This window comes from Varanus komodoensis, unplaced genomic scaffold (genome assembly GCF_004798865.1).
Source record: "Varanus komodoensis strain SLA01 unplaced genomic scaffold, ASM479886v1 scaffold6_2, whole genome shotgun sequence".
NCBI classification, from domain to species: domain Eukaryota; kingdom Metazoa; phylum Chordata; class Lepidosauria; order Squamata; family Varanidae; genus Varanus; species Varanus komodoensis.
In genome coordinates, this window is record NW_025336346.1 from 17393824 (window position 1) to 17515719 (window position 121896).

General features: G+C 44.3%; 1 protein-coding gene across 2 annotated transcripts; it reads left to right on the top strand.

Moving 5' to 3' along the window:
- The first annotated feature begins 22943 nt into the window (after positions 1 to 22943).
- NCKIPSD (NCK interacting protein with SH3 domain) lies at positions 22944 to 121618 on the top strand. Of its 2 annotated transcripts, XM_044451344.1 has the most exons (13): positions 22944 to 23182; positions 62805 to 62917; positions 65521 to 65716; positions 73949 to 74036; positions 79377 to 79975; positions 89986 to 90156; positions 93467 to 93553; positions 97664 to 97802; positions 108185 to 108265; positions 110852 to 110980; positions 114571 to 114663; positions 118488 to 118660; positions 119943 to 121618. In XM_044451344.1, the coding sequence occupies exons 1-13, from the start codon at positions 23012 to 23014 to the stop codon at positions 120144 to 120146; spliced, it is 2244 nt and encodes a 747-aa protein (XP_044307279.1). In that variant the 5' UTR covers positions 22944 to 23011; the 3' UTR covers positions 120147 to 121618. The 2 variants fall into 2 exon arrangements, with proteins under 2 accessions (XP_044307279.1, XP_044307280.1); XM_044451345.1 differs by lacking the exons at positions 118488 to 118660; positions 119943 to 121618 and adding an exon at positions 115331 to 118092.
- The last annotated feature ends 278 nt before the right edge of the window (positions 121619 to 121896 follow it).

Sequence of the window (121896 nt, forward strand, 5' to 3'; positions counted from 1 at the left end):
GGGATGGCCTTGCCCTGAGCACTCAGATGTCCAGTTCAGTATAAAACAGCTCAGGAGGAGAGAGAGAGAGAGCCTTGGATTCTGGGCAGGGTCCTTGCAATTGGGCCTTGGCTCTGGCTCAGTGGCAGAACAGTGTCTCTGCGTGACAAAGGGCTCGGGTTCAATGCCCAGCATCTCCAGGCAGAGCTGGGACAAGGCCTGCCCGGAAGCCTGGAGACCTGCTAGCTGTCAGTGTCAACCATATTGGGCTAGGCCGGCCGGTTGTCAGGCTCAGGATAAGGCAGCTTCCTGTGTTCCTGACAAAATTCCGGCCAGGAGACTGGTCAAGCAGGTGGGTTGAGAAGTCCTGCTATAGGCATGGAATGAGTGAGGCCAGGGAAGACTTTGAAGAAAAGTTGCTACAAAGAAATAAGGAGAGGCACCAAAAAGGGCAGAGAAAAGAACTCTTGGGTCTGCAAAACTTACCTGAACACTAAGTGCAGCAGTGTTTGTGCATCTGCTTATGTGTGTGTGTGCGCGTGCTCAGAGAGGTGATTGTTGGAAAAGGTGCAGAACAGGGCAACTAGAATTATCAAAGGGCTGGAGAACTATGGAGAGACTATGAGCCTGTGACTCTTTAGCGTAGAAGAAGGGTAGGTAAAAGGAGACATGATAGCAGTGGACAGAGGTGTGGAAAGCATGTTTCCCCTCTCACAGAATGCAGCAGTGGTCATCCCATGAAGCTGAAGGGCGGGAGAATGAGCACAGTAAAGAGGCAGTGCTCGTTCAGACAGCGCAAGGTACCCTATGGAATTCACTTCCACAAAATGCAGTGAAGGCCAGCAACTTGAATAGCCTCAACATGGGATCAGATAGATTCGGAGAGGGCAATGCACTCAGTGGCTGCTGGGCTGGACGGCTCTGTGCTGCCTCCAGCATCAGAGGAGGTGTGTCTACGTACCCCTGTTGCTGGGAAGCATGACCGGCGCCGTGCTGCTTGTGGGATCCCGTGGGCAGCTGCTTGGCCACCCTGCGGACAGAATGCTGGACTGGATGGGCCCTTGGTCTGGTCCAGCAGAGCTCCACTTCTGCTCTGATGTGTTCTGAATACAGTCAGCTGCACTGTACAACAATATCTCACCTGAGCTGTCAAGAAAATTCTCTTTGTGGAGTCACTTTGCCCGAAGGACAGAGCTTGTCTCAGCAGGCAATGTCTGCATACCCTTCTACGCTCTGCTCTTTGGACTTCTCTCTACACTTATGCACCAAGGCTTTAGCAAGCTTCATTGCTTCAGAGCCTTTGACTTTTCCTCATCCGGGAGGAGTTTCTTGCTCTCAATGTATTGACCTTTGGCATTTCTCCTAACCCCTGAAATCTAAGTGCTGCCTCAGTAGCTGACCTTATGCTGAGGCAAGGCCTCTGTGCCTTTGCCTTTGTGTCAGCAATACAGCCCTTGGTGCTTGATTACCTCTGCTGAGAGACAGCCAGGTAGCCTGCCTCTCTTGCCATCGCATCACAAGGCCACTGTAGCCCATGGGAAACCGTCTCCAGCCTCAGCAGGCTGCCTTCGGTTCTGATTCAGAAGGACCTGGGACCTTTTACAGGGGGGTGCAGGTTAAAGTGAAGAATGCCTGGAGTTGCTGGCTCATGGAAGTTTTGGAGGCAGCGTTAATGGCTCGATAATTACAGTGTGCCTCGGGATATCAGTTGCTAGCTGAAAGGAGGAGGATGCTGCTAGCATGCTCATGTCGCTTCCGTATAGCCTGAAGTGCCTGATCCTGCTTAATCTTGGAAGCTAAGCAGGGTCAGGCCTGGTTGGTGTCTGAATGGGTGACTTAAATGTTGTGAACCACCCATCAAGCTTCAGGTACAGAAGTGTGAGCTTTCCACAGGCATCTGGTTGAAAATGTACAGGGGCACTGCTAAGGCTGGATTCCAGTCTGGGGCCCTGTAGTCTGGAGGGATTTCAAAATGCAGTTGCCACATGTGGCTCTTTAAAAAACGACCCTTTCAGAAGCAATTCCACACATACACACATCGATTGGATCTCTCTCTGTGTGTCTTTCCTGTCCCTAGCTACACGGTGCTTGTGCTCTCCTGCATTTTCATCACCTGCCCTGCTCCACCTGAGCAAGCCGGCTGCCCTCTGGTGCAATGGCCCCACTGCCAGGGGTGAAGCAAGATTCGGCAGGCAGCCTGGGGAAGTGCCTCACAGCAGAGTGTTGAGCCTCAGGTGTATATTTTAACTATATTGTGTAAACCATTTTGAGAGCATTATCCTAATCAGGCAGTATGGGAATGCTTTAAATAAATAAGTAAGTGTCAACAGGGTGGGAAACAGGATTGCTGCTTTAGAGAAAAATTTGTTCAACTTTGGAAATCTCAGACCATGCCCTGAACTTGGTGCATGTATGTTTGCTAGGCTGATGGAGCCTGGATCTGCCACTAAAATTCCTCTCGTCCCTGGATTAGCTGAGTATTAACTCAGCTAAGTGTCCTTTACATGTTTCTTTTTAAATTGCCATTTAAATGCTTTCATTGAGTGGAACCACTAAAACTGCCTTTGCAAAGAAATCTTCAGAGAGTTTTTTTCTGTTCCTGTCAGGAGAACAGGGACCCTGCTCTTCACCATGTTTAACTCCTCCCAGAAGACAACGTGCAGCTAATGTGGCCAGATCTTCAGGCTGCTATATCATTGCCCTAATAGCTTCTTTGAGAAATGCTGGACAAAAAAATACATTTTTAATTATTAAGATGTAATCTTGTACATCTTAATCATTGTACAAGATTAAGGTGAGGTTTTTAAAATGTTGGTTGTTTTATTAAGACTCGACATGTGTGAGATTGCATGTAACTATGTACACATGCACACACGCATTATGGTGCTATTTATTCATTGTTCTGTTTGCAGTTGTTTTTCTTGTACTGTGCAGTGCCCTGAGAACTTAGGTTATTGTGTGGTTTACAATTGAAACAAACAGTGGTCTGGCAGGGACCAGCCTTCTGGTTTTTCTCAGTGTCTCCTTAGACATCTTTATTCAGGAAGACTTCCTTGATAGACCAACCATGGTTGTTAAAAATTGATATTCTGTTTTATTAAAAACTTTTCATATGGTGTTTTTATGTGTTTATCTTTTATTTCTCACTGCTCTGGAGTCTGTTAAGAGGTAGAGTGGTATAGAATGCTGCAGATAAATAAAATAAATATGTATCTGGTAACAACATGCTAGGAATATCCTAACAAAAACTGATGACTGAAGTCTCAGTGAGAAAATTTGGAGGATTGTAACTCAGCCTTAAACCATGGCTTAAGATCCTGGCTTGTTCTGAAGCCATTAACCATAATTTCCTGGATGGCTGAAATGGAAAGCAATAGTTAATGGAAGACTTCCCAATTTGCTTATTTGCTGTTACAAGAGGAAGTGTGAAGGGATTTTGTGTGCAGCCAAAATGTTCATTAAGCTGAAACAGGATCATCCAAACGTGGACAACAAAAACAGATGTGTGTGCAGTAGTAGTTCTGCAACCAGTTTTGTAAAGCTTGACTGACAGCATGACAAAAAATTTGCATGTCTCCCTAGGGAACATGCATGTGTTGGTTTGGTCTTTCTTCTCTGCTTGTAAACTTCCCAGAAGCACTTGGCCAGCAAGTGTTGGAAACAAAAGTGTTGTTAACCAAATAACCTCTTAGTCTAAACCAGCAGGACTCTTGTGACATTCTTAATAACATGATTCCCCTCTTACTGCAGACAGATATCTGATTAAGGGCCCAATCCAATGGGGATGCTCTGAACCTCCCAAAATCTGGAGAATTATGGGCATCCCATGCAGAGCAAATGGGTAGAGGCAAAAGTCAGTCTGGCTGACCAACTATGACACCTCAGAAGAAGAGGGAATGAGGCTGGGGTGACTGCAGGATATATCTTTTATATATATATATATATATATTAACATTTTTAAACTAATACTAAAAAAATCAAACATCACAAATATTAACATTGGATTCACTGGGTCAACCTCCTGCTACGTATTTTTTAACATTCTAATATCAAATTCCAGTTAATTTATCATAGTTTGAAAAACATTTCTAAATTTACGCCAAGTCCCGTTTCTCCAGCCAATTATAAAAAGAGTCCCAAGTTTGATAGAAATCAGTATCCTCTTTCTCCTTCAACGATAAAGTCAGTCTATCCATTTCTGCACAGTCCAAGATAGGATATGTTACATCTTGGTGGCACCACACTCCTTCCTTCCCTGTCCCTGGAATGGACACTTCACCCCTTCACTCAAGTTGGGTATATGGCTCTAGAGAAGCAGCTGACGTGGTTCTTTCCAGGTTGGTTCTATGTGTGTATCTGCAAATCTGAGCACATTTCTGTTAAAGCAATTTGCTGATCTTGGAGCAAGGAATCTGAGCAATACTGTGGCCATCTAGGCACTGTCTAGTGGCCATAAGATAGCTCTGTAAATTGATTAAATGACTGTCCTTTGAGAACCTGCACTCAAAGCACACCGTGGTGAGCTGGATGGACAGGTGGCATGATGCCGTCTTGGGCAGCCTGAGGCCTAGCTACCTTCATTCTTCCTGCTAGTCCATATTTCCTGCTACACCTTCTATCTCCACCTCATTAAACTTAGCTCCCTCCTAGTCCTCTTGCCAGTGAGTGTATTCTCACAGTTCGTAAGATGGGAAACGGAAGGCTGACCCTCAACCCTCCAACTCACACAGTACTAATTGTGGTTGCAAGAAAGCACAAAGGTTTGGCGCATTCCACAGGGCAAAGGGATCTTCCATGAGAGGAATGTGGAAGATCCCTCTGCCTGATTTTCAAGGATCCCTCCGTTTGACACACACTGCAGCTCACCCCATGCAGCAGGGTCCTATGATGCTCTGTGCAGCCTTTTCGGGGAGCTGGAGGGCCTGCCATGGGAAAGGTGGGGGCGGGGGGACAAGGAAGTTCATTTCTGCCTCTGAGGCTTAAATCTGGATCCAGCCCAGTGGTGGCAGCACAGGGATCCTATGTGATAGCCATGGTTTCTTAAGTGGATCTCCCCAGAAAGAGGCAATTGCTAGAACAATTGCACTGATACCTTGGGCATGTCAAATAATTCTGTAGACCTGAATGGGACCAGCTGAGCCACCTTCCTCTTTTTTGCCTGCTATATGCCAATCCTAAACTCATTGGCTGTGTGAATGTCAGTCTAGGATATTGCACATGGTAGCACTAAACCTCTATGGATGCATAATTATCCTAAAACTGGTTCCCAAAGGGGATACATTTTTATTTGTTTTGAAAAATGATACCTCAACTTTTCAATCACACACTTCCTCAAAACAGTTTGCAAGAGGTTATAATCATCCTCTTACATATCCAAACACTACTGAGGGTCGTTGAATGATTGTCAAGTACCATGTGCCTGCTTTCTATTTGCATTATGATTGCTGCTTGTTCTGCATCAATTGGAAAGTTGCACAAATTGAACCATGATCGAAATTTGTTCCAGAGTTTAAAGCAAGGCTGATTCAGTCTATTGAGGAAATTTGTGCAAATTGTACTGGGAATTGGGAATGAGACCAATGTGGGGATGTTTTAAAAATCCGCAAATGTTTTCAGTAGACACAAGTGCTCTTTTTGCAGAGGGGGGTGGGAGAGAGCTGACAGCTGCGGTTCCTCTGGCGAATGGCTAGAGGCAGGCTGCGCTTTTGCCAACATGTCCACATGCTGGGACTGAATGTCTGCAGGATATATCTCTGCCATGGACCTACCCCAAGCATTTTTCTTTTAAAGAGGGGAAAACTGGCAGCAATGACCAGTGCTCCAGAGGCCCAGCAAAGTGCATTTCCCTCCCTGAGAACTTTTCTACACAAAGCTGTTAACTTGCTATGTCTTTTTTGGGCTTCATGGAGATCTGAGAACTACCTGAGTATTTTCCTGTGTTGCTTTTATCTTACATAACTTCTAGGAGGCGCTGTGGTTTAGCAGAGTAGCAAAAATACATAAATTGAAATAACATTTTCTTTCGGCTTCTGGAAGAATATTGCATTTTCCATACTCTAAAAACACCCCAAAAATGCTCTTAAAAAGAGGTGTGAAAAGTACAGAGCCTGTAAACAACCATAGGTAGGGCATAGCAAGCACAGGATAGATGCCTTGTGTAGAAATGCTTAAAGCAGTTTGTTTATTTATTTTTCGATTTATATCCTGCCTTTTTCCAACAAAGGGCTCAAGGCAGCTTACATCATTCTCCTCCTCCATCTTATCCCCACAACAACAACCCTGTGAGGTAGGTTGGGCTGAGAGTGTGTGACTGGCCCAAAGTCACCCAGTTGGCTCCGTGGCTGAGCGGGGACTAGAACCCAGATCACCTGAGTCCCAGTCCCAGGCTCTTAACCACTACGCCACACTGGCTCTCCTCAGTTGGCAATGAACAGCTACAAGGTACTTCATTTCTTCCTTGGCGAAGGACCTTGGAGGGCCTTGAACACAGCTAGGGAGGAACATGACCAGTGTCCTACCTGGCTGGGAAGTTGTAGGCCAGTGATGGCAAACCTTTTAGAGACCAAGTGCCCAAACTGCAACCCAAAACCCACATATTTATCGCAAAGTGCCAACACTACAATAAAACCTGAAAACTGAGGTTTTAGTTTAGAAAAATACACCTCACAGCCAGTCCAAGCACACACACACACACACACACACACACACACACACCCCCTTGGCAGTGCACTGGCCGGCCATGTGAAAGCTCGGACGAGTCGTGGCTAATGAGTCGTGGCTAGTGATGTCATCGCCTGGCACCACTACTCCTTTCCGAGCATGCGCATGGCCCCCATGTGCGCTGTTATCTGATGCTCGGCTGCTGGGGCGATGCTGGGGTGACTTGGCTCTGCGTGCCCGCTGTGGCACGTGTGCCATAGGTTCGCCACCACTGTTATAGGCTGTCTCCAGGAGGCATCCACAATACTGTTGCAACCCCTCTCTCCAGAGCAAAACATGGGAGATAGTGATATTATGAGGTTACAGCTTTTTCTCATTGGGAGATCTTGTAAACCTCTAGGCTCTTCAGCCCATGAGTCGAGTGCTGGGAAATGAGCATGTCTTTTGAATAGTGGAGCAAAGATCAGCTATGTGGATGTCCTAGAAGAGCCCCATTTCTGGAAAGGCCGAGGGTGATATTCTAGGAAACAAAGTACATCATTCAAAGTTGGATGTATTCACCGTTCTGGCAAATATTATTGGATCTCAGAAGGAAATGAATAGCATGTTCTAAGAAAGCATCACATTATTCCTCTGAATTGCATGGATTCATTGTAACTGTTTACATGCTTTTTTGGCTGTCCTTTGTATAACGAATCCTTCTATTATTATTTTGCTGTTTTATTTTTCGTGATCTTGTGCTTCAGTTTCTCCTCTGCACTGGGCCTTCCCTCACCCCCACAATTCACTGGGGCTTCAGCCCTCCACCCACCAGTATTGCCACCACTGAATGTGCTGCTGCTGTGGGAATGGCAGCAACAAAGAAACCAGTGATTTTGGAAGGAAAACCAGATCCCCCTTTCCCCCCAAGTAAAATCTGGTGTCTGCAGATGTCATTCTGCTTGCTTGCTTGCCAGCCAAGTTGTGGCGCAGAAGCAGTGCTAGTTTCAGGTTCCTGCAAGTCCTTGGGCAGGACGCCCTTGGCGGGTGCCCTGCTTCACTGAGCTGACCTTGTCCTTGCCATTGCCACTGGCTCCAGTTGCCCCTCGTCCTCCTCCCCTGTGCTGCTTGAGGGCCGGAGAGCCGGTAGGCAGCGGCACCTGCTGTCCCTCCTTCTCGGCAGCGCCACTGTGGGACAGTGCAAGAGGCAGGCGCAGCCCCGCAGTGGTGGACAGGAGAGCAACCCTGCTTGCAGCTGCTCTCACAGTGGGGGCCTGCAGTGGGGGCAAATTTGCTGGTGGATTTAGAGGCAGAGAGCTGCAGAAATGACTGGGGGACATGCTGCCCATAGGCGACTTATCCCACCCGTTATACACACTTACCTAAGAGTAAGCTCACTAATTTTGCTTGTACCTGAGTACACGGGCATATAAGACTGTACTATCAATTGTCCTGAGCTGACTGAGATCCAGTTTTCCTATTTTCATTTTTAATTTCAGTAACTTAGCTATTAGGGGGAAGCAGTGGCACAGCGGGTTAATGACACTGGAACTGTCGGCCAGAAACGGTTGGCACTCCAGTGGTTCAAGCTCAGCCTCCACCAGATGGAGTGAGTTCCCATCATTTGCCCCTAGCTCCTAGCCAACCTTGCAGTTAGAAAGCATGTAATGCGAGTAGGTAAATAGGTACCCCCTCGGTGGGAAGGTAACAGCGCTCCATGACATCATGCTGGCCACATGACCATGGGATCACTTTGGACAGTGCTGGCTCATGGCTTTAGAAACGGAGATGAGCACCACTCTCTATTAGCCTCTGGCTAAGCAGAGTAAAATCTGCAGGGACACCTTTACCTTTTAACTTAGCTATTGTCTCCCTCTGAGCTCATTGGAACCAAATACCAGCCTCTGATACCTGGCCATCATCACGGCATAATGAATGAGACCCATTTCACCCAAAAGCATGCATTTAGGAAGTTGATAAGTTGAAAAGTGCAGGTAACTGCTGCCTCTTCCAGATGTTTACAGAGCCAAAGCTTGGGGCCCCTTCTTTCAGATTTGGGTGCCACGGGCTGTCCTATATGGCACAGCTAGTCCTTGGCTTGTACACTCTTTGCTTTTCAAGGGAATGCTTGTTGGGGTGTTTGAGTGTCCACCTGCCATTGCCAGGGGGTTGGCGATGACTACAGCATGCTCCGGTGACAGTGTGCTCTTGGTGGATCAACCAGAATGCACATCACAGAGAATTCAGAGTCTGGGGAGGTCTCTCAGTTTATGCCGGATGGGAAAGCTCATGTCTCATGTTCTGCAATATGTGCAGGGAAGGTCTCTCATGGGTCACCACAGACTTTCAAAAGCAACAGAAAGGACCCCTACAGCTCCTGGGCGTTTTCAGAGCTTCCGCAGGCAAGCGTTAAAAATGTGAAGATTCAGGAAGCAGGGTGTGCCACTGGCTGCAGGTCCAAAAGTTAGCTTGCTCTGCACCGGGTGCTGGTCACAGCCAGGTGGCGCTTCAGGGACGTGCAACAGTTCTGGTCTAGGCAAGGCACCCTGCAGCTCTCGGGGCTTCAGGTTGGTGGGAAAGGCAGTTCCCTCTCCTGTTCATCCCCCCAAATGTGGGAAATCTGACCCAGAATTATGCTGTTTACTTGTTTATTGACAGGACTGATATTCTGCTGTGCATTTACACAGATGCCAGAGTGATCAAAAATTAAAAAGACAAAAGGAATTAAAGACAATATTAAAAACAAGATCAATGCGAACAGAAGCTGGTCAACCAAAGGTGTGGCCTCCTGAAATAAGATGAGGCACCGGAAGCAATGTGACATTGGCACCTGCTGGACTTCCAGAGGCAGGGAGTTGTGCAGAAATGGGAATGGCCCTGCTTTTCATGCGCAGAATCAGAGATCTGCCTGGGTATACTTTCGCATGCGCATGCATCAGAGCTCCACATGATTGGGAGCACTTCACAACCAGCTTTCTGTACACAGGTGGCTCTTCACTCCTATCTATGAGCAATTGCCAGTGGGCAGGACAGGTGAGGCACATGCTGTGGGAAATGGGGACACCCTGTGCATGGCAGTGAACATCCCAGAAGGTCTGAAAGCCAGGCATGAGGTCAGAGATGGAGTCCTCTCTGCGTGGGCCAGAGGACTTGTGGCTTGGAGAAGAGGAGCAGGAATGGAGGCCATCACCAATGCTGACCAGCTGTCACAGGGCCGTCTTAAAGCATGGGCCTGATGGGCACTTGCCCATGGGCCCCATACTAATCTGTGTATGTTAACCCTTGGAAAATTGGAAAACTTCCAAAATTAACAGTAGTTGTAGTTGTCGTAGGGGCCCATAATGCTGCTAAGATGGCCCTGAGCCCTCACGGTTAGGCAAAAATCTCTCAACCAAAGATGACATTTTGGGAAAATCTGAACATATATTTAACACATTAACCTTGTTTTTTACATATTATACCCTGGACTGACAGTGTATCCTCTTCCTTCCTTAAAGATTAATTAACATGTGCTTTAAGATATTGTTGTTGTTGTTAGTCATGAAGACGTGTCCGACCCATCGCGTCCCCATGGACAACACTCCTCCAGGGCTTCCTGTCCTCCACCATCCCCTGGAGTCCACCTAAGCTCACGCCGACTGCTTCAGTGACTCCATTTAGCCGCCTCATCCTCTGCCATTCCCTTCTTCTTTTGCCCTCTATTGTTCCCAGCATTAGACTCTTCTCCAGGGAGTCCTTCCTTCTCATTAGGTGGCCAAAGTATTTGAGTTTCATCTTCAGTATCTGGCCTTCTAAAGAGCAGTCAGGGTTGATCTCCTCTAGGACTGACCGGTTTGATCATCTTGTGGTCCAAGGGACTTGCAGGAGTCTCTGTCAGCACCACAATTTAAGATATAGACACATGCATACAGAGAGAGGGAGAATATAGTGACAGACCAAGCAACTGAGGGTGCAAGGTATACATGTTTAGGTCCCTACAGTTCTGCATTGGTCATTTGCACAGGCAGCAGAGGGGGAAGTGGAGTCCACGAGCCACAGTCCCTTTTTCAAATGGCATTCAGCGCTCTAGGTAGGTTCCAGATTTAGCCATCCTTAGAGCAGAAGCATTGGGATCAGTAGAGCATACGCTAGTCATGATTTTCAATGGCAAAAGAAGGAAAGGATTAATTTCTCCCATCTCTATTCTGAAGGGGGGAAAAGAAGAGATCTTTGAAATGCACCCACATATATAACATCATGCGTGGTTGGATGCAGGACCTCGTAGAAAAGGGTGCTCCTCCCCATACACATTTTGGCACACTCACCTGGCACCTGTGCTTGCTGTGTGCCACAATCTTCCTCGACCCTCGGCCTGGGCAGCTGCAGCTGTTGCCATTTTCACCTCATTTTCATACTGAATAGCAGGCAGTGGGGCTTGCTGGCTCAGCTGGCCTTCTTGCAGCAGCAGCTGTGCCTGCCGGCAGCTCTGCATGCAAGGGCTGGGGGGCCACAATGCCAGGGAGGAGGGGGGGCACTTGAGGAAGGGGCACTGCAGTTCTACCAAACTGGGAACCAGCCCTTATTCATTTTTATTTTATTAGATTGTTTTTCCTGCTTTATTCTTACAAATTCAAAGGGTCTTGCATCAGTCTTCTCCTGCGCTCAATCTTATCCCCACAACAACGACCCTGTGAGGTGGGTTGAGCTGAGAGTCTGCGCTTGGCTCAAAGTCACCCAGTTGGCTCCATGGCTGAGCGGGGACTGAGTCCCAGTCCTGCTCTTTTAACCACTACACCAAACTGGCTCTCTGGACACAGAAGCCCTTGACTCCGTCCTGGCACTTTGATGCAGCAGATCTTGTGTGCAAAGCCTTGCTTTTATATCTGACAGGCTGAGCCAGGGACAAGGGAAGCGAACAGTTTGTTGAGTGCTCCGAAAAGCTCACCGGCATATAATCTGTTGCATGGGCCTTTCATCCTTGATATTCAGAGAGTATCTGCAGGAGGGCAAAAGCAGTTTTGCAGCTTGCTTTCAACAGCAAGGTGACTGGAATTAGCCAGGCAGCCCAACTTCCCTTCTGTGGGCATGCGAGCCGTGCAGTGTTGCGTTAGGAGTGCTGGGGCATGGCTGGAAAGATCCAGGCTCAGCTCCCTACTCCCTACGCCCTACTCCCTGTAAAGCTACGTGCATGACCTCAAACCTGCCACCAACTTACGTCACGGGCCTATTTTGTGAAGATAAAATGGATGTGTTGCCACTGTGTCTGAGCTCCGTGGGTTGGATACAAACATCATAAATAAATAAGCCCGACACAAGTAGCTATCAAATTGCTGCTGACTTTTGCCTCAAGCAAAATGTCAAGGTGAGTGTAGAGGTTCCTGCTCATGCAAAACATCTGAGGAATTTCGAAAGATATAAAGTGTCATTAAGCCTGATGAACTCTCTCAGCCTGGGTTTCACACATCCCTGTGCTGGTTGTTAGCTCAGGACAGCCTTTCCCAAGTAGGTCCTCATCATTTCCAGCTGGCAACAGCCATTGGCCAGGCTGGCTGGGGATGATAGGTGCTGTCATCTATCCCAAGGCAACCAGATTAGGGAAGGCTGTTCCAACCAGAGAACTCTCCACGCCATTTTTCCTTGACCTGGGTACATTCAGACATTTTGGATGACAACTTCCGTTATCCCTGATCATTGGCCATGCTAACTAGAGCTGGTGGGTGTTGTAATCCAAAAGTTCTGGAGGAAGCCAGGTTGGGGAACCATTACGTTTTGCTCTGGGAAAACTGGAGAGCTGCCTGCTCAAATAATCAATGACATGAAGAATTCCTCAGGGCGCAGTGCAGATTCTCAGCAGCAAGGGTCCCTTTCAGAGAAACTCTGAATATAATCATGTAACTCTCCTGTTTTCTTGGGAAACTGCTGTTCAACAGACAGTCTCTGCTGTTTGTCAGATCTCATCAATCCAGTTTGGTTTGAGGCCAGGAATGCTAGACCTAATACTGAGATTAGATTGATGAGAATGATCCAGCACGTCTTCTGTTTTGCACTGGTCACCCCTGTAATCTGATAGTTTTCATTTATTTAGGTATTCATTCCTTTCTTTTTACTGTAAGGAGCCCAGGACAGCTTACATAATGCTCCCCCTTTCCATGTTCCCCTCACAACAACTGCATCCCATGAGTCAGGATAGGCTAAGAGTAAATGATAGTCCAGGGGTCGGCAACCCGCGGCTCCGGAGCCGCACATGGCTCTTGAACCCCTCTGCTGCGGCTCCGTTGCTCAAAACACGCACCGGCACAGCCGCTGATCTGCTGGAAGCTCCACTCAGGAACACAGCGCTAGCTAGTTAAGTAAATCAGCTAGTTAAGTTAATCGCTACATTCCTCTGCTAAGCAAGCTTCCTGCAGGCTCTCATGTTACACAAAGGCTGTTGAAAGGATTCTCTTTGTCCCAGTGTAATCTCCTTCATCTGAATGTTAGAAGCTGTGCTTGGGACCTGTCACAATTCACAGCACTTGACTGTTTATCTGCTAATCTAAACAGCACTAAACACACCTATATCTCCCCGCCGATCTGCAGACCCTGGCCGATTTACTGAGCCCCCCCAGCCCCCCACCCCCGTAGGCCAACCATAGATAAATGGAAGAAAAGTTTCTGAAGAAAACCAAACATTTAATGGTACGTGGGTAGATTCATTTGCTTTTACTGCTGACGAACTTATGGGGTTTGCTGTTTAATGCATGCAGCCCTTTAGCACTGACTTTGACTCTGCAGGAAGTTGTTCTATTCAAAATATATGAAAGGAGTCCTACTAGTTTATAATGTAAGATTAAAAATAACAGTTTTTAGTGACTGAACTAGAGCTGCAGCTAAATCATAAAGAAGATATACATAGCATTAAGGTAAAAAAGATATATGCAGTGTTATCTTCATTTTAGATGTCAAAAAGGTTTTGTGGCTCCCGGTGTTTTCTTTTGTGTGGGAAACGGGTCCAAATGGCTCTTTGAGTGTTAAAGGTTCCCGACCCCTGTGACAGTCTAACGTCACTTGGTGGTGAGCTTGAGTGGGGACTAAAACCCAGATCTCCTGACTCTCCATCCAGTACTCTAATCCTTATGCCATTCTGACTCTCAGTTTAACCTACCTTATGTACCAGGAAGCTTCATCTAAAGGTTGTGAGTACAAATCCAATCACTTCCTAAAGGCTTTGGGAAGTGCAGTTTTATTTCTGGTCCTTCTTTTTGGGAAACCTAGCTTTCACCATACAACAAAGAGAGAGAGAGGGAGCCCCTCTCTCGTCCCTTTACAATCTAGCTGCTTAGTCCAAGGAGGGCTCCCCAGCTTTACCATGCTGGTTGCTTTAGCGCTGTGGCATCCAGCCCTGGAGGAAGCTTTAGGGTGACGTGCCACTCATCAGCTAGCAGCACGTGCAGAAGGCGGAGAACATAGGAGCAATCAGCCAATTAGCTGTGGGTGGGGAAAAGTCCAAAAGATTAAGAACAACTTGATTGGCTTGCTGCAGTGACATCATGAGCAGGCACTGGAAGTGGAAATAAATGCATAATGTGGACTGGGAGATTTTGCAGTCCCTGGTAGAGCAGAGCTTTTTCTCAGCAGTATGAAAAAAGATTCATCCCAGTCCAAGGACTAAGAATATCTGAACGTACCTGTCTGCTGACTTTGGTGACCGACTGACAAGGCCTGGCTTGGAAAACATGGAGCGGGGCTGGGAGGAAAGCCTCCAGACGGGTCTGGTGTGTGGGGGAGAGAAGAGCCCCTTCCCCAGTTGCCAAAGGAGCTCCTGCCGGAAAAACAGGCAAGGTCACTGAATAGAGAAATTCCTATTTGTGCTAAGCTGAGCCAGCAAGCACAACCATCTCACATCCTAGATCACAAGGTTTGATGGTGACCTCCACATTTATCATTGTGCAGACAGTAATCATGCTCTACACCCTCCCCAGTTTTTTTAAAAATTCTGCCATCATTCCTCTGCACTCATTTGCGTCTGTAGCATTTTTTTCTTTTCTTTTGGTGAAAATTCAGCACAAAGTCGATCAAACAGGCTATTACCTACAAAGGTTTATAGCACAGTATATCAGCTCTTTTCTGTGTGTTTTTCCGTGGCTATTTTGAGCCGGCAATGAGTAATCCTAAATGAGTCCCCTGCCTCTTATTCACGACTACCAGTGGACAGAGCGAAAAATTGGTCTTTTCTATATTTGGTAAGGTGTTATGGTCCCTGATAGCCTGAGCTCCGTTTTGTGAGTTTGGAACGCCCTCTGCTGAGCTAAACTAAACAAACCTTAAGGGACATTAAATTACATTTGCAGGGTTTGCTGCACTAGTGAGAACCAACGGAAAAAAATATTTTGAGCTGTGTGACATCACGAGTATAGCAAGGTAATTAAGATCAAGATTTTGTTATGTTTTTACTCCTGTAATGCTGCTTTTGCTCACAGTTTATCTATAAATAGTTAAAAAAAGGCCTTAGTCCTATGCGTTTAACAGAAAAAAGGTCTACAACTTGTGGACCATTTTTGTCTAAACATGGATAAGATTGCACCCTTAGGCAATATTTTTGTTGTTAGTATTATTCTTCCTATCTCCAGGGGGCTCAAGGTGGCATGCATGATGTTATCCCATGAAATCCTCACAACAGCCCTACGAGGTAGGCAAGAGATGTCAATGGACTCAAGATCAATCAGTGACCGAGCAGACATTTGCCCCTGTATCCATGTCCAACATGTTATCCACTGCATCACCCTGGTTCATATTAGCTATATACTTTTCATGCTTTTTTCAATTTTTCTAATTCAATAGTAATGCATGAAAAATGCAGCACAGTCTCCTTGAAATATTGTCTTTCATTTCCCTCCATTCATTCTCAGTCTATTATTCCCATTGCCTGATTGTCACTTTGTCATTTTACTATACTATGAGTATAGTATAGGGAAAGAGAGAACAAGAGGGAGAAGATCTGTGCTGTGTATAGTTTATTTTGTTGGGAAATGGGTCAAGTCATTTCCAGATGTATTGCATGATTAAGTCTCCACTTTTAAACTGGGCCCACTGATTCATCCGTTACATTTTGCATGAATTTACATAATACAATCCCTTAACAAAGGTGCGCCTTTAGGATCCATTCTGAAGGTGACATTTTCTCTCAAGTATGAAAGAGCTGAACGCAGAAATAGGGAAAAGGCTACCATGCTAAATTATCCCGGAGATGCCTGCAGGTGACATCCAGCCTTCCTTACCTTTTTCTCTATCTGACTCCCCCCCCCCCCCACCAACCCCTTCCATGTCTGGCAGTAGCGGAGGGACAGGAAGGTGGCCCTCTTGAAATACCTTTAGTCTGGCTGGCATTGTTCCCTGGGCACTCGCACTGAGAAAACAGTCCCGCCAGGGCCAAACAGACAGTGGGAGAGAATTTATATATTTATATGAAAGTAATCATGCTTTTTAGTCAAAATTCTCCCAGAACTAGACTGTCCCTTTTATAGTTTTAAAAGGCAGGATACGCAAGGAAAGGGTTTGGGAGGAAGGAAGAGAAAGAAAATATGATGGGGATGCTTGAGACAGCGGATTGACATATGCTTATTCTGGGACCACTTGTATACAGATTTCCACTGTACTGCGTGCTTCTCTGGGCTGGCCTATTCCTTTTCCCTTCCGCAATGTCTCTTCTTTGGGTTTCAAGCCGGGCAGCTGCCCCCAGATGCCCACACAACTGCTGGGAGTGTGTGTCTGCAGCTTCGCCTGCCCGTTCGTGGGGCCACTGCTTGGGGCAGCAACAGCACAGCTGCCGCCGCCGCCGCCGAGTAAGCAGGCCTGATTGCGCCTCCCCCTGCCCTGCCTGCACTGCTGCCAGCAGCCTTTTCAGCAGGCCGTACCATGGGGGGGGTGACTGTGGGGGAGGGACACCGTTTGCCCAGGGTCCAAGGTGTCCATTCGTTCTTGCTGTATGTCCGGTGGCAGCAAGAAGTGGTGCCAACAGCCCTTGCCCCTCGTGAGCCGGATGAGGCCTGTCACTGATCCAGCTCCCCTCCCCATGCTTCCTTTTCCACTGCAGTGACCCTTGAAGTGCAGCACAGACCTTGGTGGTCCCTCGCCATTTGCCAAGAGGAGGGGTCCCCAGCAGCCGAGAGAAGAGCCGCAGCTTGCACGCTGCTTCCGAACCGGGTGGCATCGTCTCTGTGCCCCAGCCCCGGGCCAGGGACTGGGCTGACTGCGCAGCACTTCTGCTCGCTTGGCCACAGAGCAGGGAGATTGACGCAGAGGCCCCAGCGTGACCCCACTGAGAAACTGGTGTGGGGGGCACCTGGCAGGAGAGGACAGAGCAGAACAATCCCCCTGCCTCCAGTGCCCTGCTCTCCTTTTGGCACCTGTACTTCTTCCAACTCAGTAATGCCCCTTTTCAGATCATTTCGATTTTATCTGCATAGTGTATTTGAGCAGTGTATTCTGATTTTATCTGCGTAGTGTTTTTGAGCATTCTCACTGTGAGGTGACTGAAGGTGACTATTACACTCATGCTATAGATAGATGTGCTCTTACGCATCTTTGCAGCACCCCAGGCTGCCTGTGCTTTCTGATCTGAAAAGTCCTATGGGAGGGGTTAGCTCCCTTCTGCGCTTTGATTGGCACATGGGAAGCCAACGAGGCAGTAAAGCTGCCAGAGAAATGCTTGTACAATGAAAGACAGGATGCCTGTGTGTACTGCTTAGCCACTTCCATAAGAAAGATAAGGGCAAGAACTCCACATGCAACTCCTGAGAATTTATTCTCAATGTTCTTTGCCTTTAATTCCTTTTTGAAAGCAATTGTTTTTCTATGACATGAAACAAGGATGGTCATAAATGCGGGAGAAACGTTTGGCACAGGCCTGCCCTACTAGAAGTCAGATCAGGGAAAGAAGCTGAAAGGCAGAGAAAGTGGAACGGCAATGTATGCAAGCAATGTTTCCGCTCTTATTAATAGAACTTGCTGAATTAAGGGATGCAGTCATATCTTGGAGGTGCTCTGGCTGAACGGCCCATGACGGATGCCCTGCTAAGCCATCAGAACGTAGATTCGTGGTGACTGCGAACAGTGCAGTGGCGCGATTGCTCAGATATGCCAGTGGAACACTGCACGGGTGGATCATTTCGTCAGCATCGCTCTTCCAGCAGAGCAGGGCATGAATGGCACAGGGGAGGAGCAGACTTGCACAATATCCCATCCATCCCTCTTCAGACCCTGATGTTTGGCCAGTGCTGAGCTGAAGTAAGAGCAGTGTGTTTCTCTTCCTATGCAGCCAGCAGAACTGTTGTGTGCAACCTCCCCCAGGCTGTATTGGACTGTAACTGCCATCATACCCATCCAGTGTGGCCAGTGAGCATTCAGGCTGGAGATGGCAGAAACAGGTCTACCACAGCTGAAGGCCACCAAATTGGGGAAGACTGCTGTATAGGATTGCTTAGCCCAGAAAGAAACTGGACAGCCATCTGAGTGGGATGGTGTAACGAGGTGTCCTGCAACAGCAGAGGGCTGGACCCCATGGCCTTCATGGCCCCTTTCAGCTCTACTGTTCTATGATTCTATGAAAAGGTAATGAAGCTGCAGTCTTAGACACCTTTCCCTGGGAGTAAGCCCCACTGAATATAGTGAAACCTACTTCCATGTAAACACACATAGGATTGCACTGTAAACCTCTATAGTAGCCTACTGCAACCTGGTGCTTTCCAGATGTTTTGAACTACAGCTCCTATCACCCCTGACCAACAGCTGTGGGGCTTAGGATGATGGGAAATGCAGTGCAAACTATCAGGAAGGCATCAGGTTGTGCAAGATTATTCTATAATATTGTCACAAGTTATATGTTCAGTGAAACCAAGCTAGAATCTTTGGGCTTAAATGCAGAAGTCCAGGTTTGTAATTTGCAGTTCTGATCCTACTTGAATATCCAGACATTTGTGTCAGACCAAAAGCCTATCTAGCCCAGCATTTAGTTCTCACAACAACCAACGGGATACCTGTGGAAAACCCACAAGCACAGACAGCGAACATGACTTCTTGCTCATGTTCCTAGCAAGTGGTGTGAGAGGCATTCACCCACCAATACTGGTACTGATCTCAGCCATCAGGAGTGGTAGCCATTGATAGTCTGACCCTCTGTGAAACGGGAGAGGGTAGCCAGCTGCAGGGATCCATGTCCCAGCAAGCCTACTTTGGATTACTGCAATGCGTTGTGCATGAGGCTGCCTTCAAAAATAATCTGAAAACTTTGGTGGGTACATAATACCGCTGCAAGCTTGCTAGCTAGTGTAGGTGTTAGAAACGTATTACATCAGTGCTGTGTCACCTCCATTGACTCTCAGACTGTATCTGCTCCCAGTGCAATCCTATATGTGTCTACTGAGAAGCCATTCCTATTGAATTCAGTTGGGCCAGCTTCCAAGGGATGAGTGGATATAAAATTGCACCCTAAATGACTGCTCTCCTTCATGGATCACTGCCTTGTCGTGGCGAAGGGGCTTGCGTAGCTCAATGAAGCTATGAGCTATGCCGTGCAGGGTCACCCAAGATGGACAGGTCATAGCAGAGAGCTGTGACAAAACGTGATCCACTGGAGCAGGAAATGGCAACCCACTCCAGTATCTTTGCCATGAAAACCCCATGGACAGTACCAAAAGGCAAAAAGATATGACGCCGGAAGATGAGCCCCTCAGTTCAGAAGGTGTCCAATATGCTACTGGGGGAGAGCAGAGGGCTAGTACTAGTAGCGCCAGAAAGAATGAAGCAACTGGGTCAAAGCTGACAGGACACTCCGTTGCTGATGTATCTGGTGGTGAAAGGAGAGTCCGATGCTGCAAAGATCTATACTCCATAGGAACCTGGAATGTAAGATCCATGAATCAAGGCAAGCTGGATGTGGTCAAACAAGAGATGACAAGACTGAACATCGACATCTTAGGAATCAGTGAAGTAAAATGGACAGGAATGGGTGAATTTAATTCAGATGACCATCAGGTATACTACTGAGGGCAAGAATCACTCAGAAGAAATGGAGTAGCCTTCATAGTCAATAAAAGAGTAGGAAAAGCAGTACTGGGATACAATCTCCAAAATGACAAAATGATCTCAGGTTGAATCCAAGGCAAACCATTCAACATCACAATAGTCCAAGTCTATGCCCCAACTACTGGTGCTGAAGAGGCTGAAGTTGACCAGTTCTATGAAGCCTACAACACCTTCTAGAATTAACTCCAAAAAATGATGTCCTTATCATCATGGGGGATTGGAATGCTAAAGTAGGAAGCCAAAAGATAACCAGAATAACAGGCAAATTTGGCCTTGGAGTACAAAATGAAGCAGGGCACAGGCTGGTAGAATTTTGTCAAGAGAATACGATGGTCATAGCAAACACTCTTTTCCAACAACCCAAGAGACGACTCTACACATGGACATCACCAGACGGTCAACACAGAAATCAGATTGACTATGTGCTCTGCAGCCAAAGATGGAGAAGCTCTATACAGTCAGTAAAAACTAGACCAGGAGCTGACTGTGGCTCAGATCATGAGCTTCTGGTTGCAAAATTTAGGCTTAAGTTGAAGAAAGTAGGGAAAAGCACTAGGCCACTCAGGTATGACCTAAATCATATCCCTGATGAATATACAGCAGAGGTGACAAATAGATTTAAGGAATTAGATCTGATAGACAGAGTGCCTGAAGAACTATGGATAGAGGTTCGCAACATTGTACAAGAGGTAGCAACTAAAACCATCCCAAAGAAAAAGAAATGCGAGAAAGCAAAATGGCTGTCTGAGGAAGCTTTACAAATAGGTGAGGAAAGAAGGGAAGTGAAAGACAAGGGAGAAAGATACAAACAATTGAATGCAGAATTCCAGAGAACAGCTAGAAGAGATAAGAATGCCTTCTTAAATGAACAGGGCAAAGAAATAGAAGAAAACAATAGAATAGGGAGAACCAGAGATCTCTTGAAGAAAATTGGAGATATGAAGGGAACATTTCATGCAAAGATGGGCATGATAAAGGACCAAAATGGCAGGGACCTAACAGAGGCGGAAGAGATTAAGAAGAGGTAGCAAGATTACACAGAAGAACTATACAAGAAAGAGCTTAACGTCCCTGATAACCACGATGGAGTGGTCACTGACCTCGAGCCAGACATCGTGGAATGTGAAGTCAAATGGGCCTTAGGAAGTCTGAGCAACAACAAAGCTAGTGGAGGCAACAGTTGAGCTATTCAAACTCCTAAAAGACAATGCAGTAAAAGTGCTACACTCAATATGCCAGCAAATTTGGAAAACTCAACAGTGGCCACAGGATTGGAAAAGGTCAGTTTACATTCCGATCCCAAAGAAGGGCAATGCCAAAGAATGTTCAGACTACCGCACCATTGCACTCATTTCACATGCTAGCAAAGTTATGCTCAAATTCTACAAGCTAGGCTCCAGCAGGATGTGGACCGAGAACTACCAGAAATACAGGCAGGATTTCGAAGAGGGAGAGGAACTAGAGATCAAATTGCCAACATACGCTGGATCATGGAGAAAGCTAGGGAGTTCCAGAAAAACATCTACTTCTGCTTCATTGACTATGCTAAAGCCTTTGATTGTGTGGATCACAACAAATTGTGGCAAGTTCTTAAAGAGATGGGAGTACAAGACCATCTTATTTGTCTCTTGAGAAACCTATATGCGGGTCAAGAAGCAACAGTGAGAACTGGACACGGAACCACTGATCGGTTCAAAATTGAGAAAGGAGTTCGGCAAGGCTGTATACTGTTGCCCTGCCTATTTAACTTATATGCAGAGCACATCAAGAGAAAGGCGGGGCTAGATGAATCACCAGTTGGAATTACAATTGCTGGGAGAAATATCAACAGCCTCAGATATGCAGATGATACCACTCTCATGGCAGAAAGTGAAGAGGAACTAAAGAGCCTCTTATGTGGGTGAAGGAGGAGAATGCAAAAGTTGGCTTGAAACTCAACATTAAGAAAACTATGATCATGGCATCCACTCCTCTCACTTCCTGGCAAATAGATGGGGAAGAAATGGAGGTAGTGACAGACTTTATTTTCCTGGGCTCCAAGATCACCGCAGATGGGGACTGCAGCCAAGAAAATAAAAGACGCTTGCTCCTGGACAGGAAAGCTATGGCAAATCTAGACAGCATACTAAAAAGCAGAGACATCACCCTGCCAACAAAAGTGCGTATAGTCAAGGCTATGGTTCTCCCAGTTGCAATGTATGGCTGTGAAAGTTGGACCATAAGGAAGGCTGAGTGCAAAAGGATTGAGGCCTTTGAATTGTGGTGCTGGAGGAGACTCCTGCGAGTCCCTTGGACCGCAAGGTGATCAAACCAGTCAGTCCTAGAGGAGATCAACACTGACTGCTCTTTAGAAGGCCAGATACTGAAGATGAAACTCAAATATTTTGGCCACCTAATGAGAAGGAAGGACTCCCTGGAGAAGAGATGGCAAAAGAAGAAGGGGACGGCAGAGGATGAGGTGGCTAGATGGAGTCACTGAAGCAGTTGGTGTGAGCTTGGGTGGACTCCAGGAGATGGTGGAGGACAGGAGGGCCTGGAGGAATGTTGTCCATGGGGTTGCGATGGGTCCGACACGACTTCGCGACTAACAACAACATGACTGCTGCAACTGTATTATTACTTGCCCGCTCTGCTAATGGATGCTCTTTGATGTTTTGGAGGATGCTTTAATGCAAGTATTCAATATTATTTAAATTTTAAAAAACATATAAAACATAGCTTACTTTTCACCTTTTTTCATCAATACGGTTGTCTTCTGCATGCTCTGGACGGTTTACAATTGTCCCTGTATAACATCTGTAAAAGCAGCCAAAAATCAAAGTTAAAAAACTGAAAGCTTGGTGGGGAGGATGTAATGTACTAACTGCTAAACATCCGATTCAAACCTGTTTGAGCAAGAAGAGGGGAGGCAGGAGAATCATTCTTGGGTTACTGCAGCTTTTCCCCACCAGGCTCCCTCCAGCCGCTTGGAACGTCAACTCCCATCAGCCCCAGCGAGCATGGGCAGTAGTCAGGGATGTTGGGTGTTGTAGTCCAAAACATTTAGCGGTCACCAGGTGGGAGAGGGCCGCCTTCCTACGCAGAAGCGACCCAGAGACACCCCGCGGAGGACGTGCGCAAGCGAAGCGGCCTGGCAGCAGGTGGCGCGCCAGGACCGCAGACCGCGAGGGGGCGTGACTGCGCGCTGACGTCAGCCGGGACGGTGACGCAGCCCGGGGCAGGGGCGGGGCGCCCGGAGTGGTGTTTACATCGCGAGCCGGCGGCGGCGGCAGTCGCCTCGCGGGGGCCCAGTCCAAGCAGTTCCCCTTTCCCCGGCTCGTCGCCTTCCTCCCTCTTGTTCCCCACCGGTGCAATGTATCGGGCCCTGTACGGCTTCCGCTCGTCCGAGCCCAGCTCGCTGGCCTTCGCCGCTGGCGAAACCTTCCTGCTGCTGGAGCGGAGCAACCAGCACTGGTGGCTGGTGACCCGGGCGGGCTCCGGGGAGACGGGCTACGTGCCGGCCTCTTACCTGCAGCGCCTACAGGTCAGGCCGGGGGCGAAAGGCGGGCGAGGGGTGACGCGGAGGCGCCGGCAGCCGCAGCCGTGGCTGCCTCCAGGGGACGGGAGCCGGGGCTCCTGCTCCTGCCCCTGCCGCTGCCGGGCTGGGGTGGCCTTGCCGGGCATGTGCCTCTCCAAGGGCGCGCACGCGTCTGAGGCCGCGGCACAGCCCCGCGGCCGCGTCCGTGCTGCAGCGTGGCCAAAGGAGGTCACCGAGGGCCCGGCGGAGCCCGCCGCACGCGTCTGAGGCACCATTTGCGCCTTCATGAACCCGCGCAGGAAGCCGTTCTGTGCGTGTGAGAGCGCGAGGCTAGCCCGCAGGTTGCCGCGCACGGCGTGCTGAGCGCACGTGTGGTGGGCTGCGAGAGGCAACCGGCCACGGCCTCCTAGGGCCCTGCCCGTGTGGCTGCGGCACGTGATCCGCCTGTGGAAAGCGCTCTGGGGAGGACTTGCCCAGCAGCGCTTTCCACACTGCGGGTGGGGGTGATCTGCGGTGGCCCTGGACTTGCTGGTTCGGGGCCAGACTTGGTGGTACTTCGAACATACCTACTGAAATTAAAGGGACTTCATTTCATGGAGGCTGTAAGATAAACTCTGGATCCGACCCAGTATGGTTGGAGGTGCCGCACAAATCTTGTGACCGCTGCTTGCTGCTTCTCAAGTGTTGATGGTTCATGAAACTCATTAATTTGTCCATGAATTGCTACAATCTTTGTTTGATGTACATCAAATAGCACAGGCCAGCATTGGAGAGGTGACATACTTGACTCACAGAGACAACCTGACAAAGGGTAATTTTCATTTTTAGTGTGGGATTCAGACATTCTTATAACTCCCTGTCTTTCTTCTGTGGGTCTTTGTGGAGGTTTGTCCCTATCTTGTCCCTCAGGGGCACCCACTGCTCTTGGGATGCACTTTGTCCAAAAATACTGAGAGCTGTGAGCTGAGTAAATATTTGAAAATGAAATGACTGCTTTGCAAAGAATACTGCACACACTTATTAGTAACTGCACTAGCGTGCAAAGAGGAGAGGGTTCAAAAAGAGTTTGTGTGTGTGAATTCTATCAATTCCAAGCATCACTGTAAGACAAACCAACAGAATGTCCTTAATGGATGGTGATAGTCTCATAAGAACGATAGACTAGAATAGAATAAATGGGATATTATTCTACAAAGGAATGGCCTAAGATGCTTAGTCTGTGCCTGTTTCCTTTCCCTCCTTTGTGCAGACGGTATTAATTTCCATTAATCAGAAAGCAAACTCTAACATGAGCAAGACCAAATGGCAGGTGGCACCAGGTATTCAGGATACATTGAGCTCTTGAGAAAAAGCTAACAGTGCCTTCCTCAACTTTAAAATCTGTTACTCTGGTAAGCATTGTCTACACCAGTTACCCATGTGCAGGACATATAGCTTATTGGAGCTGAAGTGGATTGACATGGATGGAATGTGTTAAGAGGCAAAAGGGATTGCCATGTGATGATTATTCCCAGAGAAGTGCACGCATTGGATGCTAGCCATCTCAAAGGGTGTGAAGCTTGATTGTTGCCTGTATTACTTGACTGTGTTGCTATATGCGCTCACATGTATGTGTGTGCAAGATATAAGTGCATGCACAAATAAGGCAGCAGCTGTGATCAGGCTTTCTGTGTCTATGGAAAATGCAGGAAATTAGTGGATGAAGAGGAGGGTAGCCCTGGTTGTTGCAAGCTTTCATCTATAACATGGAATATAATAGAAAGAGGCTAATAACAGGCCTGTCCAACTACTGATGAGGAGGCCAGACGGCTAAGCTTGAACAAATGTTGTAACAATAGTGGCAGTAATTATAGCCAAGTCAGACACGTTAGCAATTATGGAAAGTGAAAGAACAGATTGCTTCAGCCCAAATAGGAATCAGAGTGATGAGTGATAACACCCTCTGCTCTAGTGCGGGGGTGTATTTGGTGGCAAATTCCTAGGGAAAGCATAAACATTGAAATGAGAATTTGCTTTAGAAGAGACATAGTTTGGGCCAAAGTGTTTTGTTCTCATGCTGGAGACTTGCAATTGTGCCTGAAATAACTGCATTAAGAAATCATGCTGCTGCCTTAATAGTTATAATTTATACCATGAAGGGCCAAACCAGATAGGATATTTGTCACACAGTTTCCTCTTACGTAGCTGATTTTTTCCTTCTGCAAATAGCCGGTGTGGGGAGGGGGAGCAAGATCAGGACTATGTGGGAGTCCCAGCTGGAGTGGTCTGAGAGAGATTACTCCCCCCCCCGCCCACCCACTGCTCTCTTCTCATTGCAAATAGGAGGCAAGGAGGTGTGGGAGGCAATTCTGATGGTCAGAACAAGAATCCCCATGTTCAGCCTCTATCTGTGGAAGAAAGGTCCAGTGTGGTATTGCAGCTGAAGCATTGAACTGGGGTCTGGGAGGCACAAGCTCTAGTCCCCTGTTGGCCATGCAGCTCAGAGGGTGACTTTGGGCCGGTCGTAACACAGGGTGGTTATGAGGATAAAAGAGAGAATTATGTAAGCCGCTTTGGGTTCTTGGCAAAGGGGAAAAGATGAGGTATCACTGTAATAATGAAAGGAAGAAATAAATCAGCTGCATAAGAGCCAGCTATGAAACAAATGCTACTTCTACATTGCCTCTGGAATGTGTAAGGAGCTGCAATTTGTATTAATAAGCCTAGGTCATTCTTTCAATACATTAACCTTTTATAATAAAATAACCTCTATTTTTATAATAAAATGTCCAGAAATTGGCAATTTGTTTAGAAAAGTGAAGAGCAAATGAGATTGTCCCAATTAAATAGATTGTGCCAATTAAATTATAAACTAGATAAATCGGTATAAGTTTCCGGAGTAGGGGGGATCTTTGTGTACATGTTCTATTAGTATTTTTCAGTATAATAGTTAATACCTATCTTGTGCTTATTTTCCAAGACAAGATAAATGGGCAGAGGTTGATAAAAGCAGTACAAAAAGAGGATCTTGTGTTGAATTTAGAAGAAATTCCTATCTCTGAAAAGTCTGGTGCCTGTGTCCCTAAACCACTCTTAGGGGGACTTCTGTTGGATGTCTTTAACATTTCTGGACAAGCTGGACCAGGATTCTGTTTGGAGTAAAACGATCCAATGATCAGAGCCCCAGTGGGACACTATGGGCACATCGTCACAACCCATTGTGGCAATTTGCCAGTGGATTGCTCGGTTCTGTACAGTACCCACAATAAGTCCGACTTATGTTAGGGCTTACGCATTTTGGGTCCTTTACTCCTTCCTTCCTCCTGGTTTCTTCAGGTGACAGTGCCACAGGTCACTGCAAGGACAGTTACTCTCCCCTCTTCCTCACAAGTTGTTTTTGGCATAAGCATCCCTATGTTTGTGCATTTATCTTTGAGATTATGCAAGCCGGCTTTCCACCAGCTTCCCCTGGTTTGGGCAGCTGCAAGCTGCTCCTTCAAAAGCACCTTAGAAGGGCTTCCTGTCCCATAGTGTAAATGCGCTCATTTGAAGATGTGTTAATGGGAGGATTTCACGTCTCAGCTGGGACAGTGTGCAGGTGGTACCTGCTGCTAAGGGCCAGGAGGTGCCCACCCTGGACAGTGCCTAGCTGAGGCCTGAAGGTCCTTCTCTTCTGTGCACCCAGGCCATATCCCAAAGGGTTGAGCAAGATTTGTCAAGAGAAACTCAAGCTGCAAAGGACCTTGTTCTGTGGAGGGTTCCATTAAGGGGATATTTCCCCCTTCTCAGCAAATTCTTGACCCTTTTCATTCTCCCCTTTGGTGCCTCTGGGCAGCCTGCTTTTGTACTTTCTCTCCGACTCTCCCCTCCTTTTAAAGAGAAACCAAGTTGCACACCTCCTGTCAAAACTTGGGGTCTCTTACAGATGGGTGTTGGGTTAAAAGTGGATGGATTTGTATTGGGATATCCCTCCCAAATATGTCCCTGTCAAAAGCTGAGCTCTCTAAAAACCCTTTTTGAAGGCTTCCGGTGTTTGACAGTCACTCCCAAGTGACCTCAGCTAGTTTGGGAAGAACAGCAAGGAGTTCAGACAATATGACAGTCCATCATGGTAAAAAGTGAACCTACACCATGGGTTCTCAGTTGTGTGTTGTTTGGAAAATTAGACTACCCACCCTGAGTCACCTGTGCAGGGTTCACACGACTTGACAGCCAATTGACTGTTACCCCTGATTGGTTCTCATGTCATGTAAACCCAGGCAGCATCAGCAAAATATGCAGCCGCTTTGCTGGTCACCACAGATGAGTGAGTGGAATCTGAAAGAACAGAGTGTTCCATTTCTCCTCTCGCTTCCCTTCGCCCTAGTTTTCTTGAGAACCAGAGTTACGACACAACACATCTGACAATGGGCCGTGTTGGTAGTACTTTCCCCACCATGTCCGCTTTGGAGGGTTTCTCTCAGGCCATTCTTGTTACCAGCTCTTGTGCAGCCAGCCACTCCTAACAGTGTGCTGTCTCTCCATGACTATTCCTAGCAGATGGCATTTTGCTGCTCACCTCCAGCTTTGGACTTCTGCTTCGCACCGCATTCTTAGTACTTGCCCATCCTCATTTCAATACTGTTTGCCATAGCAGAGAGTTTTTGTGTACCATGAAAGAAGCTCTCTCCAGCTCTCATCTGTGTGCATATCTCTGGGTACAATTTCAGTTAACCCCTACATCACCCTGGTCACGCAACCGAGCTGAGGTTTTAGTAGCAAGGCCAGGGTCAAGATCCCCCCTCCCCCAATACACACAAAAACATGCACACACAATGCTTCTTTTAAATAGCTGTTTCTAGACACAACCTTGCTCTTACATGCGTAGGTGATGGCTGTTGTGTTGCTTTGCATGTGCTATACTGACTGCATCCCCAGTCAGACCTTGGAAAGTGGTAACACTTTGGGTGGGTTGGCATGTCACAACAACCCCCCTCCCCAAGAATAAGCTATGCAGGGTGGGTTGTTCCTGGGACTCTGTGGCAGATTGACTTGATTACCAACTCAGATCCCAAGTCCTTTTGTGCCCACAGTGGCTTTCCCCCTTTTTTTCCTATTTTATTTTCCCAGAGGTTACATTTCACAATCTCTGCTTGACAGCTAGTCACAACTGGATTAAGCTGCCCAGGTGAGGCAACTCCCAGCTTGTGACACACACCCTTTGTAGTGCAAGAAATTTGCACAAATGTTTTTGACCTTTTAAAATTAATATTTTAATTGGGCTTGCACATTTGCACACATGGGCAAGCCTGAAACGGTGTGCCCTGCCTGAGCAGTGTCCTTTCAAAATGCAGCAGGTGCCCACCGTGGGCATTGACCCAGAGAGGCTGCAAAGAGTTTCATTTTTCGCTTTGCTTTCTCTGGAAAGCTGTCAAAAGATGACTTGTCACAGAAAACAAACCTGAGAAAGGGATGGCCAGCAGATCACCAAAGCCCTCCCTGACCTGCTTTTTGTCAGGTTCCCCGTGCTTGTCCCCCTTTTCCTGAGATTGTAGGTACTTGGAAAATGCAATCCACTCCTTTAACAGAACCACACAGCTTTGAAAGCTGTCAAAACTCCAATTCCTTTTAAAAGATTTTTTTTTTTTTTTTGGACAGGCTGTCCTTTTCAGGTGGGGAGGAGGGACATACATGGACCTCCGTGTATACGTCTGTCCAAAAACCATGCATCACCCTATCAAAAGAACCTCTTACAGCATTGCTTATTTTATGGCAAGGTAGATGAATGTTTTATTCATTTAGATGTTTTGCAGGTAAGGGTTGCATTCTATTAGGCAGACTGAGAACTCTGTAAGGAGGGGACTAAGGTGGGACTAATTCAGACCTTCATAGTCTTAAACTTTTTTTTTTAACCCTGTATGTGCTTATTTGGGTGTGAGAATCTTTGAATTTGCTGGAACCCACTTCAGAATAAACATGGAAAGCTGCATAGGTTTTAAATGTTATCACATTTAATGCCCAGCATTTAACATGAATGCACACAACCAGACTACTAGCTTGGAGTTAAATTTTAATAAAGCTTCTAGAAATTGCACTATTGGCACCTTCCTTGTTGTGGTGTATCTGCCTGGGGACTTGGGTTTGGACCAGGGGCAGGGAAGAGATGCTTCTGGTGGAATCCTACCTGATGGAGCTGTTGATTAGGACCTTTGCCAGCTCTATTATTCTGCATGGACACAGAGAAAACTGGGTAGTCTTGTCTTGGGAAGGAAAAATGAGGAAAAATTATGCAGCTAGCTTCTCTTGGGAGCAGTCCATACCAGATTGACAAGCAAAGTTTGCCTCATAGTGATAGATTTTGTTGAAATGTTGCAGTCATCCTACATGATACAGTGTATCTTTACCCACATTTTTTTCTTCTCTAATGGGCCGGGGCCATATTAATGAAAAAGTCACATTTCCTGTAAAATATGCATCTGCTCTTTTTCCCTTGGAGTGAGAATTATGTCACTCCAACCCTACAACAGTGATTAAGGGCTCATTTTGACATTCCAGGAAAGGTTATTGCACTGCATTTTGAAAGGATTTGGGAACCAGAGTTGGAGATTCACAATGGGTTGGCTCTGCTTCTGACGACCGGTTCTTTGTATCGGCCTGATCTTTGATGAGCACTTTCCATAAGGGGTTATTGTATTATTTATTAAGCTCCAGAAAGCTATATTTTCTGGTTCACTCTGTATGTATGGTTTAGTTCTTTAGCAACTCACTGTTAATTGGCTTGCTCTCTACTCAGTTAATTTAGTCCGGATGGTTTTCCTTACCAGCCTGAAGACATTTCTCCCAAGAGTCCATTCTAGAAGGTACTTACAGTGGAATTTAGTTGGCCTAATCATAATATCCTGTATTGCAGGATAATTAGCCACTGACTTCAAGGATATGCTAAAAAAGCCATTCATTGATTTTAAATCAAAACAAAATGACTTCATTGAAATTTCTTCCAGTGCAGCTGGGCCTCATAATCCTGAAACATCAATTGCTAGAAGGCAGGTCCATTGTATCTCAACTTGGCACTTAACTTGATTCACTCTTTCTCTAAATCCTTGCCTCTTTTATATTTTGTGTGTGTGCATGCACACACACAGATGCTCTGATCATATGTTAAAGATAGCAGTTTAAAGTAAAAATTTCTTGATAGAAAAAAATGTCTCAAGGTTCTTTTCTTTTCTCTTTTTTCATTAAAAAGAAGGTTCAGCTGAGATTTTCTGAGTGGACCTCTCTGCCAGATCTTTCAAAATCATGGTTGGAGGTGGTCTGTGTCCATAATGGATACATTACCATCTCTTAAAATCAGGAACTAATGGTTGTACTTCAGAAATCACAGAAACTACAAGGTTTGCATAACTGTACTATGCACTTGCTCCAAACTCATCTGTGTGCCTCGGCTGTCCAAAGTGAAGTGGGCTCTCAATTAAGGAGAGTGTCTTTTTGGTTACTGTGCCCCTCTTATGGAACACGGTCCCTGAGGGGCTTTGCTCGCACCAGCAAGTCTATCTTTTGGGCATCTGGGGAACTATATGGAGGGACAATGGAGCGAAGTAGAGGCTGACTGACATCAGGAAACATCTAGTCGCCTGCTGATTCCTGCCAGCAGCAGTGCCTTTTTCTTTGCTTTTCTTCAGCTTGGTGTGCCGTACTGTGTTTGCGCGGTTGTTTCTTGCAGCGGAGGACAGTGCTGTGTTTGGAGTGGGCCAGAGCCTTACCTGTAGTAGTTCTGCTGTAGGTGGTTGGGCTGGCCCTGAAGGGGTGACACCAAAGGGGTTTGCTACTTTGCATTGTGTAAACACACCTATGATGGCTGGGCATAGGAAAGTTTTCAGGTTTCTGTGCAAGAACAAGCTTGGGTGGGAGGAAGTGTGCTTTGTAGGATATCCCCACCGAGGGAGGAGAAAGTTCAGGATATAGGTTAGAACATCTTCCAGCTGGCTGGGAGTGGGATATAATCACCTACGTTGATCCTTTGTACTGAAGTGCCCAATCTATCATCGCTGGCCCTTATTATTGTATCCTAGCCAGCTGGTTAATATGCATTGGTCAGCTGAATTATTTCTGTTTGCCCTTGAACACTTCCCTTTGCTTTCATTCCTTTTTTTTTTTCTTCTCTTTCTTCCTGATGAAGAATGGGCTAAAAGCTATTCCTCTGTGTCAGGAAGGAACAAAGTGATGTAGAGGTTGTGGGTGCCTCTGTAACAGTTCTTGTGGGTAACAGATGGATGGGGAAGACATTGTCAGCAGAGTGGCAAAGTGGCTCGCTGCGTGAGCTCACTGAAGTGTTCCCAGAGGTGGTGTTGGGAGGCTGGTCCTGAGAGACTTCAGCTTCCGTGCTCAGGCTGCCTTCGTCTAGCCCAGTGAACCCCATGCTGCAACCCTTGGAGGCCTGCTGTGGTGAGTTTGCAAGAAGATAAAATTGCTCGCCTCTGAAATGGGAATTGGAGGCATTTTCCTGCAGTGGTTCAACTTATTCTTGCAGGATCAGTTCCATAGAAAAGCATGGGGTGACTACACCATGGCAGCTAAACTATGGGGTGGCACAGGGTAGCCTCCTGTTCCCAGTGTTACTTAATGTCTGTATGGAGCCACTGGGAATGGTCATCTGAGGCAAGGTATCACCAGTTTGCTGATGACACCTGACTCTATTTCTCTGTGAGAACTGAATTGGAAGATGCCCCGCACATTTTGAACCAGTGCCTGGATGCAGTTATGGCTTGAATGAAGACTAATAAGCTGAGGCCAAATCCCACTAATTCAGGGACTCTGTGGCTTGGCAGTTCCCAGGTCCAGAAATTGGCCTGTTTGCTTAATCCAGGTGGGGTTGCACTCCCTGTAAAAGAGCACCTGTGTAGCTCATGAGTACTCCTCGATCTTTGTCACTGAAGGCCCAGGTGACCTCATTGCAGCCTTTCAGAGGGCCCCCTCTACCAGCTTTGGTTGGTACACCAACTGTACCCATTCCTGGATAGAGATAATGGAACACAGTGATCCAGGCACTGGTAACATCAAGATTAGACAATGCAGCACGCTCTGTGTCAGGCTGCCCTTGGGCCTGGCTCAGAAGCTGCAGGCTTTCCAGAAAGCCATGGCCAGGGTGCTCACCGAGACACCCAGTTATGCTCACATAAGACTTGTACTAAAAGAACAGCACCGGCTGCCTAGGAGCTACAGAGCCGTGTTCACAATTATTGCCATACAAAGCTCTAAACAACTTAGGATACACTGGCTTCCCTTATGTATACCCTAAGATCTTCAATGGAGGCCTTGCTGTTGATTCTAAAATTTTTGGAATGCTGCAGCGTAGTTCCTCAAAGGCCTTCTTGGTGAAAGCACCATCCTGTGGAATAAATTCCCTTGTGCAGTTCAGGAAGCAGACAATGTAGCATCCTTCAAATGCCTTCTGAAAATGCACCTGTTTACCTAGGCTTTTCCTAGCTTGTCATTAAATTAACCTTGCTACTTCATTTCACTGCTCCTGCTTCTTCATCATCATCATCTGGTTTCTAAAAGTTTATTTTAATTGTGACTCTTAACATTTGTATGGGGACCGCTTAGGGATTTTTCTTAATGTTGAGTGGTATAGAAGTTGTACAAATATATAATCTAGACAAAAACTTTTTATTTGCTCTCTTTTTAAAATGCTGCTCTTTGTGTTGGCTTCATATTTTATTTTTGTGTTTGCTTTTATATGCTGGTATTTTTATTGTGGTCTTGTCTTTTATTGGTAGTTTCACATGTATATGTTTGCACTGCGTTTTAATCTTGCAAAGTGCCCCATAACTGATTTTGAGGAAGGACAGCATTAAAATGTTTTAAATGTGGAAACAGATAGAAAGAAAAATACAGACAGAATAAAAATTGGAATTGTTCTTTGCTGCCTGCTTGGGTGTATAGTAAGTAATTCGAAAGAAGAATACACTGATACCTGGGCCTAAATGGGTCCTCTTAAGGTGCAATCTTACGTCTCTTTAGGCAGAAATAAGTCCTACAATTTTCCTCTTTCCCCAACCAGCCATGCTGGCTAACTTTTGGGGTTTCAAAAGAGATTGGATGGTTCCAGGAAACAGAAGTCTGCCCAAAAAGGGCCCAGGGATGATTACAGTCATAACATTTGGAAATGAGTCTACTCTTTCTTACAAAGCCCGTGAGTGTTTGACCAAGAAAGTGGCTTAAGGGTTCAAGAGTGGTGTCGTCTTACATCTGTACATTTAAATAAGGATATGGATGCTACTTAGTGACAAGATGCTAAGAGGCAATTTTTGTTGCCGGGGCTCACTGCAAGAATGTTGCATCTAATGACAAGTGACAGCCCCTCCTTTTGAGAGGAAGGGGGGGGTATTTCCAGTGAGAGAGAGAAAAAAAAAAAATAACGTGGCAGCTACCTTTATTAAGAATGCAGTCAGGTTCCAGGTAAGCTCCACATGCTGTAAGAGCTGCAGCCAAAAGACAAAAGCCTTCTCCATGATAAAACTTCCCAGTGGGAGCGATGAACTGAGATCACAACAGGACAATCAAAATAATGTCATTTAAAGTGGGATCCCCATCTTAAATGAAGTCGTTACACCTGCCAGTGCCACCTGCACGTTTCCTTTACAGCTGATCTCCTACTTCTCAGGTACTATCAAGAGAATAAAATGCCCAGAAATTTCTGTAGGAATCTTTTTAATGCAAATATGTTTGTATTTGCATTTGAGCTGGCAGCATTTGCATATCACATTGAGCCGCACTGCTGGTGGGGAATTGAAACTGCATGGCCTGCATTACAGGTGCCCATGGTGGTCTGAGATGCAAGCACCTTCCTAGGTGGTAATATGGATGCCTAGAGTTACTTGTGATCACTGCAATCCTGGGCATTCTGTAGTGTGAGCTCCTAACTCAGTAATAGGGGTGCTACATTTTTCTAAAAGAACAATACTATATGATTCACAAGGCTAGTTGTGTTCGTCTGTTGCAAGAAGAATTTTGTGGCACCTTAGTGCCTTATGTGATAAGCTTTCCTGGACTAGAAATGGACAATACTGTGTATTCTATATTTATGGTAAGCAGCATGGTGCCCATAGAAACCTCCTTTGGTCCCTTTTGAAACACCTTGTTCCTCCCAGTATTTATTTCAACAAATTGTGTTTTAGTATGAAATTCGGGAAAGTGGAGCCGCAAGGTGCTGCCATCTTAATTTCTCATGAATGTCTCTAGGCACTTTCCTTGATCTTTGTGACTCACCTCACCTACCTATAGCATCCATTTTATGGTTAGGTCCTCAGCAGTTTCTCAGATCTCTGAATGTGCCCACAGGTTTACATAACCCTGTTCTATATCATTTGAAAGACAGGAAAACCATTTGTTAATCATCTCCTTCCTGGACTTAGCAGTGAGAAGCAGCAGCAGAGAGTTGAGCTTCATCTCAGGGTTTGTGTATGCAGGTTGGTGGTGCCTGTGATGGGGACGTGCATGAAGTGAAATCAAAATGTGTTTGTCTCATTTGCCACACCAGTGTGAGATGAGCTTTCATGGTATACCACTGTTGTCGTTGTCTTCTGGTCACCTCTGTCCTCCTCTTGCCAGATTGGGAGGTGAGAGAGATGCAGTTGGCCAGGTCACTACTGCCTTTCCCTACCTGAGAAGCTTGAATAATAAAGCTGTGAGTGCCCCTACACAGTTGCCTGAGTCTCCCTAACCCTGGGAACATGGCGAGATGCTGTGGCACTGTGATGAGGAGGTATGTGTGCCGATCTTCAGGCAACTGCTTGCCTAAGCCACTGATGGGGGAACTTTCAGGCCCACGGGCCAAATCCTGCCCTCCTGGGTTCCATTTTGCTCCTCTGGGGTTTCTCAGCTTCTCTCTCCTCCTTCCTTGCTGTCCCACCAACCAGTTGCTTGGTGTTTCCCAGCTTCTGTACTGCACGTTTCCACCTTCCATTCTAATTCATAGAAATGCCTCTGCCAAAGCTCAGTCAACGTCAGTTATTATTACTACAATATAATGCAATACAAAAGTTAGCAACAACATCCTTGCATTTCCCCCCTGTTTTTGTTCTTAGCTTCACCCCCCCCCCCCACTGAAATGCAGCCTTTCAGAGGGTCTACAAAACTGCATTCAGTCCGTCTGCTGAAAAAGGTTCCCCAGCTTGTTCTATGGAACATTCTTACCTGCCACAGTAAATGGCAAGCTATGTGGCAGGATTCTCATGTCACAATCCCGCATGGTTTCCATGCTAGATTTCTTCTGCCTGCATGTGCCTGACAGACCATTAAGTGGGTTCTGTGCTAGCATGATTTCCAGCCTTCTCACTCAGTCCTCCCAATAATGGCAAGTATCCCATCAGCCCCCACAACTGAAATTCATTCACACATTGGATGGCTGGAGCAGCTCCTGCAACTTGACTCTTTCCAGAGACTTTGTGTTAGCTACATACAAGACTGTGAAAACCATGCTGCCAGGTTCAGATGACCACAGAAACCATAGAGCTGAGTGTTGCTTATCTTGGTTTCTAAAAGTCATGCTGAATTACTGCAACAGGGTCCAATGACACAGTAGACCATCCTGTGTAAGAAACCATGGTGGCTTGTGTGATGCAAACTGAACTGTAACTGTAGTTATTAGTAAGGTGGTGGACTGGTTAAGATGCTTTTACAAGAATTCTGTAACGGGGGGTACTCAAGATGGTTTGCTCTGGGGAACCCTCCCTATTCTATGATACTCGTCATACATTGGTTATTTCTGCTACTAATTGATACGATTGTACAGCTTTGTTTTGCTCTTTTCTGTCACTTAACTATTTTTGCAGCCTGTACAGATGAAGTAATGTTATCGGCCCTTTTGGATATTATTTGCCTTCACCACTTTACAATCCTAATTGTTTCATTGCTTCTTGCTGTCGGAAGCCCGTCATGTTTCCTGATACTTGTCACACACTATGTGGCTTACTCCTTCCAGGGCCAAAGCATTGAATGTGGGTTGTTGGAGCTACGGCTTATTAACTAAAAATAACCCATGGAGAGAACTCAAGGTTTGTTGTTAGGTTGTGAACTGTGAGTTTCTCACCATGTTTTGTTGTTTTAGTTGAGGTCAGACAATACAATAACCCACATTTCAGTAAATCCACACAACCCATCCTCAGCCCTTGGCTGTGAGTAAGCATGCTGCCTGAACCCAATCGAGATCTTAAATACATAATTGTACTTGCATAACTTTACATCTTTTTTTTAAATAGAAGCCACTCCAAGGTGTGTATGTACACAGCTTAAGCATTTTCAGTGTGCAATTTTCACAGTGAAAACTCAGCCCGAAGCTGGTGCTTGTCCTGGAAGGGAAGTGAGCTGTAGTGCTGTAATAACTTCTTGAGGCAGATCACAGCTTCAGAAGTTCAGGAGTAGAAATACTCATCAGAAATGGGGGAGCAGGTGAAATACTTCCTTTACCTTTGCTGTTGTCAACAATCATGAACGCTTCTCTGTTGTTGGCTGCAATAAAGTATTTTCCGTGAATATAAAGCCTGGATGTGAACTTACCGTTGGAGCTTCACTGGCAGTGTTCAACACCAGCAAGCCCTTAGTATAATATCTAGAGAGTGTTAGCCAGGTTTTGGGACCTGGGATTTTAGATCAGTGCTATTGGAGGAGACAATGATGCTAACAGGTGCTCCAGCAGAACAGCATGAAGTGTAGACCTGGCTGGAGCATTCACTTAATTGCGTGGAATTATTGAGAGCGCACCAGTAAATGCTGCCAGTAGCTTTAATGCAGGGCAGATGTTGTGGTAGCAAAACCAGCCTAAGAACTCCACAGCTATCTGATTGAACGGAATGGTGCCAGTGGCTGGAAGAGTTCTGTGTGTGAGGATGATGCTTAAATGGGGTGTGAACAGCAGAGGAGTGTGGAGACTACAATGGAGGCTTTCATTGGAGGCAGAGAATAATTTATGGTGGAAGACTGAAGTTTTATATGAAGTAATAAAAAAAATCAATTTAAAAGCTTCCTCGGGAGAAAGGGATTTATTCGTTGTGTCAAGGAAGTGAAGAGTTGCTGAATAGGAAAGAAAGCCATGATGTAACAAATGAGGGTGTTACAGTTAGGTTAAACAGTCTGTGCCTTATCTTAATAGAGAAACATGTAATCACTTAATGGGTAGCTGGATTTGTGCCAAGTTTCAGCTTTTAGATTGTGATGGTCTTGGTTGCACCACAGCTGCAGAGGATATCTGTTTGCAGAGATGTCGGCGGGAGCAATATTGGTTCTTTGCGGTTGTCTAGATCGAGAAAAGAAATGGCTTTCTTCTCTGTTTCTGGAGTTCATAGGGCTCTTGCCTCTGAGGAGGAGATGAACCAAAGGGCAGTTCAGCAGTCCCCGTCCCTCCTCTGTTCCATTTATAGAACTGGCTAGTGAAACACTTTCCTTAGAAACTCTGTGGGCCATTGCATAGTGCAGGCAGCCATGTGGGGCTGTAGATGGGGCCCCACATGCAAAGAAGGCTGTTTTGAGCAGCTCCTTGCACCTCTTGGCTGGATTTTGACTGTGAGCAGGCAGTTCCAGGAAAACAAGGCTGTGTAAAGACAGTTAATCCATCGAGACCATGCGGAAAGCTCCTCTTGGAAACGACTCACGTTATGTAGCTCCATTCATGCCTTTGGGTTAGGGATGGTCGGTCATGTGGGTGGCTCCAAACGGGAAAATCAGGCCTAGGTCACTTGAGTACTGTGGATTTCCTTTGCAGCAGGTCATTTCAGACTCTTTGTTCATGCCGGACGCTTGGCGCATGACCTACAGTTGGAAGTAAATAGGGCCTTTAGAAGCCTAGTGCTTTGAGTGATCCTAAATAGCCTGGTTTTCAGAGGAATTTGAGAAACAGAAGAAGGCCTTAAGATTGAGAAGGACTTAAGGGGAAGGTTGTACTTCAGATATGGGGAAAATAACGTACCATCTGTGGGTAAGAAAGGAGCACTGGGGGAGGCTTCTTCAGGGTGGCTCGCGCTCTCTCTCTCTCTCATTTGTATAAAAGGCACCCATTGGCATTATGCTGTCTGAGTAGGAGATCAAACATGGCTAGAGGAGCCAGATGGATGAGAGCTGGGGAGCAGTGGTTGGTGGTAACAGCAGGAGGCTAAGAGAATGGGCAGCAGAAGGTATAAAACAGCCTTGGGGATCATGGTATTTGTAGTTCATCACACTTGGAGAACTACAAGGTAGGACAACACTGGAACAGCCTATGGTATTACGAAACACTTATTCTGGCAAATTTTAAGAGCAAGAGACAATTGAGGTAAGGTTGGTTAAGGATGGAGAAGAATTTCAGGGGTGGGTGAATGATGTACTTCCCTTGTTCAGAAAATCCCAAGTTTTCCCCACCACCACTTGTGAGTGGCGCTTCTCCTTGTAATAGCTCAGCTCTAGTCCTCTCGTCTCCCAGCTTTCCTCCTGCTTTCCCTATATTCTTTAGAAATCTATCAAGTTGTTAGGGGATCAAAGAAGAAAAGGAGAAGCTGATGCTAAAACCAAGGGTTGCTTCTATGTAGTTTCCTGCTTGTCAAGGGTTTACGAATCTGCTCATCAGTGGCAAGCACATTTTTTGGTCTGAGAGCCATGCATCTAGATTTGGATGTGAACAAAGACTCCTACTTTCTGTTTGGTATTTTTGCTGGCACTCTGAAGTATAAGATTGTGCTGCATCCCAGTGTCTCAGCAGAAGAGGCAGCGTTAGGGAGAATCCCCAATGAGCTCTTGCTTAGGAGAAGATCCCTCATGGTAGACTGAATCTTGGAGGCTCTCAGGACCTCTCCCAGCTTCCTGAGCCCTGTGCCACAGATGGGGGCTCCCATTTGCTCCCCCAGATCAGAGCAATGTACGCGTAGGAACTCGCCACTTGCAGTTACACTGGGCCTGAGGGTTGATGCCAGACAAGGCTCTGGCTGTCCCTCTGGTCACACTGAGCACAGCTTTGGGATAGCTAAAGTGTGTGGACCCTTGACGCCAGCTCATGTTCTTGTCCACTGTGCTATGGGATACTTGTGCGCTTTGCCTGGACCAGAACCAATGCCATCCTTCCCAACTGGGCAACTGGATGCTAGAAACCCTGTGCTGGTCAAGGGTAGTGTAGGGACATTTTCCTTGTTTCAGAAGACTTTTGCTTCCCTATATCTTGCCCTATCTATCCAACAGTGCTCAGTTGTTGATAAGGTGGAGGGAGTACATAGGTCTAAAGCAGTACGTATTGTTTGTGTTTTGTTTATTAAGTGTTGCTGTTTCCTCTTGAACAGCCTGTCTTAATGTGCTTGCCTTGGTTTGGTGCTGGCACAGTGCTCCCCATTTCTTCAATAAGAAAGCAGGATGGCATGTGCCATGCAAGTTCTACTTGGCTTTCTCCATATGTTCTTAATGGTGGGTGAGAGTTGCCTTTGCCCTGACCTTATGCATGGTCGATGCTGTGTAGAGATCCTCTTTTGACTAGAACTTGTCTTGTTGGCATGCTGTACTCACGAAGTCCGCTTAGTATACAGGTCAGTGCAGATGTACATCTTCGGTTGCCGGTGCTGCTGCTCTGTGCTGTCATGTTGTCTCTGGCTTATGGCCACCCCATGAATGCCCAAAACGTCCTGTCCATGTGAGCCCTGCTCAGCTCCTATAAACTCAGAGCTGTAGCTCCTTCTATGGTCGTATTTGGTCTTCCTTTTCTTCTTCTGCTGTCCCTAACATGCTGGCCTTCTCCAGGGACGTGCCGAAAGTATGACAGGCTCACAGTTTTGTCGTGCTTGCTTCTAGGGACAGCTCTGGCCTGATTTGATCTAAGACCATCTTGCTCATCCTTCTGTCGGTCCAGGATTGCAAAGCTCTCCTCCAGCACCATGTCAAAAATGCATCAATTTTCTTCCTGTCAGCTTTCTTCACTGCCCAGTTTTGCACCCATACACAGTGAGGTTGCAATTCTGTATCCACTTAATTTGGGAGTAACCCCACTGAACTTAGAAATTATTTCAGAGTAGATCCACATAGGATTTTACTATTAAACAGCAAATAGCATGTGAAAATTGAAGTTAAAAGAGCAGGGTGGGCAAAGGGGGGACAGAAGTCCCATGACTTGTTTTCAGCCTCTTCACCATGGCTTTAGTTTGGGAGTGTTAGATTTTGTTCATGGAGGAAAGAGTTTTCAGTCTTGCTTTGGACTGGGCATTTTTTCAAGGTCTGGGAATTTGATTTTTAATTGTCTTGGCTCACAGCTGTGTGAGAGTTAAAATAGGTTGTCTTAAGCCATGTACAATGGAGTTAATACTCCTTCCCAGTGGACGAGAGGATTTTTGTGACAAAGGAGGTACTGCTGCGATGCCCATTCTGCAGGAGCTGTTCCTCCTAGTTTATTAGTTTGAATATCAAGGCCTCCTCTTTAGAGAAAATGAAGTCATTGCCCATGGATTATAGCTGTGTTTGTAACTTCTGCCTTTGTCTGATCTCTCTGCCTTAATCAAAGCCTTAGAGGATCAAACTCAGGCTTTGACAGCTCTATTATAGTGGCAGCTAAAACCTCAGTTGCCTTTTAGTGCTAAAGAAGGCAGAAATTTTTAAAAATCTTAGTAGCAGTATCTAAGGTCAAGCAGGTAGGCAATGAACTGTCTTTGTTCTGGTGATTTTGAGTGAGACCCTTCCCTTTTGGGGAACCTGGAGCTTGTCTCTTTTTCCCCTTCAGTACTGTGGGTCGTACAACATACTCTCATGTGCAGATATTCAGAAGCAAGTTTCACTTATTTTGGTAGGTTTGTGGCCAGGCCAGAGTGAAAGCATCTGTAGCTCAGACAGAAACCTTTATTCATTTCTGCACAACTCTCTGCATCTCAGATTGAGACTTACTGCTGAAATGCAGGACTACATTTTGTTCATTGTTTCTTATTACAGAAATGCAGCCGCCACCAAGGGATGAGAGAGCTCCTGTTTTCTCAGCATTCTACCATGTATAAAGTAAACAGTTGTCTTTGTCATAAAAGCAGATGGTTCTTCTATTGGTATAGAATTTGGCACCAGGACATTAATTGATGAGGGATATCTGGATGCATTTTAAAGAAATTGTATGACGGGTAGCCAAGCTATAACAGTTTAATCATTTTACATTGTGATGTGAATGCCATTGCTCACAATCAGTTTTTGTAAACTACTTCCATCTCCAAATGTTAAATGTTTGCTTTTGGAAGTATATATAATACCAAGTATTCATGAATGTATGTTTCTTATGTAGCTGGGTTGGTGAAAATCCGTTGTGCAGCTTTAAAAGGCTAATAAACACATTTTAATGGGAAGCAAATGAGAGCGCATTACCCAGCACCTGTCTTTTGAGCCAGCTGAAGTCCAGGTGAAATCTGCTTCCCAAGGGTAGAATGGCAAAAGCTGCTTTCAGCCTTGCTCTGACCTTGCCAGCTGTTGGCTGTGTTACTACAAGGCCAGGTGTTTTGGGGGGTGGAGGAGGAGGGCTTGGATCTTCTGCTACGGGATGGAGCAAGCTGCCCCAGAGGTGGCCAACAGCGTGTGTTGGGGGGCCAAGCATGAAGTGGGCCGCTGTGTGTGTGTAAGAGAGCAAGTGAGTGAGAAAAATGTTTTTGTTTTTATGTATGAAAGATAGGAGGAAGGGTGGGGTCCTGCACATGTATTTGTTGGAGTTAGCATTGGTCAAGATATCCCTATTTCTGTTCCCAACATCTGTAAATGTGCAAAGGTTTTCCACTTTTTTTAAAACTGTATTGTGAAATCAGTTGACTTTAATTGTAGTCTCATGCTTAGCTCATTCCTTGAGCTATGAATGCCATGCCATAGAGTCCCTTGATTTTCTGTCCATGATAATAGCAGGCCTACATTCCAGGGAGACTTCCAGCCACCTTTGAATGTTGTAGAGGTAGATATACTTCCGAGTGAACATGGGAAGAAGAATGCTTGAAGAGGGCTTTTGTCTCAGCTTTTTGCTCTTCCATTTGGAGCAACATAGCAGTAATTGATAATATTGCAGAATCATATGCCTGATGCATTTGCTGAACCACTTACAAATTCTGAATATGATCAAAGCAGGAATAACATGGATAGTAAAAGTGGCCCGCTTTTTAGAGGGCTGATATTAAATTATTTTGATGCATTACCATGCAGAAAAGGGGAAGCATCCAATGCTGCCTAGGCTCAAGCACTGTTTATGTTTATATTGCCTTAGCAAAAGTAGCACTAAGTGGCAAGAAGGGTTTCCTGGGAAGTACTACTAACATTATGTTGTTGGTAGCAAATGGCACAGCTTTTGCACAGAAGTCAGTTCTTCCGTCTCAGCATAAATAGCACTAGTGGCCACGCACTGTTGAATCCTTTTCAGAAAAGCTAACCTTTATAGAGCTACAATCAAGTTGCATATTTTCACCTCAAAGTAAAAAAGAAGAGAAGACTTGAAGATTGTACCAATTTACCAATGCACCCAGAAACGTAAGAATTGCAAGTTAAGGCTCTTGCTCTAATTCCTATGCCTTGAAAGTGGAAAACACTCTCCATGGCGCATCATCAGGAGCACACTTGCATGCCTTCCTCTATCACCACTATCTGAGCAGAAATGGTCCCTGAGATTTACTGTGTGCCACAATTTAAACAGATGGAATGTTCAATCAATCATTGGATCTTCCCATCTACTTTTGTGTTGACCTGACATTTAAAATGTAGTGTTTGTTTATTAAATTTATAGCCCACTTTTCTACTAAAATAGCATTAAGTGGCTAATGGTAATAAATACAGATAAGATACCAAATTATTAAAGCATACAAGTAGTTTAAGACACAATTAAAAGCAAATGAATAAAAGACAAAGAAACAGAAGTCAGCAGCTAAAGCGTACTTTGGGAAATGAGTTGGCTTTTAAGGATGAAAACCTGCCTAAATAAAAATGTATTTAATTCCTTCCTTTCCTAACTGGTAGTTCTGCGCAGCTGCCTGCAAACATGTTCCACCCTTGGAAATAATATTAATAACATATTATATATAGCTAAAAGACGATTAGCTGTAGCATCGGCATGCAGTTACTAGAATGATAAAAACGACCAGTTGAACTGGAGGTGGCTCTTCTGAAAGGGACAGTCATTTAGCATATTTTGTATTTTTTTTCAAAGACATAGCTGACTTGGAAAGTTGAAGCCATTGATGCAAGAAAATCTAATGACCTGCCTTATCAGTAGGAGTAACAACATAAAAAGTAGTAACAAATGTAGAAAAGATGTTGACAGAAATTCTAACAGTTGGGATGGCATAGCTGAGAAAGGAGATATGAACAGAGGAGCTAAAATATTCTAGGCCAGAATAGCTGAGGCTCCCTTTCTACCCGGCTTGTTCATACAAGAATAAATCTGGCATGCAATGAATCGAGAGTAAATACTCTGCCAACAAGCAATCTGTGAAATTCACACCCACAGCATACTGTTGTGGATATATATAGGAATAACACTGGTGCTGTAGTGAGATTGCAAAGATAAGCGATCATTTTTGTGCTTCAGAGTGCCTGCGGCAAGCAAATGAGAGATCCTCTAAGGAGTATGGAACTGCTGGCCCAGGGGCCAAATCCAGCCCATCTGGTTTCCCAGAAGGTCTCACTACTCCCTCTGGCTACACCTGCTTTCCCCCAAATGCCAGCCTTTTGGTGGTCGCCTGACTTTGGTGCAGTTTTTCCTCCATCCCACAAGATTGAAATGCACTTCCTAAATTAATGGCAGCAAGAGCTTTAAACTAAAATATGCTGGTAATATTAGATAGCTTGTCTTTGACTCAGTCCTCTTTTGTCTCCAGCCTTGCCCACTATTGAAAAGTGGGCCCCATGAGCATGGAATTTACCCATTGGGCTAAAAGAGGTTCTGCACCCCTTCTTTAAATGTCCAGTAGTCAGCTGAGCATTGAGCTGTACATGGACTTAGAACATCAGCAGACGCCTGCTAGATCTGGCCAAAGACCCAGCTGTTCAGTGTCCTGCTTCCAGGAGTGGCCAGCCAGACATTGCTTTCCATCCCCAAAATTCCCAGTTTCATCTCTGGGACAGTAGCTAATACGGTGAAAGTACTGAGTTCTCCTTCTTGAGGAGGAGGAAAACTGGTAGTGTAAAGATTTGATGGAAGACTTAATTTCTAAACTCAGCTGTTATGTGTAAGAAGGTTGGTGGGAGTAACAACAAAAGCTTGTTCAGAAAGCAAAGTCCCAAAAGAAAAAAGCATTGATAAGCAGAATTTGAAATGAGCTCCCTAAAAAAGTTTTGCTTGGCACCGTCTTTATATTCCTTTTGGTTCCAGGCAACAACCTTTTTATTCCACCAGTATTTTAATTGTTAAATTGGTTTTTCAAGTATTTTTAACTGAAGGCGGTATGTCTTTTTATGAAATCAGGACTTCTGGTGGGTGCATCTTTGTTTTATTGTTGTCTTTCTGGATTGTGGTGTTCTTATTGTTTTATATTGTTCTTATATGGTTTTTATTGTTGCAATTCACCCAAGGGGCTGTGTGACTAACAGGGCAGGTTAGAAATCTAATAATAAATAGAAAACTGTTTTGAAAATGTAGATTTTTCTCTTCTTGCTGATTAGAGATCCTTTATGACAGATGTGTTATTGACTAAAACCTTGTGAAACACCTACACAGTTGATAGGACCCTGTTTTTCTAATAGAAATTAATCTTTTCCCTCCTACTTCTGGTCACATTTCAGCACAAATTCATGGTAAATGGTAACAAATACAAACTAAGCAGAATCTGTAATACCCCAATGATGGATTTGAGTGGAGATTATATATTCAGCAACTGAACTGTCAAGTCTCAACCCTAGTAAAAGGAAAATTCCCAAACAGGTTTTGCAAATGACACGCAACTAGCCCCAGAACACAACTGTAGAGTCACACAGGCATTCCACAAAACCCTCAGCCTCTAGACTAGAGACGCTGAAAAGCTGTATGGTCAGTAGTAACCTAAATTCTGTAGTCACCAGATTGTTAAGGATTCATTTTGTTCACGATACTAAACATGTAAATACATGTATTTAATCATGTTTCCAGAGAGGCTTAGATAGCATCCTTTTGTTGTTGTTATAGCAATTGCAGTTGTATAATTCACTTTTCCACTGGATGGATTTCAAATAAATGGTTACAAATGCAAATCAAGACTTTTTGGAGCTTTATTGATCCCAGCACATTCCTATACCAAATCTGTACCATGTATATCAACAGGTTGTATCTTTGTGAAGCATGTCAGTGCCAATCAAGACCTCTTTGACTGTAGCTTATTCTGTCGCAGTGAGAAAGGGCGGGCTCTTGACCCTGTGTTAAACATCTTTTGAGTCTCAAGGACTGCTGCAAACAAGTGTAGTAAATGTTCTTGTATTTTAAGGGGTAAAGAAATTGACTGATTGGTGACAAACAAGATTTCTTCCTAAAACAGTAACAATCAATGCAGCACTTCTAATCTGTTGCGTTGCTGCTAAAATAAAATGGAGTGTTTTCTTGTAAATCTGAGAGGAGACTTAAACACCACTGCTAACAAATGTTATTGTTTTGCCCAGATACTCTTGCCAGCTGCCTAGTTGTTTTTTGCATTTGTTTTATCTTGGATGTAGCTGTTTCCTAGATTTTAGGAGAGCACTGCAGGTGGTGTGACACATGCATTATTGTCCATGGTGTGCAGGCTCGTTTTTGTCTCAACTGTTGCAGAAACGGGTGTGAGTTTCTGAAGCATTATAGAAAATTTTGCCAGAAATGACACTGAGATGGCTGGGCACACATCAGGAGTAATGATTCACACTTGAGATCATCTTCAGCTGTTGGGTGGGGCAGCTACTGTATTGTCTGCAGCCGCAATAGATTCACGTACCCTCCGTATGACAATTGTCTCCTGGTTCTGTGCAAAGAGTTTCTGTATGGCCTTTGTGTATCTGTTTGCTAGTATGTTTGTCTGGGTGTACAAACATGTATTCACATACATATCTCTTTTTCTGTCTTTGGAGCAAAGTAAAATTGTTGAATTGGCTTGAATACCTGGATTTGTTGGGAGCTTGAGTTCTCCGTCTCTGGGCGTCCATGCTTGCAAATGGATCCAAATTGCCATATGGTTTTTAGCAGCCGTTCCTGTGGAAGGCAGCGCTGGGAACCGGTGTTGCCTTGAGTGGTTTCCCCTCAGTTCCAGATAATTTTGATCTCTACTGCTTAAATTTGCATAACAGGAAAACACGTGGACAGTGACGCTCATGTTCTGTCATGGTTGGTGGAACGAGGGCAATCTGCCTTTCTTTTGCCTAGCTAATACTCTTGACCTCCTTTCTCCTTCCCTGCCTCCTGCCCATTCCATTACAGCTCGCATGTTAATACTATTTGCATATTCCATGAGTGCATAATGGATTAGTACTTTGAGGGATTATATATTTTCTTGGAGATTTATTTTAAAAGCTGGATCTAAAAGCAAGCAAATTCTATTGAATCATAGTGCTGAGAAGGACTATTTAGGCCACTAAGTCCTACTTCCTGCTCATTGTAGGAATCTAGTCTAAAACATCTCTGACCAATGGTCTATACTTGAATTTCTCCTGTGATGGAGAGTCCACCATCTCCCTTGGTTTTCCTTGCCGAGCCCATTATTTCATGTCAAGGATTTCTCTATGTGTAAAGAATATGGTGTGTGCTTATGATTCTTCACTCATGGTAGTTTGTACGTTCTTAATTGAATGACACTGTCATCCTTTAGCACTTCTCCCATGCTTTCTAAGCATTTTTGTAGCTTTTATTAGAATGAGGAAATAAGGTGTTAAATTTCAAATGCAGAACAAATCAGAATGAAAGTCTTATGTATTGTGCACGTCTGTTATTCTGCAGCTATACTGCAGTGCCACCTTGTGGTAGTGTGATGGGATCACAGAAAGGTGAAAAAGAATTCATTTAATGGAGCCAAACTTAATCCCATAAAGAATCCAGAAGCAGAAATTTTGATAAAATGGTGAGATGAAAACCTTATGTAGAGAAGCTCTTACAGTCTTTGATGAAGGAGAACAGGTTGCAGCCCTCTTTTGCATGACAACTTTGTAGGTGCTTGAAATATGCTATTCCTGCTCAGTTTTCTGTTTTCACAGTTGCTATGGAAAAGACTATGGAAAAGCCTCCTTTGGCCATACATCCTTAATCACATTCTCTATGTGTTCTCAGCTTCTGATGAGCTGAAATAATAGATAAGGACTGATAGGTTTTAAAAAAGCATTCTGCAAAGGCTGTTAGGCTCTGACTCCACTGGGCAACCTCTAAGATGGATTTTTTTGAATATTTTTCTTGTCTTGCTTGGCCCATTGTATAGTAAGATTATATTATGTTGTGTAAGCCATTCCCTTTCTTGTACGATATAGCCAAGCGGTGTATAATACTAAAATTACAATCTGGATATAGGCAGTCCCCAAGTTACGAATGCCTGACTTATGAACAACCCATACATACAAATGAACTGCCAAAAAGCCTGTTAATTTAAACAATTACTGTGGAAAATCATCATCATCATAGAGAGAGGAAGTGAAGGGGTCGAGAGGGAGACCTCTGAGGCATGCCTTCCTGCCCCGCCCATCTAGAGAAGGAAATCTCTCTGTCATTTACTTGCTGCAAAAAGGAGGCACTGGTGAATTTGGGCAGGGAAAGAGGGTTGAGCTATTCATGATTTTTCCACTTTCATGAGAATCCTGCACCCCTAACCCCCACGAATGAGGAGGACTGAATATATGTTATCCGACTTGCATACAAATTTGACTTAATTTGATTGTAAGAGCTGATTTTTTCTGTTTTCTCAGGAATGCTACTCATTTGTAACCTGGGGACTGCTTGTGCACTTTATAGCTGAAACAATCAACTATGAAATACAACCAGCAGGACATGAATTAAAATTCATAAGAGCTGGTTTGGCAATTCAGTGAATGCCAAGATGAATAAAAAAAGCCTTCAGCATACCCTAAATGTCAGCATTGAATGCCCATTTTACTTCCCAGTGGGGGAACTCCGGAGTGTAGGTGCCACCACAGGAAGTCCCTTTTCCTGAGTATCACCAGGCAGAGAGCCACAGGATGTGGCACAACCAGGAAGGGCCTCTAAAGATGGTTGCAGCAGCTGGCTAGATCTGTATGGGAGAAGGCATTCTGACAAGCATCCTAGTCTCAGGTTGTTTAGGGATTTCTAGGTTAATACCAAAACCGTAAAAGTAGTACAGCAGTAAATTGGCAGCCAGTGCTGTTCTTTCAGTAGCTAAGTTATATGCAGTAGGGACAAGCCCTTTTGTAATCCATCTTTCTAGCAGCTGCAGTCTTTCTCTCATGCTCGGCCTGGTCCTGCAATGTGAGCCAAGCCTAGAGGAAGTCTGCAAGTACTCATGGACCCTGGTTGTGCGACTGGCCACCTTCCACAGCAGGAGTAGCTGCAGGATGTGGACAAGGGCAGTGCGAGTGGGCATGCCAGGCACCTTTCCAAGTGACTAGCTCTCTTCCCCTCCCGCTGCTGCTGATGGTAGCCATGCTTGCTGCTGCAGATTTCCCATCCCCAGAAGGATTCCTTGCACATCCCTACCAAACGTATCTCATGTCAGCTGTGTCAGCGCATTCTGTACTGGCTGCAGGTTCTGGATTGCATGTAAGAGCAGCCTCCCATAGAGCACATTACAGGAGTCAAGGCATCCTTTCCCAGTCTTAAGGAACGAGGCATATTTCCTCTGCACTGGGAAGAGGTTATGATATTGAAGCCCTGTACCTCTGGGCTTAGTGAATGTGAAAATTTGTAAGTTACTAAATGAATCAGCTGGGCAATTTTCCAGAGATGTGTATGGGTTGGCTCTCATCTAGCTTTCCCTTAAAATAAAATCTAAATAGGCATACTGTAGTAAAGCATTGTTCTTTTGAGAAGTGCTCAGACTTCTGAGTGTTATTATTTGTTAGACTTGGGGAAGTGAAATGTTGACATGGCTCATTTGGTGGTACAGGAATAAGGCCATTGATAGTACAGGAGAAAACCTTTGGGGGGATTTTTTTAAAGCTAGGGCACATAATTAGCTTGTTCAGAAGGAAAATATAGTTGGAGTTTGCCTTGTCAGGATGCATGGGTAAGCCTGTAAAATATTGGTGCTGTTCATCCCACCTTTAGGGCCAAGACCTTACAAGGCAACTTAGCAAGTAAAGAAGTTAACAGTTGCAATGTAACAGTGCAAAACCAGTGCATAGAAGGATATCAGATTAAAATGTAGTAAGGTGACAATTAAATCAGTGAAAAGACTGACAGATTAAAAAGTTTTCCAGGATCAATTTGAAGGGAAGGGCTGCATATTAAGTTCTTTAGGAAGGGAGATGCAAGGAGGTGGGGCCACCAGTATAAAAAAGCCCTTCTCTGGTGCACATTAATCAGATTTTTCTTAATGACAGGTCAGAATACTGGCCATTGAAAGGCTCAGATAGGTTAGCAGAGCTATAGACAGGCCTCCAAATAGCCTGGTCTCCAGCTAGGGATGTTTAAAGCAGAGGTGGGCAGCTTGTAAGCTGTAACATCTAGAGGGCCATAAATTACCCCCCTCTGCCTTAAAGGTTTACAATTGACACTTGAAACTGCGTCTAGGAACAAACAGGTAGCTGCTGCAACTCATGCAGAGTGGGCGTCACTGATGCATGACATGACTAATCATGTGAAACCTCAGCATTTTTGTAACGCTAAGCTTTCAGTGGTCTTCAGGTACATGAGCTTACAGTCCTTCCAAGAGTACTATAAAAAGATTAACTGTGAAATCCATTTTGTTGTAGGGGGAGGGGAAGACATTAGAGAGAGTGGCTTGGCTGAAGCTATCTAGTGCAGCCTTCCCCAACCTGGTGGCCTTCAGAGGCATCTGGACCGTGACTCCCAGAATTCCCATCCAGCAGAGCCATTGAATGGGAATTCTGGGTGTTGCAGTCCGAACGTGTTTGGAAGGCACAAGTTTGGAAAAGGCTGACATGATGAATTCATGGCCAAGAAGAGATCACCCTAAACCAGTATGCTAGCTCTGATAGCCATCTCTCTAGCTTCTGTTCCCACCTAAAGCTCCAGGGCAAACTGTTTCTGTTGACCTGAAGCAGAAAGGTATTGGAGGGTAATGCCATCCAGTCAGTGCTGAATTGACCTAAGGGAGCATCCCCTCCTAGTAATCCTGTTGGTGTGGGAAACATGGTGCCTTCTGCTAAATGCCTAGGTGGCCTTGTCCCCATTCCTATATCCAGGGGCAAACTCTCATGTGGCTTACATTTCCCGGGAGTACAATCCTCCCATTCAGTTTTCGAAGGAGAAATGTCAACTGTAGTCTCCAAAGAGGGAGAAGATGCCTGAAGCAGTTTGTGGTGCACCAGGGGTGGGGGCTCAGGTCACACCTGGGGCTGAATTGATTGCCAGGCATGGAAGTAAAGGGATGATGCAGGCAGATGACACATGGGAAGAAGAATATTTTCATTTTTCAAAGAATATGGCTAACTGTCGAGGGAGGATATGTAGCCAGTGGTGAGCTGTGGGGCTATGGAAGACAGGCTAAAGAAATCAATATTGTAATAAGGAAAGTGGATGAGGAGGAAGCTACTTTTCAGGCTTAAAAAATGAAACAAATAGATGAGTCAGCTTGGCACAGTTAATGAAAGGAAGCACTTCCATCGCAAACTGAATTACTTGAACTGGCTCCTCAGTCTGATCAAAATAGGCATCTTTCCCATTTTAATCACCGCTTCTTAAATTTGAGAGCTTATGTATGTCTTTCAAAAAATCACAAAATAAAGATTAGCTCTTGCATGCAAATATGTATGCGTGCATATGTGTATGAGACACTTGAATAAACTTATTTTTTCTTGTGCCCACCTTCCAGTCTCCCAAAGTCTTGTGACTGGTGTTCCTCTTAGAAAACCCTAACAAATGGCAGCTGGTTATCCTAACTACTTATAGTTATCCTACAGATTATGGCCCTGTTTATCTTTATTTACAAACACAACATTGCTATAAAGGTATCTGAACTGCTGCTCCAAGATATATTGTAGCTTTTGTTTCTGACAAAAACAGGGAAATTGGCCCATGTTGCCCAAGAGTCCTTCTTGTGCTAAACTGTTAAGTCCCGCTATGTTTCTGAAGTGCTGCTTGTGGCCGAAGATCTCTCAATGAGTGACGCAGGTGACAGAAGGCCAACACTCCCTTCAAGTGCTCACGTGGCTTAGTGATGCTGGTACTGACCCTCAAGAAGGAATTTATCCCAGCCTTATCTGGAGATGCCAGTATTTCAGCCTGGGTTTTTCTGCATGCAGAACATCTGCTGTACTGTTGAACTCAGCTGTTTCCCCTGCACTCATTACTTACTCAGGCCAAAAATCTGCATCTGTGTTCATGGTGGTGAGGGTGGCAATGGCTCCTAGAGCTGCCTCTCCATCCCAGTTGCTCAGGAACAGCAGAGAGGGAATGCTGTCACCCTCATATTCTGCTTGTGGGATTCCCAGAGGCGGCAGATTGTGGGAACAGAACATTGGACTAGACAGGGCTTTACTCTGATCCAAGAGGGTTTTTCTTGGGTTTTGCTATTTTGCAAAATGTAAAATTAGATTCTAGCTTACCCATGTTAACATATTTCCCCTATTCATGGGAGGGGAAACCATACTCCACACCAGTGGATAGTAACTGAGGCCTGATCTTGGGTGGCTTGGAAATTTAGCAATGGTAATAAAGTAAATATAGCTGCTTATCCGAGTGCTATATTTTGTGCTAAGTCACCAAAAATCTTTTGCCATTGCAAGTTCCACATGCCACGCCTGCATCACAAGGAATTGTATTTTTTTGTTGTCTCTTTGTTACCAGAGAATCACATGATAATGAACTGTGGTGGGGATCATTTGGAATTTATTTGCAATAGGAATGTGTGTAGTCCTTTTCACTGGGCAGTGATAGCCCGAGGGTGACCCTATTTTAGGAAAACAACCCTGCGTGAACAACCTAATTTCATATAGGTATTCCTGTAGTGGCAGGCAGAGCCATGTCCTCCAGATCAAAATAAAAAATGTTCAGTGAACATCTCAAGGTTCCTTTAAAGTTTGTGCTGATGCCTTTAAATTTCACAATGACAGCTTTGTAGGAAGAAGTGCAGGCTGCTCTGTCAGGCCCTTGGGTTCTCTTCCGCTTGCTGTTAAAAAGATCCTTGGGATTTATGTCTCTAGTTTGCTGTTCTCTTTGTACAATTTTTCTCACATCTGTCCAGGAAGAAAAATGTAACTAGTGGCACTTTCTTCCAAGTCTGTCCCCTGCGCATAAGGGAGATGCCTTCCCCTCATTAGTAGCTTTATTAAAATACACATGGCTTTGCTTATGTAGCGTCTACCTGAAGGCTTCATTTTGAGATTGCTTTTGCTTTTTTCCCTCATGCAGGAGGCAGAGTTTCAAGCTTCCCCTTTGAGGCTTCATTGATTCCTTTCTCTCCAGCCCTGGCCTTCTCTCCCACTTTGCAGTTGGCCAGCTCACTGTTGACAGTAGGGCCATGCAGGTGCTGGCAGCTTTCCTTTAATAACTACTTGCTGATGTTGGCTATTGATCAAGCAGTGAGCTGAACCTTCAGCTCCAGGGAGTAAGGTCAGTTTATTCTTCCTCACTTTTCCCGTCATGTGAAGTCAGTACAGGAAACTTTTTTGGAACTGAGAGTGCTTCAAAACTCATAGCTAATCTTTCGGTATCTGGAAAGAAGCATTATCTACCACAAATCTGCAAAGCAGAAGTAATGGATTTTTCTCCTCCTCCACTCCTGGAGGAAATGGATGCAATATGCACATTCCTGTGTTTATTAATGTTCTGGCCACCCATAAACTGTCTTGTTCCTGTTCCCATTCCCCCTTCCCCACCTTTCCTCTTTCCCCACTTTTCCCCATTAATTTTCTCTTTTTTTCTTTTCTTTTTTGTGGGGGAGGGGAACAGGATGATGTAGCGGTCTTCTCATAAATGGCAGATTTGAAGGAAGGTCTGAGTTAATCTAGTCCAACTTCCTGCCTATTTATCCTTGGTCTGAATAAAGTCCATTATAAAACACATGAACAGAGTTTGTTCTTTGCTCTTTTCCATGATGGGAAAAGATTGGGAGTATATCATAATTTGCTATTCACTGCTAACGTTTTTAGAGGTGGAAGATGGTAGGGGTTTCTTTAAGTGTGATGGCAGACTTTCTGTAATGCAAAATGGGTAGTTGGATAGTAGATGTAACAGCGTTTCCATACCTGAATAGCTATAGTCTTACTCATTTTTGGAGTCTCTGCTTAATGAACCGATCTAGATAAGATATATACAATTTGCTGGAAATTGAAGTCTTAGTTAAAAATTGATTTTACAGTCTTCTAAGGTTGCTTTTGGCAGAATAGCTCTGACTGGTTTTTCCCAGGCTGCCATAGGAAAAGCAGCTCCCTATAAATCAGGATGTCCCCTGCCAGGAAATACAGGGCTTTCTGAAATAGTTTTCTGCATTTCCTCTGTTTATTTTGAGTGTTAGTCTAAAATAGTGTAAAGTGTCTGCCTGCCTGAGGTGCTGTGAGCCTGCAGACTGAATAAGCCGGCACGAATCCCCCACACCAAGGCACCATGGAACTATGCAAAGCAATTTGGATTGTATTTAACCCAACGTACTGGAAGAACGATCTGCTCAGATGTCACTTTTAGCTAACACCATGTACTTTGTGTCTGCTGTTTGTACAGGCGTGATTAGGGCAGTTTCTACACTTCTTCTCCTATATTTTTATTGCAAGGAATGTAATTTTCACATAAGGGAAAGAACATAGCTATAGTTGAACCTGACGAGGCTGAATTCCATTATCCTGCTTTTTAGACTACAGCTATTACTGTTGAATCCATGCTCCATAGCCAGATTTGTTTGGGAAGGAATAGCTGCAGAGGTGAAGAAGGGTTTTGTTTCTTCCCAGTAGGATTTTTCTCGAGATAAATTTAGCTGTTGGAGTACTCTGTAGCAGTTTGCCACTGAATTTAGGCAGCAAACACCAGATTTTCTCCTTGAGACATGGAGTATGGCCTGTGGCAGTTCTGAGCGAGAGATCTTGCTGGTCTCCGACTGTGCAGGAAGGTTCGCTCCAACTTTCTCCCACGTGGATGCATGCACATGGCCAGCTGTCTGGCTCATAGAGGAATTTAAGAGCCTGAACTGTCCTACTTTTTTCATTCTGTCCTACAGCATAGGCCCTGTACAAGCGTGACACTTAACCGTGCTTAAGAGAGAGCCAGTGGGGTGCAGTGGTGAAGAGCGTATGTCTGGGACTTGGGCAATCCAGGTGCTAGTCCCTATACAGCCATGGAGCCAACTGGGTGACTTTGGGCCAGTCACAGACTCTCAGCCCACCCTTCCTTCCAGGGTTGTTGTTGTTGTGGGAATAAGATTGTAAGGAAAAGGAGAAGAATGGGGTAAGCTGCTTTTGAGTTCTTGTTTTTTAAAAAGTGGGATATAAATCTAAGAAACAAAACACAGTTTGTTTGCCAAACATGACAATGTGCTAACACTGATCAGATTCACACAAAATGCTAAGCCATGGTAACTTCAAAACCAGAACGTTGTGCACACTTGACACGCTTATGGGAGGGTTTTGTAACACGTCTGGGCTCACCGCCTCATCCAAACCTGAATGACATAACAAGCCCAGGCTCTGGGTCAGCCTCCAAGTAGCACTTTGTAGCAGGTGTCGGCTGCACGCTGCTGCCATGAGCCCCATTCAGGGCTTGAGGTGGTGGCATGCAGCTGTGGCTCCACCCATCATTTTGGGCTAGCAGGGAATGGGTTGCTTGAGCCGCTTGACTAAGGGGCCCGCCTCTTCCCTGCCATGACGACCAGCTGCCTGGGGAGAAGGACAAGCTGTGCACTGATCCGCCTCCTCTGGAAGAGAACAGCCATGTGAGACTCGCAGCCCCCCTGTCTAGTGGTGCCCCCAGCAGACGACAGGGCAGGGCTCTGATTGGCCTCTGCTGGGAGACTGAGCAAAGGGAAGTGTGGGGCTTGGGTGGGTGGTGTGCCACAGCGCCACGGGCCTCTGCTGTTCACCGCCCTTTGAGCCCCAGAGATGCCGGAAGCGCAGGCTGGCCCTCGAATAAGCCTGCTCTGTTGGCATTGGCTCCTCTCCTGGGTGTGGAGGGGTGCTGCTGCTTGCGATTACTGCTCACATTGTGCTATCAAGCAGGAGTTCTTCTTGCACATGCTCCTGCGTGTCATGCGGCTGGAACGGCGTGCAAGTGCCCCCGATCCACCTGTGCCCCACTGCAGCTCAAGTTTCACAGTGGCAGGTACAGGAAGGAAAACATGCTGCTTCTACAGGGTCCCCTGGGGTGGCTGCAGGACTGAGCGGGGAAGGGGGCACCCTACTCCCATTGTGCCCGGTCATTTGGGGGCACATCAGGGATAGCATACCATGCAAGGCCTTTCTCTCAGTGTCTAAAGAGTCAGCCATCAAGCAGGATATGAAATCCTGGGTTGGGGCAGGTTTTGCTTTAAACACGAAGTATTAACTCAGCACCGAGCAAGCTGTAATGCAGGCAACTTCCTTACTTCTCCCGTCACTCTGGTACTGCCCTCACTTTGGCATCTCTGGGGTATGAAGATGGGGGCCAGTAGCAAGCATGATTTCCACAGCTGCCAAGGCCATGCAAACTAGCAAAAAATCATGCTCAGGCATTTCATTTAGCCGTTGCTCTCTCTGCTGTCAGGCTGCAGGCTTTTCTAAAGAACTCAGGTCTGATTTTAGCTGCAGTTAAGACCACAAACCAGTTAGTGTTAACTGTGAGTAAGCATCATGTCTGCCCAGGGCCACAGTGGTAGAAATCTTGGTGTGTTGATGGTTCTCCATCAGCAGGGACAGGAAGTACATTCAAGCTATTCATGTCACTTGCTTGCACGTAGGAGAGTTATCACACATGAACCAAGGCCTCAAAGTGCAGAAAGCCCCTTGCCTCTAATTCAGCACATGACCTTGAGAATGAAACTGCTTCAGGTCTGCGTTGCATCCCCTCAAATTGGGTGGGACAAGGAAGGAGCATGGTGCTTAAACTAACCTTCCCAAAGGAAAGGAAAAGCTTGGTTTGAAAGGCACATTTTTCAGTGGCTTGTCATATCTGTAATAGGCCCATTGCCTTAAATATGTAAATTGCACGCACAGCGCATGCCTGCAGTCCATCTTTGATTCTGTCAGAGCACCCTATAAGATCCCATTTGCCTAGAAGAATGGCTTTCTGAAAGGTATGATTATTCTAGACTGCTGAACAAGCTCTCCTATGTGACTGGCATTTAAACAACCATAGTGTTTGGTAGAATGACACTTAGAGAAGTACTCCGCAGGAGTGATGTTGTGTGTGTGTAAGTGTATTGAAGGGAGGGAGAAAATGGAAGAAGGAAAGTGGTGGGGGGATGGGGCATAAAAAGGATCATACTACCGTCATATGTTTTTCTGAATGCTACAAAAGCTGCCTGAATTGACTGCAGTCAGAGGGAAGCAATGACTGCAAATGGAAAGAGAAATTTTAATGGGGAAAGGGAACGGAAGCTCCTTTCTAAACTCTGCTGAGTGCTTTGAACACTTTCATATATGTTCTGTAGCTGGATTAAACTGGAAAAATAGAGGTGTAAACACAATCTGTTCTTTTAGTGTTGAGAAATGAGCACTTTTTCTCTGTTGTGCTAAAGCACAGACCTGAAGTGGTGGGATGGAACTCTATATTTTTGAAAGGTAGATGGAGAGGCCCTTAGAATCCTATAATTAGATATTCCACTACTTGTCCATGTTATAGCAGAGAGATTAGCAGGATCCATGCCTCATTTCGCGACTGTAAAGAAAACCGCATCTACTCAATCCATGTGTGGTGGTCCTGAGTCAGTCTGCATCAGCCTAAGCTGTCGGACTGCTGCTTCCAGCATCCCTCAGCTGGGTAGTCGAACACCTCTGAAGGTCACCAGATTGGGAAAGGCTGATCTGCACCAACCATTGTGCAGGAGTACCATTTCCTACTGGTGGGGTTCCCACTGGAGTGACTGGTTAGCCTCTGTGGACAGGAAGCTGGCCTGCTTCAGGGCAGCTCTACTTTTTTCTAATGTTCTAAACTATTCCCAGGGTCAGGTGAGTGCTCCACATTACGCCCACTGTGGGGAGAAGCTCCCACTGCAGTGCAGAAGCTGTTTCGGTCTGTCTGGTTCATCCAGTGTGTAAGCCAGTGCTTAGACTTCTTCCATTTGAGGCATGCTTCTGTGTCGCTTCCTGCTCCTCGCTCGTATTATCATAGACCTCAATACTCTTCATCCAGTTTCTTTAGTGGTTGTTTGGGCAGGAGAAACAATGTTGTACCATTAAAGCATCTATCTTTATTAAACAGGAAGAAAAACTAGTAATTCCGATGGTTGCTTTAACAGAATGTCATATTCCAAGTAGGGTGCTTAAGGTAACTCCTGAACTGTTAATAAATCTTAGAAATAAAGAAGGTGCCAACACCTGTCTGAGTACACACCTAAGAACAGAAGAAGAGCCCTGTTGAGTCTGTTTCCTTCCTTCAGCTGCCACCTGGCAGCACCTGTTCTATCATGCTGCAGAAGAGGTGGAAAGCAGGCTGCTTCATTAGCTTTGATGAGAGGATAGCCATTGTCTTCCTGCTGCTCTCTCTGAACAGTTTCCGGTGAACTGGACCTTATGAGAACTACTATTTAGTTTAGAGTTGGTGGCTGAGTTTGCATTTTTCCTCTTCCTTCCCAACCCTTTTCATTCGTTGTGCCATGTAGAATGGGTAGGTTCTTTCTGGTATTATTAGTTGCACATTCTGGGAACGTTTTGGCTTTATAAAAAGGTGAATTAAGCATTAGAGATCTTTCAATTACCTGGGATCATAATCTAAAATATATGGACGTATAACCCATGTGCTTTTTGCTCCACACAATTATATCTACTTAGACAAGGGGGTAGAGGTGGAAATTGGAATAATGAATTTCTGTCTGGCTTCTCATGTAGATGCAAGGACAATCAGCAAGTTCATTTGCATAAAGACTGGATTCAAGTTTCGCAGCAGTTGCCAGTCTGCTACTTCTGGAAACTGTTTCTCCATGGGCTGATTCATAGTGACCATGTTGTTAGCCATAAATATTGATTATTTACTGTAATACAATACATTGGCTTCAATTTATTCTAACATAGAATTAAGTATGCTTAAATCTGTTGAAAACACTTGGCTTAAGCCGGCTTTGTGTTCTATTTACAATGTAAGACATCACAGCTCATTTATTTCCTACATTTTTTTATCTTTTACTAAGTGAAAAAAATAGGCTTAAATTCAGCTAATTGCATGTAGGAACATAGCTCCCCGCCTGGAAGTTTACAGGTGGTAGAATGGGACTTCTGTCTTCTCTTCTCCCCCCGCACTCTCTAAATTTGTTCACAGAGTATATTAAAAAAAATTAATGATTTGGAAAACATTGCCCATTTTTTGCTCCCTGAATATGATGCCAATGGGGAATCTCAAGTGCTTCTGAAATCGAGAGGGCTGTGTGCTTGGGTTTGGAGGGGTATCAGTTCTCTGATAGAGCAGGTTTGCAACATATGGATGCTCCTGGAGCCAATTTTCTTGCTTGAAGAATGAGTAGTAGCCATGACATGGACGTGCTTTTAACAGTAGCGGTTGGGCCAGTCAGGTACCCTATCCCCAAAACCAGACTTTGGATGCCATTTGTCATTCATGTGTAGGCCTGGGGGACACACTCATGTCATGCTGTTGAACAGAGTGGCCTTAGTCACCTCCTTGAGCAAGAGGAAATATGAAAACAAATTCAGCCAGTGCTGTTGCCACTGCAAGGTTTTCTGATCCTTATTCAACATAACCATTTTGATTTGGAAAGCCCTTTGCAGCCCATAGTTAATGTGACTGTTGAGCATGTATCTCTGCATATGAGCCCTTTGCCCTGGATGGCCTTGGCCAGACTGGGCAATTGAAGGAAACAAGCGCTGCTGTGACAAGCTGCTCTGTCTGGCCGGACTGGCTGCAGATGATGGGAATTGCAATCTGAGACATGTGGAAGGCACTGGCATTGGAAAAGCTGTACTGTAACGTGGAACGTGATCTTTGCAGTAGCCACAAGGTGGTAAGACTTGCAGTTTCTGTAGGTGGTGAAGGTTTTGAGAGCTAACTTGGTGCATCTCATGTGGTGGTATTGCTGTTTTAGTGAATGTAGGTAACTGATCGTTGTATATTTTAACTGCTGCAAAGGTTACTTGACTGGTGAAATAAGGGAGCATACTTTAGCATATAATGTTGGCGTGATAATTGTAGTTTTGGAAGCCCTGTATATGAGTGGAATAGCATTGCACTCTTAAGCATGATACAGGCACAGTTTGTGTGGAGAATCTTTCATTGTGTATAAAAGGGAAATCATGTAGTGACTGACTCCCAGGATCAGAAAGAGGAGGGAGGGTGAAGGGAACTCCAGATGAGATGGGAGCTGACACAGATATGCTGAATGTCTCAATTGTTCACTTTAAGCTGACATCAGGGAGCTGATGTCACAGGAATCTCACACACACACACACACACACACAGAGAGAGAGAGAGAGAGAGAGAGAGAGAGCGTGAGCGCATGAGCAAGCTTTTACATCCTAGTGAGATGTAAAAGAACACAGAATATTCCTAAAGTAACAGCTTCCAAGTTAGTCACTCTTGTCTCAGAAATGAGGCTGTTTCCTTTGATCCTCTCTGTGCTAAGTAGCCATTGCTTCCCCCCTCACTACCAGTATGCTAATGGTCTTAATTACATGCACTGATGGGGCGGGGGAGGTGGCAGATCCATAGTGTGGGCAGAAAATTGGTCCTTCCCACCTACCCTTCACTTCCTTTCTACTCTGAATGTAAATGATTGTTTTGCTGGTTCTCTGCAAATGGGACTCAATCTCCTGTTTAGATTTTTGGCACACAAGTCATTTCTGCTCCAGGCATCTCCAACCTGGTGCCCTTCAAATGGATTAGATTCTGGGAGTTTCATCTAAGGAAAAGTTCCAGGTGGAAGAAGGCTGCTGCTTCCATAGGGAATGCTAAGAGTGCTTTCTCACACAGCTATATAAAAATACCAAGGTACTGTCTCTCAGAGTACACTTGGGCTTACTGTTTTAATGAGCCCACAGCACCATCCCAACATCATTCAACATCTGTGTTCCTTCCTCTGGATCTTCTCCTAAGCCAGCATTTGTCATACATTATGTCAAACAGTATGACTTGAAAGTTTCCCAATTCATCTTGACCTTTAAAGACCAGCTAACAATATCATAGAAGCTAAGTTTCAAGGCAGAGAGTTTCAATTCCCTTTATCACACTTGAAAAAAACCAATTATGTACTGTTCACAGGAAATTACACATTTGGCATAATAATTTTTAATGCAGGCAGAACCTACACAGGTTTATCAGAAGTTGTATTCTGCTGCAAGAACACCAGGGATCACAGCTCCTTAGGGGACAGGAGCCTTTTCCTGTGAAAGCCTTGCCTGAGGCTAATCAAGATATGTGCTTTATAAGGTTTCCAGCACAGGGCAGGAGAGGGAAGCCAGAGGAGGTTAAAGATGGTCATCATTTTCTAGTTTTTATTTCGAGTTTGCTGAAGAGCTGCTTCTTGAGTTTCCTCCAGTAGCTCTGTTCAAGGCTTCTGCGTCAATGACGGTAGGGACTCTCTCATTAACTCTGGTGGGGCTACTTGGCTTATCCTGGGCTCTGCTGTGTAACATTAGATGTTAGGCTCCCAGCACTGGTGAAAGTAGAATCTTATATCATCCTCCAGCTTGGAGATCCTCACCAGCCAATGTTATCAGGGCAGCGGTAGGTGCTGCTAGTCATGCTGCTGAACTGGAGGGAAGTACAGTGAGCGTGAGCGGCATCTCCGTGTAAACAGCCTCAGGTGGGTGGGGAAGAGGGTTGGCCACGATTTGCCCAGTACTGGAATGGCAAAAAGGGGTTGGATTGAAAAGAGTTTCCCGGTAGGGGAGGGAGCAAGAGAGGGCTGGATAGTTCTGCTGATGGTGCTGAAACTGCTGGCCTGCAAGTGCAGCCTTGTGCAGGGACCTTTTGGCTAATGGTCGATGACAGAAGCCATGCTTGAGTGTATTAAACACATGATGGTTGACAGGAGCTTCCATCTCAGAAGCTAAACCCAACATCTCAGGGTCCCAGATGGACTCTAAGGAATGGTCCAGGTAGCCATGGTCCCACCCCATTTCTCAGCTGTTGTGCAATTCTGCCTGCCTTAAAAAATGTTGAAATTCCTCTCCGTAGAGCTCATAGCTGCTACAAACAAGAGTACAATATACTGGGGTAGGGTTATATTTTTGGCTCTGCTAGCTTTGCCTTTGCTCTGTCCACCACTGGAAAGCAGCCTCCAAAATGAACTTGCCCCTCAGGTTAAAAGTGTCTCTACTCCTTTGTTGAAGGAAGTTTATAAATAGAATTAGCCATATTCTTGAATGGCAAGAATTTCTTTCTTGGCTTCACCTCAGCATAATGCCTTTTCCATTTTCCCACCACTCATTCTTTTTCCAAACTCTCTTTTGTTTCCTTAATTCTCCTTTCCAATTTACTGCCAATAGCAGCACATACAATGAATGTGAGAGGTTGCATTATCAGTAACTCAAATCTTGGAGGGTCAGTAGGCCATGGCTGGGGGATACAATGAACTTCAAGGCTATGTGTCTACAGCTTCACCAATGCAGGAGGCTGGAACCAGCAATCTCTGGAGTTCATTTCTTGCAGCGGAAGCATCCTAGAGTTCTGATTCAAATAATGTTTTGGTCAGTTCAAGACCTATTCTTTGTCATAAAAATACTTAGCCAAAACATTACACAAGTTGAAGGGATTTCTTGGGGAACAATTAGCACATGCAATAAAGACACAGGCTAGAATCTGGGTCATTTCAGCCGCAGCATAAAGATAGCCACAGGTGAAAGCCTCAAAGGGACTAGCAAGTGCTGTGAATCACAAGTAGCCATGCCAGGTACCTGGGTGTGTACATGAACATGCTAATGACTACATTTTGGGGAACCGGGGATGGCAGGGTTGCAGTAGAGCGTGACGGCAGCCTTCCGTTTTCCCATAGGCATGCAAAGACAGCCAAAGGAAATAAACTTGAAATTGTCATAACATGCAGTGGAGGGTAGAAGAGTCACTGTGGCAATTTGAATGTGCAATTGATCTGCTGTGCTGCGCCTCTGAAGTTCTGCCATTGATCTTGGTGTAATGAATAGCGGGGGCTCCAGGGCCCAGGATGCTGGGGTGGCTCTGGGACGTATCCTCCACTGCTTTCAGACAAATGTTTTTCTCCTCTGCTAATAAATCTTGCACAGGCAGAATCTATTTTGTATATATTTTTAAAGCACACCTGCACCCCCCCCCAGGGTGTTTTGTGTACATTTTTAAAGAAACCTTTATTAAATATCTATGAGAAATAAAATGGGGGAATTGATTTCTACTACAAACACATGCTGTGGATGTGTGTGCTAAAGCAATGAGAAGGTATCAAAGGGTGTGGTGTCTAAAAACAGAGCTGAGATGGCTCCATTTCTCAGTTTCATATTGCCATAAATTTTGAGGGGGTGGAAGTGCTTAATAGCATGTTGTATTCCTTAGGTGCTGGAACAAGATGTGGTTTTGCAGTCGATTGACAGAGCTATTGAGGCCATTCATAATGTGGCAATGAAGAACGGGGGGAAATACAACCTGGAACAGAGGGATGTTCTCCAGTAAGTAAAGCAAGCAGAAATAATACAGGCTGTGTGGAAATGTTGTTAATGCAGAGCTAGGTGCCTTTGAACCATTCATTGACTCTCAGATATACCTCAGAAGACTGGTATGAGGATGAAATGGAGGGAGGCGGATTATGTAAACTGCTTAGGGTTCCTTGCAGGAAAAAAGATGGGATTAAATAGAATTTGTAAAACGTAGATGAACTGAGAGCAATTTAAGACCCACAGTTCACATTCAGAGTCACACTAGATATTATGGCAAACACTAACCTGTACCTTTTCACTCTTCTTTCTTTCCTCTTACTCAAAGCATTTATTTCCACTTATTCACCAAACTTTCTTACTCCAGTACCATCAATGAACTGTTTCACACAATCAGAAAATCCAGAGTTGTTAGGAGCTGTGCAGGAGCAGAGTGCCCCAGCTTCTACCACTTGATCACTTCTGGTGCACTAAGCAGGGATGCCCTGTCTCTGGGTTGTTCTCTATGATATCTGAACCCAGAATTCTGGGTTTCTGAGGGAGAAACTACCCAGAGTTATAACCCAAGAATGAACTATACCAGTATTTCTTTTTATTCATTCTGTGGGATATGGTAAGGAATCTCCTTCCAATCCATATTAATTGGAAGATTTTAGAAAGATGGATTGTAAATGCTGAAAATGATAGATATTTATTTGAGATTTTGGCCTTCCCATGTAATGCATATTACACAGGCAGTTCCAGAGCTACAAACACGTTCCATTCCTGAGAAAATGGAAATCCATCTTTAAGTGGAATTTGTGTGTAAGTTTGAACACACATGGTTAGGGGCACAGGAGCTCCATGAAAGTGGAAGAACCATGAATATCTCTACCCACCCCCATCCAAATTCACCAGTGCTGCCTCTTTGCAGCAAACAAATGCCGAATGGGTGGGGCAGGAAGGCATGCTTTGGAGGCCCCTTCTCTCCCCTTTTGTATCCTCTCTATGGTGATGCTTTGGAGGTCTTCCTCTCTCCCCTTTCACTTCCTCCCTCTCTATGGTGATGACAATTTTCTACAGTAATTTAAAAAAATTAGTAGACTTTATGGCACCTCTTTTGTAAGTGCAGTGTGCTCATAACTCAAATGTTCATAACTTGGGAACTCCCTGTGCATTATTTATTTGTTCTAAATGAATCTGGTGAATTGGGTGGCATTCTTGCTCTTAAAGTAACTCTGCTTGGCCTGCCTTTTGTCCATTCCTGTTTTCTGCATTCCAAATGCAACAAAGTTTATAGGCTACTGTATTAGGGACCAGATTATTGCTCATTCTTTTGTTCATCTCATGCATAGATGTGGGTATAATGCAAACTGAGGTGGTCATGCACCAAAGAATGCTGTCAAATTCTGAATTATCTTTTGAGAATGAGGATATTTTGGGGGGCAATGTAGTGGGATATATATTATCTAGTGCTCTGCTAAAAATGGCTCTCACATTTTCAACCATTCTTATTTGAAAGAAAAGAAATTACTTTTGAAAACAATTCAAAGGAGAAGAAAAATTTGGAAAATTACTTCTGGGTTGGGATTATGGTTCTTGCACTCACCTTACTTAAGAGGGGGGCAAGGAGTATGTGTAAGTATCCTGTTTTCCATTGTACCATAATTTATCTGGTCTCCATGGCTTTCCACGCTTGAATTAACGCTTGGAAGGCATCATGGATTCACTGCTCCCAGGCAGGGGCAAGTCAGATCAGGAAGTGTGGGCAGCTTGGCAGACTGCAGAGCGATAGAGTGCTGTGCAGAAAACACAAAGCACCTCTCAGCCACCTCACAACGATAAAGCTGAAAAACAGCACAAAATTAAAATCAGAATAAGCTATAAACTGCCCTGGCATGAGGCACTGAGATGGAAGCACCTTTAATGAGGGAAGAGAATTTTCAGGAAATTGGATGACACCGCGCAGACGCAAATCTTGGCACAGCACTAGCTTCCTGGAGCTGGATGCAACACAATTCTCCTCACACCTGCATGTTGAAGGATGCAAAATGGGGACCAGTCTGCCAATGGAGGCAGTTGCCAGTTGCTGTTGCCACATGCAGTGGCAACACAGGTGCACACGCACATCTGCATGCGCACCCCCCCCCCCCCAGAGGCTGGGCTTCCAATGGCAAGCTCTGCTTGTGAGAAATGGTGGATAATTTGTCCTGAACCTGGAGATAGTCAGTGAAATTGTTCCCTCAATTTCTCTGCCCAAAACTCAGATGGAGAATTTTAAGAGGCCACATCTGCACAGCTTTAATATCATATAAGTATAGGAGAGCAAAGCAGAAGAAGGTGCTAGGTATCTATGAGAAAGAGATAAGATTTGTAAGCAGTCTCGTCCATCATTAAATTGTCCCGTGTTTCAGAAACTATTCATTTTTTGTAAAGTCCTTTCAAAATCCAAGGGGTTACTGGGTATCACTGCTTGACATTACTGTACTGGGGAAAATAAAAAGCTGTGGTAGTCTTACTGGGAATTTTGGGCAACTATAAACGTTTCAAAGATAATCCCCATAACCGTAGAGTCAGTGGAAAGTGCTCTCTTAAACATGGAAGCTAAAAGGTAAGGTGCTGTTCTGCTGTATTGACAGAAAGTTGATCCATCATCGGAAGGAGACTGTTTCCCGCAAAAGTCATTCCCCATCTGCTCCAGGGATGACTGCCTCCTCCAGTGACCACCATCTGGACCTCTCCAGGCAACCCAATGGTGTCTGCAGGACTGGGTATGAGCGGCACCACAGCTTGCCTAATACGGACCCTCAAGAGGATGACAGTGGCGTTTATCAGGTAGCATCTTCAGCAGTAGCCTATCGCTGTCTCAGCAAGGTCTGTCCTGCATGTACTAGTCCTTCTGAAATGTTGTCTTCATAGGCAGATAATGTCTACTGCTTAAGTTTGCTATGGATGCTAATCCTGAAGAATGAGAAGGAATAAGTAAATCCCTCTTTTGTATTGCTCTGATTAGATATTTGGGAGTTTTATAAGCTCTCAGACTCCATAGATTCTTATTGGGCATAGGCGTTCTGAAGGGAAAATCTTCCATACCACTAGGGAAGGGGAAAGTATTAGTTTTTACCACACTTGTGCTTCTCAAAAATATGTGAATTAAAACCCAGTTGTAATTCCATATTAGTACTTCTCTGGAGTTTTGCAATAAAGTTTTCCAGTCAAAAATGCATACATATATGTGTTTAGCTAGATTAGGCACCCACATGCCAATGTTAGTGGAAATAATTTAAAATTTAATTTATTTCCTTCCTATTCTGCCCAATAATGGCAGCTTTCTGGGTAGTTCACAGCAATTTAAAAACATAAAATATAACATAAAATACAATATAAAAATGTAAATGTTTAAAACCATTGTACAAAATAGAAGTAAAGACCAAAGTATGACCTAGCAGCAGAACAAAGATTTAAAATATGGTGCAGGATGTAAAACAGGTTGACACTAAAATGCCTAGAAAAAAATTGTGCACACCTCTACTAATTGTGGTGTCTAATGTTTAAAAATAACACATTAGGCAAAACTGCATATATTAGGAAAACATGTGAAAATGCATAGCAGTAACTGCATACAGCTTAAGGATGCACACAGTCCTTAAAAGAAAGCACAATCTGGAGTGGAAGCAAGGGTAAATGAGCAGATAATGAAAAATGGAGAGAACCCAAAATGGACAGGTTCATCCATCCCCTCATGTCACCTGTTGGCTCCCTAACAGAATATTCTGTTTTGAAAAGGAAGGAAGCAACCACAGGTGATATTTGGCTGTCGAATGCCAGCTTAAGAGCTGTTCTTTGGATGCCTGAGTTTATTGTAGCTGGTGAGAATAGCTGTCTAATGTTCAGCTTGGCTGTGATGTCCTGCATTTTTGTTTGCAAAGCTTTTTGGTATCCCCAGGAGGTAGCTAGTCAGTATAAAAGATTTGTGAGAGCTAATTACTGTGTTCAGCCATCTCATGACGTGCTTTTAAAAAGATGAAAATTCTTCAGGGAAGAAGTCGGAAAAATACATTTGGGACAGTACTGCTTATTGTTTTGCCTCTCTTCCTCCACCCCCCAAACTCTTGTGAAATATGAGGAAAACCATTAGATCTGCCTCTTACTAGGGTAACTATAGAAGTTTCCTATTTCCTAGCTTACTGCACAATACAAATACAGCTTGCATGCTTTTTTCTGCTAATGTTAAACTAAAAAAGGAAGTGCCAGAAATGGAACCAGAGGTTGGCCTACATTGTAAATGTATTCCAAGGCTACTGAGATTACCAACATGTCTTTGAATTAGTAGATTGATTTCTGACCTTGATAATATACAGTGGTGGTATTATTGATCCACCAAGCATGGGTCGGAAAATAGTCCCTTTCCACCAAAGGGGATTGGATCTGTCTTTTCTCAAAAGAAGGCAAGCTGCCTGTTTTAATGATTTTGAGGATATTAATGTTGACAGGCAGTAAAGAGGTCTGTTGAATGGAATGGAGCATGTTACCTGCCATAATTTTTGTTCTGAGCTATTTACGTCTTCACTTAAGGCAAATTCATTAAACCTCCTTTAGATGAAACAGGAGAAACTAGTAATGCCTCTCCACAGGCAGAAAGGTGAGCAGTGGAAATCTTCTCCACGTCTGTATTTCCCATCGTGATCCGTTAATGTCAGTGAAGCTCTAGCAAAGCATAAGTATCCTGACTGATGGGAGGGAAGTTCCTTCTACCCAATCTGTAAAGGACTTATGGCCAATCTCTTTTGAGTGTGCTCTTGATGGGATGTGTTTTGTTCTGTCATAAGCAGATGATGAACTTAGAATCATTGAAGAGAGAATACTTCTCTATCCTTTGAACATCCAATCTAAAAAGTGCACATTTGCCAGCTGTCCTGATTTTTAAGCTTGATTTTCTTTCCTCAGCATTCAAAGTGATTTCCTGGCTCTGACTTTCTGATTCGCCTTGCTCTCACTATACTTGCATAGGAGTGTGTGTGTGTGTGTGCGCACGTGCTTAATTGGGGGGGGGGGGGGGTAATTGCACCGGGCAGGGGGATGCAAGGAGCAGCAAACCTCCATTGCTGCCTAAGTGATCTTGGCAAGGGGGCAATGGCATTGGAGGACATTTGAGTCACGGGGCAAACATCTTCTGTGGGCAGAGTTTGTTTCCCATATTCTTATGGAAGAACGGTGGCAACCCCTCTTTCTGCTAAAAGATGGGTGTATGGAAATGGACTTGGAGGATGTTAAATAAGTGTGCGCTCAGACCCTAAATTAGGAAAATTTCTGGATCTGTTAGCAAGTTTGGATAGTCCTGCATTTTTTCACAAGTATCTCTGGCTAGCAGGTGTGTGATGAGCCTGAAACAATCAGAACTAATTTAAGGGTATGATTGATGATATGGTCTCATGTATGAAGCCTGCTGGGCTGGTGAAAGGAGATGGAAGATGAAAGAGGAGAAAGTCTTCATTTATTTCTCTCCTGTGTTTCTTTTTTATTACTATGTTGGTGCTTCTTTTAGCAAGCATCAGCAGCATGAAATTGACCTGTTTCTTCCCAATTTCACAGGCTCTCACTTCTGGTCAGTGTCCAGAAAATCAGCAGACAACAAAATTGTTTAAAACTGGGTTATTTTTTGTCCTTCTGCAAGCAAGTTAGGTTCAGGGGCAGGGGGAATTCAAGCCAGCACCAACACTTGGGACCATAATATGGCAAACCAGGTGTGTGGCAAACATGAGATTCCACACCTAACTTTGCCTGACAAAGCTAACTGGGGCTAGGGCATATTAGCCTGGGAGAAGTGGGAGAGGTAGGTGCTCAATCTTTCGTTCAGACAACTGATCAGTGCCTGAAGGAAAGGCTATTTTCCCCTGGTTTTTTTCCTAGGTATGCTGTGGAACTAGACAAAGGTTGGCTGTTGGGGGAAAATGGCAGGGAGGAGTGTTTGGGCGGGAAAATCAGCTGGAAGGGTTAAGTATCCCCTACACCCATTCACACTGATTGGCATGCCTGTGTTTAAGAAATGCCTGTTAGCTAGAAAAATCTGCATGTAAGGCAGGTGGGCAACTCACGACCCTCCAGAAGTTTTGGCCTACTGTTCCCCGCACCCTCATCCAACCTAGCCAGCAGTGAAGGATTGAAAAAGTCCATTAAGTCTGGGGGGCTCCAACTTGCCGACTCTCAACTAAAAGTGATGCTCTTGAGAGGTGCTCACAGCCTCTGTCACCATAATAATAGAGCCATTTCTTCTTAACCTTGAGAGCCTTAGAATGTGGGTTTTAAAAAGCAACTTGGGCTGTTTGTCCTCTCTGAGTTGCAGTCTGTTTTAAAATGGATTTCCTGAGCAACCACTCAGGGCTGTGGTGCAGATTTTGATCTTTTTTCTAAATAAGGCCATGGAGGGGTCAATCCAAGAAGCATCAAGGGAACCAGTGAAATATCAAAGTCCTTCCCTTTCAACTTCCCCTTAAGCCAGCTAACTGAAGGTGTGAATACTCAGGCCTGTTGCTTCAGGTCACAGCAAGTAGTGTGAGGAGCTTGCAATGCTCACAGAATGTAAAATCACTAAAATGAGTTGGACTGGACCAGGTGTATTTACAGAAGCTGCCTGGGAGAATGGAAAGGGCATTTTGCCAGTTTTTTGAATAGTCGTGCTTTGTGCCCTGACTTCCAGCTGTGATATCTATTTGGACTGCAGACTGATAATTTCTAAATCAACAAGCAAATTCATTGTGGTCTAATTTTCCATTTGGATCCTGAGTAAGTATCACCACTTTTAAATGTTCCCTCTTTGCTGAAAATGCAAATATAGGTTGAATCGCAGAAGGTGACTTTTCATTGCATTACAGTCTTCTTTTTGAAGCAGTTCTGTGGAAGGATATCTGTTAATTGTGACTGTCTGACAGTTCTGGACTTCAGAAGAAAAATGGTTGTAGGAGGCAAAGAGAAGATGTGGAGAAGGCCTTGTGCTTCTTTCCTTTTAAAATAAAAGCCTTCATTGTTTCAGAAGCAAGTTTCAAGCTGTGATAGCCAAAAGGACTAGAAACAGGATACCAAGTAAAATGCATGCATCTGCTGAAATAGTTTTTAACTCTACACACCATAACTTTGGCTTGAACACCTGAGTTTTATTTTTCAAATTAATGGGATAAATAGGAGAGTCAGTGTAGTGGCTGGACTGGGATTTGGGAGATTCCAGTTTTTGTCTCTATTTGGCCAGGAAACTCACTGGGTGACTGAGCCAGGTACTGACTTCCAGCCTAACAGGTTTGTTCTTATGAAGACAAAATGGAGAAGAGGAAGACAATGTAAACCACCTTTGCTGTCTTGCAAGTGATAAAAGCAGGATATAATTGTAATAAGTTTTTTTTTGGAGGGCAAGAAAAACATGTGGAAATGCAATGGACATAATTTACCTAACTTTTAGCAAAGCATTTGACAAAGTACCCCATTACATCCTGATAAACTAGCAACAAGTGGACTCGACAAAACGACTATTAGGTGGATCCACCACTGGCTACAAAATCGGTCACAGAGAGTCACAGGATCTTCACAAGCTGGAGTGAGGTAATGAGTGGGGTGCCACAGGGATCGGTCCTGGGGCAGTGCTCTTCGGCATCTTTATTAAAGATCTACATGAGCAAGACCAGGAAACCATGATTAAATGTGTAGATGACACAAAGCTGAGTGGAATAGCTAACACCCTGAAAGACAGAAAGAAAATCCAGGGCGACCTAGATCTTCTAGAATGCTGTGTGGAAAGCAACAAGATGAAATTCAGCAAGGACACCTGCCAGGTTTTCCACCTGGGAGGAAAAAACCAAATGCATTGATACAAGATGGGGAATAAATTGGCTCAACAGCACTGAAAAAGAAAAAGACCTTGAAGCTGCTGAGGACAGCAAGCTAAACATGAGCCTGCAGTGTGATGCAGACACAAAAAGGGCAAAAACTATTTTGGGTTGCATAAATAGAAGTATCTCTTTTAGAACAAGAGAGATACTAGGTCCCCTTTATTCTGCACTAGTCAAACCTCACCTGGACTACTGTGTTTAGGTCTGGGCAGCCTGGTTTTTAAAAGATACAGAAAAATTAGAAAGTGTTCAGAGGAGGGAAACAAAGACGATCCAGGGTCTGGAAGCTAAGCCCTATGATGAGAGTCTGCGAGAGCTGGGCATTTTTAGCCTCGAGAAGAGAAGACTATGAGGGGATATGATCGCACTCTACAAGTACCTCAAAGGCTGACACAAAGAGGAAGGAAAGGACCTTGCTCATCCCCCGGTGTAGGACATGGAACAACGAAATTAAACTGCAGGACTCCAGATTCAGGCTAGATGCCAGGAAAAACTTCCTCACTGTCAGAGCAATAAGACAGTGGAATCAGTTGCCAAGAGAGGTTGTGGGATCTCCCGCACTAGAATCATTCAAGGTAAAACTGGGCAGTCATCTGAATAGGACGGTGTAACTTGACATCCTGCGGCAGCAGGGGTTAGACTTGATGACCTCCTTGGCCCCTTCCAACACTACTATTCTATGAATCTATGAATTTATGTGATGTAGTAGAGGGCCATTTTTGGTCTGAATTTCTGGACTGTACAACACCATTTACCCATAATAATGCCTGTATAAAAAAACTTGGTAAACTATACCCATGGAGCTGCCTTGGCCATAAAAAGGAGGTGCAAACCTCTTTTCTCCAGAATGTGTTCTGTAGTTGCAACTGTAACATATGTGCCAAATGGGTGTCACTATTTGAGATGCATTGATGGGGACAGGAATAGGAGGGTGGGAACAACTAGCACACGCACATCTCTGAAGATGCTTTCCCAGCATAGCTCAACATTTAGGTTGGTAAGTAGATTCTAGGATCAGATATAAGCTTCAGATTAATGTGATTGCAGATCCTAGTTAAGTCAACATCTTCTGCCACTTAAATTCGGCTGCATAACTTTCAAATCAGAATCCTTCACAAATAAAAAATTCACTGCCTGAGGCTATTTTCACATATGATGCTTAATTTGTTGTTTGGATTTCTCCCATCTGTACTGCATTAAAAAAATGTATGCTGACTAGAATATTCCTTTCGATTTACACTTCTTTCAGTTTCTCTTACAATCACATATTACTCATTCCGGAATGAAATGTGTGCTTCACATGCTTGCAATATCCCCTTCCCAGTCCTGGATGTAGCCAGGTGAGAGTGCTGCTATTGAATCCTCTTCCTTTGCAGTAGCAAAAGAAGAGTAGGTGAAGCTCCCACATGAACCAGGATTGATTAATTTAAATTCTGTCTATGTAGATAAAGGTGAAGACCAGCATTTGGCAAGTACAGTAGCACAGCTGCTGAATAATGTCGCCATAAAACTCCGTTTCTCAAAGAAAATCCCTCTATTGTCTAAATGTTACATCTTGTAAATAAATTAGTGATTTCTTTTTTAAATGCTATCTTTAATCCTTTTTTGAAGAGCCCAGCCTTTGCCTAATGTACATGGCAATATCCTACCATTAGGGAATATTGTTGGGTCCTTTGCTTACTTCATAGAGGAAGTTCCTAAGAAGGGTGTTTTTGAGAGAGTCACAGGATTGGAGAGTACAGAGGATGAGAAACAGTTAAATCTCTGAAGGAAGGAGCTGAGGAGTTCAGAAATGAGAGCAGAAGATAGAGGACCCTAATCCACTCTTCCTTAGGGATCTAAGCAAGAGGGTAAAGCTGGGATGGGGACCATATGCCTCTTCAGTTGTTGGGCATCTATTCCCATCCTTTACCATTAGCTCTTCTGGCCAGGGCTGATGGAGTTGTAGCCTACCAGCCTCTGTAGATGCACACATTCCCCTCCCCACTGTTAATAAGGAACAGTGGAGCCTCACACTCCAGGATATGAGGAGATGACTGGCCAGGTGAGGAGAGGAGAAGAGGGTGAGACATGGAGATTTGCACAAGGGGGGAGGAAGAGAGGGGCCTTGGGTCAAAGAGTGGGATTCTCAGTGGAGGTGTGTGGAGGCTGCTGCTATCTCAGCTTGAGCAGAAATGGCCTCTCCTCGAATGGCAGAGGAGAGCTGTTCCCAACTGCTGCCTAAGAAAATGGAAATGTAGTGGAGAATAAGGCCCATGTGGGAGAGATCAAGTGCCACATCATGCCAGGTTAGTGAGGATGCAGTTGGAAGAGATGAGATGAGCTGGGGGATGCAGTTGGATGTTAAAGGGCTCAGGTGCTATTAACCACTGAGCCAAGAGATGCATCTCTGGCCGAATTACAAAGTATGCCAAGCATGGCCTTGTTTCTGGAAATGGGAAATGGAGCCATGCAATGTAGGTCTGTGACCCCTGTGCAGTCTGGATGTGACATATCTAGCACCTGCCCTATTTTGCCCCCCTTTCTTCTTTATACAGCTCAGATGATAAGATCAGTGTTGCAGCTCCTATCTGCTCACAGGAGAAGTATGTTACTTTGGAATGTACTAGTTATGGGGAGCTTAAGCTCGGCATGCTGCCTGAAGCTTTTTGCATCAGGAGCAAGTGCAGGGAATGAATGACATTGTAAATAGCCTTGTCTACCTTGAGATTCCCTCCCCCTCACCAGTCTAAGTAAAAATTGCTCTGAATGCATTAATGTGAAGAAAACCTACATACATTATGTCTTTGTCTTTATACCTTTGCAAGTATAATTTGTTGCATGGATCACTCCAAATGCATCTAACATGCACGTGGCTTGCTGCCTGTTTGGAGGGGCTGAGCGCAACACGCAGTGTGCGTGTTTGACAGGCCTGTGCAACACCAGCGTGGTGTACTGCTGAACATAGCAATTAAACATGCTGCTCTCCTTGTCATTGAGAGGGAGGAAAGCAACGTGTTCAGAGGTTCTGCTTTGCTCTTGAAGGGAACTGATTATAATTAACATTTCTCTTCTCCAGAGGCATACTAAAGGAATGGAAGAGGCAATATTGGGACAAATGTGTAGACACTTAGGAAAAAATATCTGACATGTACGTCTTGTGTACTGCTGTTGCGGCTGGCTTTGATCACTCTGAAATGTTCTCTTCTAGATCCCGGCGCAGCCCCGCCGTGCTGCTCCCGTCACTCCCCCTCCACCAGAAAAACTCAAGAACATGCAGATGTCTGCCTCCATTAAAAGTAAGGGAAATGCCTTTGCAAGTGTGTGATCTTGAGATACTGTACAACTAGCTTGCTGGTTTGGCCACATCTCTGGCTCCACATGCCAAAGAGAAATATTAGGTGTGTGTTTATGCTAAGCGTTTGCTTTGTTTGCAGTCATAGAACAAAATGTGCTTCTGTTGTTCTAAGGCAGGGTGGGTCAGGCCAGCTCTCTGGATACCCTGATCCATCCTTGGATTCTTTCTCCATCTATGGATCATCTGCTGGTTTCCCAGCTTTTCCTCTTTCTGAAAGGACGAACTGTCACTCCTAAAGTATATTTACTGGAAGTGAGAAGCTTTAAGCTGCAACATGCTGGTATTTTGTTGCATTTTGGACTCACCCCCTGTGGCTTTAGAAATCACCACCACTGCAGAACTTCGCCAACATGGAGTTCAGGTCTGATCCAGCATGGCTTTTATTATGTCGTTCTGCAAAGGGGTTCCCCCACCCCTATTCTGAGCTTTTCAGTCATGCATTCAGGAAGCAGAGCATGGGAGTCTACTTCCATATACAAGGGTTTTTTTAAAAAAATCACAGGGTTGTTGGAACATACCATTCTTTTTTCCCCCTTTTTGTAAGCCATCCTGAGGCTTCACAAAGGAATGGGTAGAAATGTTTTAATTAAATTAAAATTAAAATGTAAATGTAAATGAAGGTTATCAATATGAGAAGACTTGCCTGTTTTACCACAATGCAGGCGTGGCTTTTTTAGAAAATTCAGGAATGATATGCACTACCTATGTGCACTTGGGTAGTGGGCCTGTTGAATATTTCTGGCATTCTCTTCAGTCCTGTAATTGTGTGTAAGCAGGAAAGTGCATATGGTTCCTCCCTTAAGGAATGTTAGTTACAGATGTAATTTGGAGAGAACTCTCCAGTGGATGGGAAGGAAAAATCTGTCTGATGAAAATAATCTTTAATGATTCCTTTTCAATCAGTTTCAGAAATTGGCCATGCCGTCTTTCCAGAATGACTTGTAAGGCAGTATTTGGGAAACAAGCGTATTTCTGTGCAGATGGTCACCTTGGCTGGGCATCACTTCTTGAAGTGCTTCCTGCTTTTCTTTGGGAGTAGCACAGTCGAGCAGGATGAACATGAACATTCCAGCTTTCTCCTGGCCAGGATGTGATAACTGCATAGATCACCAGGGGGAGCCCACTAATAATGCAGTGATGGAGGACTCAATTAAGATGGAGCTTTCTGGGAGCAGTCCATCCCGCTCTTTGTTCAGATCTGAACATTGCAGAGCAGTGCTCCGGGGAGCACTTTTCTTTCAGCTTCTACCAAGAGGGTGTGTCAGTTAACGTAAGTGCTGGCAGTCAGTTGCCATGTTGTTAAAACCTGGAATCCCAGTGCTGCTGATACAAAGCAAAGCATTCTCAGGTGCTGTAATTGTTTGCGCTGGTTATCTAAATAGCTTTCGTGCCAGCAGTGCCTTCCTCAGAAGGACCCGGTGCAGACATAAACCATAATTATGGTTAGGACAGATCACCAGCTGCTGCTTTGCACTTCGTTAAGATCCCAGAGGTTGACTTGTCTGTGCTCAGCCCTGAAGCCAGTGAGATCCACGTGTTACCTTGCAAGTAAAGAGGATGGAAAGACTGGGAGTGGCCTTTAATCATGACCTCCATACCCACTTGAGACAATGGTTTCATAACTTGGTTAGCACCCAGTCTTGATCCAGGGTTTGCGTAATCAGCTCTAGATCTGGTTTAACATATGACTGCAACCCACAGTATGGACTGAGTATGACTTATCATTGAGCAGTGCACCGTTGAATCATGGGTTGCCATTCTGTGTAATCCTTGTACTGTGGTTTAACTGTGGATTGTTAACTACAAATAATGCTGAGTTCGCAACGCAGCAGCAAGCCACAGATTCTCCTTCTGAGCTGTTTGTAGTTAAGAACAATAGTTAAACCATAATGCAAGGTTTGCCCATAACTACAATCCATGATTCAAGAAAAACCCATGATTCAGTGACAGTTCTTGTTATGGGTTGTTGTTACACACAAACAGATCATAATATTTAACCATTTTTAAAGCATTCTTACAAAGAGGTTCACAAAAGTTACCACCCCAATCATCTTTTATTAACCAGCCTGCCTGCACAGATCAACACTCATACAGAATACTTTTATCTACTGACCTCTGCCCCATAAACTTTTAATCTACTCTTAACACTGTGCGGTAAAACTGGGGAGATTGGAGCATTAAGGCGGCAATCCCATTCATAATCTGTGCTATTGAATTCAGTGGGGCATGCTTCCAAGTAAAAGGCTCAGGCCATAATTTTCATTTTACTTTGAAGAATAATTATTCATGACAGAGCATTGCAGCTGAAGTTGAGGGTCCTTATTCTAGTGCACTGCTATGTTGGAGCAGTCATGAGGTCTACTCTTAGTAATCATAAATGGCTTCACTGGCGCATCTAGGAGCAAGCACATGGGAATCAACTGTTAATTTGGACCTTTTTATCCAAAGGCAAACATTTAAAAAATCCAGAATCCCACATCTGGAAATGTCCTTCTGAGTTTAGTTTGCTTCCCTTTCAAAGGTAAATGGCAGTGAACACAAAGAATGGGGCAAAGGCTGCTAACCTTCCAGATTCCGAATGATGTGTCCTTGGGGCATGGTAGAGAAAGTAAACAGAAGATAAGCCCATAGTACTAAGCTGGCACAGATAAAGAAGCTGACTCAGACAATTACAAGGTCTTGGCTAGACATGAAAGATGGTATTAAAAAACCCCTTCACACTGTTCGCAGAACTAAACTGAAGGCTTTAGGTGTGAAAATCAAAATACTGGCCATTGAACACTAGACTGCAGTCAATTTCTGAACTTTTGAAGGTCAAACTCATGCTGGAGGTAAGCTACAAAGGAGACATGCTACATTAGCATGGTCACCCAGAGAATATTTATACTCAGCTGAGATGACCAAGCAAATGGCAATTTGAAAGCTTGGTTTAAGGAAAGCAAACCATGGTTATGATTTGTGCCTTCGTACTAAAGAGACAAAAACCAAGTAGTTGTAGAGAGCTCCGTAAGGAAAGCCACAAATTACCCCAGCCTTCCTACATGTAGCAAAGAGTTCGGTGTTTCCAAGTGCCCTTTAACTATCTGAGAGGGATGGTTTAATTTGGAGTCTTGCACTGAGCAGCGGGTTGGACTCTTGGTCCTTTGGCTCCATCCAGCTCTGCTCTTCTGTGATTTTGAAGGCATGCTGCTGTTCGCTTTGCCCCCTGAGTCCAAGTCAATGACAGTGTGCTAGATTATTCATTAGCAATTAGAAAAAATGCTTTAGAAAAGGGAACTAGATCTTTTTCCTTTTGGCTCCTAAGAGATTGGTGGGTAAAGTGAAGGTGATAAAGTTAATCAGGTATTGGTATCAGCATTGTTGCCATTTAAATGAATGGCTTCTTTTCATCTGCTGATAAGGCTCTCAAGTTGTTTATCTGTGCCACTGTTTACCATACATAATCTTCCTTGTCTTAACAGTGAAAGACCAGCTGAGGGAGATCCGTAGTACCTGTTTTGGGAGAAGATAAGGAATAAAACTCAGTGAAGGCAACATAGGCAGAATCTTAAGCAGGGCGGTTGGACTTCCAATATAAATGAGCTCTGCTTACCTGAGTGTTTGGTTTCAGTAGGCCTGAGTTTATTGGCACAAAATAAAATGGCAGCAGAGGGACATTGGGCTATCAACTTGCTGAAGAAAACAGGTTGTGCAGGTGTAATTCATTAATTTCTGATTTATTAGGCACAAGTTATTTCAATTATCTTCAGAAGTTGTAACTGATTAATATCACTACTTTAACAGTTCCAGCCATGGACATTTAACCCTAATTGCAGTTTAATGCAATATTAGAGAGGGGAAAATAATGAGTCTTGAGTCACATTAACAGGCACAGCTCCCTCATAAGGGACAAAGAGCTGAGAGTATAGAATAATGTTACTCCCTATGATTATACAAAGATCTTTCCAGATGTGCTCTGTTTTTAGGAGGAGGATTTTAAGGCGACATTGACATTATGCATTGACTAAAAATGCATCTTGGCATCCTATCAGGTTTAGAAACCTGTTCATGTCTTAAAATGCACTGATTGCCAGATGGGGCTCCACAGTTCAGCCTGCAATCTGTGCAGTGAATCAACATCCCTGGTGATGGTTCCATTAAGTGGATATGAACTTTCACTAAGATGTGGGAGAAGATGTAGTTTTGGGACAGCTCAGCTTTAGTGATGGGTATGCCCCCGCCAACTCAATTCTGAATGAGCTCAGCTGACTAAAACAAATGTATTTGTTTTCCCAAATTACTGGACAATGAACCTAATTATTTTTAGAGAGTGCATTTGGGCCCAGCCCCTTCAGCCACAACCCCGACTTGATCCCTTTCCTCGAAACATGCTGGAGGTCCTAGAACTTTTCTCATGCTTGAGAGCGCTGCCGGAGGAGTGTCCCAGGTGCCAGGACCCATGGGAAACGTAGTTTCCAGGGCTCTCAAGTTGCTGAGGAGGCCTTGGGAATAGTGGGGACCTCTGAGCCAATGCACTCTCATAGCATTATCTTGTTGCCAAATACCTTTTAAATGGGGAAGGAGGCTGCAGTGCAGAGGGCTGGCACCAATCTCCTGTCATGCACCAGGCCTTTACTTTGAGGAGGAAATTGGCTTCTAAAGGTCTTTGAAGTTTCAAACTGGGAGAGTTTGATCTTTGATCCCAATAAAGCTGGTAAACTTCATTTTGAATAATTATTAAATTCATTTTGAATAATTATTAAAAAGCATTCTGAAATTCTTCAGAGAAAGAAGACGTTTGAACAAAACTGGTTGTTCTCCAAGTGTTGACTCTTGATGATCTCTACCGTATGTTCCTTTGGCTCATGAAAGTAACAGTAGTAAGAAAAAAGGACCAAAAGGCATTTTTATCCCTTTCAAACAAGAGAAAGATACATCATTTAAAAAGAATGGCTGTATGCTTAAAATGAAACATATTGGCCAGTCCTTTGGGGAAACATCTCTTCTACTCCCCCCCTCCCAAGTTAATACTCTTCTGTAAAAACAGCAAGATCTTTGAAGAAAATCCGTCTCTGTAGAGCAGCTTTTTCTTCACTTGCTGTAAAGGGGTTAGCATTCAGGAATGCTCGAGAGACAGTTAATACAATCTTGCTTTGAGATAAGTGAACCAGAAGGGTAGTTAAACTACTTTGGAAGCAATGCACAATGAGCTGCTTAATGGACTCCCCTCCTGTTGCAGTTGTGTCCCCCTCCCTTTTTCCTTTCATGTTGTTCTTAAGATATTTTAATTGTTCCTTCTTAGATGCAGTTGAAATCACCTCTGGGTCAGTTTCTAGTGCTTCTTCTATGAGCACAACTTCACTGGATACCTTGTACACAGGCTCCACAGAGTCGGGTCTTCCACCGGCTACTCCCAGCCCTAGCAACACCCCTCCCCCTGTTCCCAGCAGAAGTTCTCACTTGATGGTGTCACACAGCATAGATGTCAGCCCTGCTGTGCAAGGGAAGCATGGGAGCGCAAGCAAATCCCCCCAGTCCAAAAGGGCTGCCCCACCACCTCCTATGCAAGGGGAGGCATCGAATGTCAGCAGCAAGAAGAGCATGCAAGCCAGTGAGACTGTGGCAGGTGCTCCTGCAGGCTTAGAAGGCGTTGACTCTCCTTGCCTGGAAGATAAGAAGGCTGTTGGTTTAGAGAATGTGGAGCCGGAATCCTCCAGCTTAGTAGTATCCGTGCCAAAGACCATGGGTGCTGAATTGATTGAGCTAGTCCGCAGGAACACAAATCTCAGCTATGAGCTCTCCCGGGTTGCCATAGGTGTGGTGATCGGCCATATTCAGACATCCGTGCCTGCCATTAACAGCATCATGGAGCAGATTCTCATCTCATTGGTGGAAAGTAAGGTAGGAAAAAATGCTTAGTTTTGCCTCTTTGATGGGTATGTCGCAGCTTTATTTATAACTTGGATGGCTTAGAAGATGCTGTAAAACATGATGGGGAAATCATAAGTTCAGTAAGTAAATTTTCTGTTCAGATGGGATGGGATGGCTACCAGTCAAACATGTAATGTGGATCTTCATATACAAATAATTCTCTTGTGCCTTCCTCATGAGTCAACAGTCATTCAAGAGAAAGGAAAGCAAAAACTGGAGAAGGACTTCTGGGGTGGGGGGGGGTTGGGATAACATGAGCTGAAAGATGTGTTATATAGTTTCCTGAGTGATCAACTCTCTGTTTTTAGAAGGCATTATTTTTAGAGAGCCATTGTGTTGTAGTAGGTAAGAATGCAAGACTGGGCCACAGGTGATAAGGGTGCTGGTCCCCACTCAGCCATGGAGCTCACTGGGTGACTTTGATCCATTGACAAATGCTCAGCCCAACCTGCCTTACAGGGTTGGTGTTGAGAGAATGAGATTGAGAAGAGGAGGAGAATAATAATGTAAGCCACCTTGAGTCGGAAAGAAAAAAGGCAGGATATAAATAAATAAATAATCACGAGGAAGGATTCTGGTGCATTGTTCTCCCATATTAAGCCATCAGACCAGCTTAAAGTCAACATAATAAATATGTATAATAATATGTGCATAAAATAATCAAATTAAAAGAAAAACATAGCACTCATCATCACACAGAAAAATCTGATCAAGAGGAGAACATCAGGAACTCTCCATGAAAAGGACTGTGTTAAACTTCTGTCTGAACATGTGCAATGAGGTGGAAAGTTGGATCTCCCAAGGCAGTGCACTCTTGATGAAAAGGCTGGACCCCTGTGCTGTGCTCCTCTTAGGAAGAATGGGCATGTGACGCTGCCTACAATGTCTCCAGCGTGTGGATCAGGTTCATGCATTGTTCACAGTTCATTTTCAGTTCCTTCTTCACCGTATGAAACAGCCTCAAGCCACTTGAACTCCTGGTTCCCCTATGCTGCATGCATGCAGAGTAAGCTGTGCATTTATAATGGCCATTAAAAGAAGAGTCACTCTGGTTAACTGGCTTTAGGTGGAAAAACAATGCAACTGTTGTCTGTTGCACACTAGTGGTAAAGAGAACACACCAATCAACCCCTTAAATTGAAAGCTTATTGCTCCTGGCAAGAGTCTGCAGAAGCGTTCAGAGAGGCATCCAGATATAGAAAAGTGTTGTTTGGTCAAATTCTGATCAAATCATAATCCAGTTAGAAAACCATAGTGAATAAAATAACTGTAAGCCACAGCAGAACTTCACATTTCTGAGACCATGTGACCTTCAGGGTAATTGCTTTTTCAACTTGATAAAAGCGACTGTATCAACCTTCATCCTAGATTTCAGCAAAAACCTTTCACCAGTTTATGCTGCAGCCACTTCTGTCCCCATTCCTCCCACCACCAGCAGCCTGTCCACAGCTTGGCTTAAACTGTTAGTTTCTGATCTATGTTCTGCGGCTTGGGTCCAGAGTAAGCACCTAAAATACTCTTAGCTGACCATGACCTGATAAAAAAAAATTCCACCACCAGAACTAATTTCTAATTTGAAGGCTGGAATGTGTCAAGCTTGTGTGCTAACTCCTTATGTGAAGATAAGTTTAAAACATCCAACTTTTCTTTTGATTCTGGCTCAGTCCAAGAAAATAGGTCTGTGACTTTTCCCCTGCCCCTGATTTGGAATTTCGCAGGGAACTCCAGTGCTTTTATCTTTACTAAGGCTCTCACTGAAGGAAAAGACTGGGCAACCACCATCCAGTTCCACTATCCAGATGCAGGATTTTCCATAAACAGACAAGCTAACTTAATTCAGTCCATAATGTAATCCAAAAAGGTACAAAGAGGCTGTACTACACTAAGGCACATGCAGAGTAGATAATGCAACAAGTTAGGAAGTTTCGCATCTGCACTTAAATAGAAATAGTTTCCCCCATCGGCAGCTTTCCTTTAGTAACAGAAACAGAGCGAGTCAGAAGGGGCCTCCCAGGCCATCTAGTCTCTGCACCCTTCCATGTGCATGTCCAGTCTATCCTTGAACACCCTCACTGATGGGGTTTCAATCACTTCCCATGGAAACCCTAGGGGTCCTGACCATCAGGAAGTTCTTCCTGGCATCCAGATTGAACCTTGGTTCCCTGAGCTTTGCTCCATTGGAACACATCCTGCCCTCCTCTGCAGGGGCAAACAGGTCTCTACCCACCTCTGTGTGGCACCCCCTCATGTACCCATATGTCGCCAACAGATCCTCTCAGAATCTCCTCTTCTCCAGACTGAAAAAACCCAGTTCCCTCACCTCATATAGCTTTCCCTGCAATCCAGCTACCATCCTTGTGGCCCTACGCTGCACTGATTCCAACCTGGATATACCCTTCCTCTAATGAAGAGCCCAGAACTGAACACAATAATCCAGTTGTGGCCACACCAGAGTCATATAAAGTGGCAGTAATACCTCTCTCGATCTAGAACAGGGGTCTCAAACTCGCGGCCCGCGGGCCAATTGCTGGGATGGGTGGGGCACGGGGGAGGGACCCTGTGGCCTTCAAAGCGCCGGTGGCGTCCGGGCCGGCCTCCGGATGAGCGGCCCACCACCACCGTGGTGGTGTAATCCCTGATGCGGCCCAGCCTCACCCAGACTCTACTTCCAGTGGCCCCCAGGTAAGTTGAGTTTGAGACCCTGATCTAGAAGCTACATTTCTGGCTATGCAACCAAGGGTGGCATTCGCCCTCTTGACCGCTGTGTCACACTGCTGACTCATGTTTAGCCTGCAGTTGACCAGTACCCTGAGATCCCTTTCACAAGTGCTGCTTTCCAGCCACTTGTGCCCTAACCTGTACTTATGACACTCATTCCTATGCCCCAAGTGCAAGACCTTGCACCTATCCACATTGAACGCCATCCTGTTGTCCACTGCCCACTTCCATAATCTGTCCAGATCCTTCTGGATCCGGAGTACCTGCTCCTCAATTGTGGCCACTGCCCCCGTTTTAGTATCATCTGTGAATTTGATCATCAGACTGGTCTTTCAGTTCATTGATGAAAAGATTGGAACAGGATTGGCCCCAGGACAGAGCCCTGGGGGACCCCGCTCGTCACCAGCTGCCATCCCAATGATTTCCCCACTAACAGTTACCCTCTGCTTTCAGTCTGGCAACCATTCCCTGATCCATCGGACAGTGCATTGGCCTCTCCCAAAACTCCTCAATTTCTCAACCAGGATATCATGCAGCACTTTGTCGAAGGCCTTGGTGAAATCCAGGTAGACCACATCCACCACATCCCCTCCATCGAGGCACCTCGAAACCTTGTCACAGAATTCCACAAGGTTCGTCTGGCAGGACCTGTTTTTGCAGAAGCTGTGTTGCGTGGCTGCCCACCTCCCTTCCCTACCTAGGGTTACTAGATCTCTTGCTATTATGAGCCTTTCCATTGTCTTTCCCAGAATGGACGTAAGATCTGTAATTCCCCATGTCCCCTCTACTACCCTTTTTGAAAAGTGGGACCACTTATGCTCCCTTAGACGTAAAGTACTTCACTTCTGTGCTTTCCTTACTTCCAGTTCAGTGGGGAATAATTCAAGTTGGTTGGCTGTTTGAGAGTGAGTTGGGGGTGTCAGTAGTACAGGAGTGAAGTACATTCCTGTTGGAATATACAACTGCTTGAGAGTATAGGCGTGAACTAGGCCTTAACTCCACAATATAATCCAGGAGAAGTCAAGCCATATGGTCATCTGAGAATCAGGGCCAGCCTCTTCATCATGCTGAAAGGAGGCAAAAGCTGGTATGGGTGCCTGCACTCATGTGTGCTCTGTCTGCCCATGCTGGAAAGCCCTGATTGATGGGTGTTGTGTAGAGCATGTGCCGGACATGTGTGGACAAAAACCTGTTCATGTAATGCAGTGCACTTAAGGTTTTAAGTCAGCAGTAACTTCACATTTGTTATGGAAGCAGCATGGTAGGACCTGACAGATGATGTGCTCTATAAGATGCCAACTGGAGTTATCAACAACAGCAGCCTGGGAGCTACTTCTGCTGTGAGGTGACCCTATGTTGTTACTTAATTGAGGTGCCCAAGGGATTGTCTTGGCATAGCCACACTATGTTGGTTATGGCTGCCTTATGAAGATGCTGGCTCCCCGTCTTCAGTCTGTCAGGGTTTTTTGTGTAGGGAAATAGGTTGCCTTAGAGAAGAGAACTAAAGTGGTTCTGAGTGGATTTTTGAGGAAAACAGAGCCCCTGGGAGCCTCAAGAAGATGCTTCAGGAAACTTGTGCAGTCCTAGAGTATCTTTTAGGTGGCAGGAAAACAACTTTAACTCTGCCCTCTGTGGACAAAATGAGGGTACGAGAAGAGAGCTTGAAATCTTTTCTAAGAGTTTTTTTTTCCAAGTGAAATAAGATATCATCATTGATTAAAGCTTCCCACTGCTCTCCACGAAATCTCTCACCCTTTTTTCAAGCCTCATATTAGATTCTTTAATTAGTTGTATCCTTTCTTCTGTCCTCCCACTTTAAATTAAAAGTCAAAGCACTACTTTACTAAATCAATTTTAGAATCCATTACCACAGACTTATTCCCAGTGTGCTCTTTTGAAGGATGAATTGCTTGTGGTCTTTTTCATTTGGGTCTGCCTTACTGCCGTGTTCATGCCATACCAGGATCAAGGGAGAAGAAGAATACGCATGCCTCTGATGGCACACATGGTCTGCCAGTGTGTCCTACGTACAACACATTCTCTGTACAGGAAGGAATTTCAAAAGGGAGCATGTACCTTACTAAGTTATATGTATTGCTAAATGAGACAAGGATGGCCAAAGGGAATTCTGTTGCAGGAGAGGCTTCTTGATGACAAATTTTATTTATTTATTTATTTATTTATTTATTTATTTATTATAGATGTTATTCTCTGTTCCACATCAACAGATATTGGAGCAGTGTACCCCAAATAATAATAAAAAGAGGAACATGAATGAAAGAGTGGCTAGAATGTAATTATTTCTTAGGAAATGCTGCCTGAGAAGGAAGCATGGTAATGTAGAAGCAGCCTGACTTCAGCTGGGCAAACATTCCATAGGATGCCAAGTCTAAGCTAGCATTCCCACAGGCTTTGGACTTCCATTTTCCTCTCTAAATCTTTTTTAAACATATTGCCCATTTGGGCCACTTAGGGGAGCATGGTTGCTCATCGTGGCAGGCAGCTTGAAGGTCTTTTCATATTTAGAAAATTATGTAAACTGCCCATGCAGTGGACACAGAGCTGTGTTCCCTGCATGCATGTCAGGTAGACACCCTTTTAAAGGTGTCTTGGAAAGTTTAGGCAGAGCTTTAGAACTCTTTGGTAAAGTTCAGATAGTTTACCAGGCTCTGGAAAATCAGTAAATACTTGTAAGTGCTCATCTGAACACTATCCGATTTATATCTTGCCTTTTTCCTACAAAGGGCTCAAGGCAGCTTACATCCTTCTTCTCCTCCATCTTATCCCCACAACAACAACCCTGTGAGGTAGGTTGGGCTGAGAGTCTGTGACTGGCCCGAAGTCACCCAGTTGGCTCCATGGCTGAGTGGGGACTAGAACCCAGATCGTCTGAGTCCCAGTCCCATGCTTTTAACCAGTACACCACACTGGCTCTCATAATATCAGATGTGGAGGGTACATACAGGGCGTTTTTTGCTGAATGCAGCAATAGGCCACAAGATACTCCTTCCTCCTGCTATGTCAGGTTAGTCCTTTTGCCTGCTCTGCTTGTTTGAGCCCATTTGGAATAGAATATCTAGCAAGCAGAGTAGCATTAATTCTTGTTCCATGCTGGCCCCGGAGATATTTTGTTTTCGTGATATTTGAGCTTTTCTGATGCTCAGAAACCCCAGGCATCATGAGTGATAGGACTGGACCTTGAACCTTATTTGATTAGTCTTGTGGTTTTTTTGCTCTTCTGTGAAATTGGAAGTTCCCTTGCTGCAAACAGCTAGCTTCAGCTTTACACATTAGTGTGAAAGTTGCCCTAACTACAGTCTGTTTAGAAGGAGAGCTTTAAGGGCTTCTTTGCATGAGGAGCTTAATCCACTGCTTTACTGAGGTTTCTTCCATTTCCGTTGGGAGAGGGAAAAAGTGTCCTTTATGCCCCCCACCCCACCATTTTGTATTTCTCTGCCTTTCTATGTATTCTTCTGACCAAGTTCAGGTTGACTGTCTGGTATCTTGGATTGGCAACTTTTCACAAGGCTTTTGTTCTGGTTGTTGGGATTTAAATTTGAATACCAGATTTTCCTCACTCTAAAAAAACCTTGCTAAAAAGGCTGGGAAGAATCTCTGGAGGATGGCAATTGTTGTGAAAAAGCCTCCGAAACTTACATGAGCGAGGAATTACAGGAGCACAGTAAATGCTTTAGGTAGAGTAAGGTGACCCAAGCTTGAGTTTTCCATTCAGACATTAAATTTGTGCGGTAACTGTTTGCTTCTCTCATGGGAGCCTGTGCCCAATTCTCCTAGCATTTTACAATTCTACTGGAATTTTTAAAAATGCACAGCAGTGAGCAGGCCAAACTCAGAACTGCCTCATGAAGATGCTGCTTTTACGGGGCTGCCATCAATAACGATGCAGATGTGGCTTAAGTCCTTGTTTGGGGGTTGCAGTCCATGAAGAAAACTTGCTGTCCAGTCCACCTGTCAGCAATGGTTGGTTGATAAACTTACAGATGGCAGGAAAACCTTGATGGGTAAAGTTGGGGAAGCAGAATACTGGAAGCACTTATTTCTTTCTGACATTGGTGAACTTCTTTAAGCAACACACTTGCTGCCGTCACTGTATGATGGGGGCCTGCTTTGCAGAAGGATTATAACTCCAGAAGGGGCAGGGACTATGCTGTAATTACTACATACTCAGCTGCGCTTGCTCCTGAATGAAACCCAAAGTTTTCAAAGGGACTGCCCTAGAGAGCAGCTCGATAAATTGAATTAAGTGTCTGTCTCACTCAGCACTGTTAATCTGGACCAGAGTCTCCTGGGTGTGCTGTTGAGAAGATGGTCCCTTCTCTTACCTAATGGAGGGTTTATCATCAGCAGAAAGTAGTGTACAGTATCCACATCTGTATCTGTCTGCATCTATATCTAATCTATCTCTGTGGGTGGTGGTTTATTTAATTTGTATCCTGCCTTTCTGCCAAAAATGGTACTTGAGATGGCTAACACTAATACAGATTGTTTAATCACAATTAATCATAATTGTTTTGTCATAATTAAACTAAACATAAAAGCAGATAAATGAAAAACGCAATTCAGTCCACAGCAAGAATAGACATAACTAACACCCAGCCAGTCACATCTCCTTCAGCAGAGCAGTTTACATGACGAAATCCTGCCTGAAGAAAAGCATATTTGCCTGCAGGTGAAAGGACAGCAAAGAGGGAGCTAACCTGGCCTTCTTCAGCAGGGGATTCTGGAATGTGGGGGCTGCTACAGAGAAGGCCCTGTCTCAGGTCCTCACCATATGGGTTTCAGATGGTGGTAGGACCAAGAGAAGTACACCTACCTTAAGGAAACTCAAAGGATGCCATTGTCTCTGTGGAACAGCCAGCGAGGAGTTAGAGGGGACAGGAGCAGAACAGCTTTTGGAGGAATGCTGCCAAGTTTGCTACCAGAATCAGCATTCCATCTGTTAGCAGTGGAGGCGTTAAGAGAGAAACTTCCCAAAATAATCACATTCTCATCAATAGAATAGTCATGGTTGGATGTTTCTGGCATATAATGTTGCCCTCCAAATGCAAAAGAACTAGCACCAACAAGCTTAAGGCAAATCAATCAGATCTTGCACAATCTGATCATATAAGTGGTCTGCTATCTTCTGTAGGCATATTATCATTCCTGCAACCAAGTGCTGTATGGCAGGCTATATGACTTAATAACTTGACAAGGATACAAGGTGCTTCCATCTTTTTTTTTAATTGGGTTCTTAGAATAATCTTATTTTGGAAGTACAGACCAGTCACTCGAGTGTTTCTTGTCTTGTGCGAAAACAAAAGTTGCCCAAATAAGAAGAAATGGATTCCTGCACATCTTAAATGAGAAGAGAATCTCAATGACTCCAATACCCTCTCTGCAAATATAAATTCATTTGTTTAATCAGGTTAATGACATCACTGTGCATTTCCAGTATGCATCTTTCCTTACAGGTGTGCTTATGTGCAATGAAGTGTATTTCACTGATACTTCATTGCCCTGGAATGTGCACATCTTTAAAGAATATGCTTTTTTGACTAAACTAGCCAATTACTGAAGCTGTTTGCCTTCAGTTTCCCAGGGCACCGGAGTAGTAGAGCAGGCCTTTCATTTTCCAGAGTACTAATTGATGCTTACAAGAGCCAATGTGGTGTGGTGGTGAAGAGCGCAGGTCTGGGAGTTGGGCAGTCTGGGGTCTAGTTCCCCACCTAGCCATGGAGCCAACTGAGTGACTTTGGGCCAGTCACACACTCTCAGCCCAACCTACTTCACAGGGTTTGAGAGCAGGAGAAGGAGAATGACGCAAGCCTCTTTGAGTTCTAAAAAAGTAGAATAGATAATAATAAATTATAGTTTATAATAAATGAACAAACAAATGATTTGATGGCACTGTCATAACCAACACTAACCCCTTTTAGCCTCTAATGAACTTATGGCTGACTGTCCCCAATGTGGAAAAGTATTCCTTTGTGAGTCCAGCTTGGAACATAGTTTGACCAGAGCCATTCAATGATCAGAATGCTGTTTTGATCACTTAACATTAGGTTACATCTAGACTTAGTCATACTTAGAGTTGAAATCAATGGGATGGGTTAGTTATGACTAATTTAGATCCCATGGATTTGATGGTACTACATTAAGCATGTCTGAGTCTGAATTAAACCCTTTATCCATTAATAGAATGCTCCAAAAATATATATACCTGAATCCCCACCCATCCACTTTCTCTGTCTGAAAGGAGATTTTGGTCGGAAATGGGGAAAAAGAGAAATATGGCAGTGTGGGTATTGGTATCGCACACTGTGGCTTGCACACTGCCATTTCGGCAAATATTCTCTCTCACCAATGAAATGCTTTTTGCAGTTTTTTTTGAAAGGCAGAATATAAGAAGGAATGAAACAATGCAAAATCTTGTCCCTGCAAAATGGCAGAGAGGGTAGCAGCTTTCCCATGCAATAACATTCACATGAAACTGCAGGGGGGAACTCTGAATACAAGGACAGATGCTGTGAGGCATAGGCTCACAAGGTATTCTCTCCTGTTTTCAGCAATGACATGAATGGCTACAAACAATATCTGGAGCATACTTAGTTGATTGTTGAGGTTCTCATAGATCCACTTCAGACAAACATTCTGTTCCCACATTCAAACATTTTAAAGGCCCCTTTTACCTACCTTCTGAGAAGATCTGAATGCAAAGTTCCATACTGTGACAGGTCAGGTCTACCTAACTCAGTAGTTCTCTTTGAGAAGGTCCAGTAAGACCCCATAGTTGCAAGCAAGCTGAGATGGGTGGTCACCATCTGCATCAGATAATGAGTGGCAAAGTCCTGAGTTGTCTGGGGTCTGGATTGCCTCGAAGTCTACCTTCTGTCCACAACTGTGTGCTCACTTGGGTAGTCTTGCTTGGGTGGATTGATGGGGCGGGGGGGGGGGGGGGGGGGGGCTTTTTTGACCTAAATGGAACTTCTGAGTAGCTTGGTTGTCCACTGAGGTTGCTAGTCTGTAAGCCTGACCTCCTTTCAGCAGTGAGGTCAAGATTTTGGAGACCCCATATAATGAGAAATCTACATCTTCCTCAAGAAACATTTATGGGCTGTATTCGTACACTGTAAACTCTTGTACAACATTGCAAGTTAGGTGGTGTTGACGCGATCGACTATTTAAGGTGAATTATAGTTAAAAACTAGAGCTGTTGTGGTTAATGCTCACTGCTAAAGGGAGACATTTTGTTCTTGCAGGATTTGTGCTCAGGACTGCCTTCTGGACAGATCTGTCACGATGAACAGAGGCTGCAGGTGATATTTACAGATCTGGCCCGGCATAAAGATGATGCCCAGCAACGTAGTTGGGCGCTCTATGAGGATGAAAATGTCATTTGTTGTTATTTGGAGGAACTGCTTCGTATTCTGGTAACTTTTTGCTCTGTTTTTGGCCGATCCAGTGTTTTTGTGCAGGCTACTTGCTTAGCATGTTTTGTAGCAGGAATAGAAAATATAAGACTGATACCTTAATGTGTGACTTGAATTGAGGGGTGGAAATTGAATGATATAGATTCATTTCATGTTGTGTAATAACCCAGTCATGAACTATTTCCTCTTGAGAACCCTGCTTTGTTAATACGTTGATGCGACTATGAGTTGAATTATGAAATTGCCCAGCATTGCTTGTTCGAGAGTAAACTTTAGAAGCATTTCTAAGTAAAGACTTTTCAGGCTTATTAACAGATTGGCACTTTCAAAAGATGTGCCTCTTAGTAAACTGAAGGAAAACCATCCAAAACAACTATACCCCAGATACGTGGCACCAGGATGCAACAGGTTTTTTCCTTTCCCCACCACAAACCTTCTCATGGAAATTCCAGTGGAAATTTGCAGGCTGGGAGGAGACACTGCCTGATGAGCTACTATTTACTTCTAGAATTATTAGTACTGTTTTAAAACACTGCTTAAACAGCTGGCACATGCTGCTGCAAACCTTTGATTCAAAATTCACAGGTAGTAATGATAAGCACTGATAATACATTCGTTAGGATTATTAAGCAAGTGACACAGTTTAAGATATGATGTTGGATGTTGTAGAATGCAAAACTCCTCGGGTTTTTGGTCCTGTCTGAGAGTCTTGAGTTTGATGGAAAATCCAAACTGAGTGCTACTCCTTAATTACACTATAGATTTGTCTGAGATTTGTTTGAATTTTAAAAATGATAGTCCTTTTCATTTCCACATGATAACATTGAGGTTTATGTACTCACCAGGATTAAGAGAACTATGTTAGCCATGCCAAGAGCTTTAGCCTGCTCTGTGGGATTTTCAGCATTTGAATGGTGGATGCTCTACCTTGTCCAGTGTCACATTACAAACTGCAAAAAGATTTTCCATAAGGCAAAATGAAATCCTGTTCAAGAGAGAAAAGCCCACATTTGTTCTGAACATGCAGAAGTAGTTATGCAGTGCTTTAGAGAATGCCTGCTCTTGAGGAGCTATGAAAGTGTAGTTAATAAGAATAATAAGCAATTCAGGCCCCTTATTCCAAACCCAGGTATTTTGAAGATTTATTCCTATTTTCCCGACTGGTAAAAATGAAGGTTATTCTTAAATACATTAAGGGGCGGTAGCTTGTAGCTGTATTTGGGTATCTCAGAAATAATAGAATTAATGTTGAGACTTTTATAATTACATAAATGTACCAACAGTAATAACTATAACGGGTGGCCAAACCGAGGCTCACAACCTGCATTCGGCTGCTTTGCAGCACACGGAGGGGCCAAAGAGCCTACAGTATAGCAGGTCCCTATTTGCTTCTAGTGTGGAGCAGGGAAGGGATGGGACGGGATGTGCCTGATCACACAAGGCATGGAAACGAGGCCGAGGCCAGCGTACAAAATCAAGCTGTTTTCTCCATGGGCCTGGCTGGAGCTGAGAGGATCACACAACAGTTGCACTTCCAGGAAGGATCAGGTCCTCGCCAAAGCAGCTGGTGACGAGGTTTCCAGCCGCTTCCGCTGTTGGGTGATGCCTTGCACCCAAGCTCCTGAGGCGGCAGTATGGTGCCACTCAATTTCCTCCAATATTCAGAGCTAAAAAGGAAACAGGAAGGGCCCGCTTCAAAAGGCTTTCAGTCATTTTGGCTTGAAAGCATAGTGGTACCCTAACAGAAGCTTACTCAGCAATAAGCTCTACTATGTTTGGAGGAGCTTACTCCTAGGTAAGCATCCATAGCTTTGCATTAGCTGAAATACATATTAATTAAGTCAAGCAGTTTTGTCAGAAATGTTCAATGATTCACAGCCAAGATGGAGACCCACAAGACTTTTGCTAGCAGTAACTAGCCTGATAATTGTGCCTGTCAAACATCTGACATTTACCATATGGCCACAAATAGTACCACACTCTAAAATAAAGAGTTATACCACAAAATGAGAGGTAAGGTATATGATTACTTTGCAATTTTTCCTCCCTGTAAGCACGTACCCAAGAAGAACCTCATGATTAAATGCACTGTGCATACTGAACCAGCTAAACTGTTTAGTTGACTGATAGTATAGAAAGCTCTGCTTGACAAGAGAGAATTGTCATGTGTGTGCAAGTAAAGAAGTGACTCTTTTCTTGTGGTTTAAGCCTCTGTTGAATAACTACTTTCAAACAAATGGCACAAAATAATGAAGGCAGTATTTATTCCTAAGTGCCATAATGGTTCTGGATCACACAATAAACAAAATATTATCTTTCAGTCTAACCTGTCTCAGGTGAATGTAAGAAAAATCAGTACTCAATCCAGTGGGCATGCCCACAAGCCACTGAACTCCGTGGCTTATGAACATCTAATGGTGGCCTGGTGGAGGTGATCGTCACCTCCCCAGTCCCCCCGCCTGCATTTTTGCTAGATCTAGAAAGGGCACTTCAGAGGGAGAGAGGAGGAGGCCGGAGGGCCATCAGGATGCCTCCTCTCCTGGCAGCTCCATTCTCCTTCCCTCCTTTGACCACTTTCCAGGATTACATTTCCAGCCCTGTGGAGCAGCCCTGGTGGTTCTCTTGTTCTGACTAAGAGGCAGAGCTCCAGTTTTCAGCTCTGAAATTGGGGTGCTTGGAATCCAGACTATCATATGAAACCTCCCACAAATGCCCCAACAATGTCCAGGGGCCATAGGCTCTTTCCCAAACTGGGGTAACATTGTTAAATGTATTAAATATCTTTTCAATTTACTCCAAGTGGCTAATACTGGGTTTTTTTTCATAGGACCCAAGTTAATTTTTGATCCAGTATCTTAAATACAGGCCTGGTGGCTGTTCTAAAGCCGTAGGTGTGTTCTTACAAGGCTGAATATGTAGCAGTCTGAAACATGTTATGCATGTTATCCAGCTTAATTCTGTAGCTTGACCTTTCAAGGGCCTATGCATGTCATTTCAGAAGTGATGGTTTGAGCCGTCCATTTCTTCTCCTGGCCAACAGCTTCCTTTGATACCAGTGTATTAGCAGTGCTCTTGGTTTCTATTTTGGAAACCAGTTTGGAAAGAGCAGGGTTTAGGACAAGTCTATATGTTCACCTTAGAAACATAGAAGCAGAGTGAGTCAGAAGGGATCTCCTGGGCCATCTAGTCTGACCCCCAGCTCCAGCCGGCTCCACTCATGACATGCCTACCATGGGCCTTCCTTGCTTATTATCAGAAACTATCTATTCTTGGCCTAGCAAAAAGTTAATTTTTCCATCTATTTTTCCAGACAGATGCAGATCCTGAAGTTTGCAAGAAGATGTGCAGGAAGAACGACTTTGAATCAGTTTTGTCCCTTGTTACGTATTACCAAATGGTATGAGACTGCATTCAATATTTCTTGTACAAGAGCAGAAAGTGTTGGGGCACTAAATCACTTTAGCATAATCCTTGTTCACAGATGAAATCTAATCATGGGGAATGTATAGATTTTGGAATGGAGTGAAGTATGTTTGAGCACTCTGCGACAGAGTGGCCATCCACTCCCTTTTCTCCTTGCAGCATTCCGTATTGTTAGGAATATTTCCAGTTGGTTTGTCTAGCCAGTGAAATCTTCTGGGGGCTGTGAAGGTGGAACTATTCCACAATAGGATCAAGTGGCTGAATGTTATGAGAAGGGGAAAATGAGGAACCTGAGCTCAGTGTCAGAAAGCCAGGGAGCATAGGGTATAAATTAATCCACTGACTCCAACGCGATACACCACTGACTTCCGAAGGTTGTTTTGGACTGACTACCTGAGGCAATGTGTAGATGAAAACAAGATGTCTATGTGGGTCACAGCCATTTTCCTAGATGGCTGAAATAAGGAATAACTGAGTCTCTGCTACAAGTTTGAAAAATACAGCCGGCTGCCCTGTTTAAAAAAAAACCTTCACTGAGAAACAGAAAGGCAGCTTTGCTGTCATCGAGAGGAAGGATTTTGGAGAATGCCTTGGGAACACAGGCGGGCTGTTCCTGTGCTGCTCTTAATTGAGGCACATCTGTGCATTGGTAAACAGCACTGAGTTGGAAATTAGGTTATGAAGAGGCTTCCCTGGGACAAAGGAAGGAAATCAAGTATGCAGAGGAACATGTGCGAGTTTGCCTTTGGTGCCTACAGAAATCCTTCTCTGTTCTGTCCCTTTCAGAGAGCATGCTACTGCTATAGCAGTCTGGCCTAGATAAGCTACTCTCTTTAGTCTCTGCTCATGTCTGGTATCAGAGCTGCCATGATTGCATCCTTTGATTTAAGCATTTCTTTATGAAGAAAACTGAGCTTGTAATGCAACAATCTGGCAGTGTGAATGACAACCTGCTTACAGCTGTCAGAACATAGTGCCTTCCCCAAATGTGATGTTGTTTGGGATGGTCATCTGAAAAGATCCCCAAAAAAACAAAGTCAAAGTAAAGGCAATATCACCCTATGGGTTTCAAGTCTTAGTCTGGCAACTCCCGGTGTCTTCCACATTTTTGACACTTCTCTGAGTTTCCAGCTGCTCCAGAAAGGGGTGCTATTAACACTTCCCCTCACCTTTTCCACAGGCATACTGCTTTGGTTATTGCAGGTCCCTGACAGTTCTTCTAAAAAAAATCTGAGGAGGCAGCTGACTGGTAACCAGTCAATGTTCACTTTGGCAGCCAGTGTAAGTCCTGCTGGTCCCCCTTTGCTCCATCCTGTTCTGCCCACCTATAAGGACTATTTTAAAAACAAGATAATTTGCAAATAGTTTTTTTTTTCATTGAAATAAACACAAAATTCATGGTTGGGGAAACACTGCCGCAAGATTAACTTGTCTCCCCTTCCCTGCCACAGTAACATGCCATTTTCAGCTTGCTGCAGCTATTTTCCCTTTGCGCGTTTTTTCCAGGACTTTGGGAAATTTGGCTTGACAGCTGGCTTTTGCAATCTCCATTTTGACAGCCACTGACAGTCCCTTCAGAGTGTCTGAGCAGCACCTTGGAGGGCCTGTCATTCTTTGGCAGGCTTTAAATTATTTTTGTGCATGCAACATGTGCAATTTTTTTTCTTTTTTAAAGTCAGGTATGCGTGTGCAATTTAAAATTGCAACCTTCGGTGGGGCCAACAACAGGGGAGGCACCTGCTGTCAGAGCACAGCAGATGCCAACCATGGACATTAACCCAAACATGCTTTTTCCTTTCTTTGCTGTTTCTTAACAACTGTCAGGAGGCAAGCTTTGAAGGAAATGGCTATAAAGGTACAAATAAAAAAGAAAGAAAGAAAGACTCACAAACCACAAGGATCTTGCTTAAAAGAGGGTATAAACCTTTTCAGTCTCAGAGATCACTTGCATCTTTGCTTTCCCTTGACAGCTTGCCTTTTAACAGCTGTCAAGGGAAAGCAAAGGGAGGAAAACCCCATTTGGGTCAATACAGTAGCTGCACTCTGACATCTGGTACCCACCCTGCACCATCGCCCTGGAGAACTCTCTGGGAGATGGTGATAAATGGAACGTCATAATGTAGTAAAGAAGTATCCAGCAGTATGTTGCAGTGATGTATGGTGGAAAACGTTCCATGGAAAAATTTCCTGTACTTAATTTTTCTACAGAAAATGGCTCCTTTTCATAAGTTCATTAGTAAAAATAACTGTATGCCAATCGGAAAAACAGCATTAGACAAGCTTGGCAGTTTCAGAGTTGTAATTAATGTTTCTCAGTTGATTACCCCTAGCAAGTATGTGAGAGAATTTTTATATAGCATTGAAATACATATACATCTCAAAGTGAAATAGTGCCCCAAAATTGTAGTGGAAGAAAGTTGAATTGTGTTGATATACATGAGTCTGACATATACAGTTTTTGGAATGCTAAAATTAGTATATAAACAATATTAGGTATGTTTTTTCTTAAATATAAACAGTAAAAGTAAGGTACATGCTTTTGCCTTTATACTTTTACAAGTGTTCCACCAAAATGTCTATATAATATAATGGCTAAATCACATTACATGTACATTAAGTTTTCATCCCAAGTCTTTCATATCAAAAACTTATGTATTGGGACAAGAATATGGCACACTTTATAAAAGCTGTCATTTACTAAATAAAAGTAAAATAAACATGCTGTCTAGGATAGGAGTGAGCAATTTGAGACCCTCTGTACGTTTTGGCCTGTGAATCTAACCAGCATACCAGTAGTAGGGGATGATGGGACTTTTAGTCCAAAACACATCCTTCCTGGTCAAAGACACATGCAAATTAACAAATTTGGGTGGAAAAATGTCAATTCCAAATTTTTCCAGAAAACCCAAATCAGCTGCATTGGTGTAATCAGCTTTGGTCTCGATGCCGTTTTCCTTAAAGGAATGCGTACAGTTTCACAAATGATAAAGACTGAAAGGAACAGCAGACATTTTTCAGGGCAGCACTAAGCTGATGGCAACAAAATAAAATCTGTCAAGGTCAAATTGCAAGTGTTATGCATAAGAAGGAAGAGCCACATTTGTAGATAACAGGTAGCCCCAAGTTCACACAACAACATTCTGCTATCTTGAGTAAGTAGCTCAGATTAGCCTAAAGAAGTACCTTCTTGCATCTGTTCTTGCCTGATATGTAATAGTATCTTTGGGATCTTTTCTAGGGGTGCAGCACCAACAATGGTGCAACAGGTGGTTTCCACCAAAAGAGCTTTAGATGTAGTGGACCCCCATCTATGGAATGCCCTTCCCAGGGAGCTCTGCCTGACACCTTCACTGTATGCATTTAGATACCAGATTAAGTCCTTCCTTTTCTAGTAGGCTTTTAAGCTTTAATCTGTTGCCCTGATTATTCTTTTCTGGCCCTTTAAACATATATTATTAATACATTTTTATAGTTGTGTTTGTGTTTTTATAGTCTTCCAGTTATAGACTACCCCTAGGGCAGTTGCCTATTGGACTGCATACACATTTAAACAAAACTAAGGTGCAGTAATGATAACACAAAAGGCCAGGGTCAATTCAGGTTGTATTAAGTGGAATGTTAGAAATACACGCACGCATTTAGGAAGGACCCAAACCAACTGTTCTAAGATGTCCTCAGAAGTACTTCGCTTTACATCAAGGAATCAGAATACTTTGAACACCTCTAGCGTGCAGATCATAAGTAATCACAGAGGGAAATGGTGTGCTTCTTAGTATCTTCAGCTGACAGCTTGGCTGCAAAGATATTTTGACAGTTTCCAGATATTGAACATTATATCAGAAAGAGATGGGAAAATATTTCATTCTATTCATAAAGAGTAGGACAAGAAGAAACAATGGTAAAATCTTAGTATCTCTACCACTGTTGATATTCTGAAAGGCTGATTCCTGTGTGGGTTCACTCACTTGAAATGTCCTTTAACTAAATATTTGGTTTTTTGAATAATGCTGCCTGTAACAAAAAGAGCAGATAATATTTGCAGCTTCATGTGTTGTCTTTACTTAAAATACTTCTTCCTTGTCAGGAGCACAGAGTCCCATTACGGCTGCTGCTTCTGAAGTGTTTTGGAGCAATGTGCAACTTGGATGCTGCTATTATCTCTGCTCTGGTGAATTCTGTTCTGCCCATGGAGCTAGCCCGAGACATGCAGACTCACACACAAGGTGAGGCATGCTTATAAAATGGATCTTTCTGTGTCTCTGGAGGACCTGAAACCCTCCTTGATGCTTGGCATGGGTAGAGCAAGGGATCATGAAGTTTTTAAGTGTTTGTGTCAAAAGTTGCTGCTGAGGAAATGGAAGTGAAAGTTGGTATTATTGAGTACCACTTTGTGGAAAGCCAAGATATATTTAACTAATTGATAAATAGTATACATATTTAGACTGGGATCTCATCCTGTGTTGTAAGAATTCTGAGACAGCAAGAAAAACCATTGAGATTTGCTACCAGGTAGAAGCAAATTAGTGTCAAGATAGGAATACACATGGGAAGAGAAATGAAATAGACATGGAAGTGTATCTTGTAACTGAGCCCTTGTTCTTCTGCTGCAACCATATTGACAAAGTTCCTTGGGTGCCATTTCATTCTTGGGAGTTCTGTTATAGGCTGAGGATATAGCTCAGAGTTGCCGAAGATGATCTTGTAGTGCAGTTAGGCAGTAATCCCATACTTACGTTTCAAGGAGTAAGTCTCATCGAACTTGATGGGGCTCTATTCTGAGCAAACATTCATGGGATGGCACTGCTCACAAGTCTGGGTTTTGGTTTGCATTTTAGAAGTATCTTCTGAATTGCTGAGTGAGTAAGGCATTGACATAAAGGCTTAGACCAGGCTTCCCCAACCTGGTGCCTTCCAGAGCTATTCAACGCTGTTTTCATGGCTGGGAATTAAGAGGCTTGCAGTGAAACGCATCTGAAGGGTAGCACTTTGGAGAAGGCTGATTTGTGCTCCTGGGTCTGAGTGGAAAGAATACTTTGAGTATTTGAGCTGATTTCCAGTTCTTCTGCTAAACTCCAGAAAGCTTGATCCTTCTGAGTAAGTCCTTTGGATATGACCTCAGGGATGTTTGTTTCAAGTTGGTGATGCTTTATTATTGGTACTTTAATGCAGAGCTCAGTTTCAGGCATTTGGGCTCGTTTCTCGAAATGGAATGTATGAATCCTAGAGGAAAAAATATGCACCTAAAAAGTCACAATCCTATCCTTGTGAGCCGCCCCGAGGCTTTGTTGCAATGGGGGCGGCATAGAAATGTTTTTAAAAAACAACAAAGAAATATCTGGTGAATTCTGGGAGTTGTGGGACTTTTTTCTGCTTAAGCATACATAGAATGGTACCCTAAGAAGATGGAGGCTATGGTGAATAATGGTGAGTTTTGGTGGAAATAAAACTCGGGCAATAATTTTATAAGGAGAATATTAGTTTATCTTGGGAGATTTGCTTCCAGTCAGAAGGTAAAATGATGGTTGTGGCTCTAGTTCGGGAAACACGGGGATTTCCCAGGTCTGGCCAATTGAAAAGGAGGCTAAATTTTGGTGTAGGGGAGTGCATACATGATTTTCCATTTGGGATGAAGGTCCTGTTCCCTTGGGTAATCGCACAAGGGGACCTTAGCTTTGAAAGCACATTTCTGAAGCAGAAGAAGATTGAAAGTGCTTTCATCAGATCGATTTTTTATTATTAAACAGGTTTAAGAGAGCTAGCCAGTTCTGCTTCTCAAGGTATAAAATATGCAGCAGGCCGAATAAATTAATTCTGCAGTTTGTTTATTGGTGCCAAGTGCTGAGTTAAGTCTCTTGGCTTTCTAACTATTCTCTGCCTTTGATCGGCAATGCATACATATCTTGGAGAAAGGAGCCCATGGTGTTTTTCTAGCAGGTTGTAGCTCCAGTCCTTCCAGCATTAGCATTCTGCTGCTGAACATGGATTGGTAGGCAATTAGGGAAGAAATGGAGTGGCTAGGAAAAGCTATTCTCGGTGTAATGGTTGTGTTCTCTGTCATACTAGTGCAGAAGTGTACAAGGGTGTACTCCTATGACTGCTAGACACTATCTTGGTGGCCACTTTCCAAGAGCAGGGCTGGAGTTCCAACCTGGAGTGCCCTCTCTCCACCCTTGCTGTTGGCGTGGTGGAGCGGAAGCACCTAAGTGGGCCTCCGTCTGTTGTCTTTGTGAGCAGGTACAAAACAGTCAGATGGCCCTCACTGCACATCTCAGTGTTTTGTGGGGCAGGAAAAATGCGGAGGTGATCTTTGTCTCTGCATTCCTCCTGCCCTCAGCAGGATGCCCATAATCTTCCAAGGTCAGGCGATTATGAGCAGCCACTTTGGACATTGTCCACACCTTATTTTAAATAAATGAAACCAAAATCAGATTTAAAAAAAATGAATTACATTCTTCTTTTTTAACTGAAAAGCTTGTTTTTGTTAAAGCTGAAAAATAACCTGAATTTCATTCATGATGCATGCAAACGTCTTAAAATCTGTACTCATGTTTTGTCAAAGTGGAACCTATGACTCTCTGTCACACTTGTGGCAGCAGTTTGTTTTTCTATATAAAAGAATGACACTAGGCACAAATGTATCTTCTGAAACCAGCATTATAAATGAAGCATTAATATTGCTTGGTGTCCTGATGTGTATAAAGAGAGGGCCAGCTGAAATCCTTCATTCCACAATTGGTTTCCTATCTGTTGCTTAGCTAGTATAAAATCTGTAGAGCAAAAGGCATAGGGGCTAGATACATTTGGTTTAAGCTGTGGTAGTGGTAGAAAGGTTCTGTTTAGCTGCAATTGCAAGCCAACATATTTTTAATTATAGCAACAAATTAGTATGCATTCTTCTTCAGGAAGTGTATGAATTAGAAATTGAAAGCTTATTTGAAACCAGTCATATACATTGTCCCCTTTTCTTGGTAATTTAAATTACTTTGATTTCAATCAATCCACCCTGACTGATGGCACTGTAGTTGGCTCCACAGCATGTAACAATGGTTGCTTAGCTTCTTTCTCCCCCCCCCCCCCGCCCCCTTTTCCTAGATCACTAAGTGCATGATCTGGACTCAGTCTTGGATTCTGGCTCTTTCAAGTCAAGACTGTAAATGTTCAATTGAAAACAGGACCTGGAAGACAGCACATAGTTTATCCCTGTTGTACAGCTGCTCACTTCAGAATTCCTTTGGATTATTTGAAAAATATAAAAACGTTTTTAGACAATGTAAAAGAAAATTAGATGGAATTCAAAGATTTTGAAGCAGTTATCTTAGAGATGGGTCTTTAAGAATAGAATTTAGCAATGCATTTAAATATAGATATCTGACCCATCTATATGTCTAAATTGAAGTTTGTGGACATCCTAAGGCTGCTGCTAAAGGATTTGACAGAAGGGTCACTTTAAACTAGAGTTCAAACTCTCTTTTTCATACTCATAGAAAATACTGCTGCAAATTAGTCCTTCATGTCATAGTCTCTCTCATTAGTCTTTTTTATTTTCTTTACATTTTTATTTTATTGGAAATAGGTAGAACCCCTTGGACAAAGGATAGAAAACCTAGTTGGAAAAAATGGTCTAAGGGCAACATGCCATGATATGGCAACTGGTATTCACCAAGAAGTTCTCTCATGGATCACCCAGGCAAGATCATTCCAATGGTTCCCATTTTTAGATGGTTTTAAACAAAAAGTAGCCTTTGCATAGCAATTGTCCTAGAGGGCAGAAATGCGTTAGACCAGCCTTCTCAACCTGGTTCCCTTCACTTGCTTTGTATTGCAGTTCCCAGAATCCCCAGCCAGCATGGTCAATGGTGAGGAATGATGAGCACTGCAGTCTACCACAACTAGAGGGTACCAGGCTGGAGAAGAAAGTAGAAAAAGTAGAGCAGTTGTCAAGGTAGCACAAAACATGGCATGTACACATTGTGTGCAATCATGGCACATACAATAAATTTTGCGGTTACCATAAATCTATATTGAATAAGCCAATATTAAGACTTAGGGTGAACCATCTTTCCAGCTGCTATTAGTCAAGAACATTCATTCTTCTCAGAGGTTACATTTCTTGGAGTCTAATGTGGCTTCAGAATTTTTCTCATATTGCCTTTTTCCCCTAAGAAAACATGGATGCAAACAGGTCCAACAAGTTGTGGAAATGAGTGGCACTCCTGTATGCAAACAAATTTGGCTAATAGTCCCACCTAGCTGCTTCCTAGATTATTTCTTGTAAGATCAAAACTTTCCAGATGCAAACCTTCCAGGAAGAAACAGCCTTTTTGGTACATCCTGAGTGCTACAGAATCGGGTTTGTATAGCAGCAAAGTGGCCCTTCCCCTAGTGGAAATAAAGAGATATGACATAGGTAGAGAGAATTAATTAAACCCCAAAGAAGTGTAGGCTAGGCTAGAAAGCAGGAATCTTGTGCACTTAATCAAACATACCTCTAAGCCCTGCTGAGTGGCAAAGAGAGATTATTGAGCAGTGGGTTATCTGTATGCAGATGAACAAGATTGCTCTTCCCTTGAAAGTAAAAATAATCAGCACTCATGCATAGCACAAAATGGGAAAACAGAGTGCACACCTTGAGTAGGAGGCCTGGTGATGCAGCAAACAGTAATGGCTTCCTTGGACAACCGGGCTCTGTGATGCTCTTTTCTTCTGCCCTGCCTGCAGTGTAGATACAGTCTTCTATGCATTCACTTTGAGATTTGGTATGCTTACATATGTAAGAGCTTTTTCTTTTGTCACAGCCATTTATTAATTGCCTGAACTGTTAGTGTTTGGCGTGCAAAAGGCTCTGTAGGCTCTCTCTTCCTGCTGGCTAAGATGGCAATACTCAGATTTGGAGTGCTGGTTCTTTACTTGAGCTGAAATCTTGCCTTGCTTTTTAATAAGCTAGTCTCTTGGCAGATGTGCTTAAGCTATAATCAGTGCTTTCTGAAAAGGACTGGTTTCTTCATTTGTTGCTTGTATGTTCAGAGTTTATTTGAAAATTCTTTTAAGTCTGTAGGCCAGCCATCCACATCCCCGGTACTCTCAAGATGTTTTGGATGAGAATGCCTGGCATTCCTGACCATTCCCATGTTGGCTAGAACCTAAAGGGAGCTGAAGTACAAACATCTGAAGGGCACCAGGTCAAGGAAGGGTTCTGTAGGAGGCTTCTGGTGGCAAATTGTCTCATCTCCTTCCTGCCTTCTCAAGCCCATCCCTCAAGAGCTTTGGGGTAGTATTGTTGCAACCTGTTCTTCCAGTTTTAATTTGTACAAAATGTGCCCATCAGCTTCTCTGGTGGTCCATTCTTCCTGGAATCTTTCATTTCTTTGGCATCTACTGCTGGCTTTGTGGTTTTCAGTTGCTTCCTAATTGGCATTTGGCTGTTGTGTAAATGCATCATAACGGAGCTCTAGCATAACGTCTTGTATTCATCCTGCTTTTCAATTCTTGGCAATTTTCGAAATGCAGTACAAGAAGGTCCTAGAAAAGGGGAAAGCAAGGTTAGATTATGAACGTTGCAAACTGTCATTTGTCTGATTCATTTGCTTCTGGAAAGGGATGTTTGCCCCTTTGTTTGATCTGCTGTGTTTTATCACAACAATCAATCATCTTGCATATGTGCTATTGCTCATGTGTTAGCTGTGGCAGACTTGGACAAGCATCAGTTTTCACATTGGGCAAAAGGAGTCCAGGGCATGAGGCCCTTGGTTCATGTTATTCATCTGTGTCATTTGAAAAGCAGCTCATAAGGAAACAACTGTAATCACCAAACATGGTGGTTAAGTGGCAGAGAGTGCTGTTTTATTTGTAGCCACTTTCACTTTAAGATTCCTTTTTCTTTCCAGGGGCCTTTTATAACAAAGTACTTGGATTATTATTTTTCTGCTGCTGTCACAGAACTGTAAACAGAATCTTGTGAAAAATGACCTTGAGTATTGAAGTGATAGAAGCTTATTTTGGTGCTAGGAACTTGGGAATCGAGGCTGATCCATCTTCTGATCGACTGCAGAGTATCTAATCCCTTTTGTAGAAGGTAGGGACCAGAGCAATCCATGCCAACTCTTAGGCAATTGGGATTTTTGTCAAACCAGAAGCAAGTGTTCCATCACTCCTGCCTGATGTTAAAAGGGAACACTGGAGGATAAAGCTCCCTGCGTGGATTCTGGGTGCTTTTGATGAAATAATGCCCTCTGCTTGTGCTATGCGGGCACCTTGGCTGCTGTCCAGCTTTTTTGGATGATCCATTTGCCCCCAGACAGTCATGCTTCTGTCCTGTAAATCTCTTCAACACAGTTTGCTTGTTTGTCTTTAGGAAAGCTTATTATATGACACAGCAAGCCAGAATTAACTCAAACAATTCTGTTATAATCCACCCTGTAATCAGCTGCCCCAAGTTATTGCTGAATAGACACACAGCTTTGCTGTCAGTTCTGTTTCCATGAGCTTTGCTCTTCTCCTGGTTCCAAATTTGTAATCTTCTTCTGCTGCATTTATGCTCTGGAGAATTATCTTTGTGGTTAAGTTCAACAAGACAATGGCTTTCAAACACCTCTGCCCTTCCCAGAGAGGCCTCAGCCACGTGAGCGGGGCAGTTGGGCAGTCGCAGAGTCTCCTGGTGAATTACAGTACTGTCTCTTCAGAATGTGGGAGGAAGGATTGGAGGGAGGGGGTGTTAACTCCTTCTGTAATGGTTGGTATCCCCTCACTTTTTGATGATGTCCATGAGACAAAGAGAGGCTTCTGCATCTCAGAGATATTTGCTAAAAACACACCATTTAACCAGCACTTAAAGGAAAGTACCTAAGTGCATGGAACAAATCTTGTGGCTTGATAATTAATGGATTTAACACTCATGGAATGATGGCATTTGCTTACAGGTTGCAAGCCTTTTCGAGTCCTAGCATTCCAGATAGAGTTCTTGCACACCTTTAACTGCCCTTGCTCATTCTTTCTCTCTTCAGCAAGTAAGAGCCTCCTTGATAAAGGATATAACCCAGCCACAGCGTCCAACTATCTGCTCAATCTGACTTGTACCTGAAAGCAAAATGCCCAAACATCTACAAGTGAGAACATGCTTTAGGCAGGGAGGCAGTGTTCTTGCTAGCCAAGCCGCTTGGTGCCAGAAGCCCAGCTTGGGCTGTCATGGTTAAACACAAGCAGCCTAGACTCCTCAGCCTAAAGATGATGGCAAATAGCTGCTTTCCTAGATCATGGGTGTCCCCCACTTCTGGAAATGGCCAATTGTCCCAGAGACTGCTGCATCTGATCAGAGGGGGCATCTGAGGATGCATCTTTTTTCTCACTTGGAACAATATCTACTGTTTGAAGAAGCAGCCAGCCTAGCAGGTAGAGGCAGCTGGAGCCAGATGCAGCTAATCAGTGGACAGGTGCTTGCTATCTACCTTGCTGGATTGGCACTTTGAAGGGGGTTAGGAGAGGGACATAGAACCCACTTTGCCCTGAGGCCAGAATACTATTTCAGAGAAGCTCTTGGGGCTGCATTACAGTGTTGTCCAGGGCCAGAAGCAAAAAAGGTGGGGATAAAACATGCAGAGTGGTGAAGTTTAAGGCTCTACAGCTTTAGGAAAGGCTCTTCGACCTCTCAGAAGCAGAAAAAAAACTGCACAAGGCCTGGAAAACATCAAAGCCTTGGTGACTGCATAGAGGGTGTGGAGGCTGCAGTCTCTGCTGGAGATCCCCCAGAGCCAGGATGACCCCTGTGCCTGAGCTTCTGGTCTCCTAGCTAGGTGGTCCAGTCAGTCCCAATTAGCAGCTTTACATAGAAGAATATATTTCCATGCAGAAGGAGATCCGCTGCGTGAGTAGCATTTTAATTACATTTTGCTCGAGTGGTAGCAGGTTTGATTAACAAGTTTAAATATGAATGTTACATTTGTAAGCCACTCTGTGATTTATCACAGAAAGATGGGGTGGATATGCTGAAATAATATATATTGTGAACCCTATTCTTGTTCATATATTTTGTCAGAACTTTACCACTCTATCACACATTTCTGTACTTTCCCTCCAGTTTTTTGGTGCTTCTGCACTGGATCTGTCTCCCCAGGTGGCCAAACAAATGCTCCCCACAGGAAAAGTTAACAGAATCTGGATGCACCTTCAGAGTTTTCCCTCCGAAAATGTATCACTTATCAAAAGCATGGGATCTCTCCAGCCAGTGCTGGGGCTACAGGGAAACCTGACTTCAACCCTGCCACAAATTGTAATGAGCATCTGCTGGACTGCCAATGAAGGCAAATGGTTGTGTCAGGTCAGAGTGATGGCCCGCCTCAGAAATAAAAGTATGGTTTTGGCCTCCTCTTTCCTAGCATAGCCTTTGAAGGGTCAAGGATTTCTCAACTGAAATACTTAACCCAAATGGTAGCCTGTACAGAAATGGCCCAACTTTTACTGAGCTAGTTACTGCTGCATATAATATGTAAACCTTGCAGATCCATCCGTGCTTTAATGATCTCTTGTAAATAGCACAGAGTGTGTTTCGTTGTGGCCATATGCCCCATCACGTGGCTTTCCTTATATGAACCCCTGCTGGAGCATGCCAGCTAATTAAGATTCAGGAAAGGCACTGACTGTGATTCTGTAGAGCATTCATGTATAGACATGACTGGTGGAAATTGTGCTGCACTAGCAGGCTGTGGGACAGATTGATGCACGAGATACAAATGTGCACTGGAAGGGAAGCAAAAATGCACACCTGGAATGTTTCTGAACCTCGGGTGACATGTAGCCAGACGTGGCTGTGGGAAAGAAATCTGCTTTACAGAGCGGCAGTATTAGATATCTAAAACATTATTTCAGGAGAAATTTTAATCCAAATTGTATTATTCACTCTGTTGTGCTTGCAGCTAGGAACTCAAAGCAGCTAAAACAGGACAAAAAAGTATTCAAAACAGAATAAAGCATTTTTCTTATCTATTAGCAACACTTGTGTTACCACTTAATATAGTAAAACGATATAGTAAAAATTTGAGTGGTTTACATACAAAACTTTTAAAATTATTTAAATGCATGTACAATAAATATAACTTTCAGCAATGAATGTAACATTCAAAGCAGCAAAGTAAAACAGCAGTATCTTAATGAACAATTACAACAAGGCAGTAATACTGTCAGCAGTAGGAAAAATGGCAAAGAAATACTTACCCCTCTCATTAGCAGAAAATCAAATCAACCCCCCTAAGCTCAGCCTCTCTCATATGCGCCAGATGCCAGAACACAGAAGAAAATGACTGGGCCATGTTACTGAGTGTTCTCAGATCCGTCTGTAGACTTGCACTGGAAGATACTGATTCATTACTCTTTCTTTGGCAAAGAGGTGAATGCAAAAGAAACATACATTCACACAGTTGCCTCAAAAGCCGTGGAAATAATGGTTCAGTGGTTCAATTTAAGAGAGAAATATTCCTTCAAAACAGTTAAGGAAAAAGCAATGAAAGTGTATGGTTTTTCCTTTTGGAGAGAGAATAGCTAGTAGAGCAATTGCGTATATACATGTATAGATTAGTAAACTATTAAAAGTCTGCAGCAAGAACTTTATTGTGGGGATATCAGCTTCAGCACCACATCTGAAAAGGCCCTGCACCTTGCTCCCATCCATCATACTTCAGTTTGTAAGGAGCTACTAAGCAGGACCTTTGATGCTGAGCAGAGTGCAGAGGAGAGCAAAATGAGAATTATGGTCCCTAAAGAACCCAGATCCTCAAGCTCTTTAGGGCTTCAAATCAATACCTCTGATTGAGACTGGAAATATATATGCAACTGGTCTAATTGAATATAACCGGAGTTGTAATCTCAACCAGCCATCAAGCTGCTGGCTAGTATATTTGTATTAAGAATAAGGTATGGTGGCATACAGCTTATAAATTACATTATACCTACCTACCTACCTGTCTGGAAGTGGCATTTAGATGCTTTCCAAGGGCCACCCCATATAGATTGTGTTACAGTAATACAAAAGCATGAGCAACTGTGGCCAGGTGGGTGGTCTCTACAAAAGGGCGTAATGGATTTAACTTAGCGTAAGGTGGTGTGAGCAGTTCTAGTCCTTGTCATGCCCAGGGGGAGTTCTGTTCCTCTACATAATTGGCTGTAGCCTTACCCAGGGGCCATTTCCTTAGGCAGAAGTAGGCTGGAACATCTAACCCTGTGGGCACAAAGCGATGGATGTTTGCAACAAAACCACTATGGATTGAGCTTTGCCTTTTTCAGTGAAGCATTGTTCTTTACACTGATGCGGGTTGCATACTTTGACGGGGTTTCCTTGGGATTGGTGTGATCAGATACAGTGAGAAAAGTATTTGCTCAAGAGCTGACATAGGCAGGAAGCCAAAGTATATGTAATGGTTATATTCAGATTTGCAGCATTCGTTGTAAAATCTGCTTCTCGGTAATTGGTGGATCATTTCAATGTGGCAGAAATTTGCTGTGGAAGAAGAGATGCTAGACCTGATGACCTTGTGAACTAGAGGCTTGTTCAAGATGCTTGCTCCAGCAAATTCTGTAGCACGGTGCTGTTATAACTAAACCAGTGGGCTTCCTTTTTCAGACCATCAGAAGATGTGCTACTCTGCATTGGTGCTGGCTATGATATTCTGTATGGGAGAACCACTGCCGTATCATCACTATGGTGAGAATAAACTTTGGGAAGGAAAAATAATGGCAAGATGCCAGTGTGTAGGAGATTTTTACAATCTATTCACCTATAATTAAGGAAAGACAGCTGGATCAGAGACTGGTCTTCTCAGCTGGGAAATTGGTACCCAGAATGCTTATGTGCAAAGAACTGGATAGAATCCAGACAAATTAAATCTCACCTATTCTTCTTTTCAGAAGTCTGTTCAATTTACCTTCCATGAGATCAGTCAGGTCATCTGTTGGAATATTGCCAGATCTCTTACTGACTGGCAATTTGCTTTAAATCTTCCTTCAATTACCTCTATAGTCTACCAGAATCCCAGTCCTAACAACAACAGCACAGCAACAGAGTCCATTTTTAAGGCTGCTTCAAAGGCCCAGAGCAAAGATTTTGTGAGTCAGATTTCAACTGATAGTATCAGGTTCTACTTGTAGGATCTGGAAATTTCTGGCCTAAGATTTCTAGTAACAGTGAATCCCAGTGTTGCTTGTATTTTTTATTGTTTTGTATTGCATCCTAAATATTCTGACATACTCCACAAGGGAAAATCTGGTTATGGAGTAGCACAGAAATACCATAAATAAATCAACAACTCCCTTACTTGACATCAGTATTAACAGCAGCAGCTTGTTTATTGGGTGGCACAGTTGTCCAAAGATCACAACTGATTTTGAGGGCCTTTGAGCAAGCTAGTAATTAAGTAGAAGGCAACATGCCAATCAGAAATCTGTAATCTCTAGGGTCAGGCTAAACACAGCAATGCAAGGTTTCTGAGCAGATTTACTCTGAAAAATTTCAGAGCTGAAAGCAATCATGGGGTCATAATATTGGGAGAGGAGGAACTTGGCCCATCTTCCCCAGTCCAGTTTACCTGATCCAAATTGCCCCACACCACCAAACTGTTATTCAATTGATAAGGCAAATAGCTCTGACAGAACAACTTTTCATTGTAAACATGGTACAAGGAAAAGAGGTTGAACCTTCCTCCCACAGCAGACTGGCTTCTATGCAGATGGGTGGAATGAGGTACCTGTAGAGAACAGGGGATCTTTAGACACACACACTCCACCTGTCAGCCTTACAGAAACCAGGTCAATGCATAATAAACAATTGATAGAAACATAAACTACAGCTCAAATGATCAAATGCAATTGTCACAGTAAAAATGTCTAGGCAAGCAGTAGTTTTAAGGTGGTGCCAGAAAGATTGCAGTAAAGATGCCAGATGTACCTCTAAAAGGAAATCCAGTCTTCATGAATTTACTATTGCACCATCTATGTTGACTCTTAATTATTTGAACTTCATGCCTTTTGCAAAGATTTTGCCCCCCCCCTCTCTCTCTCTCTATATATATATATATATATATATAGTGATTGATTAATACATATCAGATACAAAGCACCTGATGCTAACCAACCAGTGATTTAATCTTGAATAGAGATTATATTGCTGTTAGTGACCTAAGGTGCAATCCTGTACATGTTTACTGAGAACTAAGTCCAACTGATTTCAAGGGGCTTATGTCCTAATAAGTGTGCTTAGGTCTTTTTAACTAAATTTCTCACACTCTGGATTACAATTAATGGTCCAACCACCACAACAGCACCAAATGCACCCAAAGAATCTTGGTATTATTAAATTACTGCATCTCTTCTGTTACATCTCTTTAAAAATAACAATCTTCATGTTGTCCAAATGTAGTTCTTTATATAGAATCCCCATTTTGACCTCTGGAAATGTGGAGAATGTTTGTGCTAACTTAATTAGACTTGGCACAAAATCAACTCACGCTTAGGAATTTTTGCAGTAAGTACAGTAGGAGCAACCCAAAGCCTAATTTTTCTAGGGCTGGTTGTTGCTGTCTTCCCTGTTAGCAAAAGGAATCCTTACTTGGGTGTGATCCTAGCAATTACTTTCTTCAGGTGGTCTTATTTTGCATGAGATTTTGAGCTTTCTCACAGATACATTGAACAATAATTAGTGTCTAATGATGAAGATTAATTTTAATTCAACAAGCATTTGGGGCAGTAAAATAAGGATTGCTTGCAGATATACTAACAGGGTCACCCATCCTCTCCCCTGTGTACTTTTCCTTTGAACAAACCAGACTTCTTGATATGGGAGTGAAGGAGAAAAACAGCCTTTTTGGGCCAGCTGCTTCCCTCCTCTCCTTCAGACTCTGCCTTCCCTGACCCCATTTAGGGGAGGTTCAAGCAGAGACCCTAGTTTATTTATTGGCATATTTTAATTTATTAGTATATCATTTATTGCAATACCAAATGTTCTCTGGGCACATTACAAATGGTTATAAGGAAAAACTGCAACTTAAATGGTTAAAAGGTCACAATACCATGCAATACAAAAAACGAACTATGCAGGATATATAAGAGCAGCCATTTTTTTTAAAGGTTACCAATAGACCTGGACCTGCAGCCGAATGTAACTCCAGATAGAATGCTACCCAGGTTTGTAAAATCAGTGGCCGCACTTGAGCCTCATTTAGCTCCATACAGCAGAGATGAATCTGTCTGCTGTACGAAAGCACCATTTCTAAGCATGCTTTTTTCTCTTGCACAGAGCATCTCAATTCACAGTTTGTCCAGTTCCTGTTGGATGTGATTGAAGATGGGTTGCCCTCAGATACCACAGACCAGTTGCCTGACCTGTTCATTAATGTTCTTCTGGCATTTAATCTTCACATTCCAGGTCAGTAGTGCTGGGTTTTCCCAACTGAGGCAATGTCAAGGTTTGCAATTAGCGGCTGACATTCTTTCACTGTTACCTTGCAGGCAGCCTCATCCTGTGCATATTTGGGGGTGGGCAGAATGCAGGTTTTATTTGACTGCGCTTTGCAGCTGGAAGGGGGAAAGATCTACAGAGTGGAGTTACAGTTCATCTGGTACAAAGCCAGGTGCTATTAAGGGTCTTTAGCTCTTTCCAGGATGACTGACCAACCAGCCAGTCTACCCACACTTGTGTGCCTCTGTCCTTCAGGAGGGGCAGGTGGTTGCTTGGTCCCTTAGAAACTTTGCATTACAGTATTGTGGGCTGGCCCCAGCTGTGGCCACTAAGCAGGGGAAAGTAACTCCTGCCAAAGGGAAAGAGGAGTTTGGTTTTCTGCTCCTGGTGTAGTTGAAAGTTGCCCAGATGGCTCAGCTTTCCCAAACCTCACCTGCTTCATATGGCTTGGATTACAACTCCCATAATTCCTATTGACCATGCTGGCTGTGGAGCACTGCCCTCAAGAAGTGTTCCCAAGCATCTTTCAGAAGATGATAAAAGCTCTGCTGGATCCGGGCAGAGGCCTGCCTAGCCTGGCATCCTGTTTCCACATGTGGCCAACCAGATGCCCTTAGGAAGTTCCCAAAGAAGATGGACACTTGCTCTCTCCCCCTCTCAGTCCCAGCGATGGGTATTGAGAGGCCTCCCCCCTCTAGGATCACAGGCAGCATTTAAGAAGTAGTCTTTGCTAGCCTGTTCTCCATGTCCTTCTCTAAGGCCTGTTCAAAGACATCCATGTTGGTGACCATCATCCTCACAACTCCATTGTAGCCCCATCTAAGATGATGAAGAACAATTTCACCCTCTTATCCTAGGGAAGCCTCTTCAAGACACGGACCTTGTGTTAAAGTGTCTGGTGTGTATTGGTTAAAATTTCCAGGAGCCTCTTCGTTGAGGGAGAGGGTACTGCACCGGGCCCTTAACCAGTCCTCTTCTTCCCCCTTGTGATCGTCAAATCTTCTGCTTGTCCCTTGTGAATCTTATTGTTCAGTTCAGTTCTCTACTGCTCCGTAGCCCAAAAGCTCTCTGAGCAGTTTACAAAGTTCAAAAAGCATATAAACAAGCAATAAAATCACCGTATTTCAATAAAACCATAACCAATAGAACAACATCATCCATAACCCACAGTGACCATAAATTAGCACGTGGTGCAGCAGCAATAATAAAAATATTAAAATGAGCAATTATCTATTAAAATATCTGACCAGGTAAGTGTTGGAGGTTATGTCTTGGAAAGGTATTCTGTTGGGTAGCATTTTATTTATTTATTTATTTAAAGCTTTTATATCCCTCCCTCCCCAATGTCACAGACTCACAATGTCTTTTCTCCTGGAACACCCAATCCCACCTCATTCCTGCTAGAGCAAATCTTTTGAGAAGCAGCTTAACTTATCTTTGGTGATGCTGTTTGCAAACATTTTCCTTTCTTCTCCACAAGCATTTTTTTTTAAGTGGGCAATTGTAAGGAGGTGAAAACACACTGTGGTATCTTGTTAATCCTCAATACATTGTCAGATTCTCACATGACCACATTTTCAGGGTCTTGTATTAATTGCTTGCTGCTTTTTGATGTGATGCCATTCCATCTTGCTTCATGAGTGGAGGTGGATAAAGCAGATACAACTATATCCAGTGGCTTGCTAGTTAACTAAGAACATAATATATAGGGTAGGGGTTTGTACTCGCACACAAATTAATCACACAGATGATTATGTTAATCTTCACTTTCATTCATTATCTTTCTCATCTCACTGAGCTGGCTAGCTACAGTAATTACCCAGTAGCAATTGAAGGACAGTGTAGTTCTGGGAATTATTCTTGCCCACCTGAGGTACGGTCGGAACCAGGAACTTCTTCTAGTTAAGAACTCATTAAAAGATGCTCAGTCTCTTCACTGGACTACTACATCTTGAAAAAAGGAAAGAAAAAAAGAACACAATCTGCATCTTTCAGCACATTATACTCTATATTTCTAAAGCAGAATAGGCTCACTTCTTAACAAACTGTTGGGATTATTTATATGGATATTTGTGTAAGAGCAAGAAAATATTTCTTAACAAATATTTGTGTGGGGACTGCTTCAGTATGAGCATGTCTGAAATGCTTTTGCAGACTTCCCAACATCGTCAGGGTCTGCTGCAGCCTTCCCCAGCCCTTATACCTTCCAGATGTGCTGGCCTGCCATTAGCCATGTTGGTTGCAAATTATGGGGAGATGCAGTCCAAGACACCTGGAAGGCACCAGGTTGGGGAAGGCAGGCCTGTATCATTCTAACCTGACATGCTGGCACCTGCTGATACCTCATTCCCGCTGACTGTCTGGGAAGCACCACCCAGCATTAGACATGGTAACCACAGGTTTGACTGCAACATTTTATTTAAGGATTCCTTCCTTTGAAGCATTAGGAAATCCAAAGAGATAGCACAGTGGGATCATTCAAATTTCTCTGCTTTTTTATCCTTCGTATAAACATAGTATTTATCCCTTTATTACAAATATCCCTTCACTCCTGGGATTTCTGGAGCTGTTTCTGTTTTAAAGACATAAATAGCATGAAAAATCATTTTAAAACAGATGGTGCTCCAAACATAAAATGGGACTAAGCTAAAACCTCCAGTAGGAGCATGAAAGTTGCAGTAAGTGAAACGGAGAAGGCCGGGTCAAGGTCCGGATTCCCTGGCAGCCCAGCTCTTCCTGTGTGCAGACAGAGGCAATAGCAACTTCATTGTTTTCAGATTTCATTTGATTTATCCATTTCCTGCCTTTCTATTTAGCAAGCTGCTCAAGGTGATAATACAGACCAAACAAAATTGGCTTTTCATGGGGAAGAAGGAACTGTAAGACTTGATAAATATTCCTATGAATCCTTGTCCTGAAACTGCACCTAACTCTGGGTTGAAGCACAAGTACTTCAAACAGAGATACCAAAGCACATATTGTTTAAAGTTGGATGCTTTGGTCTGTGACCTTTGGCCAGATTTGAGCTTCAGCTTGCCCGATTCTAACACTAGACCATGACTAATGGCACATGTAGGCATTTCATGGGTAAAAATAATGAAAAGTGTACCTACTCTGCTCCCCAATGTCATGCTATTAATTGTTATCTTGTACAATAACAAAAATCAAGGTGGTAATAGGATGCAAGAGTATATTATAGTGAAATAATCGTTACATCATGGATTCAAATACTCTAAACTTCTTACAGAAAGAGATGGAAGTCAATACATTTAAATGAAAGCACAGCTTGCCTAATGTTTGCATGTGCATCATGGGAATGCTGTATAATAGTGGTTGGACCATTTTGCTAATGATGAACTAAGATTGCTCATGCCCCACCTATGTTTAAAACCAGCTTTGCACCCATCTTTAGAGAATGCTTTTTGCTCAACACCACTGCCTGTGTATCCCTTCTCCCCATTGCCACCCCTTTTTTCATTTGGTCGATGATTTGTGTTGCTATAAGCCCAGTTACAAGACAAGCACCTTCCACTAATCAAGCATCTTCTGTTTCTTAGTTCCTGAGCATAATGTGATCATGGTTACTCTAAGCAAGCACTCCAACGTCAAAACCTTCACAGAAAAGCTGCTGCTGCTCCTGAATCGTGGAGGTGAGTACAGTGGCAAGCACGCCTATCGGCAGAGGAGATCTGAGAGGTGCCTCCTAATGCTGCAGCCCGTAATTAGCAGATGATCTGAAGCTTCTGTGAAGTTTTCAGCCTTCTAAAATTTTTGGGTCGGGTGAGGGAGGTCTTCCTTCATGGTAGGATGACTAAGCTGCTGAAATTCAGATAATTAACTGCTGAGTGGCAGAATGGCATACTCCTGCCTGATGCTAAACACTGCATTCATGGGTGTCTAGAATTAGATACAGACCTGACTCCCCAAGCATACAGCTAAGAAAGTGTTGTCCTTGGAACTGTTTTATGAACAGAATTTTTATGGATCTTCGTAGCCTCCTGAGTACTTCGTAATTGCAAAGCAGGACAGAAGTATGATAAATATTTAGAGCAGAGCCCTGTCTAACTGTTTCCAAGGAGCTTGGAAATCTGCACAGCCAGGAAAAGCGGGTTTTGAATAAAAGATCTAGTCAATAAACCTCCCCTCCTTTTTAAAAAGCTGCCTTCTAATGGTTGTAGCAAACCCAAGAGTACCACCCTTGTTCTTTCTGCCTGCCTCTCCCCTGATACATAAGTCTTCACGTTTCAGCATTCTGATCTTGTCATTGGCACTGAATCCAAACAAATACTGATTCTCTTTATCTGCTTTACGTATTAGAGAAGCCTAACCTGTTGCAGACACGCCGTCGTGTTGGGGCATGCTGCCTGGTGGCTTCAGCTGGGCTCCTCTTGCAAGTGGGAGCGGGCAACACACTGCAGACTGGTGATTTATTGTGATATGTGAACTGGGAAGCCCTGGCTTGTTCTTGGCTTAAGAATGAGCACACTGCCCAGTTTGTCCTGTACCTTTGTGGACCTTTCTGTCTGCCCTGCGGTGCATTTCTGAACTTCAGAGTTTGTATAGGGTTATGTCTCTAAACACGTCACCTATTGCACCCAAAGGACTCCCGGAGTCTTGCATTGTAGGTCTCTTGTATTCCCCCACCCCCTGGCTCATTCCCCTGAGGATGCCTTTGCTAGCACTGAGCACTGTGTTGTGTCTGCTGTCTTTGAGGGGTCTATTGTAAAGCACTTCATTAAAAATCCAGAGAGCTCTGTTCCCACACAGCCTAATACCAGACGGGTCTATCTGTGCTGACCAGCAAAGCATTGTGCACTGGCTAATGTTGTTAGGAGTGCGAGGTGCCTGCTTTCTCATGCGTGTAGTACATGTGTGCTTGCTTCCTCTCCTTCAGTTTGTTGATTCCCTTCCTGTGTTTGATGCTTTTAGCTCTTTATTCCTGGTTTAAGCCCTTTTCAGGGGTGAAAATGGTTTTCTTAGTACTGCACAGGGTGATACTGCTTTTAACTTTGGGACTGCTCTGCTTGGTCTCCTTCCAAAGCCTTTAATTCCTTCCTGACCAGAATGCCTACTATTAATACCCTGCTTTGAGTCATGTTGTCAAAAATACAGGTTTAAATAAAGGTGAATCTTCCTACAGGGAAACCAACCCCTCCCCCTTGTCTACCCCTGTGGAAAAGGGGGCCACTCCCCTCTAGAGCAGGGTGGGCAGAAAGTAGATCTCCAGGTGTCTGGGACTTCACCACAAGAAGTCTGTGGCTACATGACCCATGGCCAGGAATGTGTGGGGTTTTAACCCAAAACCTTCAGAGATTTTTTACCCATTTGCTTTTGAAAACCTGATATGAATTTCACCTATATCTCTTCATGGAGAGAGCAGCCATGAAAAGGGCTGTTGAAAAAAAGTGGGTGCCTCAGGAGGTGAGCTGGAGTTACAATGTCTGTATCAGAACACAGTACTGGCCGATTTCTTTGAAATGGGGGTCTGCTGGAGGGCTTTGAAGTATAGCATGGACTTTGCCCATCAATGCTTCCCCCACGTTTCAACAGACCGTTTCATCCCTGCACCCTCGGTGAAGAAGTAGGAATGCAGCTTATGCAGCCCCACAGGCCCACCTGGATCTGCCCTTCTGCCCACTTGAAAGTGGCTGGAGCCACTCACAGCCACCCGACTGTCGTCTACAGGACAACAGGTGCTCCTCTGCACTTGTTTGGGGATTCCTGTGGCTGCAGCCTCCAGTTCAGCAAAGCTGGGAGATGGGGAGGCGCAGTGCTGCCAGAGGCCCCCAGTTTCATGCTGCAGGGCAGCCAGCCCCAGTCTAAGGCCCTCCAGTTGCTTTGGACTTCAACTTCCATAAGCCCCAGCTAGCATAATGGTGGTCAAGAGTGCTGGGAGCTACTGTCGGAAACATGAACAGGCACCAGGGAGCGGAGGGCTGCAGTAGGGACAGTAGTCTCTGCAGCTGCAACAGGATGAAGCCAGAGGCCTGAACGTTTTAGTAAGGCAGACAAAGAAGAGGCCATCCAGACTGCCCTGTGGTTCCATACTGAAAGCACCACAGCTGTTTAGAAACAAATTTGTGGGGTGGCAAGAAGGGCTAAGCTCTCAATAGGGGAGAAGAACATGCATGTGAGGGGGAACACTTTATCTCATCAGAGTATTCTTAATTGCAGAAAAGCCCCCCAGCCAAAAAGAAATGCTGCACGTTAATTGTATAACTGGGGTTGGATCCAGACAAGATGGAGGCACTGTTGGTGGGCACTCCAAATGGAAAATTTTCAACCTACCCTGGGGGGGGGGGGCTGCACTCCCCTGAAAGGAGAAGGCTCCTGGCTTAGGGCTGCTCTTGGACCTCCAGCTCTCCCTGGCCTCCCAGGTGGGCTCGATGGCCAGGATGGCACCTTTCTTCCACTTCAACTGATTTCTCAGCTGTGTTCCTACTTGGCTGATCAGAGCCTTGCCACAGTCATCCATGCACTGGTAACCTCCTACCTGGATAGCTGTAATGCGCTCCATGTGGGGCTACCTTTGAAGACTAAAACTCCACAGGGTGGTGCAGCTGCTTATGAGAGCCAGCCATTGAGAACATGTCACACCAGTCCTCCATCAGCTGCTCCCTGTGCCAGTCAGGCCCAATTCAAAGTGTCATCTCTGACATACAAAGCCCTAAACAGCTGGAGACCAGGCTTCCTGAGGCACTTCTTTTCTCCATCTATGCCTACCCTCCCACTTGGATCTTCCTCCCCTGAACCCCCCCCCCCACCCGAGGTTCAGAGGTAAAAGGCTAGGAGAGGGTCATTCTCTGTAGTGAAGCCCAGGTTCTGGATCTTGCTCCCCAGGGACATACAGCTGGGGCCGATCTTGCTTTCTTCCAGGCACCAGGTAAACACCTTTGTGTTCCAGCAAGCATTTGGTTAAATTAAATGGTATTTTGCTGATTATCTACTTAATGTTTGATTGTTTTAATTTATATGGTTATATTTGGATATGCCCTGTATATGATTTTATATATTATTATGTTGGGACACATTTTAATGTTTTGTTTATTTTATTGCTTGTTCTGTTTTCTCAATTATATTTTATGTGCTGATTCAGCATCTGTAAGCTGCCCAGGTTAAGGGGTGGCATAGAAGTAAAATGAAATAAATAAATAAATGAAATAATTTTAGAAGCACTGGGGGGTCCTTCCCATATGGATCCAGGAAATCTGGCCGTGAACCTGCAGTCTTTGCAGCTGTGTGTCTGGGCTAATGAGCACAAAGTTTTACTCTTCAGAACAGCTTTCTGAAGTTGGGCGTCTGGCTGGCTGGCTGGTGTCATTAGCACCTGTGCACACACTCCAGAGACCGCTCCTGCTCTGGCGAGTGCTACCACAGAGCCTGTGTGCCCCTCGTTGAAGGCTCTGGCTTCAGGCAAGGTGAGCACTGGCTGTGTGTGACGCGCCCTCCTTCTTTCTTTCTAACCCGTGACCAGACGATCCCGTGTGCATCTTCAAGCACCAGCCCCAGCCACCACACTCGGTGTTGAAATTTCTGCAGGACATCTTTGCCAGCAAGGACACGGCAAGCATCTTCTACCACACAGACATGATGGTCATGATCGACATAATTGTGCGGCAGATTGCGGATCTCTCCCCTGGAGAAAAGGTACTGGTGGGAAGGAAGAGAACCCGGGGCTCCCCTTTTGGATGTTTCCAGAAGAGAGAGGACCCCATGTAGGGAAGAGGTGGAGGACGTCTCGTCATGCCTCTGAAGGGATGGGAATGGAGCATCTCCTTGGCTTCTCCTTTACATTGCCCAGCCACACACTTTAAAGTGGGGGTGCAGGACCTGAGGACCACGGGCCAAATCTCGCTGACTTGAAGTCCCAGCCTGGCCCTCCAGTACATTTTATCAGTGCTCTAGAGCAGGGGCAAAGCAACTTGGCACCCTCCTGACCTAGCTCTCCCACAATCCCAGAGCACTGGCCATTCCTGCTGGGGCTTACTAGCACTGTAGTCCAAAACATCTGCCAGGCATTACAGTGCCTGCCCTACAACCTGCCAGTTCGAGGCACTGCACTCGAGCTAGGAAGCCCTAATGAGCTCTGGGCTCTCATGGTTTGGAGTGTTGGTGTTGGAGTCGCTTCAGTGGCTTCTTGACAGCATCTGGGCACCAGAAGGCAAATGCGTATGGTTCCAGTCTCTCTGCTGTGCAGCTGCTCTCTGTAGTGATTCACCAAAAGCTTTGATAATTTCCTGAAGCAGCAGATGGAATTTGGGCTTTGTGCAGTGTAGCTGCAGAGAATGCCTGCGCTTAGTGCTCCTAGGCACCTCCTTCTGGAGAGCGCTTCCAGCTCGTTCGGTCACTGGGCACGTGGCAGGCCACAGTTGCATATTGCGACTCTGCCTCTGTCCAAACCCACACCGTGAGCCTGCAACTTAGATGAGACCTTGGTATGTGGAGTGCAGCTTTGTCCCATCTCCTGCATCACAGCAGCCTTCCTCATCCTGGCACCCCCAGCCAGAATAGCCAAAAGAGCTGGAGGACGTGAGGCCAGGTCTGTCAGGCTGCTTTAGGGCATAAAGAAAAGCGGTGTCAGACACCTGCCTGGACGGGGAGGTCAGTCTAGGTTTGGGATGCCTTTGACTGGAGCCAGGAGTTCACATGGACTCATTTCCCAGCCACTCAGCCAGTCTGTTTGGCTGGCTGAGCGGCTCTCCAGGCCTGCTCTGCAAGATGAGACCTGTAGAAAGGGCTGCTCAGGAGCCCCTCCCACCGATCTCCAGTGGTTTTTTGTGCTGGAGTCTCGCACTCCACAAGCAGTGATTGCTTGGGCAGCCCATTTCCAGGCTTCGGCAAGGGGCGGCATAGAAATGTCCTGATGATGATGATGATGATGATGATGATGATGATGATGATGCCCTTCCGATGCACTCTGCTCCTACAGCTGCGAATGGAGTACCTGTCTCTGATGCACGCTATCATGCGGTCCACGGGGTACCTGCAGCACAAGCACCGCTTCACGGACTTGCAAAGGACTTTGCAGCGCATTATGGTGGAGGAAGAGGAGAGTCAGCAGTGCCAGATGGACAAGATGATAATCCAAGAGATCTATAAAGAGTTCCCCGAAATATCTCCTGGAGCCAGCTAACTGGCCCAGGGAGAAAAGGGTCTGGAATTTTAAAAAGCCCCTTGTGGATGTGTCCTTCCCGTCTCTTTCCAGTACTGCTCATATCTTGCTTATCCCTTCAGGTGATCCCTAAGGTTTAAGTGGTGTGCTAAAAAGCCCTGTGGGAAGACTTTTCAGCATGTATGCAAGCCAGTGCGGAGATCATCCAGGACGGCCTGCTTCTTGGGGGTGGGGGTGAAGCAGGAAAAGCTGCTGCAGATGGAGGGGTAGCATTTGTGTGCACGCGGCGTGCTTTGGCAGGAGTGGGGAAGATTTATTTCCTCCCTAGTGTCCTTCGCACTGAAAGAGGATGGAGAGGCTTGCAGTCAGAGGGCCTGAGTGCTTGTTCCTAGGATCCCAGAGCGAAAGGTCTCGGCCGTAAAGTCCCATCTCCATGTGCATTTCTTGTCCTGCAGCTACAAAGTGGAGTAGGCTAGTGTTAGAAACAAGCTTTTGCAGCAACTTGCCTGGTGCATCTAGGGGAAAAAAGCCACAGGCCTCCCAAGGAAGCCGCTTGTTGCTCTTCGTTATGTGCCTCGTGAACCCTTCCGGTCCTTCCCTGCCCAGTCCTGGATAGCAGCTTAGCACAGCCAAGCCCCTCCTCTCAGAGGCCTGACCTGAGCAAGTGCCTGCTGCTCTTCGTGGCTTGATGTGGTGCTGTGGACGCTTGCAATGCTTGCACGCTGCACCGGCCGAGGGACCCCGATTGTCCAGGCAGCAGGAGTCCCTGCAGAAGACTTGCTGCCATGGCATGTCCTCCTCGAAAGCCGCCGCTCGCCTCCTGCAATGTGCTGCCTTGTTGCTGCTGGCACTGCACATGCGAGGACCAGGTCTCCGCAGACGGCAGCCGCCGTGCTGTCTCTCAGCCCGGGATGTTTCTTGCCCTGAGCTTAGTTGCAATTGGTTCTGCCTTGCATCACTGTTCTGTGTCCTGAAGGCTGCCTAAGCCCAAAGTCCACTAGCTCTGCTCCCTAATATGCACAGGTTGGGAGGGCTCCCTTTTCTTTGTCTAATTCCTTCAGGTCTCCAGCAAAATGGATTTGCTTGCTTTTCCTATTTAGGTATTTCGGACAGGCTCACATACCAATACGGGTCTGTAATATCTTAATAACCATGCACGCTGCCAAAGCTCTTTTCGGTGGGTAAACGAGCTTTGTGTAGAAGTAGCTTGAATTGAAAAATGGAAATATTTGGATAACCTCTTGGCCTGATGTGTACCAAATGAATTTGAAGCTGTTCCTTGGGACCTGGCATCAGCTTGATGCGGCATCCACGCAGCAAGACTCTGGCGTCGGCTGTCAGTCTTGAGCACGTGAGCGAGGCGATAGTTGGAAATCCTGTCTCAGACAAGTGAAAAGCCCTATTTTTAAACAAAATGTTTAAAATGAAATTGTTGTGGACATTGAAAGGGATTTGTATTTTCATAGAATCGAATAAACATAGTCCATGGAGAACTGTGTCTGATTGTTTTACCTGACAGCACGCACAGCTTGGTATCTGTCGCTGGCAGTTGTGAGCGAGCTTGGGTGAGGTGCCGGCATCCCTGCAAAAATGCCAGCTTGCAAGCCGAAAACGGCTCACGTGTATCTCTTAGGCCTTGTGATTGTGGAGCACGATGCACGTGTTCTTAACCTGAGCTGGTGTGAAGTGCAATCCCTCCAGCCCTGTTTTCTCACGATTCTGCTGTGCTGGCTCCATCCCTCCACATGGTAAGGTGTCTTCATGGCACAGT

What these genes read in the sequence shown, in the direction of transcription:
- NCKIPSD (XM_044451344.1), top strand. Translation starts at nt 23,012, where the DNA reads ATGTATCGGGCCCTGTACGGCTTCCGCTCGTCCGAGCCCAGCTCGCTG. An exon ending in TCTCATTGGTGGAAAGTAAG is followed by an intron (nt 79,976 to 89,985) that starts GTAGGAAAAAAT and finishes TTGTTCTTGCAG; the next exon opens with GATTTGTGCTCAGGACTGCC. An exon ending in ATCTCTCCCCTGGAGAAAAG is followed by an intron (nt 118,661 to 119,942) that starts GTACTGGTGGGA and finishes CTGCTCCTACAG; the next exon opens with CTGCGAATGGAGTACCTGTC.